The sequence below is a fragment of the Nelumbo nucifera genome, chromosome 7, assembly GCF_055504915.1.
Source record: "Nelumbo nucifera cultivar China Antique chromosome 7, China Antique-T2T, whole genome shotgun sequence".
In the NCBI taxonomy this organism is placed as follows: Eukaryota; Viridiplantae; Streptophyta; class Magnoliopsida; order Proteales; family Nelumbonaceae; genus Nelumbo; species Nelumbo nucifera.
The window spans coordinates 52886981-53005301 of NC_142655.1; the positions used below are offsets into that span (position 1 = coordinate 52886981).

Consider the following 118321-nt stretch of genomic DNA (forward strand, 5'->3'; position numbering starts at 1 on the left):
TCAAACTTTAGACTTCAAAAATAAAATAAAGTATTCTATTATTTACAAATAATTTACAAATTCTACTTAATAATAAATAAATAAATATTCTACTTTTTATAAATAACTTACAAATTCAAGTACTTGAATGTGTATCCACAAGAAAAATGGGTGAAGCCTCAACTTTTGCACAAAATTTTGATATAAAACAGATACAACCCCTGTTTTAGAGGTAAAAGTATGAAAGTATACAAAAAATCAAATCAAATCAAAACATGCACAACCCCTATTTTAATATAAAAATAGTGGAAAAATAATGAAGAAAAAGAATAAGGATGGGGTAGAGACCCTATTTTAATGTAAAAAAGCAGTGGAAATAATGGGGGCGGATCCCCTTTTTTGTGTAAAAAAATTGTGGAAAAAAGAATGAAGAAGAGGAAGAAGAAGAAGAAAGATGGGATGGAGCCCCTATTTTAGTGTAAAAAAATAATGGGAATAATGAAGCGGATATCTCCCGATTTTTGTATAAAAAGCTATTTTAAAAAAAAGAATGAAGAAGAAGAATGGGGTGGATCCCCTATTTTTAATGTGAACAAATCCCAATTTTAGTGTAAGAAAAACAATGGAAATAATGGGGTAGATCCCCTGTTTTTGTGTAAAAAACTATTGGAAAGGAAAAAAGAATTTAGAAGAAGAATGGAATGGAGCCCCTATTTTAATGTTAAAAATCAATGAGAGAAATGGGCAGAGCCCCTGTTTTAATGTGAAAAAAATCAAAGGAAATAATGGGATGGAGCCTCTGTTTTCGTATAAAAATCTATTAAAGAAGAGTAATGGGGCAGAGCCCAGCGACAAGCTTCGGTCCATTCTTCTTTGACGATGACAAAGAAACAAGCTTCAGTTTGTTCTTGACTTCTTTCTCTAGCGATTGCAACAAGTTTCAGTTTGTTCTTTCTTTTTCGGAGACAAACGTAACAGATGTGAAAGGAATTTTTCTTATTGAAAATTTTTCCTTTCTTCGGCAACGGCATAACAAAGAGATTCTTAGTTGATGAAACAACAAAAGTATTTTTCAAAGAGAAGTGATAAGGATATTTTGGTAATTTAATGCCTTCTGTCATTTGTCATCTGATTTGACGATCAAGCTTTGTCACAAAGTGAAAGTTTAGGGACTGGACGGGAAAAATTGGGAACCGGTCTATTTTTCTCCAAACCTCTTTTTTCCCTAAAATCATTGATTTTGGTTAATAAACCGTTGAACCGGTCAGTTAATCATTCAAATCGTTTAAATGGTTTTGACCGTTTTTCAATTTTTTAAATTTCTTTTTATTTTTTTGTCAGACGAACGACCGGACTGTTCGAACCAATAATCGGACCCCTGACCGATTCGGTTTTAAAAACCATAGGAGTATTTGTTGCAAATGAAAGTGCAAGGGGTAATTGTGATTAATCTCATGTATTTTGGTCCTTGTAATTTACCTTTATTTTTTTAATACTACATGGACATGATCCTTGCATACAACTATGCCACCTGTCTTTTAAATGCCACCTACATAAAGCTCTTATGTTTGCATGGCAGGAGGCAATTTCTATATAGGGTTGTATAGCTTGTCTATGTATGAAATGTATATGAATACTACTAATAACAAAATGTAGATAGAAATGTAAAATTTAAGAGAGAATAATTTAGTAGTAAGAAATAAAAAAAAAAAAAGAGAGAGAGAAAATGCCAATCTTTTAACTTTGTTGATGTAATGTATAATAATAAAAAATGCCAAGGACAAGTGTAGAAAGAATAACTTCCTTTTTTTATATATGTATAGTCTTAACTGTCCTATGGCACCTTATGAGAAAAGGAAGGGAAAGGTAGGAAAATTTATACGAGGTTTGTAAATGTCTTCCTCCCTTTCCCTCCATTTCACTACTTTTTCCTTGAAACCAAACACAGGGTAAATGAAAATATACTTTAAATTGAAAAGTCATTTAGAGTGAGAAAAGTCACCTAGGGATGAAAGGTCTTTTATAATTTAAATTCAAAAACGGTTTGAAAGAACTTTGGGTAAATTGCACATGTTTTAAAATTTACAAGCATATGAAAAAATAAAAAAGACAAAATTACCACTATAAAACCTTTGAATCACATACATAAAAAAATAAAAATAAAAATACAGCAATCTAATCAAGTATATTAGGTAAAAAAAAAAAAAAAAAGTAAAAGTAATTAATATTAAAACTGTGAACCATTTCATCTATGCACTATGTTATGGAACAAAAATTGATTCATTCATTTTAAGTTCCACTTTACCAAAAAAAAATGTTCAAAAATACAAAAACATAGGAAATATTTAAGTTATAACACAACTAATTCACTAGCAATTTGGTCTCGTAAATTGTACATGAAGGTTTGATCGAATGGTGTAGTTTCCTCATTAGTAACCGGCATATCTTGAGTCTGGATGTTGTCATATTCTAAACGAACATCTTCATCCTCATATTGTTCAAACAATTTATCCATAATAGCTGATCTTCGAATAAAGTTATGTATTGCTACACATGCGATAACGATATTCCTTTGTGTTGGAAAGTCATAAGGTGGCATTGTCTTCAAAATTGGAAAACGTGCTTTCAATACCCCAAATGCTCGTTCGATAACATTTCTCAATTTTGCATGTGCATAATTAAATTTCTCCTCTTTAGTTGTAGGATGAGGACCATCCCGAAAGTCAGGTAGCCAATAACGTGCATTACGATAGGGTGTCATAAATCCACGTGTATGCATATATGCATCATCACACAAGTAATATTTATCTGTATCAAAAAACACAATAATTAATGTTATTAATATTACTTTTAAAAACAATAAATGCAAATTAAATGTGATAATTTCACCTGACGGAGGAAGTGGAAAGTTATTCTCTGGATTACTCATGGTCTCCATTAATACTTGAGAATCATGTGCAGCTCCTTCCCATCCAGCCCACACAAATGTAAAAATCATATTAAAATCACAAATCGCGAGTACATTTTGACAACATACTCTCCCTCCTCTTGGCAAATATGAAATTTGACTGTCTCTAGGTATGTATGCATTTACCAAGATTCCATCAAGTGCTCCCACAGCTCCCTAATCAAATAAGGCCATTGTCATCAAGCTAAAGACATAGGAAAGCCACAACTGTCTGTGCCAATAGATTACTACAATAATTTTTACTTACCTTGAATACTTGTCTTAGTTGTGTATGGGTCTGAAATTGTAAGGAATCTTCATCAAAAGAAGGTGGCATAATCATCTCCTTTGAAAAGTGTAGCATAGCCCGCAATACATCATGAAAATACTTGGACATCATTTGACTAGAGTGTTTAAACCTTTGCTTCACAAAATGGCTTCTTAAGTTATGGTTCAGTGTGAACATAAACGTTGCCATCTTTTCTTCGACGCTTATATACCGGCTATCTTGAAGCCAACCCTTTTCTCTGAATAAAGCACACATGTTTAGAAACACTTGCCCATTCACTCTCATAAGTTCTTCACACATGTTTGAGTTGCTTAACATAAGCCTCTTCACATACTCAGCTCCACTCTCTGTAAATGCAATATTTATTTCCTTGATCCTACGCTTCTCAAAATACTTCTTCAGTATGAGTTTCACCCCTATAATTACGAACAACCTCTTCTGTTCTGGTTTCATGGTTCTGAAAATTCATATATAGATTGCCATTCAACATAAAACATTCAAAACAACCATAATATATATATAAACAAAACATATTATTTATTAATTTAAACATAGACACTGAACATAACCATGAAAAAGCTTGATACAACCATCCAAAAAGTTTAAACATCAAGTGTCTAAAGCACCTATTGGTCCGTACAGTGTGAACATAACCATAATACCATACAAAATAATACATCTGAAAAGTTAAACATCAAGCGCTAATGTACCCATGTTTTTTTGCTAACATGGTAAGCCACTTCAATTTGAGGTTTTCTGGCTTTAATTCCATCTTCACCCACTGCTCTCTATAGTGTTTGTTCTCACAAAAGACTGCAAGAGCGGCAGCATACAGATCATCTTCTTCTGTTAATGAAGTCCGTTCATCCAATATCTTATTGCATTGCTCTATGGAGGGCCCATCCTGGGTTGACATGGTATCTAAAAATGCCTGCAATTCAGCCCTAATATCCACATCTTCATCTTTCTTGCGGCGTTTCTCAACAGGCTTAGTCCTTGGGTTTTCTTCCTGTAGTAGAGGCATTTGTGCCAATGGTGTAATAGGGACATCTAAATCAAGGCCAACAGCTACCTGTGATATACCTTCTGCTGGTGTATTATTGGATGATCCTACAACATCCTCTGGCATTCCTTCTTTAGACGGACCCCATCCCATTTCTCCAGTGGCTACTACATCATCAAATAAAGCCCTCAACTCATTTGCAAACTGCAATCCGGCATTGCGAAATTGTCTCGCATCCGGGTTTGCCTGTCATACAATTAATGTGGCCACCACAATGTTAAACACTTGTTCCAATTTAGCAACAAATATTATTAAACATATGTGAGAAGATTCACAGTTACCTTCAAATACTCATCCCAAACTTCATCAGGCCAATCAAATGTGTTGGTCACAGGATTGTACCCACGCCCCGGTTTTTTAAACATCCGGGACCATATTTCGTATTTCTTCTTTAAGTAATCCCAACGATTCTTGACTTGTTTGTTGGTAACATGTACCCTCTTTTCATTTTTGAGTGCTGCAACGATCTTATTGCAGGTTGATTTTGTTAAGTTCCCTCCTTTCTTCCCTGTAGCATTTTTATCCTCAAGGACCTTGTCAATAATGAATTTTGTAAGCTCTGGTGTCCAATTCATTCTATCCACCTCATCGGAAGCCATCCCTATGAAATCAACATAACCAGTATGGTCCAGTCAAAATCCATTACCTAATCATCATACATCTATAATTTCCGTCTGTTTGACAACCTTTTGTCGTCGAACATGTAGCAAGGGAAAAGTACCCTCAAAATAAGAAAAAAGAAAGAAACCAATGCATCCATGGATGAAGAGTGAAAATAACACCCAAAGCATGTAAAAGACAAACACATGGAAGGATATTTTCTGTGCATCTATGGCAACACTTGAGAAAGATGCAAGTAAATAGGGTAATTGGGCACTCTGTTGATCTTTTCAAGTAATACATTCGTGGTTCTCATCCACCTCACGCTATAAGGAATGCTTATCCAATGTAGGTCAAAACAAGTATGACATAAATGATTGTTCATACTCACGTCAGCTTGGAATATCTGCTACGCTCCAATACCCAATAGGATTGTTTTGAACTTACAACCATTCATTCTAACTAAATGGCAATAAGGTATTTCAAACAAACCATTGCCCTCTAAGGCTCTAACTTGTTCATTCTGAATTCAACAATCAATTTTATGCAGTAACATGTAAGTAAGAATTCAAGTGTCCAATGCCATTCATCAGATCAGAGCATCTTTGAATCTTGCCTCCAATGCTAGAGGGTTGGTTAATCAGATTCCCTTTTGTTGATTATGTACTCGCCTTGGCAATAGAATTGGCAGTCCAACTTACTCCCATTCTATATACAAAATCAGCTTGTCCAGCCTAACCCAAACAAAACAACATATCATGGGATCTCTTGTCTTGAAACCAAGAGATTGGAATATGTATATTGTTTTTTTTTTTGATAAATATTGGAATATGGGTCCACCTCTTGTTCCAGTCTGATGGTTGTTGAAGTTTCCCAAACATTATGGTGTAAAAAACCATATATCTGATGCACTTATGTCAACTGCAACTCTTCAACTCCCCCCAGACTCGAACAAATATAATGTATGGTCAATTCATTACTCATTCCAATCTGATAGCCGTTAAGAGTTTTCAAATATTTTGGTTTAACAGCTCCATAAACCTGATGCACCTCTATGTCAATCAATACTCTTCAATGCCCCTCTTACTCCCTTAAAAAATAACAAAAAGGAACTATATCATATCAAATGGGTATGATTGTTTATATGCTATTGGCATCCAAATCTATCAATATCCTATGATGGATTCACAAAAGAATTATACAATATTCTACATATAACTTTTGCACAGTGTACATTATTGATCATGAATATCGGGAAGGTATTATATTTTTGTGTTGCTGATCAAAAAAATATATCATGAAAGTATTTTTGATGATTGATAGCTCAGATACATTATCAATTAATTCAATCAACATCACTTTCATTTATTTATTTATTTATTATTTTTTTGTGGGAGGAGGTGTCAAATTTGGAAATTATGTCACCTGTTGCACTTCTCTGGCCCCTTCAAGACATGAAAACACATCGGTCTTCACCGGTGAAGCACAAAGTGAAGATCAAGTACGCATTGACATTGTGAAGCAGTCAGATAGTGTTCCGTTGTGCAAATACTCGCATGAATAGTGACTGATCTTCACCATGTCTTCAATGATTAAGGCCTGCGTGTCTTCATCTCCTGAGCGCACCAGACAAGTAAAGCAAGAAGGAAAGCAGATGATCCAGACATTCAAAAACATAACCCCTTATGAGCACATCTGGACTTGCCAGTTGCCACGGTACATGCCAACAACTGACACTTACTAAGACAGACTCATATTTTACCGTTTCAGCAACCAATAGAAATGAAGAACACTCGTACAGTAGCACTCATTCCCAGTTTAAAATAGCCCTTTAAAAGGTTCATATCCAAGGACAAACTAGTTAATCCGATTTCTAAAATTGGAAAGTAGCAGCCTATACAGAGCTTAAGTAAGAAGAAAATCTCAAGAATATAAACCGAATAAAGAGGGGGGAGAAGGAAAAGAGAAAAAAGAAATGAAAAGGAAACGCATAAGGACAAATGGCAGAAAGTAAAAGCGGAACAGACAAGCTCAAAGAACGGAAATAACTTACAACCTCGGGGAAAGATCCAAATTTCCCAGCAAATGATGAGATGGATTCCCCAGAAGCAAATCCCAACAGCGTATTTAAGGGGTTCTCCTCCCCAGCAGAGTTCAAATATCTGTTGGACACAGCAAGAACAAAGTCGGGCAAGACGAGAGACAGGACATCAGTTTCCACTAAAAGAAACAGAAGATGACACATAAACAAAAACCCATTTCAGTTCCAAAAAAAAAAAAAATCGTGGATTATATCAAGGAGAAAAATCAAAATAACCTGAACTAGGCACAGTATACGTATCAACCTATTGAAATAAAAGCAACTAAGAAATCTCAAACTGTGGGTACGAAACAAAACCTAACTTGAAAATAATTAAAGAAGGAATTAAAGAAAACAAAAAATCACTCCTAACCTGCTTCTTCTCCTTCGTACAACTGTTCGCGGGCGATCAAAACCTGAAACAAGAAACTAGATCAAAACCCTAGTCCGGCGAGTAAGGAACAAATACAGAGAATTTAACTCATAATGCCCGACGAGAGGACACCCAAGACCTCCATAAGAAACAGAAATTTCAAATTAAAGGACAACGCGACATAACAAGGAACAGAGAAGAAGAACTTTAGAGAGAGCGAGAGAGCCACACCCTACAGCCATCAGAAGAAGAAGAAGAAGAGAAAGAAGAGGAGGAAGAATAAGAAGAAAAATGGTGAAAGCCCATTTTATTACCAGCTCAGCTGTACACGCGCAGGCACAGAGAGAGGAGAAGAAGAAGACGATGAAGATGACGAAGAAGAAGAGAGGGGAGGAGTTCTGCACTTCCGTGCAACCCCCGACGAAGAAATGCTGAAGCTCTTAAGAGGGTAGAAGTGGCCGTGAAAAGATTCACATCTTTATTCCAATCCTACGTCTCACAGTCGATCACAATCGGATGGCAGGTGTGACAGCAATTAGAATACCACCCACCAACCTGGGCCCACCAATCCATGCCTGATCCCCACTTATTCCCGTGAATCTCCTCCAAGGTCCAGTGTTGGAACTTCAGAGTTTAAACCATACAGTAGAGACATCTTTATCCAAATCCAACGTCCTATAATTAACACGATCAACGACCCAGATGACCGGTGGGACCCACCCCATAAATGTATAACAATGTGAGAGAGAGAGAGAGATTGTGATGTACGTAAGAAACTTTCAGTTCTCAGGCTAAAGACAGCGGCATTCTCCTTCTCCACCTCCCCTTTCTCCCTCCTTTCCCTTCAAAACCACTCTAAAGACCAACCAACGTCTGTACTATGCAGAGAAAAAGAGCCCATCAACCAGAGAGTTCAAATGCTTTCTTGCCACTCAAACCCAGAAATCTCTGCCTTTGCTAAAAAGGGATTCTCAGAAATTACCAGTTTAATTACTGGGAGAATTGTACATGCGATTTGTATCAAGGAATGAATCCATTTAAGAATCTTCCATTCGAATACACTGATAAATATGTATTCAAAATTTGGGAATATATATGTTGCCCGGATATTGTATGATAAGATGCCTCAAAGAAACAAGGCGTCGTGGTATATCATGATATCTGGTTATGTTGGAATGGGCTTATACACAGAAGCAATTGAATTGTTTGGTGAAATGGAGAATCGAGGCATCAGTCCTAATGGGTATGTGATAGCCAGTTTGATACTTGTAACAGGTCTGCTTCGATAGTCTGTCAAGGATTCCAAGTTCATGGTTTTGTTCTTAAAGCAGGACTATTATTTGATGTGTTTGTAGGCAGTGCACTTCTGCATTTCTACGGTACATACGGGTTTACTGCTGATGCACGGAAATTTTTCCATGAGATGCCCAACCGAAATGTAGTTTCTTGGACTTCCTTGATGGTGAGCTATTCCAGCAATGGAGATCCAGAGGAGGCGGTGAAGATTTATATACAAATGAGGCGTGAAGGACTTAGTTGCAATGAGAACTCTTTGGCGACAGTGATTAGTTCATGTGGGTTGCTCGAGGATGAACCATTAGGTCGTCAGGTTCTAATGTTTCTGTTGCCAATTCTCTTATATTCTTGTTTGGCAGTGTTGGGAGTATGGAAGATGCATGCAACATTTTTTATCAGATGGAGGAACGTGATACAATATCATGGAATTCAATGATATCTTCATATTCACATAATATATTTTATGAGGAATCACTACGATGCTTTAATCAGATGCGTCATGCTACTGTGAAACCCAATTCTGTTACATTGTCTAGTTTGGTTTCAGCTTGTAGTTTCATTGAATATCTGAAGTGGGGCATGGGAATTCATGGTCTAGCTGTTAAAGTTAGACTGGATTCAGTTTTTTATGTTGGAAGCACTCTTATTACTCTGTATTCTGAGTGTGGAAAATCTGAAGATACTGAGCTGTTGTTTCAAGAGATGCCTGAGAAAGACTTAGTTTCATGGAATTCTATGATCGCTTGCTATGCAGAAGACGAGAACTACCAAGGTGTCCTAAGGCTCTTGTCAGAATTATCTAGGACAAGCAAAATAATAAACCATATAACCTTTGCTTATGCCTTGGCTGCATGTGCTAGTCCCGCAACTCTGATCCATGGAAAGACCCTGCATGCCCTTATAATCCGAGCTTCGCTACATGATAATTTGCTTTTGGGGAATGCACTAGTCACCATGTATGGAAAGTGTGGCACAATGAGAGTAGCCAAACTGGTTTTCCAAGCAATGCCCAAGCCTGATGTGGTTACATGGAAGGCACTAATAGGGGGTTATATTGAGAACAAAGAACCGGGGGAGGCAATAAAAACCTTGAAATTGATGAGAGCACAGGGAACAATTGCAGACTTTATTACCATGGTGAATATTCTTGGCGCTTGCCTCACTCCAAATGATCTGTTGAAATATGGGATGCTAATCCATGCCTACACAATTTTAACTGGATTGGAAATGGATAATTATCTTAGGATTTCTCTGCTAACAATGTATGCCAAGTGTGGTAATCTAGATTCAAGCAATTTAATTTTTGATAGATTGCTTAATAAAAATATTGTATCACGGAATGCAATTATTGCTATAAATTCCCATCATGGCTGTTGTGAGGAAGCTCTGAAACTTATTGTGGATCTGCGTCGTGCAGGATTGGAGTTGGATCAATTCAGCTTATCTGGAGGGCTTGCTGCTACTGCTAGCTTGGCAATATTGGAGAAAGGCCAACAGCTTCATGATCTTGTTATTAAGCTTGGGTTCAACTCTAACCTCCCTGTTATAGATGCAGCAATGGACATGTATGGGAAATGTGGAAAGATGGATGATGTTCTTAAGTTACTTCCGGAACCAAGCAGAAGATCACGAATATCATGGAATATGTTGATATCAGGATTTGCAAGACACGGATATTTCAACAAAGCTAGGGAAAGTTTTCATGAAATGATACAACTGGGACAAAACCCAGACCATGTCACTTTTGTTTCACTTCTCTCTGCATGTAATCGTGGAGGTATAGTGGATGAGGGTCTTGCATATTATTCTTCAATGACTTAAGAGTTTGGTGTCACACCTGGAATAGAGCATTGTGTCTGCATGCTTGACCTCCTTGGAAAATCAGGGAGATTCACTGATGCCAAAAGGTTTATAAAGGAAATGTCAGTCCCACCAAACAACATTGTTTGGAGTTTATTCTCTGCACCCAAAATCCATGGTAATTTGGAGCTTGGTAGGAGAGCTTCCAAGCATCTTCTTAAGTTGGACCCATCAGATGACACAGTATTTGTTCTTCTATAAAATGTGCATGCAATTAGTGGGATTTGAGAAATGCAGAGAACATCAGAATGATAAAGTGATCTAATTTGTGATGAGAGATCAGTCCGACCCACAGACTATCCGGATCTATCTGAAGTTGAAGGAGCTCAAGAAGATTATATATTAAACAAGCAGGTTATATTCCTGAGATATCTGCATTACATGACACAGATGAACAGAAGTAACATAATCTTTGGAACCACAGCGAGGCTTACTCTAGAATTTTGTTTGATTAATACTCAAGAGTAGTCAAATATCAGAATATTCAACAATATTCATATTTATGTGATTGGCACCCTCCTTGCAAGTTTGTTATTGAAGCTGTCAGTCAGGAAATTGTGCTGTGAGATCCTATCCCTTTCACCATTTTAGTGGGGGCAGGTGCTTTTGTTCGGTTTTGGTAGTGAGGATACTGTGCTTAAAGAACAGATGTACAGAGATTTAATGCTAGAGCACTGGAACAATTAATAAATGTTTTAGGAGATTGTCCCATAATCTCATTAAGGATATTGAGATCAATATTTATATCCTTATTATTATAATAGAGGGGAAAACCTGCTGCTTCAGAAAAACTAACTTTTTTTCACCCACCCCATTTTGCCCTCTCAAAATTTTCAACCCCCTGAGGTCATACAATCTAAAGTAGGCCACTGCCTAAGCCCAGTAATGGTCATGCAATGCCCAAGGAGGAGGCAGTAGAATGGAATGCTCCGTCTTTCTCTATTAGTCTGTATTTTTTGTTGCTTCTCACATGTATGAATCAGGTAACAGTCATTCAGTTCTTTCTCTTGCTTTAATTTTCTTCTCTTTTTAATGGTCATCTTTGTTGCTTTATGCCTTTATCATTTACACCAACAGAGACCACTTTTTCCTTGGTTTAATCCACTTTTTCATCTCAAGAAAAGTCATCCGACCCTAAACAATTGCATCCTACAACCCAAAAGGCTTATTCTTTTATGCAGATTTCTCAAAATACAATATCTGTATTTTCTGTAATTACTCAAAAAGGAAACAGGGGCTCTTCCCCTTTCAATTTTTCTTCTTGTGCATTGATTCTTGATCATTTTTAATAGCTTTTAAGATATAGGCTTTATAGCAATTTCTTTTCTTTTCTTTTTTTCTTTTTGCTAATAAAGTGCTATTGAACTGAAAATTGCCTCATGGAAAGAAGGTTGAACCATTGATATAAGATCATGAGAGTATCACAGTCTTATATCCAATCTGGTTTGTCATCTCAACTTCTAAAATCCAAATTCTCTATGAGTTGCATGTTTAGATCAGTTATTTGTTAACTAATTGTTCAATTTTCTGGTAGTTTTTTTCCCTTCAATTGCTCTATACTTTATTAAATATTTATTTCATTGTAGTATTGTGCTTGAGATATTGATATCAGAAAAATGCATTTCTATATATGATAATGCTAATTATCCAACAATGACGACTTCATCTCCTTGTCCAAGTGACTCAATGACTCTCATGACATCAGCCTTACCAACTATCGAATTTCTTAATTTTCCACTTATGCTGTGTTTGGCTTGAAAGAAAAGGTAGATAAAGAATGGGGGAGTTCAATCCAAACACAACCTTAATGGTCCCAATAATGTATACCGTGAGCACTGCTATCGTGTTTGTCATTTTTTGGCTAACTGAGATCGGCTATTCGGCCTCCATCAGGGCAAACCTGTGCCCACACCGTTCTAACAGCCTTTCCCAACCTTGCATTGGGAATATCTTCCCATGAAACAAAGCACATAAGTATGGAGATATTCTCAATGCAAGACAGTTTTAAAAGATACATTGTGATTAAGATACACATTGAATAGTTAGGACCAACATTGGATAATGAATTTTTTTAATGGAAATTAGAAATCCCGTTTCAACTTAATAAGCTGGATATATACTTATTTTACATTTTTAAAAGTATTAACGAAAGTTTAGGATATCTATACATGTATTGATTTTTGGATTGATATAGCGTGGGGTTTGCATGGGATTGAATTTGATATTGGCTGATAGCCTAACGCTCAGACAAATGTAGTACCTATAGATGCCCTACTAATATGAGCAATATAACCCCATTAATTTCTGTTATTTTACTCTGTTGAATCTCATGCTGAATTGCTAATCCTATTATCAGCTCTCTTAAATCGTACTTATTAAAATCATAGTAAGAAAAGGCATTACCAACCCAATATTGTTCTCAGCTCTTGAGAAGGTAGATTGGATACAGTTCTAACATGTCATTGTTTTTGTCATAAAGTGGGTGCTCTCAAACTCAAACCCATTATTGTACTTGTCACCCCAAGATTTTACAATTACTTCAGTAATGGTTCCTTATTAAAATCATATAAGGTTTAAAATTTTGATATGATACGCCCGATATGGGGTGTACCGTATCGTATCTTTGAAAAGCAGATATGAGATATGCATAGAAATCAGGCGTCTTGTCTTTTTTCATGTATATCAGACTCATATCGGATAGTATCGGGGGTGTATTGGGGCGTCTTGGTAGTGAAAAAAAAAGTGTGAATCATTACTTCTTTTAAGATTTTTCAAATTTTGAAAAAATATGGCAAAAATAGGTAAGTTTTTTAATTTTTTATAATATCTTGTGATTTATTTTTTTTCTTGAATATTTAAATTTATGTTGATCTACATTTCTTGTATTCAAAATCACTTTTTTGTATTATAAATAGATTTATGGAAATTTCATGAAGATATTTGGAGAAAATACAAATTAACAAAATATTTGAAAATGTAATTTTTTCTCTGCCTATAAAGAATAAATAGGTTTTAATTATCTATCATATTCATAGAGCAATTGGAAATTTATTCTCTAATATATTTTTTTATTTTTTTTATTTTTAGAATTAAAAAATAAATAATAATTAATTATATTTTATCATTTGATCACAACAATTGAATATATTATAATTCTATGGATGATCTATCATATCCACAAACCAATTAAAAATTTTTTTTAATAATTATTTTTTATATTTTAAAATTAAAAATTAATTAATTAATTAATTAATTATATGTTATCATTTGATCACAATGATTAAATACATTATAATTCTATGGATGATCTATCATATCCACAAATCAATTGAAATTTATTCTTTAATAACTATTCTTTTAATTTATTACATAATGTTTATTTATTTTTTATAATTTTTGGAAATAAATAATAAATAATAATTATTTAAATATAAATAATTAATAATTATATTTTCACTTAAAATTTGTGCTAGTGCATGTATTATGGTTTGATAGGAGATTTGGGTTTTTTCCATCCCATAAAACATTAAAACTTAAGAATTATAAATTTATAAGTTATAGTTAACCAAAGGATTTTTAATGAAATTATAATTAACTACAATATATTTTCTCATAAAACCATTAGAATATATTAATTTAATGTATATACACCTCATTAAGGTCTTATATTTGATGTTATTGATGTATTTTTATAATTTATTAAAGTATTTATAGTGTTTCCAAGCATATCTATGCATATCTTAGTTTTTCTCCGATACATATGTGTATCCAAGACATAACCTGATACATCTCTTAAAATTGTATTTCGGATACACTTAGCATTTCTAATACTTTAAACCTTGAAATCATACTAAAGAATATATGGTGCTGCTGAACTAAGTATTAAAATATCCAATACAGGACATATATCAGTTTTTGAAGAAACACACACAATGACCCAATTTCTATAACATGGACTAGGGTTGTTCATAATATATTGTAAACCGATTAAATCGACCAAACCGAACCAACCTGATCCAACATGGTCAGTTCTAAAAAATAACCGGTCGGTTTTAGTTTAAAAAATGGTAGAACCGGACAATTTGGTTTAGCTGCGGTTTTTGACTTTGTAATCCGACTTCAAACCGATCGGAACTATGAAAAACTTTTAATGTATACGTAAAAAGTTAAAAATAATAATAATAATAATAATAATAATAATAATAATAATAATAATAATAATAATGATTTTGGTCTTTTCTTAGTAAATCTTGGCGAGGGACAACATGTTTTATAAATAAAAGAAAAATTTTTAGAAAAATATTAATATATCTATTTTGATACACTTTTGACATGACCAACTGACTGAGATGCAATTGTAGGTATAGTTCGTATAGTTATGAGTTCAAATCTGCGCCCCACCCCACACGCGTCCGCCATCTGTCCTTTCACACGCGGTCGGCATTCCCACGTACGGGCCTAACGGGACGACCGTTAACCTCAAAACTAGCCCAAAACCAAGTCAAAACCCTCATTTACGCATTTCTACATCCCCGCGTGCTTGAACTGGCCTTCCCTGACCCCATTCTTCTCCCCTCACCCGAGTTCTCCTTCTCCGGCACCGGCGACCGCTCCGGTGAGTTCATCTTGACCGGGTATTCTCCAAAGATATTGGCCGTTCTCTGAGAAATAGTCGTTCTCACGACAAGTGTGGCAAATCAATGGCCAAATCCACCATGAAAGCAATTGTTTCTAGCAAGGGAAACGGTAACTTTACTTCGAGTCTTCCCAACTGTGCATTGATTTCGCAAAACCTGATAAATAACGATATAACTTTTTTGCAGGTGGCGCTGGCAAACCAAGGAAGAAATCAAATTACGGGATTGAAAGGCAACCAAGAAGTGAGGCCATTGAAGCTGCATCTTCGTACAAAACAGAATTTCCACAGTTCGCAGCACTTTGTGGAAAGTCCAGAAGAAGCCATATGGTGAGTTCTGGTCCTTATATTTTATTCACCAAAAAAAAAACGAAAATTCTGAAAATGTAATTACTTTAATTTTGTTTTCTTCACATCTGATCTGATCTGATCTGATCGCCCTTTTGGTTAATTTGTGTTGGATGATGAAATAATTAAGGTTGTTCCAAAGGCTATAGCAAGAAAAGTTGGGATCACAGGCAAGGGAAAAACAGTGCTGTTGGATCCTAAAGGGAGGTCATGGCGTGTGAGTTTCTCTCCAAGAATGGATGGTCGTGTAGATATTATAAGCGGGTGGGCAGGTAGAAGGTGAAGCATGCCACTTTGAATTCATCCAAGGAACAGTTACAGGGAAAGTGAACATATGCGACAATATATTCCGAGTTGCGGGATTCGGAGAACTCGCTCGCTTCTCTAATGTTATACCTATGGCCTTCTCCGGCTTGCCAACTTCGATGGTGAAGATGTTAGCTTGTAACGCAGAGACCAGCGTATCTGAAACTGATGCTGCACAAATCACTTCTTCTCTTCTCTGTAATACAAATGGACCAAATGATCGACTTAGGAATGCATTTTATGCTTTTGAATTGTAAATAAGATTATCCAGTAGTCTTTTTTAATCTCTACTAAAATCTCGTTCAAAGTCTCTCTCTCTCATACTTGCCTTTTCTTTTTTAATACCATAGTTAATTTGATAGTGACCATGCATGTATGCTACTCTATCTTTTCTTCCTTGGCTACGTTATATAGACGCTAGTTGATGGAGGGCGATTTGACCCGACCTTTTGAGAAGGTGACACGTAGACATGACTCAACAGAAGTAACAGTTCAGCACAACGGTCTGGCTGCGACTAAGTAACGAGCTTGCAGGACAGTTCGCTACGTTACAGCTCGCTACAGCACGAGTTCGAGGACCCCCGACGTACTGAAGGGGAATGCTCCAAGACAAGTCTATCCCAGCTTGCGAGCTAGGATAACCAGCTCACTCTGGTACTTAGGCAAGAAAACTACCCCAAAGACAACCTCGAGAGGAATCGCCTCGAAGTGCCCCAAGGAGCTCGCTACAAGGTAGCTCATAACAGGATAGCTCGCTACAAGGCAGCGCGCTATGGAATAACTCGCTACAAGGCAGCTCGCTATTAAGCGATGTAACGCTTTCAGGAAACTTCTATCTGACAAGACCGTACTCGTCAGACTGCACCATGTCTCCTGACTGACGGCGCAGTCCCTGCCAACCCGGCAGACTGCACCCACGTCTCTCGACAGGTGGTGGGGTGTCTGTCCTCCCGGGACGTGTCACTCATCCGATTGGGTAGTACTCTGCAACAGTTACTTGCGCAGCCCTAGTAAATAACGGATGCGACAGAGGTTCAGTGGCGGTTACGCCCGATTTGACAAGAACGCCCATATTTAAGAGCCCCATGGTCGAAGGGAAAAAGGTATCTTGAACATATCTTGATCTAATCTTGAGTAAACCTTGAATCTCATTGATCTAGCGCTACTTGCACTCTTAGTCTTCTTTGCACTCTTTACTGCTCTCAGAAGCGTTCTAACTTAAGCATTGGAGTATTCCCATCGGGCAAGTCCCCCGGGAATCCTTCACCATCTTCTTCTCAGGTACGGTCCGTCGCCATCTAGGAGCCAGTCGATTGCCAACTAGGAGTGCTCGGATCGCGCAGCATCAGTAGTGATCCATATGAGGTATTGCACTCACAAGCCCTAGGCCTCCACCCGAATTTTCATTATTTGACTCTCCATTCCAATCCGTATATGGGCGGTGGTTTCTCTGATTTTTGAAAAAACAAAATATCAGAGCACCTGCCTCGGCCTAGCATTCGCGGGGGGGCAGAGGAGGTCGATCCTGTCGTTCAAGCAGAGCCGAGCTGGATCAATCCACTCGCGAGCTTCCTGCTACACGGGACCCTCCTTGTAGACCGCAATGCCGCCAAAAGGGTAGAGCGTCAAGTGGCCAAATACGTCATGATAGATGAATGACTGTACCGAAGATCCTACACGCTCCCCTACCTGCACTGCTTGCGACCTTCTGAAGCCGTGCTCGTGCTCCGTGACACTCATGAGGGCCTGTGCGGCGGACACTTGGGGGCCAGGGCCCTTGCCCAAAAAGCGCTACGACAGGGGTACTACTGGCCAACAATGAAAACAGATGCTATTGAGCTCGTCAAAAAGTGTGACAAGTGCTAGAGGCATGCCAATATCCACCATCAGCCCACTGCCGACCTCAAGTATCTCACCGTCCTGTGGCCTTTCGCACAATGGGGCATCGATATACTCGGGCCATTTCCACCAGCGACAGGCCAGAGGAAGTTCTTAGTGGTAGTAGTTGATTATTTCACCAAGTGGGTAAAAGTTGAACCTCTCATAACGATCACAGCCCGAAACGTATAGAACTTCTTTTGGAAAAATATAGTGTGCCGCTACGGGTTACCTCGAGTACTGATTTCTGATAACGGTAAGTAGTTCGAAGACATTAAATTCCAGAACTGGTGCCAAGACATGGGAATTCGGCAGAACTTCACTTCAGTCGCACACCCTCAAGCAAATGGTCAAGCAAAAGTCACAAACAGAGCTATCCTCCGCGGGCTGAAGGCACAGTTAGATCGAGCTAAAGGACTATGGGCAAACGAGCTACCCAGCGTTCTATGGGCCTACCGAACCACAGTGAAGACCGCCATAGAAGAGACCCCCGTTAACCTCACCTATGGCACTGAAGTAGTCATCCCAGTCGAGATCGAGGTTCCCACGCTACAACTAGAAGCGTATGACGATAAGGCAAATGAAGACGAGCTACGTACCAACCTCGACCTGCTTGACGAAGTAAGGGACCTCGCGTATATCAGGACCGCAGCCTACCAGCAGAGAGTAACTTGGTACTATAACGCCAGGGTCAAGAAGCGAAACCTCCGCGTCAGCGACCTGGTCCTTCGTAAAGTTATGGTACCTGAGCCCGGTGTTGGCAAGCTCGGGCCTAATTGGGAATGACCCTACCGAGTAAAACGGGTGCTCGGGGAAGGAACATATGAGCTCGAAACCCTAGAAGGGAAACAAGTACCCCGGGCATGGAATATTGTCAACTTAAGGCAATATTACCTATAACTACTGAGTAGACCACGAGTCACTCTCAGAGCCTAAGGGCCAAAATGCCGAGCTAACGTAGACCTCGGCACGATAAGACCCAGTCACCTCTATGGCATGGGCAAGCTACTAAGTAGACCACGAGTCACTCCTCTAGCCTAAGGGCTAGAACGCCGAGCTAACGAAGACCTCAGCACTATATAAGGTATAACCGCTTCATCGACAAAGGCCAAGTGCTAGTACTAGAGGCGCAGGCAGCTCGGGTGTGAACCCTATGAAGTGCAGCTCATCTCGGTGCACTACCTCAAGCACCAAGGAGTAGTTCGGGGTAACAACTACCGAAAAACCCTACTTCGGGTATGTAGCTCTAGCAGTACAAGTAATAAGGTCGCTTTGACAAAAAGTAAAGAGCACACCATGCTTAGTAGAAAAAACATTTCATTTCTATAAACAAAAAATCGGGCTTAACAGCCCGGGAAAAGATCAATAGAAAACAAATAAAAAGTAGGGCCCAACCGTCCAAGAGAGTTCATCAAAAAGAGATATTTAAAATCGGGTTATAATACCCGGGAACCACTAGAATCCATTTAGAGAAAACAAAAAACAGAAGAGCAGCCACCGGCCTCAGGGATCCACCACCTTCACATCCTCGTCATCCTTCGGAGAGTCAGGCTCCTCCTCCTCCACTACGTCTGCCGTCTCAGGATCCAGACCCTTCATTGTTATGCCGTCGAGGTTGAGCCCGGAGAACTTCTTCTGGACCAGCCAGTGGCAGAGTTTAATCCAAAGCAATAGGAGCTCGAGCCATACTCCACCTAGAGGTCGTGGTACTCTTGGGAGTCCTTGAAGTCCCACACCGCCTTAGCCCGCTCAGCCTCCACCATGGTGTCGAAGTTCCGAGTTCGGTCCTGAAGCATGGACTCCAAGTCTCGAACCTGTTGGCGAAGAAGCGCCCTCTCTGCTGCCACCCTTAACGACTCCTCCCGGAAGCAAGTACTCTCCTCGGATAGCCAGGCGATCTGTGCCTCCTGGTCCCGGACGAACAGTTCCAAAGCTTCACTCCCCTTTCGAGCCTGAAGGGCTTCACCTCGGGCCCGATCGAGCTCGTCCTGGAGCTTTTGCACGGTTGACCTCTGAGTGAGAGCATCGCTGGAGTGAATGTTGGTATGGGGGGCCATGGTGTGGATGGCGGAGTTCACCTGCCAACAAAAAGGTCGAGGTTAGAAAAAAAAAAAAAGAAGAAGAAGAAGGGAAAAGAAGAAAAAGTAGTCACATACCACCATGTAGTGAGCAGAGGCTAGCCTAGCGAGCTGCTTGGGGTCCATCCCTCCCCAGCTAGCGACCTCCTCATGGGAGACTGCCTTTCGGCTCCTTCGTGAAACCACGGTGAAGTCGGTGACACTCTCCCAGTTCCCAGTAGGGAACCGTGGGAAAGCGAGGGAGTGGGATTGCTCAAGCAGAGGGAACTGCCCTTGCGCCGGGAGCTCACCTTCTTCAAGGCCACCTTCCATGGCAACTCCCTCGAACGAGACCGGGGGAACCTCAGGCGGTGGAGAAATGAAGGCTGGATCAGCAGCCTCAAACTCAGCGCCCCCAGAAGTGGAAGCTCGGTTAGGACGCGACCTCTTCATCTTGTGCTTCTGGTTGATGGATAGAAGGTAGCACGCGTCAACACCATACATGATAGCTACCAAAAATTACAAAGGCATTAGTCCAAAAAAAAAATTGCAAGACACTATGCGACCTAAAAGGCAACCTACCGGGGCTTAGGCCGACCTGCACGAGCTTGTCCTCGGTCAAGTAGTCCGACCAATGAAAGCCAACTATTGCCCAGGACTGCAGCGTTTCCCGAACTTTGGGATCCAAGTCGACCCCCGAATCCTGGATGGCGGCCCTCCAGTGAGTTGGGAAGGGCCACCCCTTGGGGTTGCAAACTACAAAATAGTCCCGCTTCTAGGCCGAGATCCTGTTTGAAAGCTCGTATAAGAACTTGAAGCCGCGGCGGGGAGAAAAATAGTAGGAACGCCTTTCTGGAGGTGCTCCAGGGGAAGCATTCCTAATGCAAAGAATGGTGGAGAGGATGTCAAGGTTAAGGGGAAGACAATACTCATAAAATAAAGAGATAGTCCCAACTACATTTCGGATGGAGTTGGGGTGAAGCTGGTCAACAGTGACGTTGAAGTGATTCAAAACCGCCACTATCAGAGGATGTAGAGGAAGATGAAAGCCAGCGATGAGCTACTCCTGGAAGATCACTATCTCATCAAGACCGTGCTCCCAGGGATAGTCACCGGAAGGGAGACTATAGACAAGGTCTCTGGGGAGGTTAAATTGGAGAACCAAGGCCCTAAGTCTCTCCATCGACATGGAGGAAGGACCAAAGCTATCTGGCTCCCTGCCCAGAGAGGTAGAAGTAGTCTCGCTAGAAGCCTGCTCCCAAGCTCCCCCTGAGTTCGAGGGGGCGTCATCATGGTCATCACCCTAGGAAAAGACGTGGTACGGATACCCAGACATACCGACAAAATGATAAGACTCACCAGGGAAGAGATGAACCGAAAAGACGGTGTGAACAGAAGAAGAGCTCAGGTAGCTAGATGAAGACGCGGCCTCAGAATCCGAAAACAAGGCAAGTTAGCGTAAAAGAAATGAGGACTGGGGACCTCCAATTTATAGCCACCGTGCCCTTAAATCGATGGCTCAAATTAAGACAGATCTGACGGTTCACAGTCAAGCTGACCGCACGCCTCCTGAAGCGGAAACTTGACTGGCTGCACGTCTTCCGGAATTGAGAGCCGCTTCGGCACGTTTTTTGGCATTCAAAAGGTCCAGAGACCCCTGACTTCTGTGCACGTATTTAATGCGATCAGTCAATCAAGTTTGAATTTCGGGTCAAATCCACCCACCATACTCCATGAACTCCTCGTGCCAGAATAGAACCCTTGGCTCGAGGAGTGGGGAGCAATTGATGGAGGGCAATTTGATCCAACCCCTTAAGAAGGTGACACGTGGACATGACTCAATAGAAGTAACAGCTCAGCACAACGGCTTGGCTATGACTAAGTAACGAGCTCGCAGGACAGTTCGCTACGTTACAACTTGCCACAAGATGAGCTCGCTACAGCACGAGCTCGAGGACCCCCGACGTACTGAAAGGGAATGCTCCAAGACAAGTCTATCCCAGCTCGCAAGCTAGGATAACCAGCTCAATCTGGTACTTAGGCAGGAAAACTACCCCAAAGACAACCTCGAGAGGAATTGCCTCGAAATGCCCCTAGGAGCTCGCTACAAGGTAGCTTGTAACAGGATAGCTCGCTACAAGGCAATGCGCTACGGAATAGCTCGCTACAAGGCAGCTCGCTACTAAGCGATGTAACGCTTTCAGGAAGCTTCTATCTGACAAGACCGTACTCGTCAGACTGCACCACGTCTCCTAACTGACGGCGCAATCCCTGCCAGCCCGGCAGACTGCACCCACGTCTCTCGACAGGTGGTGGCATGTCTGTCCTCCCGAGACGTGTCACTCATCCGATTGGGTAGTACTCTGCAACGGTTACCTGTGCAGCCCTGGTAAATAACGGCTGCGATAGAGGTTCAGTGGCGGTTACGCCCGATTTGACAAGAACGCCCATTTTTAAGAGCCCCATGATCGAAGGGGAAAAGGTATCTTGAACATATCTTGATCTAATCTTGAGTAAACCTCGAACTCTCATTGATCTAGCGCTACCTGCACTCTTAGTCTTCTTTGCACTCTTTATTGCTCTCAGAAGCGTTCTAACTTAAGCATCGGAGTACTCCCACCGGACAGGTCCCTCGGGAATCCTTCACCATCTTCTTCTCAGGTACGGTCCGTCGCTATCTAGGAACCAGTCGACTGCCAACTAGGAGTGCCTGGATCGCACAACATCAGTAGTGATCCATACGAGGTATTGCACTCACAAGCCCTAGGCCTCCACTCGAATTTTCATTATTTGACTCTCCATTCCAATCCGTATATGGGCGGTGGTTTCTCTGATTTCTGAAAAAACAAAATATCAGAAAAAATAAGAAAAAAATAAGAAAATGTGTGAAAGAGTGATGATATGAGAGTCGGAGAGTACCTGTGACAGTGAAATGGCTGGATGATCGCCAGTGGTTATTGTAGATGGCCGGTGGTTTCTCTGATTTGAAATGAGAAAACAATATATCAGAGAACAGGGGTTTATCTAAGTTGAAATGAAAAAATAAAATTGCAAAACAAAATATAAGAGAATACCTGGTCAAGGTGAACTCACCGGAGCGTTCGCCGGTGCCGAAGAAGGAGAGCTTGGGTGAGGGGAGAAGAACGGAGGTCAGGGGAGGCTAGTTCTAGAAATCAGTAAATGAGGGTTTTGATTAGGTTTTGGGCAAGTTTTGGGGCTAACTAGACAAGCTAACAGCCATCCCGTTAGCCCCGCACGCGGGAATACCGACCACGTGCGATTGGACAGATGGCGAACGCTTGGCGTGTGGGGCGTTTGTGGGGTGAGAGGCGGTGTGGTGCGGATCAATTTGAACTTCATAGCTATAGGCTGGTAATAATTGTAGGCATAGCCATTTGAGGTTGGGCCAATCAACAATTGACTTTTTTAAATAAACATTAATTACGGTTTGGTTTAATTAAAACCGATTAAACCGATTTCAGGTAAATGAAAAAAGAAGTCAGTTTTCTTTAGTTTTTGGTCGGTTTCGGTTGCTCTTAAAGATAACCCAACTTTTTCGGTTTGGTTGATAATATTAAGTAAAACTGAACCGAATCGACCCATGAACAACCCTAACATGGACATATAATCCAACACAATGCCAAATTCTCCATTCTATATTTAATGCAATCTATATATTTAATTTAATGCATTAACTACATACAATATTTCAATTAACATTGTATGGGGCACAATAAAGCAGCCAATAAATAACATATTCAGAAAATAAGTGCAGCAGAAATGAAAATGTTAAGATGGACAAGTACAAAAACTAGAAAAAGATAGGATCAGAAATAAAATCATGTAAAAACTATACTGCACTCTACCTTAGAATTCTAAATTCCATTGTAGATCTACAACAATTTAAAATTTTAAATATCCCAACCTATAACACCAATACCCGCCCATGTACTAGCATCAATTCCGACTTGGCACCTACCCAATTGTACAATAGAGCTAAGATTTGTTGGGGTGGACTGAACAATAAAAGCCCCTAAAATTATCTGTAGAAACTTAGGAGTAGATCCAATAGGTGATAAAATGAGAGAGAGAGAGAGAGTAGTAAGATGATTTAAGTACGTGCAAAGAAGATCACCAACAGCTCCAATTAGAAGAAGTGATTTATTAAAAGTGAAAGGGTTTTTTTGGGGAAAATTATAGTTAGAGTCAGATGTACATTTAAATTTATGTTGCTGGTTGGTTTAGAAACCAACAAAACTCTAACAACCGGCTGTACAATTCAAATTATAAAAACCCCCGCCATGTCATTGGAGACTTATGTAGTTGTTGCCAACATGGGACTCTTAATCCATGTTGGACACACCATGGATTATTTGAAAATAAAAAAAAAAAGAGTTTTCACTTTCTCTCCCATTCCCTTTGTCTCTCCCACTCCCACTCCCTCTCGATCTCCCTCCCACTCTCTCACTCTCACAATCATCTCTCGACCTCCAACTCCCTCTGTCTCTCCCACTCTCTCAACTTTGGTCTACAACCAAATCATCTCTCTCTCTCTCTCTCTCAGTCTTTCTCTCACTCCCTCCCTCATTTTTTATTTTTCTTAAGAAACTTATACGATATTAATCAGACCGTATAAGTTATAAGTTAGTCAAGAGACCAACAACTTGTACAATCAAGTTATAAATTTCTATCAAGTTGGTGTAGATTTCATAGCCAAGAATTACTTGTGATTTTTTATCAAATTGGATCGAAAGAATTAAAACCGCACTAAGTTTGTCTTATATTCTTTAATATGGTCAGGTTAATACCGTATAAGTGTATAAGAAAAATAAAAAAAAAGAATGAGAGAAGGAGCACGAAAGAAACTAAGAGAGAATGATAAAGATTGAGGGAGGAGAGATCGACCAAGAGAGAGAGAGAGAGAGAGAGAGAGAGAGAGAGATTAAATGAGAAACAAAGTGAGAGATATTGAGGAAAAACGGTAGATTGACAAAGAGGAGAGAATGAGAGAGATTGACTGAGAGAATGTAAAAACATTTTCTCAAATCACAGTCATTGAGTTGGGAAAGATGACTATTTGAGTGAGAGAGTGGGAGGGAGATCGAAAGAAAGAGGGAGTGGGAATGGAAGTGAAAACCCTTTTTTATTTTCTAATAATCAATGTTGTGTCCAATATGGATTAAGAGTCTCATGTTGATAATAGCCATATAAGCCTCCAATGACATGGTGGGGGTTTTTATAATTTGAAATGTACAGTTGACTCTCAAAAGTTTTATTGGTTTCTGAACCAACATGTAGCATCATTTTAAATGTTGAACTGGCTAAAACTATAATTTTTCCTTTTTTTGGTAAGCAAGTGAAAAGCGGTTATAAGAGCTAGGGATAGACCAAAAAAAAGATGGATTATAATAAAAAATGATTTAAGCATTAATAATTTTATAGTGAATATGACTTTAGAATGAATTGAAAATAGTCAGCCCCATATAATATTGGAATAAGGTGTGGATGATGGTGATTCCTATTAACAGCAACTATTTAACACCTTATTGAACTCTCCTATTGAAAGTCTATATTTGACATCTTATTCAACTTTACTATCCTACTTCGTGTATTATGTCTTTTCTGCACCATATCGGGTTGTTGGTTGCAAAGGTTTAATATGGAGTTTCTCTTTTGCCCGGTTCTTTGGACTCCTAGGTAGGGCAATAAATCTGCCCATACACTTGCTAAACATGTCCTTACAATCTCTTATTGTTTACTTGAAATTCTACTCCTTCCTTTTTACAACATATTGCAATAAATGATCTGCCGAGCTTAATTAATAGATTCCCCCAAGCAAATTGCTGGGGTTTATTCTTTACTAAATTTATAATTATTATTATTATTTCAACTATAATTTAGACTTCACATAATACGCTTTGTGAGACTTAATTTCTGTATCATTTATATGCTTTGTGAGCTCCCTAGTGCATTCATGTGTGGCCTAATCATTCCATTGTTTCCATGTGTCTCAAAGTATATCCTAGTATGTATCTCAAAATTGCTGTTCTCTGTGAAGTATTGGTACTTTGAACTTTAATTTGAGTCCAAGTCATCCATGTAAAAGCAAGGTTGTATCAATATGCATCAGCAGAGTTAGTCCAATATATATCTGTGTGTGTATGTGTGTCTTCAGCCTCTATCGATCTGTGTTGGTTCCTATTGGTCTATTCAATTATTACAAATTAGGAGTGATCATTTTTCGATTAAAACCAAAAAACTGAACCGAAATTTTCAGTTTGGTTATTTTGGTTTTTGGTTACTTCGGTTCGATTTATTCAGTTTTACAAAATGTTTCAGTTTCAATTTTCGACTATGAAAATTCGGTTAACCAAAAAAACAAAAAAAACACAAAGTTATTATTTATACATAATATATATATATATATATATATATATATATTAATTTGATATTAACCGAAATAGATTAAAATCAAACCTACAATTTCAGTTTCGATTCGGTTTTTCATTTAAAACTTCGGTTTTAAAATTTTTTATTTATTCGATTCAGTTTTAAACCAAATAAACTGATTTCTCACCCCTATAAGAAACCAACATACAAATGCTACAAATCGACATCGTTAATGGGTCAATTCTGCCCTATTGAGCAAAATGAACCAAACCAATATTGCTGGTTATGGTTTCATGATTTTATCCTGGGTGATATAATTGGGTCAATTGTAGTTCATTCCTATTCTAAACCAATTCAAACCCGAAGCCAATTATTTTTTAAAATAAATATAAGATTTTCTTAACTTTTTTATAATTTTTATCATATTTTATGTTTGAAATGGAAACTTTGATAGATAACATATAAGGTATTAAAATTATTTAATTTATAATCATATAAGTAATTTAGTATCTTACCGTCATTTTTATTAAGGTTATATACTCAAAATTTAAATCTTAAGTTATTATTTCAATAAATAAATATAGTTTTTCAATATAAACAGTGGTAGACCGACTATGAAAAAAACGGTTCTAGGTCTCTGATTTTGTCCCGATTAATAATCAGTTTGGAATTGGGACCACCATGTCGGGCCTGTCCTGACCCAAACCCAACCTGTTGACAGCCCTAACCATGCTCATTTGTAACAAAAGTATTAAAAACCCATTCTTAACCGTTACAAATTACAAATTGACGTTCAATACAAAAACACTGTTACAAGCCCATACTTGAGCTTTACAATCCATCCTCAAAGGTGTCAGCTATTTCAAACCATATTCCACTATCACATTACATACCAAAAAATTGTTAAATAATTTTTATCCACTCTCAACAAGTCATTTAGTTGAAAAAAAAAATTGTATACGATGAAAAATATTCACTAGGTCTCTTTTAATTGTCCTAAACCCTGGTCTAATTTCAATTGATAGAAGTAACCTTATCAGACATTATATTGAAAATTTTCACCTAACGTTTAGACCATTTTCCCCCCAATACCTTTCCGTTGTGCAGGGGTGATCTACTCTGCTTTAACTCACTCGCTATTGAAAAGATGGCATTTTATTTAGACTCAAAAATACAAATGTATACAATGCAAATACATAAAAAATAATACAAAATATAAATATAAATATGCAGATTGCAGACTGCAAAGCCTTTTTATTTTGTATGTATTTGTACTGCACATATTTGTATTTGTACTTCTTCGAGCCTAGATACAAAAGGTTATAAAGATTAAAAAAAAACAAAATATACATATAATTAAGTAAATATTTAAGTTGGATTGTTGGTTATAAAAAAGAAATAAATTGTCTGTGTTTTTCATATGTATTTGTGTATACATACATAAACTAGAGTTCAAATATCAACCAATCCCATTAAGGGTCTGTTTGGTTCATAGCCAGAACAAAAGTTGGAATCAGAGTTCTTTGGAATCAGAATCAGAATCAGAATCAGAATGGTCCAAGGTTCAAAATATCGATACGCCCGATACACCAGTATGGGTGTCTCGGGCGAATCAATACAGCTTTTGATGCTTTTTTTTTAATTTTTTTCGCAACCAGTTCAGGGTTCCTCCACCCCCTGAACCGGTCAGACCACCGATACACCCACTGTAAGGGCATATCAGAGGGGTCCTGGGATAAGTATCGGCCGATACGTGTCAATACTTTGAACCTTGAAATGGTCTATTCCCATAGTCTATTTCAGACAGAAATGAGAATGGAAATTGAAATCAACAAGAATATGATTTCATTCCCATAGGAGGTAGGGAATGACCATTCCCTCAAATGGGGGAATGTCATTCTAGCAAGAATGGGAATGAGATTCCAATTCCACCCAACCAAACAATTAGAATCAGAATAACCCATTCCGATCCAATTTCAGACCCCTATTCTTGCAAACCGAACAGGGCATAAATCTTATTTTTCATTAGTTCAGATTTTACAAAATGTTCTTTAACATTTACAAGACATCATCACATTCAACCAATTCCATCTTTCCTTGCACGGTGCAATGGACGCACCATAGATATTGGCTAAAACAAAAATATTATGTAAAGGCCTTAGCCTCTTCAACACCCAACCACATCGCTTCCCCCTTTACTCTATTAAAACCTTTATTAGCATTCTTCCATAGGGGGATATGCATTAGGATGGCCAATACAAACTGACATGGATAATATAAACAGCATTAAAAAGTGATCTGCTCCACTCATAACACGTGTCCATAAACTCGAAAACCACATGGTCAATACATATATTGTATATAATGGAAAAATTTATTATACCGGAAGAGATTTGACCCATCAAAACAACCATAAATTTGATGAACACCACCTGATTGGTCACCTTTTATAGTCGAACCCATTATATAAAATAAGATGACTCAACATTCACAATCAACCGGACAATGCAATTAAACTTTAATCATTAAATTAGTTGGTGACTTACCCAAGAAAACAATAAATTAGTTGCACATAAGGAGAATATCAATATACAAGGGGCAGAATAACAAGAGAGTCATGAAAAGAACACTGCTTCAACTTCTCAAAAAAGCATCTTGAGCTGCTTTCTCCCGTACATGGTTCCAAGTTGAATCTTATTCCTCCTTTCTTTGAATTGATGATTTGATCTTCAAATAGGGGTATTCACTTGGTGCGGTCCAGAGACCCCACAGTATGGTTAAATGGATGCAGAACAGAACAAAAGAAGAGTAGAAATTTGAAGGATATATGTTCCAGCAAAGCTCTACGCCTAAGAACAAAATGAGCCTACATAACAAACACAAAAAGAATTACCGATATAAAAAGAAAGAAATGGAATATGAACTCATAAAACCTTTTTAGGACTTGTTGGGTTATAACATACCGTAGTGGAGTAGAAAATTTTGTTTTCCACAGTAAAAAAGGCAAGCTGTAGAAGTACCTGTACGCCAACAACTCTCACAGTGAGCTTTATAACAGATGGAAGCCCATAGGATGGCAATGGAGCAGGTTCGGGAGGGTTTTAAGAATTCTAAACCCTCTCCGCCTCCTCAAACCTCTCAACCCATACCCTTCCCAAAATGTACAACGGGTTAGATTTTCAGAATCCAAACCCTCCCTGCACATGAAAATGCAAAACCCTCCCCAACCCTATCCTCATTGCATTTAAGGGTGGGGTGGGTCAGGCCCAGGACCTGCATCTAATTTCCTGTTATTATAAGCAATAAACAAGCAAAATTACATGAACAAACATCAAAATTTCCAGTGATGCAATTACAAAATAAAGAAAACACAAACCATCAACTACCCTTGACATAAGATTCAAAACATTATTGAATTCAATACATAATATCCATTGTCCAAGATTGTATATTATGGATTGCGGCAGATCTGGGAGGGTTGGGTTTAACCTAATATAATACTGTACCCTACCCCAAAATCTGCTTTTCAAACAAAAAACCCACCCCATCGAGACAGCTAGGGGAAGGTAACCCACCAGGTAGGGTAGAAATTGCCATCCCTACCATCTAGAGAAGTGTTGACATCCAATGGTTGTGTGTCTGTATACTACCACAAACACTGCCATCTTATCTACATAATATTAGTAGGTTCAAACAGATAACATTTTCAAAGGATTCATGCCCTCGTTGTTCTGGAGTAGAACATCCAGCTAAAGATTTGAGAAAGTAAGATTTTTCAACTGATCTCATGCTGGCCATCCTATGCTACTTTTCCAACCTACAAGGAACAAATTTGAGCTCAAAAATCCTTGCCACAAGATCAAAATTAGCCCTTTTTACCAGTAAAGTTTATCTTTGTCAATTAACATAAAATTGAATAACAAATCAAGAAGAAATAGAGAAAGCACCAAGCTTTAACATGGTTCGTCTCAGTAGCCTACATCCATAGGAAGAGGGAAAAATATCCACTTTGAGAACAAGGCCATGTTTGGAAGTGCTTAAAAATAAATGCTTACTTGGGCCGGGACCACACCATTAAACACTTATTGGTGTTTGGGAAATAAGCCCAAAATAAGTGCTTATTTTAAAAATAAGGGCTTATTTTTTTAAGCCCAAATTTCCAGCTTTTTTTAAGTGCTTAAATAATAAGCACTTATTCTATTTTTTTCTACCAACACTTTCCTCATTTAATTTTTATAATTCCAACAATGCCCTTCAAATGTAAAAAGGTATGGTTTGGGCCATCGATTGTTTCTTCTCCATTGCCCTCTGTAACCAGCAGCATAACTTGGTTCTCCTTGGCCGAATAATCATTCCGAAGGCGGAGATCTATTACCGGCATAACTTGGTAGGATTTTGTTGAGAAGTGGGGTTTTCTTTTGGGTTTTGTTTTGAGCAGATACACAGTTGAAGAAGACAAATAACAAGAAAGAAAAAGACTTTGGCATTGCAAGTGGGTCGTTTCGTGTTGGAAGAATGTCTGCAGCTGCATCTTCACCGGTGGAAATGAGTGCATCCAGATTTGTAAAGTGTGTCACAGTCGAGGATGGGGCCATTGGAAGCCATAAACCAGGAAATTGTTCGAACCCAATATAAACAACAATGAAGTCGTAAACCACGGATTTTACTTCAATACAATGCAAAGTACTTGAAATAACCACAACAAATCTAAAATATCTCGTCAGAACAGACAAAACAACTGTGTAAAACAAGGGTAAACAAGACAGAAACTGTAAAGTAACATTGATTTCTGTAAGGCTATGATGGAAGGTAGTAATGATCACATTGGAAGAGCTGCTAATAAGTTCTCAGAAGAAGACCTCCTTGTTGCTGTAGAAGGTGTTGATGATCAGACTCAGCAGCTGGTTGATCTCAGCCTGGAAGGCAAACGTCTCGGTATCCACCATGATGAAGAAAAAATGAGAAAACAAAGTTGAGATCGTTGTTGATTAGGGTTTGTGAGAGAGAAAAGGAAAAAAGAGAGAGAATGGGTTTGGAGTCGAACTGTGTTGATATATAGGGACTTTACTCGGTGAAAAGGAGAAAAATGGAAATTATGGTATATTTTGAAAATTTAAAGAAAATGAAGGGAAAAAGAGTTACAAGTGCTTTTTGAAGAAAAAACCACCAAGTGCCCAATATGAAATAAGTGCTTATTTTTTAAAATAAGCACTTGAAAAAGCTGGGTGCCAAATGCAAATAAGTGCTTATTCGAATAAGCACTTGTTTTTAACATAAATACTCCCAAACATGGCCTAAGAGATACATGGCTGACTTCTCTACAGATTCACAACAAAATATCCACTCTCACTCAACCTTAATCCCATAAAACAATGGCTTAAATTAGCAAAAGGGCAAATTATATCAGAATTTCACATAGGCCCCTCTTTCTCCCATAAATATATACAAGTCCCCAAAACTTATCAGCATTACAAATATACCCCTATAACCTCCAAAAACCGAAATACAATATATCTCTCTACAATCTTTAAAAAGAAAATGAAACTAGAATGGCTAGTGTTAGTTGGAAAATCCATCAAAACAATTAATTATGCTAAATTGACACATTACAAACCAACAAGACCCTATATTAAGTATCCAATTGATGATAGTTGAAATTTGCTTTGAACTAATTAACATGCACAACATAATATATAAGAGTATCATCCTAAAACATAATAAAACAAAAGAAAATACTCAAGGAAAAATTACCATGAATAAAATTGATAATGCAATGATCTGGCACATACAATTCCAATGAAGTTACCAACGAACATAGTAGTTGCAATATCTGCATTAGTTCCAAAGCCATTTTAGTCCTAATTCAGAAGAAAAGCATAGAAAAAAATGCCATTAGGAGCAAAAAGTATCATCTTATAACCCCTAGAAGTTTGTAACTTACGTTCATTAGTGAGAAGATTGGAAGTAGCAATTCTTAGAGGCATAGAGACAAGTCTAGAGCGCAAAAAACGGATAAGTCCACCCTCATGCCTGGAAAAATATTATAAAGTGAGTAAAATATTGTTAGGTAACTAAGATACTGACAAACCCAATTGCCTTTTAATAGGAACAACTGATCAAAAAGTATATTTTTCTTCCATAACAAGAATTCTTCAACTTCATTTTTTATCAATATTCTTCAACTTCATTTTACAACATCCTCCTGGTAACCTCAGTCATAAACTACCGAGATCCTTGAGGGCCATGGCCTTGAGACATGATGCTTTGGCAATCTTAACCATTTAGTCTAGAGATTGACATAAAAAAGGAAGCAGAAGCTAAGACTTCAGACCAGAGGGAGTTGAATATGAAGATTTCCAGGCTATAAAGTCCAAGAGGAGAGTAACACAATTTTAGTTGAATAGACACTCCATAAGAAACTATGAACATGCTGGGATAGTTCTAGCTCAAGTGGTAGCATGATATGGACCAATAGTGGCCCCATTAGTGACACGACTCCATCATAGAATGATTTGAGCCTATAGTAGCCCTGTTGGCAACATGACTCCATCAGAGCTTAAGTGATTGAACTCCTTAGTTGTTCTTAGTGCACATATTGTGTAAAGATTTAAACTATTATCCCTTGCTGAAACTTGAAAAAAACTGACAATTAATTACAAAACTGAAACTGCCGGATTATCCAAAAAGAGCTTCTAAAAGCTAATAGGTTACCTACGGCCAAGATTGCGTAATGATCCTTGTGTCGATGCATGTGATTATCATAATAAGACACTTCTACATAAAATATTACTTTGTTTCCTTAATAATGTAACATATATGAACAGAAAATGTACAGAATGGGTGTCATTTTTTCTTGTAAAATGTTATCAAGTAATAAAGATAAACTTCTAGACCTATGGTGAGGAACTTTGCTACCTAATTACAGCAAGGGCACAGCTGGATTTGGTATTGCATACAAAATTTACACTAAAAATTGAAGTATGCAACATGATACAACACCCTTGTACAGGTAACCAGGTATCATAGGTGAGAACACAGCTGGATATGTTGTCGGATATGAAATTTACACTAAAATTTGAAGTTGTCCAACGCAATATAATACCCTGGTACATACTGATTAAAAAAAATACGATACCCTGGTACAAGTATCCAGGAATCATAGCCATTTCCTATGGGCATATAATGTTACAATTTAAGTATAAATATATATATATATGAATTTTTAATAGTTTAATCTTGTCTACAAACATGTATGTGAGTCCTTGCTTTTTCATTTTGGCAAGACTCCTGGACACAGTTGGGTTCTAATTCCCCCGTCCTTGTCCATGCAACACTCGTACAAATATGCAAAAAAGTGAAAGTAGCACAACATACAAATAAAACACAAAACTTCCTTGTGTACCTTGCTTGTTTTTAGTTCTATACTTCTATAGTTCTATATTGTGCTATATCACATGTAAATCCCCTTCTGTACTTTTACCACCCATTTATTTTTTTCCAGATTCATTTTACATCCTGAATGCAGACATAGTGACACACACAAGATGAGATTTCGCATACTTACTTGCACCACCTAAAATGAGCAAATGCTGTAAGTAGTAGAAGATGAACAACCAGCAAGGAAAACGCAAACTCCTTTGATATAAAGATTGATTCAGGGATGAATTTGAAGTTCACAGACCTGATAAATTACAGGAAATCTGATTTTTCAGTTTGATAGTTAGAGTATATAGACTATGTTGAGAAAAATCAAAACATCACCAATGTTGGGCAATATTTTATGAGAAATTATAATGACAAAAGAAGTAGAACCAAATGAAGATAGAGGATGTATGCTCCAATTATATTCATATTTCTCTCATTCTAAGGAATAAGTTGTTGACGAGTTTATATTGTGTTAGGAATGGTGCAGAAATGGAAGCACAATATCCGATTGCAGCAAACTTTTGCCCCATTTTCTGTCATTGTAGCAGATTTTCGAATTTAGGGTGTTAGTAATTCTAGGAAAAAAACCTGATTTTTCACTTCCCATTGCCTCCTCAAATCCAAATGCAGACCTAAAGTTTATCACCCTATTAGCCCTATCAGAAGACTTATCACCTAAGGTAATTGTAAAATAGCTCAAAAAGGCAATCACGCCAAGGTCAGATGGAGAGATTCATGATGAAGGGAGGGCTTCAATATCTCATCTACTATAGCAGAATATGTCAACAATAGTTGGGCCTTCTAGGGAGTAGATGCAGATTGTTGTAGCCACTCTTTGATTATCTAAAACATCTTCAGGCTTATAAATTTATCTTCTGATTAGACAAATACAACTCTAGGAGGATGACCAGATAGAAAAATACTGCCTTTCTTAGGGTAGAAAATCACCTAAATCAAAACTCACCTTGCAAGAGTGCAGTATAGCTCCCTTATTTCTAGGCCTGAAGATGGGTTAAAGTGCTCCATTTTTCTTTTACTCTATTCATTCTTCATTATTTATTAATACAATATTATATCCATAGATTAAGCACAGCCTAAGCAGAAAAAGTACATGTAATAATTACCAATAAATACTCAATCAGCAGAACATTGATAATGTGTTGGACAAGATTCACAAGAAAACTAACCAAAGAAAAATACAATATTTCAATTAATAATGGAAAAAAAGCATCCAGCTAGAAGATGTACCAGAAGTGGATGAAGACACGACCAAGATTGAATGCTCTAGAGATATATGCTACTGGATGTGATAATAAAAATGGCAACCCCAACAAAATCTGCAGAAATTTCAACAAATCATAAGACCACTTATGGATGTGATAATCAATACAACACTCATGCTGCAGCAATGCTATTAAAGGTTTTTCCCACTTTGCCTAACCAAAATAAGAAGGAAAAATAACTCGACACTGCCCCATAAGCAATTTGTGGACAGCTCTTACAACCTTAAATTTTCAAACTGACCTACAACTGCCTTGTTCAAGCCAATATCCCAAAATCAGGAGAAAGCAGCTTTGTCTCTTCTATTGATCAAAGTGCACAACTGCACATGTTAAGAGATCAGTCTTTCCAAGCTCCCACATCATTTTTTTTTCACCCCAAACGAAAGAAATGAAATTAAAATGGAACCAAAACATCTCTCAGTCCTTGTTAAAGACTGAGAAGGCACAACCTAATTAACTCCATGCACATAAGCTGGTTAACCCACAGGCCTTGTATGGGAGTAATTACAGGTGGTCATGAACATTGTGATTGGAAACCATAACAGACACCCCAACCTCTTCATCTTTCCCATTATGCAAAAAGCTTGGTCTAGCACCCAGCCCAAGTCTAACTACACCCTGCAAATTGTCTCCCATTTAGCTCTGAAGGTTTTCGGCAAGAGGAAGAAGAAACAAGAGAAAGATTTAGAGAATGGTGCAGCAGTCTTACTCCCTGTCCAGCCCTAATTGATATTTAAAGGAGTGTTTAAAATAATGTACAAGTAATAATGCCCCTCATTAGGAGGGCAGAACATAAAATATTTAAACATATAAAGCTCAAGGTCATTCTTCCCAATAAGAAACATAAAAGAAAAAAAGAAAAAAAGAAAAAAAATAGTGCAAGAAACAGCCAACCCAATAATAAACAAGTCTTACAATACTCCCCCTCAAGTTGAGCGTAGATATCTATCATGCTCAACTTGCCCAACAATACATGGAATCTTGTCTTACATAATCCTTTCATGAAGACATCAGCTAGTTATTTTCCAGAAGGCAAATAGGGAATGCATAAGGTTCTTGAGATGATCCTTTCCCAAACAAAATGCCTACCAATCTCAATGCGGTTGGTTCTAACATTCTGAATAGGATTATTTGCTATGCTGATAGCAGCTTGGTTGCCACAATAAAGCCCCAAGGGACCATCCATCTGAATTTCCAACTCCTTTAGCAGAATTTGAACCCATAGTAGTTCGGTTACACCATGAACCATTTCTCCATACTTTGCTTCAGCACTAGACCCAGTCACAACCATTTGCTTCTTAATTCCCCAAGTGACCAAATTTCTACCCAACAAATGTGCAATATGCAATAGCAGACCTACTGTGCCAACAGACCCTGCCCAGTAAGCATCAAAATATGCTTCAACCAAGGTTCTAAACATCAATACAGGCCGATACGCCAGTTGGTTAAAGCCCCGACTACCCTCTGAACCATGGCCTGACCTGATACAATCCCTGTAGTGGTGTATCAGGATGGCCCCGATACGATACGTATTGACTGATATGGGCTGACACGTAACGAAATTTTGATACTTGGCTTCAACTACTAGCTTGAAATGTTTCTTGAACAATAAACCCTTTACTAGATATTTTTTTTGGTGAGGTGAGAAATTCTGGGAGCTTGCACAAATTGGCTTACAATATGAGGTCTGCTGAGGGACAAATAGAGAAGTTTAACCACCAAGCATTGACACTTCTCTCTATGAGTGTACAATTTTTTTTTTATAATTGAAATATATTCCTTATCAAGAAAGTATAAACTGACACAGTAGACCAGAGAGAGGTGCAAGGTCCGGCCCCACCCTTAAGTTAATACAACATCAATAAGTAAGGTATTAAATAAGATAAGACAAGATTACAAAGCGGCCCAAAAAGTTCCCTGTTTGCCCCTTGTTTAGCAAGACAATCAGCAAATACATTTGACAACCTACCCTCCCACTGCTTGAAAGTCAAAATCAAGGAGTGGAATATTCTCCACTTTGGAAGGTTAGTGGAATATTCTCCACTAAGGAAGAAACATGATGTTTTGGGGATCGGGATAAAGAACTGAGGTGGGAGCTAAGGAAGAGTCTGGAGGACACAATTTTCAAAGAAGAAATTAGTTGGAGGCAGAAATCTAGACATAAATGGGTGAAGGAAGGAGATAGGAATACAAATTTTTTCCATGCTATAGTGTTACAGGCCCGAGAATAGGATCTCGTCACGAGTCAGTCCACAGGGAAAGCCTCCTGTTTTCCCTTGTTCCTCCCTTTTCTTGAGGAACCTATCTTGGCACCTTAATGGTGATTTGTTCAAGAGATCACCAAACTCTCCATTGCTCTCTTTCTTGACTGAAATTTTCGATGCCTTTTATTGAATAATATCAGCTCCTTAAATAGAAGATTACAAGAGGTAAGAGTCCTACTTTTAGGAAGACTCCTTACTAATCTATACTACTGAATAGATAAGATAAGAACACTGAATAGATAAGACTCCCTACTAATCCCTACTACTGAAACAGATAAGATAAGAATACTGAATAGATAAGACTCCCTACTAATCCTACTACTGAAAACAGATAAGATAAGAATGCTGAATAGATAAGATAGAACTTTATCTAGCTGGAATTAGATAAGATGAGAACTGAGAACACCCAATTACTACTGCCGGCGGAGATACTTCTTCCCAATAAACGTGTCCACATCATTACTCCCCTCCTGGACTAAGAGCTTGTCCTCAAGCTCGAAACCAGGATAGGTGTCTTGAAACACAGTCAAAGGAATCCAGGATAGGTGGAATGATTTTGCCCTCTTGGATCAAGTTCCAATGAAGGGGGTTCATCCTCATCTTCCTCTTGTTCCACCAGGAGACAGAAAAGTCTCTTGCACTTGTGCCCTACTGAGTAAAGTTCATCACAATTAAAACACTGTCCCCTCGCCCTGTGCTCCGCCATCTTAGCCCTGGACAAGTGCCTAATAGGGGGTGCAACAACGCTGCTCCCCACACTGGATGCCGATTGGAATTGTTGCTTGTCTGTGGTTTCTGTTCTGCGGCCGAGTTGCAGCTTGCATTCGAAGGCGCGAGCTAGATTCATGGTTGTAACCAGGTTGGGGGGATGTTGCATCTCCACATCCACCCTCAAGGGTTCTGCTAACCCTACAGTGAACATGTCTACCTGCTAGTCCGGTCGTACCGATGCTGCTCTGGCAAGGAGGGTGTGGAACTGGCACTGATATTCAACCACCGTTCCTGTTTGTTTGAGGTTGATCAGTTCACCTAATGGGTTGCTTGTTAATGGGGGCCCAAACCTGAGAAGGCAGTAAGATTTGAATTGGGTCCAACTGAGCCCGGGTTCCTCCTGTTCCAATCGATAAAACCAAAGTTGCGCCTCCTCCGTCAAGTGAAATGCGGCTAGACTTACCTTGTCTCTGTCCTTTGTCCATTGGTTGCAGAAGAACTGCTCACATCGGTACAGCCACCCCAAGGGATCACCCGCGCCGTTGTAAGAAGGGAACTCCAACCTGTTGAATTTGGGAATGACCGCGGCTCCCTGGGTGACGATCTGTTGTTCGCCAGATGACTCCGCCATGTCTGGTCGACGGCTGTTAGTGGTTGTCGCTCCTTCTGGGTTCCTTTCCTTGTTACAAAAAAATAACTCCATCAGGCACCGTAACTCTCGGACATCGTCCTTGATTTCGCATACCTCCGTGTTGTTCTCCACGAGCCGGTGCTCCAGATCACCCATGACGCCTTGCTCTGATACCAAATTGTTACAGGCCCGAGAATAGGATCTCGTCACGGGTCGGTCCACGGGGAAAACCTCTTGTTTCCCCTTGTTCCTCCCTTTTCTTGAGGAACCTATCTTGGCGCCTTAATGGTGATTTGTTCAAGAGATCACCAAACTCTCCTCTGCTCTCTTTCTTGACTGAAATTTCCGATGCCTTTTATTGAATAATATCAGCTCCTTAAATAGGAGATTACAAGAGGTAAGAGTCCTACTTTTAGGAAGACTCCTTACTAATCTATACTACTGAATAGATAAGATAAGAACACTGAATAGATAAGACTCCCTACTAATCCCTACTACTGAAACAAATAAGATAAGAATACTGAATAGATAAGACTCCCTACTAATCCTACTACTAAAAACAGATAAGATAAGAATGTTGAATAGATAAGATAGAACTTTCTCTAGCTAGAATTAGATAAGATGAGAACTGAGAACACCCAATTACAGCTATTGCCGGCGGCGATATTTCTTCCCAATAAACGCGTCCACATCATATAGCTAATAGCAGAAGAAAGAAAAACACCATCTCTAAGCTGATGGTTGATGGGACAGTTTTAACTCAACAGAATGAGATTGTCGGGGCTTTTGTGGAACACTTTAAATCCATCTTTAGGAAGCCTCTGTTTAAGAGATTAAGGATTGAAGGGTTGGATTGACCTAAGCTCCCAGATGAGTTGATTATGTGGTTGGAAAGAGAGTTTGACCTGGAAGAAATAAGGGATGCCATTTTTTCTATGGATAGATCTAAAGCCCCGGGCCCTGATGGTTTCACAATGGCTTTTTATCAAAGACTGCTAGGAGATAATTAAGGCCGACATTCAAAATGTTTTCTCAGAATTCTTTGGAAGAGGAGTGATAAACCCTAGCCTGAACTCTACTTTTATTGCTTTAATTCCGAAAAAGGAGGGAGCTTGCCACCCTAAAGAATTTAGACCCATCAGTTTGGTTAATAGCCTCTATAAGATCATTGCTAAGGTGTTATCCAAAAGAATTAGAGAAGTGCTTCCCACAATTATATCCCACAATCAAGGTGCCTTTGTGATGAATAGACAAATTGTGGACGAAATCTTAATTGCAAATGAGAGTGTGGAAGATTATAAAAGTAGAGGGGAGAAAGAGTTTGTGTGTAAATTGGATCTAGAAAAGGCATACAATATGGTTGATTGGTCCTTGCTGTTGGAAGTTTTAAAGTCTTTTGGGTTTGGGCAGAGATGGTGTAATTGGATAAAAGGGTGTATCAGGACATGCCACTATTTTGTATTATTGAATGGCAAGGTGGTAGATCATTTTCCAGCTGTTTGGGGTATTAGGCAAGGGGATCCTCTTTCCCCCTTCCTCTTTACCCTAATTGCTGAAGTGTTAGGAAGGCTTATTGGGAGGGCAGATTCAAGAAGTTCGACAAGTAGTTGGAGAGTTGGGAGGGATAGGGTCCCGATCACTCACCTACAATTTGCAGATGGCACAATTCTGTTTTGTGGTGGAGATGAGATTAGATGGGTTAGCAACCTAAACATGGTGATTAAGGTGTTTGAACAAGTGAGACCAACCTCAAAGTAAACCTTGACAAAAACTGTGTGATTGGCATTAATATGAGTGCTGGAGAGGTGGAGGAAAGGGCCCAAGTGCTGGGTTGTGAGATGGCTCAATGGCCATTGAAATATCTGGGGCTCCCATTAGGGCATAATCCTAGAAAAAGGAGCTTTTGGAATCCGGTGATTGACAGATTCACTAAAAGGTTAGCTTCTTGGAAGAAGAACTGCCTTTCTTTGGGGGGCAAGATAACCTTGATTAAGTCAACATTGGCAAACCATCCAGTCTATTTCCTGTCTATGTTCAGAATTCCTAAAGGAGTCTGTAGGGTGTTGGAAAAACTAATGAGGGCCTTCTTATGGGAAACGGGGGAGGAGAAAAACGGACCATAGAGTTAGGTGGGATCTGGTTACAAAATCCAAAAGTGAAGGGGGACTCGGGTTGGGAAATCTGTAGAAGAAGAATGAAGCGCTTTTGGGGAAATGGTTATGGAGGTGGTCCAAAAAAAGGGAGATGTGGGCTAAAATAATCCTAAGTATCCATGGGCAAGAGGTAGCTAGCTGGGATTCGGGGATATCATCTAGGGCTTCAAGAGCTTCTCCTTGGAAGTCGATCCATGCCATCCTTCCTTCATTTCTTCCCTTCATCAGGTATGATCTTGGCTCTGGTTTGTTTGTGAACTTCTGGGAACACACTTGGGTGGGAGACATTCCCTTGAAAGAGCAGTTCCCTTCTTTGTTTGCTCTTTCAAGGTTTAAAAATGAACCTGTAGCAACCTTTGTTACCTTGTCTAATTTTGCTATTGATTGGAACTTGGGTTTTAGAAGGGCTCTTAGAGATTTTGAATTGGAACCCATTTCTAACTTTCTTAAGATCTTGGACGAGGTAGTTCTTGACCTCTCCAGTGTGGATACTAGGGTTTGGTCTCTTGTTCCTTCGGGTATCTTCTCTTGTTCCTCTTTTTTCAAAGCATTAACATAGTCTAGTCCGGTACTTGGGTCTCCTTTTTCCAGTTCGGGAAGTTTGGGGTAGCCCAATTCCTCCTACGGTAGGTGCTTTTTGCTGGGAAGCTATCCTAGAAAAGTGTAACACTTGTGACCTACTTCAAAAGAAAAGGCCTAATTGGTGTTATCCCCGCACTGGTGCATCTTATGTAAGAAGAATGGTGAAAGTTGTTATCACTTGTTAGTTTCTTGTCCTTTTGTTTTAGATATTTGGTGTAGTTTTTTTCTTTATTTGGTTGCAGGTGGCCCTCCCCTTCAAGTGTGCAAAGCTTGTTTAGTTCTACTTCAGTGAGGGGTTTAAAAAAGAGAGGTAAAATCTTGTGGAGATGTATTAGAGCTGATGTTTGTTGGACGGTTTGGGAGGAAAGAAATCAAAGAATATTTCATGAAAAAGAAAAAAGCAAGGAAGCCATCATTGAATTAATATATGTTAGGGTGGCTCATTGAGTCAAGTCTTTAAAGCTCTTTGAAGCCTATTCAATAGGAGACATAATAAGAAATTGGGAAGAAGTGGCTCGGTCAGCTCCCATGTCTACTACTCTTAGTCCAGCTTGGACTCCACCAAATTCAGGTTACATGAAATTGAACTTTGATGGCAGCAGTGAAGGAAATCCAAGCCCTTCAGGCATATTTCAAGGATGAAGAAGGTCGAATTATTGCTATGTTCTCAAGACCTATAGGTTGAGGGGATTCACTGAGAGCTGAAATCTTGGCAGCTCTAGAAGGAATTAAAAGAGCTAAGCAGTTGAAGATCAGTAATTTGCTGGTGGAAGGTGACTCTCAGCTGATTATTAGATGGTTGCAGAAGGAAGAGTCCAGCCTGTGGAAGTTTTCAAATGAAAAAAAAATAAGAAAATTAATCAGTTAACTCAAAACATGCATATAAGGGTTCAATGGGCCAAGAGGAGTGCTAACTCTATGGCAAACACTTTGACTAAACAGGGGGTGGGAAGAGCAAAATTCTTTTGGGCTCTTTTGTAATCTGTTTTTTCAGTTTTGACAGGGAGGGTTAAGACTTTTTACCCCTCCATTCTGGTTGTAATTTTCCATCTTATTTCTTAATAAAAATTACTGTTATTGATAAAAAAAAAAACTACCCTCCCATTGAATCCTAATAGTCATGTTTCTTGTTAGCCATTTAAAATTTTTACTGAGATCCCTATAGCACCAAATGACTGAATCCAGATTAATCAACCACCTCACTACCACTTTGGAGTCTCCTTCAACTTATAAATTCTCCACACCAATTTGGCATGCAATCGTAACACTTTTAAAAGCAGCTAGGTGTAAGTTCGGTGGTTAGGCTACGTGAGAGTGGTCTCCTTGAAAGACAAAGGAAAACTGGTGGCAGGAGGTAAGTTGAAGGCTAGGATAAATGAGAATGATAAGGTGATAAGGCCGAATGAGTAATGGAATGATTGAATGATGACTTCGTTATGAGATGGTCTCTAATTTATAAGGAGGGATCTCGAGGTCCCAAAAGGAAGGAGCCAAAAGTGTTTAATTCCTACTAGGGAAGGGAATATTGGATTTGTTGTTGGTCATTAAGGAGCATTGCTATGGTTTCACCACGTGTCTTATGAGATCTCTCAAGGTCTAACTTTCCTTTCGTCCGAAGATTCTCATAATCCGCATGTGCTACTTCCTTTCATGACCCATTTAACCCTGGCACTGGTGACATCATCATTTAGCAGGTGCACTTTTATTAGACCCATGTGGCGCCTTATCGCGTGTGTAATTAAAGATGGACGTGTAACCGATATTTGTTCCTGGTCTACAGTGATCCCGCGGTTCTGTAATGGTCTTGGATTCATCGCAATTCCCCGCACATCCAAAGTTCATCACAGAACCGCGCGCCTAAAGTTCTTCGCGACTCGTCTTAAATACAAGTTTGTCTCAATCGTGCGATGAGTTATACATTCATCACAGTCGTCCGATGGATTATAAGCTCATCACAGGCAATTGATGAGTTGTGAACTCATTGCAAGAGTCCATGGGGTACCAATTTGGTATCCTCTGTATTCTGATGGTCTAAGTGATCACTGTGTACCTACACTAGGAGTTCGGCCATAATAGAGTTTCCAAAACCCACTAGGCCCAAGAAAAAAAGCTACATTGTTGTCCTTATCTCACAAAACACCTCCTATGCCCAAGGGTCCTAGGTTACCCTAACTACTTCCATTAAAATTCAGTTTCACAACCCCTTTAAGGGGAGGAGTCCAAGAAACAATGGTCCAATGTTTTCGAAGTGAAATGTCCAAAAAAACGCAAGGGCCATTTTGCACCTAATGCGCAAGCTGCAAGGCGAGGTGCACGCCTTTTTGAAACAAGGCACAAAAATGAAAAAAAAATCTAAGAAATCCAAAAAAAATGCCAAAGATTCAAAAAAAAAAACAAAAACTATTATCTTAAATTAAAATACATAAACATAACATGTAAAACATATTCAAGCATGTAAGTTCCTAATCTCTTATTTTTTTCCCCTTGCATTACTTCAAATTGCTAATGTGTTGTAAAACATTATGCATTCTTGATTCTAAGAGCCGCCTTTGTACCAAGCCCCTAGAGGAAAGCCCAAACAAGTCCATATTAGGGTCTAAACTTCTTAATCCATATTAAAAAGAAAGATTTTATAACCTCGTGTATCTTTTAAAAATATAAAATATCTTTTATTAGGGTGAATAAATGAGTAACATTAGCAAATATGGGGTTTTGAAGCTTCGGTGAGCGAGCGAAGTGAGCAAGTCAACAAATTGCAATGGAGACCCTAGCCCCAGCTGCTAAACACACAACAAAACAAAAAAAATGCATAGATTTTCAAAAGGTGAACACCTGGGCTGAAGCGCACCTTAAAATACGTCGTGCCTATGCACCTAGGCACGCCTAAGGGGCACCTTTTAAATCATTGTGATGGTCCTTTCCATAGTAGAATGACTGGAAGCCACAGCCAACTAGCTCAACCAATTTATTGCCCTTGTCAAGATACCGTCCTTAACTTCTATGAGACTCCTTTCCTTGAAAAATTCTAGCATTCCTCTCTTCCAAAATTGTCCAAAGGTCGACAGCTCTAATACATCTCCACATAATACTCCCTCTTTTCATAGGCCACACAAAGGAAGGCGACTCAAATAACAAAGCTACTTCATTGGAAGAGTCCACCTGCACCCAAACAAGGCAAAAATCCAATTCCAAATATTTGTAGCAAAGAGACATGATATTAGCAAGTGGTGAAAGTCCTCACCATGTGATTTACAAAGAAAACACCAATTTGGGGCAAGCATAAAGAAGGCCTTCTCTTCTGCAAATTATCCGAAGTATTAGTCTTCCCATGAAATACTTCCCAACAAAACACAGATTTTTAAGGGAATAGGTCTAGTCCAAACCTCCTCAACAAGGAAAACCTAAGGATTCGAGGAGGAGCAAAGGTAACTAAAGGAAGCAACCGAAAAAAGAACCTTTGGGTAAGGGGGACCAAGTCCATCTATCTGGCTAAAGAGGACCCAAACAGACTTGATGCCAAGAAGTCTTTTAGCATATAATTCATCATCACCTTCTTGCAACTTAAGTCTTTAACCTCAAATGTAATGCGAAGAAGTCTTTCAGTATTTGAATCTCCTCTGAGTCATTTCCAATGATCACCATATCATCAACATGCATAATAAGGCAATTAGACTATCATTTTCCTTCCTAATGAATACGGTGTAATCAGCACTACTTTGCTTGTATCCCACATTTTTCATGGCTCTACACAATCTTTCATATTATGCTCTACGAGATTGCTTCAAGCCATGTGATACTCTCTTCAATTTATACACATTTCCTTTCGTCATATCCTAGAAGGTGCCTATATAAACTTTTTTAAGGCCTCCATTAAAAAATGCATTCTTAACATCTAATTGATGCAATAAAGTAGAACCCATATATCATTTAGCTTTACAACAAGAGTAAATGTCCCCTTATAGTTAATGCCTTCCCTCTGTATTAATGCCTAAGCAATCAAACCAATTTTTGGCAGGGATTAAGAATTTAAGACCCTAGCATGGACTTATTTGGGCTTACCTGAAGGGCCACAATGCTTAAAAAAGTACAAAAAGCACCAAATGTAACAAAGGTGCATGCTAGGACTAGGTGCAAGGCACACCAAACACAAACCTTCTAATCACTACTAATAAGGTCATGTATCATGTCTTTCATATTCAATTCCATATCCAGCCATGTCCTCGTCATTAGACCTGTTCATGGACCAGGCTCAGGCTTGGTTGTTGCCAAAATTTCACTAGGCCCAGCTCGAAGCCCGAGCCCGACATAGTGTAAAGTCAGGCTCAAAGTCAGGCCCGTGAATCATCAATCGTCATATCTAGGTAATATAGGTCATTTTCCTTATTTTGATTATACTCCACTTGTTGGCCAGATAAAACACTTCCTTCTCTACATGAGTCTTCATGATTGCTTTCCATTACTTCACACCATAATGTCCTTCTTGGTAACTTGGTTCCTAGTAACCATTTGTATTTCTAAAACCCCTTTTACCCTACCAACATATAGAAGCCTATTATACACTAACCTAACACATGGTTAACAAATTTGATATCGATGGACATTTCTCCATGTAGAGATTGAGAAATTTTAAAGATATGTCGTTAAGATATTTGGAAAATCTAAAAAAACAAGAAGTTTTTCTAGAAACATGGAATTAATGATTAAACCATCAAATAATCAGTAGAATAAATATAAGTGCACATTTAAGGCTCAAAAAAACAAAGCAAAGAATTGGATAAATCAAATAGGAGAAAATTTAGAGACTTCACTGATTTCTTTCTCTTTGTTTCTTTTTAGTCTTTTAGCCATCTTCTTTTCATTAACTATGTCAATTACTTGCAATATTGACCTCCTTTTTCTTTTTAGTTACCATATATTTTGGATAATTTGAGAATACCCATTTATAGCTATATGAATGTTACTTTTTCTTTTGAATTATAATGACTTAGTAAGTAAATAATATCAAAATAATAAGCCGATTATCCAATCACCAATTCCCCATGGTCCTTTTGGGAAAATATTTAAAAATAAAATGATTTTAACAAAATATCGAAAATTTTTAGTAGTGTTCTAAAATTTTAAACCTTAAATATATAGTCCATTAATGAAATCTGAAATATCACCAATTCCCCATGGTTCTTTTAGGAAAATATTTTTAAAAATAATGATTTAAATGAAATTTCTAAAAGCTTTTAATAGTATTCTAAAATTTTAAACCTTAAATATATAGTCTATCAAGGAAATCTGAAATACCCCTGACATATCAGCAAAGTACCAGAGATATTTGGGAAAAAAAGATTCTTGGAAAATTTTGTATTGCCACCTAGCAAAATGGGGATATTTCGCCAAAATCGTTGATGTTGCAAACCATGACTTAACACATGATAAGAAACTAAAACCTATACAAATTTAGCATGTCCATACATTGTCGTAATACTACATGCCTTGTGTAAAACAGAAAAGGAAATCATAGAATACAAACCTGAACCAACGCTGCACCTGCCAAGGCCATTATCACCCTGCAAATACTCATAGCCTGCACCAGAAATGTTCAACAAACAAGTAAGAATCATAAAAAACTCACATAAATAAATTCAAACTTCATGACCTATGAATACATTCTTTACATACATACACAATTTGGCTAAAATCATACAGTATACCTTTAGCATGAGGAGTAATAGAGGTGGTGCGTAAAGAAGCACATTCATCTTTATTGAAACAGCTGCACTATATGAAGAAAGACAAAATAAGTTGGACCAATTCTTATTACACAACTTGAATATATGGCAAAGATTCAATTTCAACCTGAATACCATCAACCCCAAATGCCATCTCTCGTAAAGAATTAATGCCAATGAAGCATGAAGGAAGGTCATGGCAAAACAATCATTGAAGAGCCGGAGCACAAAAATGGAGTGGACTCTTTTAGACAAACAGAGCAAGGAAAAAGCCCAGCACGGAAGCTGCAAGACAGTTCACAGTTCCCGAACAATCAAATACAAGAGTGACGTTGAGAACAGGCTGCCACACTCATAGGCATAATCAAAAAAGTATATGTTAAAAGGGAATATATAATGTACAAAACAACAAAGTGATGTGCAACAACATACAAGTTTGCTTACTCCTATGGATCTATAAAAGAGATTTATCCATGTAAAGGATAACGGAACTTGTTTACATATATACAAGAAAGCGACATATACAAAGGAGTCTTTTCATCAGTAACCGAAATAATTTATTAATATGGAAGTTAAAATACAACAAAATATACTAGCAGTATGATCACTTTTTTATGTACAATCACAGTCCTTGTTGTGCTGTACACTCTATGAAGAGTGGATCCTTGATAACAACACCATTTCAACCAGGGTTATTCCCCCCATGTTAAGTACCAAAGTAGATTATTTTTTATCAATAACAGGAAAATTCCATTAATGAATAGGAATCAAGTACAAAGGAGGGGAGAGATAAAGAAATACAAGATTACAACGTAGCCCCAAGCAAATGATTTCTACCCACCCCTTGTTTAGCAAGAGCATCTGCAAGGAATTAGCACATCTTTTTACCCACTGCAATCTCACCTCCATACCATGAGTCAGCATCTTGAAAAGTCTTTGTTCATTGATGTAAGTCCACATACTATCATCTTCCTTCCCCAGCCTTCGGATTACAACTTTAGAGTCTCCTTCAATGATCAACCTGTTAAATGTAGTTCCTTAGCCCTTTTCATACCCTCCATCAAAGCCAAAATTACTCTCAGTGAGCATCACTAATTGGACCAGAAAACATAACTATGACTGAACCTCCCTCTGACCTAAAAACTCCACCAATCCCTGAAGGTCCAGGTTCACCCTCACTGTTACCATCAAAGTTTAGCTTGATAAAACCTGCACAAGGTGGAGACTATAAAGGCTGCACAATTCTTATGCCCAGAGCTGAGGTTACCATTTCCTGCCAATTATTCAATAGAGTCCCAATGTGAATGTCATTAAATAACTCCACTGTTTTTACCCAGTGAACAACCCTGGAAGTGATCACTTCTATGACTGCTTCTCTATTTCTCTCCTTTTCAGCAAATATTCTTTGGTTCCTTTCCTCCCAAGTTGTCCAGCAAACTGCCACTCTAGTACATCTCCATAATATTCTACCCCTCCTCTTTGTCCAGCTCAAGTTGTCAAGGCGACGCCTAGGTGGGCGCCTAGGCGACAAGGCGCCCTTGGAGGCTCGCCTCGCCCAGTCGCCAAGCAGTTTTGTGAAGTGGGTTATAAAATACTTTTATATTTTTTATTTTTTGACATTATAATTATAAAATAGCCATTATTAAACTAGAACATTCATATTATGTGTTTATATACTAATTTCTTTTTATTATTTCTTATTTTGTTAGGGTTTAATCAACGCAAACATTGCTAACTGCTGTATTGAACCCATGGTTCAAAGTATCGATACACCTCTGTGTATTGGCAGAGGTGTATCAGTACTTATAATGATACTCCCCCTATTTTATTTTTTTTATTTCTTTGGTTTTCAATTTCATTTTTAAATATATATATATATATTATTTAAAAAAACGGGTCCCCAAAAACACCTGTAAAGAGGTATTGGGACCCCAAAGATACAATACAATACACCCGATATGGGGTGTATCATATCAAAATTTTGATCCTTGACTGAACCCTCAAAAATTTCAAAACCTGAACCAATAAGCAAAGGAAGAACTTAAAATTTTGTCTAATCAACACATTTTCTTCTTCCACCTTTTCTTTTCTTCTTTCCTATAACAAAAGTAGGGGGGTTCAGACCCTATATTTTATGAATTTTCTTTCCTTTGTTCTTTTTCTTCTCATAAAATGTTGATTTTCTAGACTTAAACATGAAATTTACACTTCTCTTATGAAAATTATGAATAATTATTAAGGAAAGATGGTTATGAAACCTAGGGAACTACCCTAGTATATATGGTTTTACTTGAAAAAAAATCCATTGCCTAGGCGTCACCTAGGTGACTAGGGGACAAGGCGCCCCCCTATCGCCTAGCCTCGCCTTGGCACCTTGAAAACTATGGTCCAGCTACCAGCAGAAGAAGTCAAAGAGGCCTTGTAGACTTAGTGGGGGAGTCCAGCTGCAACAAAACAAAGAGAGAAACCAAACCCAAATATAAGTAACAAAGGGCCATGAGATTAATAAATGGAAAAAAGACTCACCACTGGCTTTACAAAGAGTACACCAGTTAGTAGACAAGCACCAAAAAGGCTTCTTCCCTTGAAGTTGGTCGCAAATGTTAATTCTTCCCAAGACTATTTCCCAGCATAGTGCCCCAACCCTTGGCAAGACCAGTTTCCCCAATGATTTAAGCGCACAAGCGAGCCGCATTTTGGGGTATGTGCCTCGCCTAGGTCCTAGGCGCACCCCTTTCAAAATCATGCGCCCAGATGCGCCTTGTGCCTCAAACCAAGCGTACGCCTTTTTAAAATTTTGCGCTTTTTGCCTTTTGTTGAGTCTAACGTTGTTCATTCATTCATTCCAATAAAATATCTTCTTAAAAGGCAATTGAAGTTATAAAATCATTATCTTTCATGTGAGAAATAAGAATTTCAAACCCTAAAATGGACTAGTTCGAGCTTGCCTCGAGGGGCGTGGTACAAAGGCAACTCATAGAATGAATGTTTTACATCACATTAGCTACTTGAAGCAATGCAATTAAGGAAAAAAAGAGATTGTGGGTTTTACATGCTTGAAAATGCTTTATATGTTTGCTTTTATTTTTAAATTTTCATTTGAAGACGCTTTACATGTTATGTTTATGTATTTTAATTTTAGATAATTGGTTTTTAAAAACATTTATTTTAAAATTTATGTTTATATTTTTTATTAACATTATGTTTAATATTTTTTGAATTTTTTGCATTTTTTAAAAATTTTTGGCATTTTTTTTGAAGTATGAGAGTTGTGAGTTGGCAAAGCATTGCAGATCAACTTACTCACAAAGTAATAAAAGAAGTTCTTTTCTTTTTGAAATTGTGCATACTAATGTTTGGGGCCCTATCATATTCCTGCTATGGGTGGGTACAAATACTTTCTATTGTTTGTTGATGACCACTCTCGATTTTCATGGATTTACCTCATACGCTCTCGGGATGAGGTTCCCACTTTGACCCACATTTTTCATCAAATGATCCCGACTCATTTTGGGGTTAAAATAAAAAATCTCAAATCTGATAATGCCAAAGATTTGCAAAACCCTTATCTTCTTATCTCCTTGAACATGGAGTGATTCATCAGAGCACTTGTCCTCATACACCTCAGTAGAATGGTGTGGCTGAGAGGAAAAATAGGCACATCCTTGAAGTTGCAAGAAGCATCATGATGAATACTAATGTTCCTATTCATTTCCGGAGGGATGCCATTCTTACTATTGTTTATCTCATTAACAGGATTCCTTCACGAGTCTTGTACATGAAAGCTTCTTTTAACTTGTTGTATCCTAATAAAGAGCAATTTTCTGTTCTTCCCAAAACCCTTGGTTGCACTTGTTTTGTCCAAATCCTTGGGCCTGCCCATTCAAAATTTGATCCTAAGGCTGCCAAATGTATCTTCCTAGAGTATGCACAAAATCAAAAGGGGTATTGTTGTTATAACCCTATCTCAAGAACTAGATTTGTATCTATGGATGTCACCTTCTTTGAAGATGTCCCCTATTACCCTAGGGTTTCACCTCAAGGGGAGAGTGGTGAGTAGGGTGTGTTTGCTCAAGATGTTCCTTTGCCAATTCCTGCAACGGGAGGGGAGTGTAATGAGGGGAATTGTCAAAAGTTTAAAGAATTGAGGGTGTTCCACAAAAGATGGTGGCGGCAAGTTGGTTCTAGTAATGATCAGTCCAAGCTAGTTCCTATCTTTTCCGCGGAACCAGATTCAGGTATTGCCTCCTCCTTACCCACTCTTACTACTGATGGCATACCCTCTTCCACTACTGTGCCTCAGCCATCCTTAGATGACCTTGACCTCCCGATTGCAGTACGTAAGGGGAAGCATCGATGTACCTCATCCTCTGCCCATTGTATCTCTCATTTCCTTTGTTATGATCGCATTTCGTCATCATATAAGTCCTTTTTGGTCTCCATTGCTGCCATTCCTATTCCTAGACAAGTTCAAGAGGCCCTTGTTGTCCCTGAGTGGAAAGAAGCAATGAAGGTTGAGATGGATGCCCTTGTAAAAAATGGTACTTGGGAACTGGTTGATCAACCAAGAGAGAAGAAGCCTATTGGGTGTAGGTATTCACAGTGAAGTATAATGCTGATGGTATAGTTGAAAGATATAAAGCTAGACTGGTGGGTGGTGGCTAAGGGATACACTCAAATTTATGGTATTGATTACTTGGAGACCTTTGCACCAGTTGCAAAAATGAATACCATCAGAGTTTTACTGTCTCTTGCTGTTAATTTCTCTTTGCCTCTGTTTCAAATGGATGTTAAGAATGCATTTTTAAATGATGACTTGCAAGAGGTGTATATGGATTTACCTCCTGGTTTTTATGATGCAAAGATTGGTAAGAAAGTTTGTAAGTTGAAGAAAGTTGTGTATGGTCTAAAACAATCTCCAAGGACATGGTTTGATAGATTCAGACTTGCTTTGGAAAGAGTTGGCTATGTTCAAGCCAAATCTGACCACACTCTGTTCATTAAGAAGAAAGTATTTACTTTGACTCTCCTAGTTGTGTATGTGGAAAACATTGTTGTGACAGGAAGTGATATTGATGAGATTAATTCCCTTAGGCAACTGCTTAATGAAGAATTTGAAGTAAAGGACCTGTGTGAGTTGAGGTATTTCCTTAGGATTGAAGTGGCAAGGCCCAAGCATAGCATTTTTGTTTCCCAGAGGAAGTATGTTCTTGATCTCTTGGAAGAGACAGGAAAATTGGGAGCTAAGCCTGCTGATACTCCCATTGAGAAAAATCAAAAGATTAATGCAGAGGATGATGAGCCTCTGGAAGATAAAGGTATGTATTAATGGCTTGTAGGAAGACTTCTCTACCTATGTCTGACTTGCCCTGACATTTCTTATGCTGTCAGTGTTGTTAGTACATGCACTCCCCAAAGACCTCACACCTCCTTGCCGTCAAGAGGATTTTAGCCGACTTGAAGAGGTGTCCAGGCCGAGGTATACTTTTTAAAAATAATGACCATATGAAGATCGAAGTATACATTGATGCAGATTGGGCAGGTTGTATTGATGATAGGAGATATACTTCAGGGTATTGTGCCTTTGTTGGAGGAAATTTAGTTTCATAGAGGAGCAAGAAACAAAATGTTGTTGCTCGGTCCAGTGCTGAAGTTGAATATAGGTCTATGGTTAATGGTGTTACTAAAATATTATGGCTGAAGTCTCTCCTTACAGAATTGGGAATTGAGTTTGAAAGACCCTTGATATTATATTGTGATAACCAGGCGGCCATTAACATTGCTCACAACCCAATACAGCATGACAAAACCAAACACATGGAAGTTGACAAACATTTCATCCGAGAGAAAGTTGCCTATCAAGAAGTGTGACTTCCTTATGTTGCCACTAATATGCAGCTTGCCGATGTCTTCACCAAGGCAGTCAACAAAATCAAGCTTGAGTCAGATTTAAGCAAGTTGGGAATGATAAATATATTTTCCCAACTTGAGGGGGAGTGTAGAGAAAATGGTTGACCAGCTTGTGGTCCCCACTTGTTCATATGTTTTTCCTTTGTTTATAGTGTTGTTAGAATTCTTTTTCTATTGTTTCTTGTAACAGGGGCATTCCTATCATTGTACCACTTATTGTTATAGACCTATTTTAAATATCACTTGGGGTGGCAGAACAAGCCTGACCAAACCCTCTTTCTCTTCTATTCTCTCTTCCTCCTCTCTTCTTCTCTTCTCTTCTCTTCATCTCTGTTTTCTTTTGTTTACTAAACAGGTCTGGACCTCCTTGGTTTCAAACAACTGTGGGTAAAATAAGCACTCTTTCCCTACAAACTCTCCACCCTCTCACCAGAACACTCAAATCTGTTCTATGGATTAGAATGCCTACCACATCAGCTACTGAGGTGAATAAAAAAGCTGATAGGGGGTCCCCTTGTCTAATTCCTTTGATAGAAGGAAAGTGGTCCACAATTGTACCACTAACCAAAATTGAATGGTGTTAGGTCCTTACACAGCCATTAACCCACTTGCACCATTTATCTCTAAACCCATAGTTCCTCATTACTTCCAATAGAAAGTCCCAGTCCACCAAATCATATGCTTTCTCCAAGTCAAGTTTACAAATCATCCCCTTCTTTCCCTTCCTTTTCATCTCCTCCACACTCTCATTGGCAATAGGGATTTGATCAATGATCTGCCTATTCATGATAAAAGTTCCTTGATTTGGGGAGACAATGGTAGGAAGCACTGATTTAGTTCTCCGACACAGCACCTTTGCAATGATTTTATACAAGCTATTCACCAAGTTGATAAGCCTAAATTTCTTAGGATGAGTTGCCCCACCTTTTTTTGGGATCAAAGCAACGAATGTAGAGTTCAAGCCTAGATTTATTACCCCTCTACTAAAGAATTCACTGAACACCCTTAGGATATCCTCTTTTATGATGTCCCAACAATCTAGGATATCCTCTTTATTCTGTTTTTCTTATTGGATATTTACCCAAATGGCTCATGAAATCCGATTGTATACAAACAGCTCCAGTATTATTATGTGGAATCACCATCTTCCATTAATGATAGAATGTTTTTCAAACACCCATAATGCAATTTCACAGGATAAGGAAATTCAAAAGATGCAATATTAATAGATGCCAGGTTTAAACCATCAATGTGAAATAAACCCAATCTTGTTAATGTGTAACATTCTTCAAAGAACCTTCCACTACCACATCAGAGAATAGTGAAGCAAAATTCCGATCAAAATTCAAGTTATATTCTACAGCATATAATTTTGACCAATAGGTTACCCCTACTAGATTAATCATCATCTAGGCCAACTATATGTGCCAGCTACATGAATCCTATTTAGCCATCCCATTCTATTCAATGCCACATATGCCCTATCATGAGCATGAAAAGACAAATCAGGATCCATAACCATGAGAGTTTGGCAAAAGTTCTAGTGTCGGCTGCCAACCTGACACAACCCTCCTCCTTTATCCAGGCTTGGGAATGACGATGTAAGATAAGTTCACACTAGTGGAGTTTAGATTTCCCTATTATATACCCAATAAATATATTTGTGAACATATTAAATTCATGGAACCAAGATAGATCAACCTTACAAGTATATAGCAGGAATTGGCTTCAAATAAATTAGTTAAAAAAATATCAGAATTGTTAGTAGTAGTTACAGGGGCAGTATTGTCTTTTTCATGTTATTCTTTCTCTCTTATATCTAATGTAATTTTCCTAAGGGTATTGTAGTCATTTCAACCTTAATAGAATGTTAATACAACCTGGGTCGATAGTAAGGAGAAGTGAACAGATTTCTCCTTTCTTGTCTTCCCTCTTTTCTTCTCATTTCAGCCTTAATAGAATGTTATACAACCTGGGTCGACAGTAAGGAGAAGTGAACAGATTTCTCCTTTCTTGTCTTCCCTCTTTTCTTCTCTTTCCCTTCCCTTTCTCTTCCTATCATCTTCTCTTTCTTTCTTCTATCCTCTCCTTCACTTTTTTCTTACCATATTAAAGTTGGAACATGGTATCAGAGCCTTGAGGTTGACTGTACTGTTCGCGGCACTGTTCACGTTCCAAGTTGCAGTTTTGTGTGAGTTGGTGGTGTTTTTCTAAAAGCCCTCTATTCAGCAGTTCGAAAAGGGCAGCTTTGTGATGTTTCGAGTTGTGAGGTAGGCACTCCTCAATGTGTGGTGATTTTGTAGTGGTTTGTGTTGTGGTGAGTATGCAATCTTTCCCAAGTGTTTCTAAAGTAGAGGGTTGTTGATTCTTGGTGATTTTCCTAAAGAAAAAGGTGCTACAGTAGTTGCATACTAGCAGTTTGACAATTTGCCAAGGTGAAAAATCAGTGGTCTCCTCTCACTCGTGGCTTCATCACATGGTAGCACTAAACCTACAGTAGTTGTACAATCAGATTTCATGACTTCTCAATTAACTACGGTGAAACTCAATGGTACTAAATATATCCCATGGGCCAAGTCGGTTGAGGTATCTCTCATTGCAAGAGGCAAGTTGAAGTACATCAAGGAGGGTTCATTGAAAAGTGAATCAAAAGAGTACAATGAATGGGTACAAGAGAATGCCCAAATTATAACATCACTTTGGAATATTATGGAGAATCACATTACTGTAAACCTTATGTTTCTAGACACGGCCAAAGAGATTTGGGACCATGCCAAGCAATTGTACTCTGACAAAACAATGTCACAAGAAATTACCAGTTGTACTAAGACTATTTTTCTCTTCAACAAGGGGATAAAAGTGTTGAAGAATACTATGCTTCTCTAAAAAACTTAAGAAATGAGCTCAATGTTTATCAACCCCTATCCACTGATTTGAAGACTCAACAAGAACAACGAGAACATCTAGATGTAGCAAGATTTTTATCTGGGTTGAGGTCTGAATTTAAACCAGTGCAAGCCCAAATCTTAGGGAGTAGTGATCTTCCATCCTTGTCTGAGGTTTTCTCTCGCATAAGGAGCGCCTCAAATCCACATAGTGATCATCCCCCACCTTCAGAGAGAACAGCCATGGTGGTTTCCAAATGAGGCTTTCCTGGTAGACATATGCGTGTTAGAGATGGAGGAAATGTGAGGGGTTTTGGCCATGGGCCCAGAGGTGCACGAGGAGGTGGTAGAGAGTTTGGTTGTGCAAGAGGTGGTGATCGTCGTAGTGTTAGTGGTCGTGGTTCAGCTCATGAGTGCTCACATTGTGGACGAGAAGGTCACACAATCAACTTTTGTTATGATCTTCATAGCCCTCCATCCTCCTGGGCTAACTAAGCAATGATGGAAGGTGATTTTGGGAGTCTTAGTGTGACACAAGATGCTCATACTTCCGATGTTGGTAAGGATAAAGACATAATTTCTACCTCACGTGAGGAGTATGAAAAGCTTCGCCAGTCTGCCTCTTCTAGTTCTGCCACTGCAACACTTGTGAAGTCAGGTACTGCTTGTCTTGCTTCTAGTTCTTCACCTTCACTTGGGTAATTGATTTTGGAGCTTTAGGCCACATGACTGGCTCCTCAGATATGTTTGTATCCTTGTCACCACCTTCTACCTCTCAAACCATTACCTCAATTGATGGCTCTTCTTCTACTATTACTGGTACTGGTAATGTGTCTCTTGGTTCTGACCTTAGTTTACGCTCGGTTTTTTATGTTCCTAAGTTTCCCTTTAGTCTCTTGTCTATAAGTAAGCTTACTCAAACCGGTCATTGTTCAGTAACATTTTAACCATCATATTGTGTCTTTCAGAATCTCAAGACGGGGAAGGCAACTAGTGGCGGTCGTGAAATTGAAGGTCTGTACTACTAGGATGACCATGGTCCTCAGAAGGCTCTTCATTCCTCTCTTACACCATATCAGTGGCATTGTCGTCTTGGTCATCCTTCTCTGCGTGTTTTGAAAAAGCAAGTCCCAACCTTGGAGTCTGTAACTCAGCTAGACTGTGAGTCATGTCAGTTGAGTAAACATCATAGAGTGTCTTTTGTTCCTAGGGATGATAAGAGAGTCTTGAGTCCTTTTGCTTTAGTCCACTCAGATGTTTGGGGTCCTAGTCGTGTGTCATCTTATAGTGGATCAGATATTTTGTAACATTTATTGATGACTATTCAAGAATAACATGGATTTACATAATGAAGGATCATTTAGAATTGTTCTCTATTTTTCTACCTTTTCATGCTGAAATAAGGAATCAGTTTGGTGCATGCATTAAAGTGTTTTGTTCAGATAATTCCAAGGAATACTTTCATAATAATTTTCAATCTTATTTTGACTCTCGCGGTATTATACATCAGTCCGCATGTTCACACACTCCTTAGCAAAATGGTGTGGCTGAGAGAAAAAAATCGTCATGTGATTGAAACTACTCGAGCCTTGTAGATTCAAATGTCAATTCCTAAAATTTATTGGAGTGATGCATTTCTCACCTCTTGTTTTCTCATAAACCGTATGCCTTCTTCAGTCCTAGATGGCGAGTCACCTTTCTCTATCTTGTTTCCTTCCATCTCGCCTTTCTCTCTTCCTCCTCGTGTGTTTGGTTGTGTGTGTTTTGTTCACAAATTGGGTCCAGACCATGATAAACTTGACTCCAGAGCTATTAGATGTGTTTTTCTTGGTTACTCTCATACTCAAAAAGGTTGCAAATGCTATGATCATGTTTTACGGAAAGCCTTTGTTGCTCCGGATGTTACCTTCTTTGAGAGTTTACCCACTTTTTCTGGACGCGAACCTTCTCCTTCTATTCCTCTTCCCTCTAAATATGTTAATGTCTTTATTCCTTTGGTTACTATGGAGGAGCCAATTCGACCATCTATCACAGAGTTTACTCGAGACGTGATAGACAACCAGAATTGTCGCTAGTAGTTGATCCAGCTCCAACTTCTAACATGCCACCAGAGTCTGTCGTCAATAGATCCACAATCCTCAGATCTTGATCTTCCTATTGCCCTTCGTAAAGGTAAGTGTACTTGCACAGATGACCCCCTTTCTCGGTATGTCTCCTTTGCTCACTTGTCTCCTTCACATCAACGTTTCATTTCCCTTCTATCCTCTGTTTCTCTACCATGTTCTCTATAGGAAGCCCTCTCATCTCCTAACTGGAAGAAGGCGATGGATGAAGAATTTCATGTTCTTCAGTCCAATAATACTTGGGATCTCACTTCCTTACCACCTGGGAAGCAGGTCGTTGGTTGTCGATGGGTGTATACAGTTAAACACCATCAAGATGGTAGTATTGAGCGATTCAAAGCTCAACTTGTTGCAAAGGAGTATACTGATACTCGGACCTATGGTGTGGACTATTCAGAAACCTTCTCTCCTGTGGTTAAAATAGGTCCTGTACGAGTGCCCATTTCTTTAGCTGCCCACTTTGGTTAGCCCTTATTTCAACTTGATGTTAAAAATGCATTCCTCCATGGTGATCTTCAAGAGGAGGTATATATGGAGCAACCTCCTGGGTATGTTGCTTAGGGGGAGTCAGGAAAGGTGTGTCGATTGAAGAAGGCTATCTATGGGCTAAAGCAATCACCGCAGGCATGGTTCGGTTGTTTTAGTAGTGTGGTGCAAGATTTTGGCTTGAAACAATGCAGTATTGATCACTCTGTGTTTAGTAGAACCTCATCATCTGGGAAGATCATTCTAGCAATGTATGTTGATGATATTGTTCTCTCTAGCAATGATACACATGGAATTGCTGAGTTGAAACAGTTCCTACAGCAACACTTTTGTTGTCAGTTGTTTATGTATTCAGGTTTAGTACCATAAGGGTACTGTTGTAATTTCTCCTTTGTTTATATTGTTCGACTGTACTAGTATAAACAATAAAATCATTCTTCTGCCCCCTATGTTCTGGAGGGCTTTCAGTCACTCGACTCACCTCTCTTCTCTCTTCTCCTAACCTCTCTTCACTTGCTCTTGCTCAACATGATATCAAAGCAAGTCGTCCATGCCTGAAGGGTGGTGTCAAGCTAACTATTGTTGCATCCAGTGCTGTCTCCAATCGAACTCCTGATCTGGTGAAGTCAGTTCGACCCAGAAGTTACAGAGTCTTTTCGTCTTCCAGCCCAGAAATTGCTCCTCCTGTCTGCTCGACTGTAGAGAGACTATTGTTTGCAGTTCATAGAGGGTGTTCTGTCTTCAGAAATTGCTCATCTTCTGTTCGGCTGCCTATTGTTTGAGGATTCGTAGAAGGAGCTCTGGTTTACAGTCAAGAAGTTCTGGTTTACCATAAGGGAGACTATCATCTGAAACTAAAAGAAGTACTATCATCCTTGTCTGTTCGGATGCCTATTGTTTTCTGAACTGTTTGATGACTGTTCAGCTACCCTACTGTTGTCTGTTCGACTGATGAACTGATGAACTGTTTGATGCCTACTGTTTGTGGACTATCATCCTTGTCTGTTCGGATGCCTATTGTTTGCTGAACTGTTTGATGACTGTTCGGCTACCCTAATGTTGTCTATTCGACTGATGAACTGTTCGGCTGCCCTACTGTTAAGCGACTGTATTACTTAACACAGTAACTGTATTCAAACTTTTTTGTTGTTGGTATTGTGAACTGTTGATGGTCTGTTTTAGCCGACTAATTGTCTGCTCAACATTAATCTTATTAATTGACTGTTCGGCTACCCTATTGATCTCCTTGACTGGTTAGCTATCAGCCCGTCATTCAGACCTGTTCTTGTACTGCAACAGCAGTGTTCAGTTTGTTGTTTGTTCTCAGTGAAACTGTAGGTCAAAAGGACCTGTTCTTGTACTGCAACAGCAGTGTTCAGTTTGTTATTTGTTCTCAGTGAAACTGTAGGTCAGAAGGACCTGTTCTTGTACTGCAACAGCAGTGCTCTTTCTTTTGTTCTCAGTGAAACCGGTGGTCAGAAGGACCTATCTCTGAATTAGTCTTGTACGGCTGTACCTTTTTGGTTGTTGTTTCAACTCTTTATTCAGATATCATGGGCAGTGAAGATTCAGCCACATCTGGAGTTCCTCAATGCTGAATGGAATGGGTAGGGGTGACCTATCCTTTCCCATGGCTGTTGTCCCTCTTGATGGTTTAAATTACCTGGAGTGGTCAAGAGGGATCAAATTATACATCACTACAAGGGGGAAGATGGGCTATATTAATGGGAGGATAAAAGAACCATCCTCCGGGAGTGCTGAATATGATAGATGGAATCAGGAGAACAGTATTGTTATGTCCTGGCTCTTGGTTCCCATGCACCCTCAAATCAGGAAGAACTTCATGTGGGCTGAAACAGCGAATGAAATCTGGGAACAAGCAAAGTCTACAAATTCAGAATTGCGACACTATGCCAAAATTTATCAACTGCAGGCAGCATCTTCTACTTGTAGACAGGGGGAGAGGTGTTTATCAGTCTATTACTCTGACTTAACATCTGTCTGGAAGGAGTTGGATCACTACCAGAGTGTGGATTGGAAGTGTGATGAGGATGCTAAGAAGTACAAACAGCTTGTCTCCCAGCAAAAGGTGTTTGCATTCTTACATGGTCTGAATCCTATGTATGAATCTATCAGGGTTCAGATTCTCAGCTCCAAGGATCTCCCTTTTGTTCAGGAAGTCTATGCTCTTGTACAATCTGAAGAAAGCAGGAGAAATTTGATGAACAGCCCTGGTGGGGATGCTGTTGTGTTAGTTGCAAAAGGAGGTGTATCTACTGGTGTGGGATCTTCTTCCCGAAAAGGAGATCTCCAGAAAAAAACAAAAGATAAAGAAAAATTGTGGTGCACTCATGGCCAAAATGGGCTCAAGATCTGACAAAGAAGCAAGGTTCAGAGGTGAATAAGAAGTACGGACAGCAAAGTACAAAGAAACATCACATGGCCAACATGGCTACTCGGGAAAATCAGCCCCCCATTTCTACTGTGACTCAGACACATCTCACTGGACCTGACCCGAGGGAGGACATTATGAATTCCTTCCGTGACCATTTAGAGCTCTATGGTAGAGCAATTCGTCAAATGGATACTCCTCCCTCAACCTCATTTGCATCTACGTCAGGTAACCCTGCCACTGCTTTCCATGTTGCTTCTCACACCCCCGACTCTCCATGGATCATTGATTCTGGAGCATCAAAACATGACTGGTACGTCTTCTTACTTTCAAACTTATCACCCTCTTTCTTGAAGAGACAAGATGAGACTAGTCGATGGATCATACTCTTCCATAGCTGGTCAAGGAACTCTCTCTCTTCCTCTTGGCCTTACCCTTTCTGATGTTCTTCATGTTCCAAATTTTCCCATTAATTTGTTCTCTGTTAGTAGTGTTACTAATTCCTTGAATTGCTCAGTGACTTTTTTCCCTTCTCATTGTGTGATTCAGGATCTGGCCTCGGAGAGGACGATTGGTAGGGGTCGTATGGCTGATGGACTTTACATGCTGGAGAATAAGGCTTGTCTTCATGTTACAGAGTCTATGAGTCAGTCTATGAGTTAGTCCTATAAGAAAAAAGTCTATTTATGGCATTGTCGTCTTGGTCATTTGTCTTTTGAGTCTTTGAAAGTTGTATTCCTAGAACTGTTTAAGTCAATGTCTATTTCTGATTTTTCTTGTCAAACGTGTCAGTTGAGTAAGCATTGTAGAACTCAATTTCTTCAAAGAAATAGTAAATCTGAATCTCCGTTTCACATTGTTCATTCTGATGTGTGGGGCCCTGTTACTTTACCATCTGAGAGTGGCTACAAGTATTTCATTACCCTCATTGATGATTATTCTAGATATACTTGGGTATACCCGATGCGAACCAGGGAAGAAGTACCAAAAATCATTCAAGATTTCCAGCGGATGGTCTTCACTCAATTTCAAACTGAAATCCAAATTTTCCAATCAGACAATGCAAAAGAATTTTTTCATAGTGACCTCACGGAATTTTTTGCTTCGCATGGTTCCCTTCACCGTAGCTCTTGTGCCCGCACACCACAACAAAATGGTGTGGCCAAACGGAAGAACCGACATCTCCTTGAAGTGGCTCGAGGTTTACTACTTCATATGAATGTTCCCAAACGGTTTTGGCTTGAAGCTGTTCTTTGTTCCACTTACCTTATAAATCGTATGCCCTCTCGTCGGTTAGAGTACAAAGCCCCACATCAACTTCTCTTTCCTAAGGCTCCCCTTCTTTCTATTCCTCCTCGTGTCTTTGGTTGCCGGTGTTTTGTCCAAAATCTGTCTCCCACCCGTGGGAAATTGGATTCTCGTGCTATCCCTTGCATATTTCTTGGTTACTCCACTCAAAAGGGATACCGTTGTTTTGATCCTGTTTCTCGTAAATTCTATGTCTCCATGGATGTTTCTTTCTTTGAAGATGAGCCTTTCTATCCTGTTTCTCCTCAGGGAGAGTGTAGGCATGATGGCGCCGTCTGTGGGAAACTGGTTCAACTTCCCTCTCCCTGACCCTCCACCTTTTTGTGTTTTTTCTCGTCGTCGCAAAGGCCAACCAAATTCAAGAGCTGTAGAGAATCCGGAAGTTGTACCTCCAGTGCCACCAGACTCCTCGGAGGAGGATCATACTCACTTAGGTATTTTGGCTCCCAATGATGTCCCTGAATCTATTGAAAATGATTCCTCTACTGCTAATGATCTTGATCGTCCTATTGCTCACAGGGTGTTAGATTGTGCACCACTAAACATCCCATTTCCAACTTTGTCTCCTATGAGAACATTTCATCCTCATTCTGTGCCTTCCTTACCTCTATTGACAGTGTCCCTATCCCTAAGAATGTGGCAGAAGCTCTTTCAGTTCCTGAATGGACAAATGCCATGAGGGAAGAAATTAATGCCCTTCACAAAAATGGCACATGGGAACTTGTTGATCTTCCTAAGGGAAAGGTTCCAGTTGGATGTAAATGGGTGTTCACAGTCAAGCATAAGGCTGATGGAACAGTGGAAAGGTATAAAGCTCGCTTAGTGGCAAAGGGATTTACTCATGTGTATGGAGTTGATTATGCAGAAACTTTTGCCCCCGTTGCCAAATGAATTACATTAGAGTCCTTTTCTCTCTTGGGGCTAATCTGGATTGGGTTTTACACCAGCTGGACATCAAGAATGCATTCTTGAATGGTGACCTTGAAGAGGAAGTGTACATGAATCAACTTCCTGGTTTTCTAGCACAAGGCAATGAACAGAAAGTGTGCAAGTTGAAGAAGTCATTATACGGGCTGAAACAATCACCAAGAGCTTGGTTCAGCAGATTCCATGTGGCAGTTCAGCAGAAAGGATACAGGCAATGTCAATCAGATCACACACTATTTGTGAAAAAAGGAGAAGGTAAAATTGCTGCTCTAATTGTATATGTGGATGACATAATTGTTACTGGTGATTGGGAGGATGAAATTCAGAAATTGAAACTTTTTCTTGCCACTCAGTTTGAAGTGAAGAATCTAGGACCTGCCAGATACTTCCTTCGAATTGAAGTTGCCCGATCAAAGAAGGGTATCTTCATTTCTCAAAGGAAATATGTCCTAGATTTACTTCAGGACACTGGAAAGATGGGGGTGAAGCCAGTTGACTCTCCCATTGACCCCAACCATAAATTAGGTGACAACTGTGGTGAATCGCTCAAGGATGTGAAATAGTTCCAGAGACTTGTAGGGAGATTGTTATACCTTTCTATGACTCGCCCTGACATTGCATATGTTGTTGGTGTCCTCAGTCAGTTCATGCATGCTCCTAGGTCTTCTCATCTTGAAGCAGCAAAGAGAATCCTCCAATATCTAAAGAAGTATCCGGGTACTGGTTTGTTGTTTCAAAAGCACGGACATTTGAAAGTTGAAGTTTATACAGATGCAGATTGGGCCGGATCCCAAAGTGACAGAAAGTCTACCAGTGGCTATTGCACCTTTATAGGAGGGAACCTTGTTACATGGAGGAGTAAAAAGCAAAATGTGGTAGCTAGATCCAGTGCTGAAGCTGAATATCGTGCTATGGCCCACGGGGTTGCTGAAGGCATGTGGATAAAGAATTTGTCGGGGGAGTTGGGTTTCCCAGTGACCAAACCTATAACTCTATTTTGTGATAACAAAGCAGCTATAAGCATTGCTGCCAATCCGGTGCTACATGATAGAACAAAGCACATCGAAGTTGACAAGCATTTTATCAGAGAGAAAGTTATCACAGGCGAAGTGTGTACCCCCTATGTCACTTCTGAGAACCAGCTTGCAGACATATTTACAAAGGGTTTAAACCATTCCAGACATCATGATCTTTGTGACAAGTTGGGCATGATTGATATCTATGCTCCAACTTGAGGGGGAGTGTTGTCAGTTGTTTATGTATTCAGGTTTAGTACCATAAGGGTACTGTTGTAATTTCTCCTCTGTTTATATTGTTCGACTGTACTAGTATAAATAATAAAATCATTCTTTCGCCCCCTATGTTCTGGAGGGCTTTCAGTCACTCGACTCACCTCTCTTCTCTCTTCTCCTCTCCTTTCTTCACTTGCTCTTGCTCAACAACTTTCAAACTAAAGATCTAGGAACCTTGAAGTACTTTCTTGGAATTAAGGTTGCTCGATCGAAGTGGGGAATCTCTCTGTCCCAAAGAAAGTATGTTTTAGATATGTTTGATGAAACTAGGTTGTTAGGATCCAAGCCAGTTGAAATTCCCATGGATCCAATGTGAAGATGACTGATAGTCAAGGGGAGCCATTAAAAGACCCTACAAGGTATCAGAGACTAGTAGGCAAGTTGATCTATCTTACCATCACTAGGCCTAACATCTCCATTAGTGTTGGAGTCCTTGGTCAATTCATGCAGAATCCAACAATTGCTCATTGGGATGGTGTTATGAGGGTGCTGAAGTATCTAAAGGGTGTCCTGGTCGAGGGATTTTGTATAAGAAAGGGGGATATATGTCACTAGTAGGGTACTCAGATGCAGATTAGGTAGGGTCTCCGATGGACAGGAAGTCTACTACAGGCTATTGTACTTTCTCGTGCGGAAATCTCATTACTTGGAGGAGCAAGAAGCAGAACGTAGTTGCTAAGAATAGCGCTGAAGCTGAATACAGGGCAATGGCCCATGCTACCTGTGAGTAGTCTGGTTAAAGCATCTTCTTCGGGAGATGAATATCACAATTTGTCAACCCATTAAATTGTTTCGTGACAACTAAGTTGCAACACATATTGCCTCTAATCCAGTGTTTCATGAAAGGACTAAACACATTGAAGTTGATTGCCATTTCATTAGAGAAAAAAGTGACAAGTGGAGAGGTTGTTACACCCTATGTTAAATCTAAAGACCAAGTAGCTGATATTTTTACTAAAAGTGTGGGTCGCTCAAGAATGGACTATATTTGTAACAAGCTGGAACTTTATGATATATATGCTCCAGCTTGAGGGGGATTGTCAGAATTGTTAGAAGTAATTAACAGGGGCAGTATTGTCTTTTTCATGTTATTCTTTCTCTCTTATATCTGCTGTAATTTTCCCAAGGGTATTGTAGTCATTTCAGCCTTAATAGAATGTTAATACAACCTAGGTCGACAGCAAGGAGAAGTGAACAGATTTCTCCTTTCTTGTCCTTCCTCTTTTCTTCTCCTTTTCTTCCCTTTCTCTTCCTATCATCTTCTCTTGCTTTCTTCTATCCTTTCCTTCACTTTTTTCTTACTTTGTTAAAGTTGGAACAAAAAAAACAGAAAGAAAGAAAAGGGTTCAACTTGAACATTTTAAAACAAATTTCTAGGTCCTTGAAAGCTAGAAGATCCAAAGGTTCCAAACTAAGCTCCCACCCTCCAGCCACAAAAAAGATAAAGGAGTGTCATTATCATTTAAACCTCAAAAGGTAAGCTCTCATTTTTTAAGAAAAATAAAGAAGAAAATGTATTCCAGAAGAAAAAGAATACAGAAAAGGTGATAAATAATCACCACCACCCACCAAAGAAGAGAAAAACGAACCCAAGAAACAACCAAATCATCCTTCCTAGCAGTTCCTAAACATTTGAAGACAAATACAACCCAAACCTTGACAAAAAAGAGTCCAAAGAAAAACCTTACTGCACACCCTCTTTCCCTTTCAACACTTTTAAGCTCAACCTACCCAAACTTATTTTCCCATCTATACTTCAACCCCTAAATCCCCGAGACAACAAAAAAAAAAGAAAAAAGAAAAAAAGGAAAGCTCTATTACCCAACTGTTTCATCAGCTTGGAAAGAGATCTCATTGTTTTTCTTAAACAAGTTTCTTTGATTTCTTCATACTCTTAATTGAGCCCATCCCAAATAAACCCCCTTCAATCTTGCAAAAACATTTGACACTTGAACTGAATCCTGATTCATCCACCTTCTAAACCTTCTGACTGCTTTAAGAATCCTCTCAGCCCCTTGCATACCCCCTACCTTATCATTAATCCTCTCAAGTTCCAAAACAACATTTTTCTCAAAGACCTGAACTGCCTTCTCTACACTAACCCGATTGTCATCCTCTTCCCCAAATGTATTCCATTTCTTTTGAAACTCATCGTAATTTGCCAAAGAGCTCCCCCTCACCAATTTCCAGATTTGTTTTCCTTTTTCTCCTTCATTTGCAAGCAATGTTCTTATTACACCTCCCTAAAAATTTCCCTTGCAAATTCCTCTCTGCCCAGGAAGGATATACCCAAAATTTTACTCACCTCCACCTCAGCTGAGATCCAAGTCAATAGCACTCTCAACTTCATGCATTTCATCAATAATTGTACCTTCCTTAGTTGAATTGAGTTTCCTACCATCCTCATTTTCCTTCTCTCCACCTTCTTCTTCAACCTCCTTTTCTTTCTCTTTTGTAACAACTCATGTTCTATACTTCCTTTTTCTTTTATAAACCCTTGACCAACCCACTTTGCTAACTCCTTTCTCCACGCCCCTTCTCCTTCCTTCAATTTCCCTTTCTCCAATCCATTCGCACCCTCTCCCTCTGTTTGTTATATCCAAGTTCTCTCCTTTCTTGTTTTCATCAACAACCTGTCCCAAATCCACGCCTTCGATCAGAGCCTGAGTTTCAACCAACACTTCACCAGCTTCTCTACCTACCTCATTTCTGCCACCACCTTGACACCCATCTGGATCCAATGTCTTCTCATCAGAGGAGGACGATGATGGACCTGGAATAGTGTCTATTTTTTTATAAGCGACAGGGTAAAAATATTCATTCAACACCAAGTTAGTATACAGCCAGAAAAGCATGCAGCACTAGCCCTGCCAATAGAGGCCACCCTCAAATGACAACAGAGCACAAACAATAGACAAAAAACAAATGACATAGATATTACAAATTACCAGCCAATCCTGGGCATCCCCAATCTAAACAAGATTTCCAAACCCCAGCCTTAGACAGAGAATCAGCCAACATGTTGGCAATCCTAGCCACCACCTTGACACCCATCTGGATCCAATGTCTTCGCATCAGAAGATGATGATGGACCTGGAATAGTGTCTATTTTTTTATAAGCGACAGGGTCAAAATATTCATTCAACACCAAGCTGCACACTAAGTATACAGCCAGAAAAGCATGCAGCACTAGCCCTCCCAATAGAGGCCACCCTCAAATGACAATAGAGCACAAACAAATGACATAGATATTACAAATTAGCAGCCGATCCTGGGCATCCCAATCTAAAAAAGATTTCCCAACCCCAGCCTTAGCCAGAGAATCAGCCAACATGTTGGCACTCCTAGGCACCCATTTGAATGAAGAATCGAAATCAGCACCTAGAGCTTGAGCCATTCTGACTAAAGGTCTAAATTTCCAAGGAATCTGGCCTTGCCTTGTCATCCAGCAAAAAAACACTTGACAGTCACCCTCAACTTCCACATTCCTTTTTTTAAGGGTAAAGAAAAATTCATTGAACAGCCTAGTCAACAACTTCAAACCCTGAACCAAGGCCAAAAGTTCAGCTCTTGAAGAATTCCCTTGTCCCCACCAGACCTGGAAAGGTTAGAATGATGCTGCCCCCATGGTCTCTAACAAGTCCCCCCACCCCTGAGGGCCCCGGGTTTCCAAGGCTGCAACCAAGTTAAGTTTGAGCACCTCTAAATCAGGAGGGGACAAATCTACTGTTGGGATTCTTTGCTGTAAATTAGCTATAAATCAGGCTACAAATCAGGTGTAATTAGCTATATAATTGTTTCCTTATTTAGAATATATTACGCAAGATTTTCTCTTCTAAAATAGGGAACAAGTCCTAATGTTTAGGACTCCAATTGTATATAAAAACATGTTCCTGCTGGAATAGAAAAAAAAAACAGGTCATTCAAACCTAATTGTTCACATGGTATCAGAGCAACCATAGACGCCTCCTGTTCTTCCCACAGCCATCCTAGGTCAGTTCTCTATCTACTGCTTTTCCAGCAGCATTCTACACTGCTTATTCCAGCAGTATTCATCAGCCATCCTAGCCTTTATCTCATTCCCAGCAGCAACATCAAATACCATCCATGACAAACACCAAGGAATCTTCAATTGAAACTCCAAAATCCTCCTCCTCAAACGTCGAAACTGTTATGTTCCACAACAATGGCAGAGACTTTACAAACTACTCATCCACACCCATCACCATCTACAAATTGAATGGCTGAAACTACGTCCAATGGTCTCAATCCTTCATGTTTCATGTCCACAGCAAGGAGAAAGAAGATTATCTCACCGGAAATATCACCAAACCAGATGAAAAAGATGCTGGTTATCGGATTTGGAAGAGAGATAACAGCCAAGTTATGTCTTGGCTAGTGAATTCCATGGAGCCACACATAGGAGAAAATTTTCTCCTATATGAAACAGCTGCAGAGATCTGGGAAGCTGCAAAAGACATTTATTCTCACAAAGACAACACCCCCGAACTGGTGACAATTGAGGGCGTCTTGCATGATCTCCGACAAGGTGATTTATCTGTGACTGAGTATTACAACAAACTCCATCAAAGCTGGCAGCAACTGGACGCTTTTGAAAAATATTCCTGGGATACTACCGCTGATCTCAAACAATACAAGAAGATAATTGAGAATAAGCAGGTCTACAAATTTTTCTTGGGACTAAATTCAAGTCTTGATGCTGTAAGAGGAAGGATATTTAGCACAAAACCGCTGCCAAGCTTACGTGAAGCATTCTCTGAGGTCCGAAGGGAAGAGAGTAGACGCCATTTGATGTTGGGGATGGAAAAATCAGCTGCTGGTGGTGAGTCATCAGCCTTGGCTGCCCGAAACCAGCAGCAGCCACGCAAAGGGGGAAGGCCATAGTGTGAACATTGCCGCCGCCCTAGTCATACCAAAGAAACCTGCTGGAAACTCCATGGAAAACCTGCTGATTGGAAGCCAAAGACAGCAGCAGAGAAGGAAATTCGAGGCAACATGGCTGGCAGTTCAGAGCAACTTGCAAATTTTAGCAAAGAGGAACTTGATGGACTGAGAAGGCTGCTGCAATCACAGCAAAATCCACCAGTTGTTGGGTCAGGTTCCATAGCTCAAAAAGGTAACTTTCTTAAGGCTTTGACTGTAAAACAAGAGCACTATAAACCTTGGATTGTAGACTCTGGTGCTTCCGATCACATGACAGGAGATAGGCGAGTTTTCCACACATATTCTCCTTGTAATGAAACTCTCACAGTTAGAATTGCAGATGGTTCGTTGGCAAAAGTTGAAGGAACTGGTTCGGTTGTGGTATCCAGGGACATAATACTCAAATTTGTTCTATATGTTCCTAATCTAGACTGCAACCTACTCTCCATAAATAAAATTACCCAAGATCTTAACTGTATAGCTAATTTTTCTCCTTATGTCTGTGAATTTCAGGATTTGACTTCGGTGAGGATGATCGACAGTGCTAGGAGTCATGTTGGGCTCTAACATCTTGAGGTTCAACCAGATTCTGTAAGACAATCTCATCTAGGAGTGAGTGAACCTATTTCTTGTCACAATAAATCTTGTGTGTCTGTTAACGAGTTGAAAAGCGAGAGTGAGAGGTTGGTGATGGTGTGGCATTATAGGTTAGGTCACCCAAGTTTTATGTACTTATCCAAACTTTTCCCAAGTTTATTCAGAAATAAAAGTGCTAGTTCTTTTCAGTGCGAAATTTGTCAATTTGCAAAACACTCTCGCATTTCATACCAATTCACCCATACAAAGCATCGAAACCTTTTTCTATGATCCACAGTGATGTTTGGGGTCCATCTCAAGTTCCAAATGTCACAGAAGCTCGGTGATTCATCTCTTTCATTGATGATCACACACGACTCACATGGATTTTTCTCATGAAAAATAAATCAGAAGTTCCTCAAATATTTAAGAATTTCAAAACAATGATTAAAAATCAATTTCAAACTTCTATTCAAATACTTAGAACTGACAATGGAAGAGAGTTTTTTACTCTAATCTTGGCTCATATCTATCAACTGAGGGAATCATACACCAAAGTTCCTGTGTAGATACCCCTCAGCAAAATGGGATAACCGAGAGAAAGAATAGACACCTTCTAGACATTGCCAGGTCTTTGTTGTTTTCATCCAATGTTCCAAAACGTTTTTGGGGTGAGGCTATACTTACAGCAGCATACCTAATCAATCAACTTCCATCCAAAGTACTAGATTTTTCCACTCCAAATCAAGTATTTTTACAACACTTTCCTCAAAGTCGGTTGATTTCCTCTCTTCCGCTAAAAATATTTGGGTGTACTGTGTTTGTGCATATCCATCAACAACATCGAACCAAGCTTGACTCTCGATCCACCAAATGTATCTTTATAGGGTACTCTCCCAACCAAAAGGGTTACAAATGCTTTTGTCCTAGCAACCAAAAGTTTGATCACACCATGGATGTTACATTTTTTGAAACCAAACCCTATTACCCCAAAACCGATATTCAGGGGGAGAGTTCTAGTCAAAGTCAACCACAAGAATATCAGCTTTTCTTGGATAGCATAGACTGCACACCAGAAACACCGGAAACACCTGAAACACCTTCTCCAAGTGTACAAATTGAATCTGAACCGAAACCAATTGATTCTGAATTTCCCGAGATAATTGTCTATCACAGAAAAAGGGGAGAACCGAAGGAATCAGAGACTAGCAAATTCACAGATACTGCCAACATCTGAACCTGAGGTAAAAATCCCTACATCTGACTTACAGACTGTGGAGGAAAATTCTGCAGGTACTAGTTTAAGTGATCATGATAATTCCGATGAGAACCTACCCATTGCACTCAGGAAAGGGGTAAGAGAATGCAGAAGTAGGCCATTGTACCCTATTGGCAACTATGTGAATTATGAGGGACTATCTTCCTCTTACCAAGCATTCACCAGCAAAATCAATTCTATCTCCATTCCTGGTTCAATCCAAGAAGCCATGGCTATCCCAAAATGAAAGATGGCAGTTAATGAAGAAGTTAATGCTCTAGCGAAGAATGGTACTTGGGAAATTACTGATTTGCCTCATGGAAAGAATGTGATTGGGTGCAAGTGGATCTTCACTGTAAAAACAAAGGCAGATGGTAGTATTGAGAGATACTAGGCTCGATTGGTAGCTAAGGGATTTACTCAATCCTATGGCATAGATTATGAGGAGACCTTTGCTCCAATTGCAAAACTCAACACTATTCGGATACTTCTCTCTCTTGCAGCAAATTTGGATTGGCCCCCCATCAACTAGATGTCAAGAATGCGTTCTTAAACGGGAATCTAGAAGAGGAGGTCTATATGGACATTCCCCAGGGACTACAGAACTAATCAAACATCAACAAAGTTTGTAGACTAAAGAAGTCACTTTATGGTCTCAAACAATCACCTCGAGCTTGGTTTGAGAGATTTACCAGAGTTATGAAGAGTAATGGGTATATACAGGGACAGTCTGATCATACAATGTTTGTCAAACATTCTTCAGAAGGACTGATTTCTGCGTTGATTGTCTATGTTGATGATATTGTTCTAACAAGGGATTATGCTGAGAAGTTTCCAAGAGTCAAAGAATTTCTGACTAGAGAGTTTGAGATCAAGGACCTAGGTAAACTCACATACTTCTTGGGAATGGGAGTGTTGGGATTCTTTGCTATAAATTAGGCTACAAATCAGGTGTAATTAGCTATATAATTGTTTCCTTATTTAGAATAGATTAGGCAAGATTTTCTCTTCTAAAATAGGGAACAAGTCCTAACGTTTAGGACTCCAACTATATATAAAAACATGTTCTGCTGGAATAGAAAAAAAAAAAAACAGGTCTTTCAAACCTAATTATTCACATCTACCATCCTTTGTTGTCGTGTATGCTGAAACTCTGTCACCACCTGCCACTCCCTAAGCAGATCATTGATAGAAACCCCTTGAAAAGCCCCACAAATCATAGGTTAATGAGCTACCCTTACTTTTCTAAGTTCAAACACTTCCTCCACAGGCTTGCACTTTTCTTCAAAAATCTTCGCATTTCTTTCACACCATAATCCCCATAGCACCACCCCACGAATGCATTGCCAAGCAATCTTTGTCTTTGTGTAGAGCCTCCAAAGACATCAGATTTGAATAGATCTACTGCACCTGGTGCCACCCAAGTTTTTCCAAACAGCGAGTGGAAAAGCTGCAACAAACTAGAAGCATAGGTACAATGTAACAGTAGATAGTATTTTCACCGCACTTCAAGCAAAGAACACACACATGACGAGACAAAGCCCAGTGTTTCCATTTCCTTTGGAGCCTTCCATGGGTGTTGATGATTTGGTTAACAGCCTCCCAAGAAAAAGCCATTACATTAGGGGAAATCGGGCTACATCATAGCTCCTTAACTGGGAAAGATTGAGCTTCTGTAAGGGGAAGTAAGGATTTAAAAAAGGAGGCACAAGTGAAACAACCATTTTTTAAGCCTTCACAAGACTTAGTAACCGTGGGCCCAAATGTCAGTCCAACTTTCATGACCTCAGAAGATATTCCAGCCCTAATGGACCCAATAGAAGACCCATTCATCTGTTCTAAACCTCTAGCACGTCACGTGACAATATAAAGTAACGTGTGAAACAGCTTGAACCGTCAGCCCAGTGAGAGATCCTTGATTCAAGACATGCTCTGCCTCATAGATGGGACTAAGATGCTTTGAATTCACATGAATTGAAACAAAAGACAGCCTAATAGAATCCCCTGCCAACACCTGTTCTTTGGGCCTGTCACTCTCCATGCTTGGACCTCTGACACCTTTCCCATTTTGTCTAAACTGAGCTTCCTCAATAAAATTTTCATTTTTCCAATTTATAAAGACCGAGTCCTTTCCACTTCCAACATCCTGCCCGGCAGCTTTTGGTCTTTCCAGCCTTTCCACCTAGTACCCTTTCAGACTTGAGTTACAACCTAATACATTTGAATTGGCCTCTCCCCTTCCGCCATGTAACATCTCCTCTTCTATCACTTCATCTTCTTCTTTCTGTCCTTCCACAGTTCTGCTTCAACAGAAGTTGCTAACCAGGCACTGTAGAACAAACCATCCAAAAGGATCTCCACCTTGGAATTTCTTCTGGTCTCACTCCAATAGGTCAAATCAACTCAGAAGAAAGCCTCCAAGCTGCCCCCACAAATCAATGGAATGGATTCAAAGGTTCCTTGCAGCCACAGGTGGAAAGGCAGTCCAGAAGCCGTAACAATGACCCCCTTCCGAAAATTAATCTCCTTCTTGTTGGAAAGAGGACACCACTTAGCTACCAAAAACATACCACTTACCAGAAGGAGCTTGAAGATTAAGTTATACAACCTCAATTTTGTCTTCTAACAAATCTAACAAGGCTTTGAGCCTATCAAAAGGAGTGATGATTAATGTACCACTAAATTTTAAACTTTTCACAATAATATTGGCAATCTCAATCCAATTTGAAACTTCAAAGCTTGCCACCACAACCAACTTAGATTCCCAATCTTTCTTACTCTGGGTTGTTACTTCAAGATCCAAAATCTTTGGGATCTCCTGTACTTTAAGATCCAAAAACTTCTCTTTGTAACTGCACCTTGTTTATCATCCGCACTGCTAAGTTCCAAAGAAAGGAGATACTCGTGGAGCAGGCAAGAAATCTTCCTCCAACCCCCACTTCTTCTACCTTCTGGGAAACATACAAAATGCTTTTTTTCTTTCCAAAAAGATCCAAACAAAACAATAAGCCTGCCTTTTGTATTGAACCTTCTTTGAGCCCAGAATCTTCTATCTCCTTCAACCACAGAGTTTCTTTACTCTACCTCCTTATTGGTGTTGCAAGCGCCTGCAATGAAATCTTGAAACCGACCAATATAGCTTTTCCTACCAGAAAAACTGTCAACCTCTTCCGTTCTTCTATCTTTTAAGCATTTGCCCCTTTTACACTAATTTCCTCAACAAAAAAAAAAAAAAAATTTACCTTCTACCTTCAGCGATCTTCTCCACCAAAACTCACGACCCATTTTCTTACAAAAATTAAAGTGGCAGAGACTAGTCACTAAAACTCTCACAATCATGGCAACTTCACCTATACTGGTTTTATGAATCAACATATATAATGAATTTGTACAACAAGATGCATAACAAGAGAGCAAGTAGTTTGGCTGATGCATTAAACAAGGGGTAAACAGAGCTCAATTGTTTTGAGCTAATTTACATGTAGAAAGTATGTAAATAACAAAGGAATTGTTAGGTGGGATGCTTGGCATATTTTAAATATTCATTTTATCTGTATATTTAATAAAAGCATGACAGTTACGATCAGAGAGAAAGACAGAGTATATAGTATCCTCATCAGAAAATCCAAAAAAGATTTCATACCACACCAGTCTTCATATATATGAATAAGATAATACCCAAATTAACAATGTAGAGAACACCAAAGAGAATCTGCAATGACATCAAAGGCAACACATTATGAGGTGGGTTATTTATGCAGAAAATAACAGAATCTAGAGAAATTTTTGCCTACCGAGATATTAAGAACCCTAATATTAAAAAAAAAACAGATTTCATTATTCAAATCAGGCAAAGCTTAACCATTTAAGCAACAAAAAAGAAAACTAGGATATATTGATAACATTTTGTTAATTTCATGATAACTGCATAATTTCTACCTTAAACAAGAAACTTGTAAGATTTGATGGCATTTAAATATTCCACAATTATGCCACCATAACACAATTCTTTTGCCAAGGGGAAAAGTAGGTAAATATTCTTTTTTGAATAGGTAAGTAAATATTGAAATAATTAATGTAAAAATAAGACTTTGTCAATCATTTCAATTGTTCATAGGTTCTATGTTCATCACAATATATCATGTCTTCAACATGAATATTAAAACCAAGGTTCAAAGAATCGATGCTCTCGATACACAATTTTTGTATCAAGAGTTTCAATCAAACGAAACACTTTCTTTTTTAATTTATTTGTTCCAACCTTTTGTCAGTGGAAACACCATGTCGCACACTATCAGTTAAAACAATTGATATCATTCAAAACTTATCTAGCATATCAGTCACCCTGAAACCAATACAATGCACCCCATATCAAGCATGTCATATGACACTTTGAACTTTAATTAAAACAGTTTTCTTTTTTTTTTTTGATTCACAAAAAATTTTGTTAAGGTAAAACCTTAAAATACAAAGGAACAGGCATCCGGAGGTTGAGATGACATGATTGCAGAATATATACATTAATGGGTACTACCATCCCCCCAAAATAGATTCCCTCTCTCTAAACCTTATTTGCCAACCCATCTGAGAGACCATTTGCAGATCTGTATACCCAGTGTGCTGCAGCCACTCTATTTCTTGTGTGAGTTCTTTTAATTCTTTCAGTAAGTTCTTGTACTGCCAAGGACACCTTGCTTCATCTTGATCCCAGACTACAACCACTTCTGAATCCCCTTCTAATTCTAATATGATGGTTGCATAATTCATCCTCTTTGCCAATTTCAGCCCCTGTAATACTGCTAATATTTAGACTCTGATTACATTTCCTTGGTCTTCTGTCCCAGAAAAGAGTGTTTAAGTGTCTACATTACTGTTCCTGAATACTCTTATTATAGAAGGGCCCGGATAATCCCTGCTGCAACAGTTAATGGATGCCAATTGCCTGAACTTTTTAAGAATTTTTTTACTTTTGTTTATTGGCTACCGAGTTTTTTTTTTTTTTTTTGACAAGAAACAGAAATTTCATTAAACCAAACACAGTAAGGGGTACAAATTCAACTCAAGCCACCAGCAAAGAGGCTTAAAACAAGCACAGAAAAAGAACAAGAAGAGATAGAAATGCAATTTCACAGATTATAAGCTGGTCCTGAGCAACCCCAATCTAATACATCTCTCCCAACCCCAGCTTTAGCCAAAAAAAATCAGCCACTGAATTAGAACTCCTAGGCACCTACTTTAGTTACCAAGTTTCCTTTTTCTCAGTTATTAAAAAATGGGCAAATTTCTTAAAGTACCCCTAAGTTTTAGGAAATGTACTAACTCTACCCCTACCCGTTTACATATTGTCTTAAAGTACCCTCAAGTTTTCTGACAATTGACTAAATCCTCCCTTGCTGTTAGCATCCGCTAGAGTACCATCACAATCCGTTCACATGTGACACCACATGATGTACAAAATTGACACCATGTGGTCAATTTTGCCCTCCATTATTCTTCAAATTTTCAAAATAAAACTCAACATCCATCTTCTTTTGTAACAGTGGAGGCCAGCGGGAGTGAAGTAGGAGAAAAAGGTTTCCTCTCTGTCTCTCCCTCCCTCCCTCCCTCCCTCCTCAATTCTCTGGAGATAGAGCTTGATTGGGTTTGAAATCTGGGAATTTATTTTTGGATATCTAAACTTAACTTAGAGAAATTGTTCCGGTTTCAATGTTGAGGAGGTAGTGATTTGGTCATTATTTTAGCGACACAACTACTAGGTTGGTTTGTAGAGGTGGGGGCAATGATGTAAGTTTCAGTTTGGATAACACATTGATCAATAATGTGTTAGCTTAACACTTGGAGAGAGAGAGAGAGAGAGAGAGAGAGAGGATCAAGTTTGAATCAAGAATGTCAATAGCTTCAAGGTCAACGACAGGCTGTGGCTGTCTAAAGACATAGTTCAGAGCTCCTCTCTCCAGTATTTTGTCTACCCAGTACCCACATAAACAAAAATCCACTATAACCCTAAACCCAAAATAACTATGACTGAGAACAAAGACCACCTGCTATACCTTGTAGAAATTCCTTGTAGTGGACAGGACTTTGCCAAAACTGAACTTGACCGATGTTTTGGCCATCAGAGATATGTTCCTCTTCAGGAAGAACACAGCCCAAAACCAGCTCCCAAAACATGTTTCTTCTATAAATTGCTAAAACAGAGGATCTCACAGAGCCCTGTTCGAATTGAAGGCTTTGCACAGCTGTTGATAGGGCCCAAAGGAGGCAATGCATCCTGACGGTGGCATGAGACAATTTTTCTACCAACCTACTATTACTCATCATGAGAGAGACAGAGCAGGTTTTTGCAAGTCCAAACTGTGCATCTTTTATGATCATGTACAGAGTTCCTATTAAAGTTAAAGTGTCTTTATTTGCACATTGTATTTGGTTTGGGCCTTGGGTATCAAAAGTAACTAAATCAGAGACCAACCAGATTTGATCTGGACTTGAGATTCACGAGGAGAAACTGCAACAATTTACTCCAAAATAAAAATTATCTTTTATTGAAATGTTTCATTTTGAAAATTTAAAGAAGAATGATGGATTAAATAGTCTTTTCCATCTTTCCGTTAATGGACGCTAACAGTGGGAGGATTTAGTCAATTGTCAGAAAATTTGAGAGTACTTTATGACAATTTCTAAACAGTAAGGGTGAATAAGTCAACTGGTACTTTAAGAAATTTTCCCTTAAAAATCCCTTTATTTTTTATCGGTTACTAAGTAGTACCTGTTACCAAGTCATTCACACCAAGATTGACAGAAAGAAATTTACTGAAGTTACAGGCAATTGACCTGTGCTGGGTAGACATCCCCCCCAGTAACGAACTGAATGGCAGAGTACACATAGAGAAAACCAGCTGGATAAACCAGAGGCCCTGTATCCCCCTTCAAGTTCTGGTAATCTCTTTCTCCTTCAAGAAACCCACTAACCTGTTAATGAAGTTTAAGCCGTCAGAATCAATCATTGATCATGTAATCCAAAACAAAAATGTAATTTTCTCTACTAAATTCATACCTGTGACAAATAAGCATCCCAATCTATCTTTGTATCTAAAATTAAATAAAACAAAACAAATTAAGAAAGGCTAATAAACAGAAGGATAAAATTAGATAGAAGAGAAGGATTAGTAAGCCCAACTTACATGGGACATAGGCAATGATAAGAGCTACAAGAAGGGCATCTACAAAGAGCAAAGAAAAAGCAAAAGCTACTTTTGAGATTTTATATCCATTACAAATGGATGCATTTAATCTGTAAGAGTCTGGTAGTGCTAATTTGACGTCCATTGTTATGCTGTTGTTGTTGAACTATCTCTCATTCCCTACATAAAAGAGGACAAGTCACATTATAAAAATTCATGCCATATGAATTATAACTACATATACAAAAGATATGCTAGACTAACGAGGCGCAAATATTGTCTATTGGCTAGAACTAACTGCTGCTTCTACTCAGTACTGCATGCATAAACCAACTATGTTGGATGTACGCCACCAAGTCAGTTCTCATGCATAAGCCAATAGCATGGAGAACATGCATATTTGGAATTGGAGTACAAAAAGAAATCCTGATACTAAATTATAATAATTGCAAGATTATATTTACATAATTTTTCAGAATTAGGGAACATTACTGTGATTACAAGCATGAGATAAGGTACAAGTTACATCTTTTTTAATTGGTAACAGAATTTTATTACTATTTAAGAAAAAAATATATATTTGCAAGGTTCCATTGACCCACAAAAAGCCCCAGATGACCTGTACACCAAAACCTTGTAAATACTGCCAATAAGACTTATTGGCCAAAAGTTCTTGATGTCAAAGTTTCTTTGCAACATAGGAATTAGAGAGATAAAAGTAGAATTTGCCACTGATGTAATGTTTGCATTGTTGTAAAAGTTCTGCATCAATTTCATGAAATCTTCTCTCCTAAAACCCCAATGTCTTATAAAAGGCTATGGGAAAGCTATCAGGCTCAGGTCTTTTTTTTACCAGCAACACAAAAGATTCAATAATTTAAAAAGTCATGTACAACAAGTTGTGGGCGGACAAGCAGTCCAAAGTGTCCCACTAAATACACCATTGCCACAAACAACCCTAGTGCCAATCCCTTTAGTTACAACACAGCCCAACAGAAACCTCTGCTAATTGTCTTTGAACTCCTTGTTTAGCTAGCCCATCAGCCATGCTATTAGCTGATCTTCTAATCCACCTTATTTGAATCACCATGTCTTTAGATGACCGTTTGAAGCACCTGAGCTCATTCCTTAGTTGCCAACTAATTCCTTCCCCTGTCTTCAACCAGTTCACCACAGTTTTTGAGTCCCCTTCAACAATCAGCCTCTCAATCCCCATTTCTTTAGCTTTCTCAACTCCAAGCACTGCAGCCTTCATTTCAGAAGTCACCACGTCACCATGCTGAATAGGACCTGAGAACATGGCAACCAAATTTTCATTCTCATCCCTAATCAGTCCACCAATGCCCACTGGCCCCGGATTTCCCAAACACCTGCCATCAAAATTTAGTTTCTTCCACCCAGCATCTAGAGGGGACTAGGAATCAATTACAATAGATTTTCGATGCAGTGTTTGCAATTGTTCCCCAAGATCTGAAAAAGTCTTCTATCTTAGAATCAGCAAACAATTTTAGTGTTTTCACCCGATGCGCCACCCTTAGAGTTATCACTTCAATCACAGTTTCATTACTCCTCTCTTTGTCATCAAATATCCTCAGATTTCTTTATCCCCAAATTGTCCAAGTGATTGCTGCCCTAGTGCATCTTCCCATGATTCTGCCTCTCCTTTTAGAACACCTGATTAATGAGAGCTTGAGAAGGATTCCAGATTAGGAGTCCAGCTGCAACCAAAAAAGAGGAAAACCACTCCCAAATGAAGTTATCAAAAGGATAGGAAATTAAAAGATGAAAGTCTCACCGTGCAGCTTACATAAGGAGCACCAATTTGGGGACAAGCACCAAGTTGGTCTTTTTATCTGAAGCAGATCACAGGTATTGAAGGAACCATGGAACACTTCCCAACAGAACGCACTAACTTTAGGAGGGATGGGGCGAGTCCAAATCTCCTTGACAGGCAAAGAAGGGGAGGAATCAAAAGCAACTAGAGAGTTAAAGAAGGATTTGCAAGAGAAAGACCCTAACTGATTGAGTGCCCGAACTCTAGAGTCTGAACCACTGTCCCCCAAGACCACAGAGGTCAGTACATTAACCAAAGCAGACACTAGACAATTCAAATTCTCTCAAATTTCTAACAAAACCCAGATTCCAATTTAAATTTGAAAGTGAGGAGGAAGAAAAAATAAAGTCACTAATGGGTTTTCCTTTGAAGCTGGAGAGAGCAAAATGGGAAGGGAACACCTCGGACAAGGGGGAATCCCCAATCCAAATGTCCTCCCAAAATCTGATTTTCTGACTCAAAATCAAATCATACCTGATGTAGGTAGAAAGAAATGAAGTATTTCATGGATGCCTTCCAAAGAGCAGTCAAAGTAGCTCTATGCAAGCAGCCCGCATCCCAGCATTGCTTGACGACCCATGGATACTTGAAATAACTTTAGCCCATAATTTCTCATTTTCTTTAGGGACTCCAAAGCCATTTACTTAACAGAACCACATTTTTCATCTTCACATTTCCTATTTCTAAACCCCCTTCCTCTTTCAACTATCTCACCTTTTCCCACCTAACCAAATGATCTTTTTCCCCTCCCCAGGCTCCCACAAGAAATCCCTCATGATCTTCTCAATTCTTTTAATCACAACTTGTGGCATCCTAAAGACCGATATGTAATAGACTAGAAGATTAGCCAAAGTGGATTTTATCAATGTTATTCTCCCTCCCAAGGAGATATAATTCCTTTTCCAACCTGCCAACCTTTTTTCAAACCTTTCCACTACTGGATTCCAAAAGCTAACCGATCTAGGATTTCCACCTAGGGCAGTCCCAAATATTGCAGATGCCATTCCCCTGTTTCACAACCCAACACATCAACCCAAACTCTTAAAGCATCCTCTTCCATATTGATACCAGCCACTAGACTCTTTGACCAATTGATTTTCAAGTTGGAAATCCTTTCAAAAAGGCTCACAACTAGCTTTAGATTTTCTACACCATCACGGCTCTCTCCATCACAGAAAACCAAAATATCATATGCAAACTAGAAGTGTGAGACCAAAACTTTGCTTCTCCCTACTGTCCAACCTTTAACCAAAAGCATCAAACTAGCCCTAGAGATTAACTTACTTAAAACCTCAGCCACCAAAATAAAGAGGAAAGGAGAGAGTGGATTTCCTTATCTCAATCCTCTAATCCCTTCAAAGAAATCAGGTATAGTACCATTGATTAGGACTGAAAAATGACTTGTTTGCAAACAACCTCTTATCCACTTGCACCACAGATCCCCAAATCCACACCTTCTCATGATATCAATCAAGAAATCCCCCTTCCTCTTTAGTCTTTTTTGAGCCTCCGCACATTCACTTGCAACTAGAATTTGATCGATGATTTGTCTATCTTGGACAAAGGCTCCTTGGTAAAGGGAAATGGTAGAAGAAAGAACCTTTTTAAGCCTTAGAGATAGCACCTTAGCAATTATCTTGTAGATACTAGTCACTAAGCTTATAGGTCTAAAGTCACCTGGTTGGGTGGCAACTTGCTTCTTTGGGATCAAAGATAAGAAGGTTGAATTCATCCCAAGGCTAATTACTCCCCTCCTAATGAACTCCCTGAACACTTTCATCAAACCAAATTTTAGTATATCCCATCAATCTTGATAGAAAGCCAATGTGAAACCATCAGGCCAAGGAGCATTAGATCTATCCATAAAGAATATGGCTTCTTTAACTTCAGCTTCCTCAAAGTTTCTTTCCAATGAATGTACTCGATTCTCATCCAAACACTCCCAATCCAATCCATCCAAGGTCCACCTCTCGGAAATTGGCCTACAAAAATTTGATCTAAAATGATCTGCAAAGGCTTTAGCTATTTCCTCTTGATTTGTGATCTCAACCCCTTCCACTATTAAAGAGGAAATATAGCTCTTCCTTTTCCTGCCATTTGCTAAAGCATGGAAAAATTTTGTGTTGCCATCACCCTCCTTAATCCATTTCTATCTTGACTTTTACTTCCAACCGATCTCCTCTCTCAACAAAAGATCCTCTAACTCCTTTAGAGACCATCTTCTTTCTCTTTCATACCCTTCTAAAACACCTTGCACTTCTTTCCAATCACGCTCCACAATTTGAGCAAACAAGCTATCCTTTTTCTCTTCCAATCTCCCAAACTCCACTCTTTAATCTCCCCTTTTAGCCTATGTAATTTCCTCAAAAACTTTTCTCCTTCCCAAATAGGTTGTGGACTTTGGGAAACCCACCACTCCTTAACCTTTTTCTTAAAGTTCGGGTGGGTGAACCACATGTCAAAAACTTTTGTCCTTCCCAAATAGGTTGTGGACTTTGGGAAACCACCACTCCTTAACCTTTTTCTTAAAGTCCAGGTGGGTGAGCCACATGTTCTCAAACCTAAAAGGAATGGAGCCCCCCTCACTAGACCTCTGAAACAAACTGATTGGCCAATGGATTGATGTGATTCTGGGTAGAGACTTCCCCCTGAGACCAACCCAATGTTGTTCGCAGTCAGGAGACAAAAGAAATCTATCCAGTTTGGAACAAATAGGATTAGCCTAGAGATTGGACCAAGTAAAGCAAGACTTCCCTAGTGGGATATCTCTTAACTCAAAGGCCCCAATAAAATTGTTAAATTTCCTCATACTTGAAGTGACCCCCTATCTTCCTCCACTTGACTCGCTCACAACTCAGGCCAGGTCTTTGTCCCCATCTATCTCTTATATTGCATGCAACACCTTTTCCTCATCAACACTTCCTTCTAACCAATCTCATGCATCCTGAAGAATGACTAATGAGATCAAAATTAATGCCTTCTAATCTAGGCCTTATTGTTGAATGAGATGAACACAGATTTTTGTAAAAATCGACAATTGCCTTGCTTACTCCTTTCCTTCATAGGAAACATCTCCTACCTTAATTCTTGTGATTATGTTGCCTCTTCTTCTTGCATTGGTAATTTTATGGAACCAAGCTGTGTTCTTAACGCCTTCTTCCAGCCACATCACTTGAGATTCTTCTCGCCATGAAATCTCCATACAACTCAAACAACAATACTCTTCCTTGACCTGTAATGACAGATTTCTCCCTTCATCAAATATGGAAGACTTTTACTCTTTTTGATCAATTTCTTCAATCTGTTTGAAGCCCCATTCCAAAAACTTCAATTTGTTCCAGAAATTGTGGCATGGGAACCCAATCGATGGGGATACTGCCACCATACCTGCAATTCTCCTAAAAACCAGAACCTCAGAGAGCATAAGCTCAAGCTAGAAAGGAGCAGACCTTTCTGGGAAGCGCTTCTATTTGAAGAGCAATAGGCCTGTGATCTGAAATTGGTTGTGGTAAAGCTTCATGAATAATGTGGGAGTTCTCTTCCCAAGAATCTATCAAGTTTGGAAAAAGTAGGGTTCTCCCTAAGATTACTCCAATGTTTTAAAACATGAATGCGTGATGCAACACTTTCCACTACTTGGAGGCGTGAGGCGTAGTTCAGAAAGCAAGAAGAGGAGGCCTGAATGCGAGGCAAGAGTAGGGGAGTCAATGGACTGGGTTTGGGTTGGAAACCATCCAAATCAAAACCAATTTGAATGGATTGGATGGTATGGTCCAATAAGACATATTGAACTGTACTGGTCTAGACTTGATGGTACAAAATATTTATTGGATTGGTCCATCTATAATGATATATATTGGACTGGGTCAGGTTAAACCAATATCCAGTCCATTGACAAAAGATAAGAGTAGGGGTGTCAATGAACCAGGTTTGGGTTGAACACAATCAGAATTAACCAATTTGAACAGGTTGGAGCTGGACAGTCCAACAAGACATTGAATTGGACCAATCTAGTCCAAAATATTTATCAGATGGGATGGAACCTTGTCCATCTCTAATGAACTCATGTTGGACCGTATTGGGTTGGACCAATATCCAGTCCATTGACAATTTGTAGCCAAATTATTCAATCTATCATGGACATTTTGTAGTCAAATTCTCCAGGTCAACTCCAAAGTCAAGGCTAGGTGAGATGAACTCAAGAAAAGTTCCCAAAAAATGAAGGGCAGGAAGTCTGGTCAACCTATAACCCGCTATAGGAAATGCAGCCCTTCACCCATCAAAAGAAATCAGAGTAGCTGAATGAATTGGGATTGGAGGTGTTCATTGACATCAAGAGAGTTAGCAAAATGGAGGAAAGAATGGGGGCATTGAATGCATGTTTGGTCAGCAGAGTTATAGGGAGAGAGAACTGGAGGTGAACAAAGTAGAAGATGGGTGATCCTAGAATGGGGAAAGGAAAGGGTCGTGCGGGTGAGAAAGCTGAACGGAGGTTTGTTGCTTTCCATGTTCCATAGTAGGCAGGGATAGGAATGGCAACGGGGCAGGTTTGGGGCGAGGATCATATTCCCCGTCCCCGACCCCGATTTTGAAATTAACCTTCATCCCTGTCGGGGATAAAATTTGTACTCCATCCCCGATCCCCAACGGGGATGCATTCCCCGCGGGGACCTGAATCCCCAAAATATTTTAAATAACAGTATTTTTTGAAAAATAAATAAAAAATTAAATTATAAATAATGTTTTAAATATGTTTTGACTTTTGATATATAGAAATAATATAATATATTTAATATAAATAAAATTTAATATATATAATCGGGGTCAAGGCAGGGTGGGGACCTCAATCCCCGACCCCAATCGGGGATTCCTATTATTCCCCATCCCCAACCCCATCGGATCGGATCGGGGAAGTCAAGTCCCAGTCGAGGATGGGGAAAATTGCCATCCCTAGGTAAGGGTAGGGTTGACAATGGGTTGGGGTTGGACCCAACGGGCCCGACCGGAACCAATTGGGTCAGTTAAGATTAGAGGAACCAGAACCGACATGATATGCTATCCCGATTCTTATTGGTTCGGAACCGGTTCCACCTAGTCATGAACCAATTCAGACCCGACCCAATTAAATGTATAATTAATATATATTTAATATATATAATATATTAAATTATATATATTATTTAATATATATATATATATATTAACTAAAGTAATGTTATATGTATATATAATATTTTAAATAGGTTTATTGTAATTGAGTCCATCAGGTCAAACCCGATTGTCCTAAGAACCGATCGGTTCAGTTCTAGGTCTAAAATTGCAGACCCTATCAGGTCCGATTTGGTTCCAAGTCCTTAGTATTTCTTGTCATGCTGGTTTAGGTTCTAGCTAGACCTGACCTAGACGGCTAGACCCAACCCATTGATGGCCCTAGGCAGGGAGCAGAGTGGATCATAGAGTCCAAGATATAAAAGAAGAGAGGTATTAATCTAAGACTTAATTGGTGGTTCCTAGCAACAAGAGAGGTTTCCAGAGGTAGAAGAAGGGTGGTGTGGGTTGGGGTGATTGGCATCCCACTACATGCGTGGAGCATCTTAACCTTTGATGAAATTAGTAACCAATGCAGTAGATCGGTAGATCCCTAAGGTATGAACTATGATGATAAAAATAGATCTTGGGAGAACCTAGATATGGCAAGAATCTTGACTGAGGTGGCAGATGTTTCTATAATCCCAAACAAACTGAAACTTGAATTTGTAGGGGAAAGTTATGGTTTAAGAGTTATAATTGAAGAAGAGGAAGGAATGTTCCTAACAACAAAGAAAGGGAGTGTCGAGGGGAGAAGAGGTTGAGGGCGAGGTGTTGGGGAAGGAAGAAGGAGGAGATAGAGTTATAGACAAGTTTGGTTTCAAGGTGGAGGAGAGGGCAAAGGAAAACAAGGAATTGGAGAGTTGTGAGGAGGGAAAAGAGGGTGAGGTAGCATATTTGAAATTGAAAGATGGTAGCATGGAAGGTCTAAGTCTAGGTGGACAAGTAAGAGAAGTACACATGGTAGGAGAGTTATGTGTGGCAAGAGAAGCCCAAAAGTTGGGCAACAAGGGGGAGATAAATTACAAGTTTTAAAAATTAAAAAGAGTATTAGGGGTGGGGCCCACATCTTTAAGAAATCAAATAGGGGTTTAAAGAAAGGAGTTGGTATAAAAAATTACAAGTTATAAGGGGAATTCTTGGAAAATTGAAGTTAGAGTTGAAGAACTTGAGAATCCAACACCAGCAGGTTAGAAAGAAGAACAAGGGGCGAAGAACTTAGAAGATGATTGGGTTTGGGTCGTGGCAAGATTTGAAGACAGAAGCAAAATGATAGGTGGAAAAGCCAAGGATTTGGGGAAGGCGATTTTGTTGGAAGGGTTAGAAATCAAGTTTCACATGGCCAAACCAGATTTGGTAGCTAGCCGAATTTTTAAAATTTTTCAAACCCAACCCAAGAACCGATTTCCTAGTGATTTTGAAATCTAAAATTTCGGAGTCGATCTTCCACTAAACCAAACAAGATTTGAAACCCAAATTAAAATTGATCATACCTAATACGGACAGGGTTTGGTGTTGCTTGAGTTTGCACGAATCTAGAAAGAAGATTCCTAGGGGCAGTTTATGGAAGGTTTTGAGTTAAGAAGTTTGTAATTTGAACAAATGATCCTGATTTGTCTTTTTTTGTTTTCTTTTTTTCTAGTGGAGCATTGTATCTAGGTGTTGCCTTACCACCTATTTAGTCTATAACTTTTTTTCATTTTAATAAAGTTTTATTTTTACTAACAAAAAAATATATATTCGATCCATTGGCAGCCCTAGGCATAAGCCTCCTCAAGAAGAGGAGGAAGAGGAGGAGGAGGAGGAGGAGGAGGAGGAGGAGGAAGAGGAAGAAGAAGAAGAAGAAGAAGAAGAAGAGGTTCATTGTTTTTCTTTTCTTTTCTTTTCTTTTCTTTTATCGAAAACTGTAGAACTTCATTAATGAGAAAGAAGATAAAAAAGAGTACAAAGAGTACCATTACTATATAAAGTCAATGAGAGATAAAACCTCTTATCTCTTCCCACAACAAGTCCTCTCATTTACAAATGTGCCCAGAAAATAGTCTCTTTCCCCACCCCTTGTTTGGCTAATGCATCAGCTAATGAATTAGCACTTAATTTAATCATTACTTCGATGTCTCCTGTTAACCATTTGAACTTCTTGTTTTCATTGCTATATGTCCATAGCTACATCTCCTCACTTTGTATCCGACTCACTACCAGTTTTGAATTACACTCAATAATCTGTTTTTCTAATGTTTAGTGTTTTCACCCTTTGTACGCCTTCCATCAATGCCAATACTTCTGCTCAAAGAGAGTCTCCTTCACCAACCAGTCCTGAGTATGGAGCAAACATCTTGCCCTTCTTATCTCTAAGTACACCTCCAATACCTAGAATTCCTAGGTTTCACATGCTACGACCATCAAAGTTAAGTTTGATAAACCCACTTCTGGAGGAGACCATTGATAATTAATAACAATCTTATTCAGCAAGAGTAAGTCATGTCCTTCCAGTTTCTAAGTATATCATCCATTGAGACATTTGAAAACATTTCCAAGGATTTCAGCCAATGTGCCACTCTAATCACTATTGATTTAATTATGTTTTCCTTACTCCTCCCCTTTTCCAATGACATTCTTGAGTTCCTTTCTTCACAAATTGTCCATATTGTTGTCGCGCTTGTACATCTTTACACGAGTCTTCCCCTTTTCCTTGGCCATGCGAAGGTAGTTGGAGCAAAAGAGGTTTTGAACATTCACCAAGGATTCCACCTACACCCAAACAAGGAGGAAAACCATTCCCAAATAGAAGCAATGAAGGGACAAGCAATTAGTAAGTGGTGGCAATTCTCACCATTAACCTTACACAAAGTACACAAATGAGCGGATGAGCACCACTTTGGTCACTTTCTTTGAAGCAAATCACAAGTATTAACCTTTTCATGGACAACTTCCCAAGAAATAGCTCCAATCACAAGTATTGTTTATTTACTACCAAAAAAATAGAACTCCTTGTCACCCCCTGTTTTTCCAACCCATCTGCAAAACCATTAGCAGCCCTAGGTGTCCACCATATGGTGCCCATATTACTCGCAATTCGCAAATGTAAACAATTTTACTGGACCAAGGTCAGTTCATTGTAAATATAGACACAATTAAAACAAATTAGAATAAAAAGGAGCCCAGAAAAAAATCTTAATTCTTCAATATTACCTCCTCAAACCATCTTTAAGAAAGTGTAAAGGGTTCTACATTCCAAGGAAAAAACATGAAGCAGTAGTATGATTTAAGAAGGGCAAAAACTACACAAAATAACCTTATCAATATCTATTGTAGTGAGTAGCAAACAAGATTGACTTTCATGTGAAGTTATTTACCATTAACTGGTTCAACCATATATAGATACTAAAGATATAAAAAAGGGCATTCAAAGTTTCCTGATAAACCCCAACTTTTGTTTTGGTAGAAACATATTAATTTCCATCGAAACTGGCCATAGCTGAGTAAGGAAAGGATACAAGACCAATCCAAACAAGCTAAACAGCACAGACAACAAACAAACTACAACAAAGACCAAACAAACGGATTAAAAGACAAACTACAAGTCAAAAGGACCGAGACGAGTGCAGCTTGATCAGATCAACAAGCCACTCAGGGCCACCAGCAACAAAAACACCCCGATCATTACAACCCCGATAAGAGAGGGCGTCAGGCACCTAATTACCAGATCTCTTCACATACGAGAACGAGCAAGAAAACTCTGCTAACAATGACAAAATGTTTTTAAGCAAAACGAAAGCTTCAGCCGCTATATAAACACCGCTAACTTGAAAACATTTAACCACCAAGATTAAACAATCGGCTTCCACCGATACACTGTGGACCCGACTGAATCGCCGATACAGATGAACAATGGTAGAATTTAACACATCTATCAAAAGATTCAAACTGAATTAGAAGGCAATACAGGTTTCTTCGATCATTTCTGTGGGTAGGAATGTATTGAAAAAAAAAAGCCTACCATTTCATTCTCTGGGCTCTCTCCCCTTCCTCCGTCTCCCTCCCTCTCTCTCTCTCTATCTATTTGCGGAAATTCGAAGTTTTTTACACTCCGAAATTTGGCAAGTTGAAGCGTCAAACAAGGCCTGTAATCGGATCGCACGAAGCTAAATCCGAGTTCTATCCGATTGACAATTCATAACATCCGACTCCGATCGGATCGGATGAATGTCGGGTTCGAATTCGACTCTAAACGGACTTCCGGGATTCGGATTTAACCCGAGCAAGATGATCTTCACGCAGCTCTGTATTTTCACTTTTCAGACGTAAAAAAGCAACAACAACAACAATAGACCGGTATCATAGATTTTCAAACAAATTCAACCATCCACTACTCAGTTCGTTTTCGGTGGGTGCAAGGCAAATTTAAGGGTCTGTTTAATTGCTAAGAAAATTGGACTAAGAAAGGATGGGATGAGAAATGTTGGGATGAGAAAAGGAAAATTTATTTTCTCGATTAGTTATAATGTGTTTGTTTGCAGAGAAACTCCACTTTCTAGTGTTTGTTTGCTGAGAAAATTTTTCTCAACGAAAAAAACACATGTAATTTACTTTTATGACAACTTGCACCCCCCAAATGTATGACACATATAATTGAACTTCCCACGTGGCATGATAGTGTTATTAAACTTGCTCATTCAAAAATTTTACTTAAAAAGAGTAAGAAATGCTTAAGTATTTGGACCTGCTCATTCATCATAGAATTTGTTCATAGGTCTACTCAATGTACTCATCCATAAAAAACATGTGCATGCATTCATAAAAGAAACTATTAGGAACTAAAATTGCTCTATTATTTGGACCTGTTGGTACATCAAAGAAGTTGCATTCAATAACATATTTCATTCAAAAAGTCATACTACATGCTTCATTCTAGATTGCCTATATAATTTACATGCTGGAAAAGTAAATACTCTCTTTAATGACTCAAATACCAGATAGGAAAACTAATGACTCAAAAAAAGCTTCAAAATTTTACAACAATAATCACACTACCCATCAATATATATTTAGAAAATCTCAGATCTGACATGTCAGCTCCTATATCACTTCCTTTCAGAAAAAAAATTATATCTAAAAATAAACAATTATCAATATTTTTGGCATATGAAAGTATGAACATGAAGAATACACCCTCAAACAAAGATTATAACTCCACTCCCTTCTTTCTAGTGTTCTAAAAGAAAAGAAGCAATAAAACACACAAAAGTATAAAAAATACAAAATAATTTGTAGAAAACATTTGGACACATCTCTAATATCACATATTCACCATATAAAACAAAAACAAGTGTAACAAATAAGTAATTTTTATAGACAAAAAAGTGACTGATTGTAGGAAGCTACCTTGGAGCTAGATATTTAGTGTGACAGCACTACTTGTGTGTGCAGCCCCTCTCTTCTGGTTCGTCTTTCTCTTGTCTTCTCTTTTCTTTTATTCTAAAACTTTTTTTGGAAGTATATATGATTATTTGTTGCTGAAATCTAGTATATACTCTCACATTTGTATATGCTAAGTTTGAAACTTGTATAAGTGACCATGCAATATATGCTAAGTTACATTTTGAATGGACCTAAGCCCAAGGCAATGTAAAATCAGCAGTTTGGGTACCGAAGTTGCACCCCTAGTATATGCCTATCATACCAATGTCAAACAAAATACTAAGATTCAACATGTATTGCATGATCACTTATACATCACTCCGGAGTCCAGTGTGTTTGCTGAAATAGCTGTCGAATGAGAGGAGAAGAAGAAAAAGAAGAAGATATGAGATGGGCGGCAGAAATGTTCTCAGCCAGCCCTAATCTATTATATATAAGAACATCACATAATGTTACATAAATAGACCAGAATGCCCCTGATTAGTGATGGGACACCTAGTCAAAATAAACACTAAATAAGATTAGGCCTAGTAACTAAAGCCCAATAACTAATGACTTAAGACCCAACAAAGATAAACATACAAATTAAGACAGCCGAACCAACACTCCCCCTCAAGCTAAGCATGGATGTCAATCATGTTTAGTTTGCCAAGTAAGTCCACGAATTTCACTGTAGCTAGCCCTTTAGTCAGAACATCTGCAATCTGCATCTCGGAGGGAGTATAAGGGATGTAGAGTTCTCCTGAGACAATTCTTTCTCTGACAAAGTGACGGTCTATCTCAATATGTTTCGTTCTATCATGTTGCACTGGGTTATTTACAATGTTGATGGCAGCCTTGTTGTCACAGTACAACCTGAGAGGACACTCAATCTTTATTCCAAGTTCACCAAGAAGGATCTTAAGCCATAAAAGTTCAGCAACACCATGAGCCATAGCTCGATATTCGGCCTCTGCACTAGATCTAGCAACCACATTCTGTTTTTTACTCCTCCATGTAACTAAATTTCCTCCAACAAAGGTGCAGTACCCAGAAGTAGACTTCTTGTCCCCTACAGAGCCAGCCCAATCTGCATCAGTATATCCTTCAACTTCAATTTTACTGTTTTTCCTTAAAAGAATCCCTTTCCCCGGGGAAGACTTCAAATATCTGAGGATCCTTTCCACAGCTTTCATGTGAGGGATTTTACGAGTGTGCATGAACTGACTGACAACATGTACAGCATAAGCAATGTCAGGGCGAGTGAGGAACAGGTAAATCAACTTCCCCACCAGCTTTTGGTATCTTTCCTTATCAAGGTAGTCCTCTCCTACTGACACATGTAGACCATGACTCCTGTATTTCCGCTGACATATATAGATGCCCTCTTTGGATCCTGCAACTTCAATCCCAAGAAAGTATCTCAGTTGGCCCAGGTCTTTGATCTCAAATTCAGCAGCCAAGACCTCCTTTAGTCTTTTAATCTTTTCCTGATCATCCCCTGTAATTACCATATCATCCACATAGACAATAAGTGTTGTAAGTTTGCCATTTCTCTTCATTATGAATAGGGTATGATCTGCCCCACTTTTGAGTATAACCCCCTTTCTTCATGGCCCCACATAGCTTCTCAAACCAAGCTCGAGGAGACTGCTTAAGGCCGTATAGGGCTTTTCTCAGTCTACATACCTTCTTGCCAAACCCGTAACCTGGTGGAGGATCCATGAACACCTCTTCATGCAGGTCGCCATTCAAAAAGCATTCTTCACGTCCAACTAATGTAACTCCCATGAGAAATTTGTAGCTAATGATAATAGAACTCAGATTGTGTTGAGTTTTGCCACCGGAGCAAAGGTTTCTTTGTAGTCAATCCCTTCTTTTTGAGTAAACCCTTTTGCTACCAGTCTAGCCTTGTACCTTTCAATAGACCCGTCCTCCCTATGCTTCACAGTGAACACCCACTTGCATCCAACAGTGCCTTTCCCTTCTGGTAGATCCACTAATTCCCAAATCCCTGCTTTCATTAAGGCCTTCATTTCTTCGTCCATAGCCTCTTTCCATTTTGGGTCAGATACTGCCTCAGAATACCTGGTAGGAACATGCACAGAAGAGAGAGCAGACACAAAAGAACAATAACGAGGAGACAAATGTGAGTAAGACACAAAATCAGCAATGGGTGTCTGATAGTACAAGAACGAGTACACTTACGAAGGGCAATAGAAAGATCCAAGTCAGAGGAACTGATAGGATTACCTTGAGTTTCTGAGACAGGTTGATCCGAGTCCAATTGGTTGCTGTCATGAGTTAGAGGGCCCTTCTTCCTTCTGTTGTAGGTGATTCTGATATCTCTTTGCAGCCTGCTGGAGTCTTCAATAATATTTGCAACATTACTAGTAGTAGCTGGTACAATGGGAGCCTCACTAGGGATACCACAACTAGGTGGATCAAGAGGAGAAGATGGAAGGCCTGAGGTAGAGAGAGGCACAAAGAATGGGGGAACAGAAGAATCCTCTTCCATCCCACTAGTCTCCCCCTGAAGAGGATTCTAAGAAGATTGAAAATAGGATTGAGACTCAAAAATACCACATCCTTTGTGACATATTTTTTCTTGGTGACTGGATCATAACACTTGTATCCCTTCCGAGTATGGAAGTACCCCAAAAATATTCCCTTTGTAGCCCTAGGATCCAATTTGGTCTTCGGATCCTTGACATGTATAAAGCATACACAACCAAAGACTCTCGATGGAAGAGAAAAGTCAGGAAGATGAGAGCAAAGAACAGAGAAACGAGTTTTCATCCCCAATACCTTGGACGGCATTCGATTTATCAGATATGATGCAGTAAGGATTGCCTGAGACCAATAGTTTTTTGGAACTTTGTGCTGAAATAGTAAGGATTGCTCGAGCAGTCTCCAATAGGTGCCTATTTTTGTGTTCAGCAACCCCATTCTGTTGGGGGGTACTAGCACAAGATGACTAATGAATCATTCCAGCATCCTCCATAAACAGATTCAAGGACCTTTCAAAGTATTCTGAAGCATTATCTGACCTGAATTGTTTGATCTTCGTGTCAAATTGTGTTCCAATCATTTTGCAAAATGTCATGGTTACCCGCGGCACTTCTTCCCATGCTTTTAATAAGTAGATCCATGTGCATCGAGAATAGTGATCAATAAAACTGATAAAGTATCGAAAGCCATCAACAGAAATAATGGGAGAGGAGCCCCAAACATCAGAATGGACTAAGTCAAAAGAAGCTTGAATTTCATTACTCGAAGTTGAATAAACAGTTCTACATTGCTTTGATAGTTGACAGACTTCACAAACTAACTCTTGACTTGAAACACCTTTGAATGATTCTGGAAACAACACTTCCAATGATGAAAACGGTAAATGACCTAGCCTAGCATGCCACAGATGTAACCTAGCTATTGACTCCACATTGGATTGATTACTAGTAGCAGATGTTTGTAAGGCTGAACTTATGTCTGCATCAAGGTAGTAGAGACCTCCACACTCGTGACCGCTCCCAATCGTTCTCTTCGTCAATCTGTCCTAAAAGACACAATGAGTAGGAAAAAAGGTTATGCTACAATTCAAATTTTTGGTAAGCTTTGAAACAGATAAGAGATTTGAAGAAAGATTGGGAACATGCAAGACAGATTTGAGTGAGAGGTCCTTGCTTAGGTCAACCACTCCTTTCCCAGAGATGGTAGAGAGAGAACCATCAGCAACCCTCATTTTATCTTGGCCAGACATTAAATGATAGGAAGAAAATAGATAAGACATGTGTGTCATGTGGTCAGTTGCACCAGAATCAATAATCCAAGAGGCAGGATCAATAGTACTAGTTGCACTAAAGGCAGAGACAATACCTGATCTGGCAAGGGAGGAGGATGGAAGAGAATTGGTCCTTAGACGGGCTAGGGCCCGGCTAAGTACCTCTACCTCATCGGCAGTAAAACCCAAGGACCCGGTTCTAGGGGAATTAGTAGTTTGTCCCATGGAAGAGGAAGTAACTGTGGATGAGTGTTTTGAACCATCATCACTTTGACCCGTAGCCAGATTCACACTTGTAGATTAACCCTTCTGATGATTCTTATCTTTCCTCAATGCAGCTGGCTTCAGATGCGGATGGAGAACCTAACAGGTCTCTTTCACATGCCTTTCCCCTCCACAATGGGTGCACTTCAGATGTCTCTTGTCAGAGTGCTTGTTTCCCCTTTGATTTGTAGAGATTAGGGCCGAATGTTCCACAGACTGTTCAGCTAGTTTAGTTTGAGTATCAACATGCATCTCTTTTCTTCTCACTTCTTCATTCCTCACAAGGTAGTAAACATGATGTAAGTCTGGCATTTCATCCCTTCCCAGAATTAGGGACCTTATGCTCTCATATATAGGATCTAGGCCAGCCAGAAACTTAAATGCTCTACCCTCTTCAACTTGTTTGTCATGCTTTTCCTTGTCTCTGGCATTCTCCCAATCAATAATAAGGTGGTGATCTAACTCTTCCCATAGTCCTTCTAGTGTAGCAAAATATGTTGCAACACTCATATCTCCTTGCCTCAAGGCAGCAATGTCTTGATTCAGTCTGTAAATTCTGGCATTATTCTTTTTCTGCCCATAGGTTTTAGAAACTTTTTCCCATATCTTGGCAGTCGTGGAGAAATGTTGAACAGTCCTAGCTACTCTTGGAGTCCTAGCATTCTCCTTGCGCCATGCTGCATATTCAGCACTCCCCACTTCGGGTTCCTTCTTCTACCCGTCCAAGTAACCAGTGAGTTCCCGGGATGTGATGAAAAGCATGGCTAAGACAGACCATTCTCTGAAGTTGTACTCATCCAATAACACACTTGTGATATGTAGGCTGTGCAGATTTGGATTCTCCAAATTATGAGACCTCCCACAAGCCCTAACATCTCTAGAAGACACTTCCCCGGATATGGAAGACATCTTCTCTTACTCGTAAATGTCAAGACTGTAAACACAATATATAGTGAACTGTTTCACACTTACGGAACTTGTTGCACTGTAAACTCAGTCCTGAGAACCCGACACAGAGCTGAAACACAGAGTACTACACTGCACACTGTGCCCTAATTACTGTTGTCACAGATTATAATCTGTTGTGCTACCTTCTGCTGTGTTCTAATCACTGTTGCCGCAGCCTGCAACTTGCTGTGTTGGCTTCTACTGTGTGCTAAGCACTGCTATCACAGGTTATAACCTCACCCACGAACAGTTCTAGGACTGCTGAGATTAGTCCTTCCGCCTAGATCTGTTCTACACAGATCTATCTTAGCCGAATGGCTACAGTCTGCTGTACTGCGTCTATTAGGGCATCAGCCTCTGGGTCTAACTCATCTTGGGCCTTACAACCAAGGGAAACCCTAGATGTAGGTCCAGTGTGTTCTACGACCAACCCTAGGGTTTCTTTGCAGCAACCAAAAAGAAGAAGTGAGAGAGTTAACTGCGAGTAGAAGAAGAGGCGGCTGTTGTAACCAGTCGAAAGATTAGCGCTCTGATACCATGTTTGCTGAAATAGCTGTCGAATGAGAGGAGAAGAAGAAGAAGAAGAAGAAGAAGATATGAGATGGGCGGCAGAAATGTTCTCAGCCAGCCCTAATCTACTATATATAAGAACATTACATAATGTTACATAAATAGACCAGAATGCCCCTGATTAGTGATGGGACACCTAGTCAAAATAAACACTAAATAAGATTAGGCCCAGTAACTAAGGCCCAATAACTAATGACTTAAGACCCAACAAAGATAAACATACAAATTAAGACAGTCGAACCAACACAGTGCATTTGAATAAGTGATTTTTCTTCAAGTCCAGTTCAAATGCTGCCATGTTAAAACTGATTAACAAGCAACCTTCTCTTCTATGCTTCTTGTTTATCGTTTCTATTTTACTTTCTGCTGTTCAAAACAGAAAATAAAGTCAGATAACCAGTTCTAACTCTTTTTAGAACCCTTAAATTTCCCTCCATATTCTCCAAACCACCATCACCATCATCTTTTTCAATGAGTGTCAAGATTTCTAATCAAGAGCCAATTGTAGCTCAAACCAACTCCTTCAAACTTCCTAGGGTAAGGAGACAATAGAAGAGAACTCAGGAAAGTTTGTCACTTGGAAGAGATATACCCATTAAGGACAAGAGAATACAAGCAATGCAGAAACTCTAGAGGGGACCAATGAGATTTGTGATAATGGAATAGAAAAACAGAGAAAAAACTTTTGTGGTAGCTCCCACCTTGTTGAAGTATTCTCCCCATTCCCACATATCTTCTTTTCAAAATGACTGTATTGAAACCTTTGCTACGAAAACTAGTAAAACAGAACCAAAGAAAATGACAAATTGTGAAGGTATGGAAAAGCATAAAAAAAAAAAAAAAACATGTAAGCAACAAAGAAAAAAACGCTTGCAAGTAAATGCCTGCGCTGTGTAGGAGAAATGGCTCTCCTTTTTCTGAAATTCTACATGAACTCATGTGGAATTTCCATTAATGAACTTTTACCATGGCTTCAATTCCAAAATCCGACTGCTGTGGTTGCTGAATTTCCATTAATGAACTTTTACCATGGCTTCGGTTGATGATGTTGTATTTGTGTGGTAATGGAATTTAAAATTCTTCAGGAGCTACAGGCTTACAGTCTTTGATGAGAACCACAATTCAAGATAACTTGATCGGTTTCTGTCTGAGGTGTTAAAATCAAGGAAAACCTCACTGAAACCCACCTAAGAAATTTTAACTCCACTGTTAACCAAGAGGAAATTAGTTTTGGTTTGTTGGCTCTGGTTATTAGTTTGGTGTGAACTTGCCATCATTGGCTCTATTTTGGGTATTGTTTCCAAAAGAGGGTAGTGAAGGTTTTACATTTCAGATTTCAGTTAAGTCCCATCTTAAAAAGAAGAAATGATATACTTTTTAATTTTTAAATGATAAAAATCTTTTAAGTGAAATGGAAAAGCATCTCAGCATCAGGTCAAGTGGTTCTTACATTTACAAGTCATCAAATCATTTGGGATCAAAGCAAAACCCCTTCAAGTTCAAAAGCACTAAAACTGGCTTTTAAATAGAACAGATTGGCTTTAAATAGAACAGATTGGCAAATCAGAATTCGTGTAACCAACCCCATATAGTTGGCATAAGGCACGGATGATGATGATGATTCTATCATCTTCAAGTCCAGTATTTTTTTCAAGTTTATTACTATAGATGACTCTTTCTTTCTTATTTTCTTCTATAAAATATTTTTAATTATAACTAATTAATAAAATGCAGCTAATGTTTTAGTGCTTTTAAACTCCTATAAAAAGGATAAACAATATAATACCCTAGGAAGCATATTTATATGTAAATCATAACCTTGTTATAATAAACAAAGCATATAAAGTACTATTTATAACTAAAATATCAACAGCATGTATTCTATAACAATCCATGTACAATTCCCATTGGACAGCCTCTTGCCATACAGCTTTTTCTTTTGCATATTAATGAAAGGTTATACTTTACCTTGTCTCAAAAAACATGTATTATAAAATAATTCTTAAACCCTTAAATTGATAAAGTGGAGGAAGAGACCATCTTGAAATGGTGCAACCATTTTTATCACTCTTAAAAGAGTACGTCCTTTTACAATTTCAAAAATATTAATAGATATTTTTTTTTGAGAAAAAGGGTAACTTTATTCTAAAGAGACAAAGAGTATATGAGAAGATGTACAAGCAGAGGCTAAAAGTTCTAAGAGTTACACAGGAAGAGAGCTAAAAATTTTAACAATATATACACAACATTTCCAATATTTCCAAGATATTTCCTATTTTAAGTAGTCAACATTTCCATTAGAAATTTAGAACTGACACTTTAAACCTTGTTTGTAAAGAAAGATGTTGAAAGAAAACACTCTGCTATAAATCATAATGGTAAGAAAAATTGAATCATTTCCAAGTTTAACATCCATATGATAATCCTCATGTCTATAATAGAAATGTACCATTTTTTATCAGTAATGGGAATTTCATTAAGAAAATTAAATTGAGAAACAGTACAGAAACTGAGTAGCCTTGGCTACCCCACTAGTATTTAAACTTTGCCACCTATCAACTTTTGATTTTCAGCCTTACAACTGAGCGCAAAAACAATGTTCCCTTTAACCCCTTGAGAACAGAATTGGCCTAGCAGCAACTATCACCTGCAAAAGTAGTTCTTGAGGTTCCAACGAGGTTCTCAAAATGGTTTGATCATGAAGAACTTGGTCATATAGTATAGACCATATCACCAGAAGTCAAAAAGTCAGTTTATCAAATGGTCTAACACTCAGCAATGCTCCAACACATGTACAGCTTCAGTGCTAACTAGTAAGACCTCTCAATGGATATAAATCATTGGATATCAACCATCAAGCTAAAAAACCTTCAATGTTGGAAATAAAAACCTATTCAGGGACCTCACCTAACTCAAAGAACCATCATTGAACCTAAAAGCTTAAACTGTTGAGGACCCTAAATAGGTTTTTATTCTCTAACATGCCCCTTCACGAGAAAGCCCATCAGGCTTGAACCATGGGCAAGCATAGGCCCACCCATACCTTGTGCTGAAACTTAATTCATTATAATAGGGGCAGCGAGGATAATTGAACACTAGAGCACTTAGCCAAACAGGCTTTGCTACCATCTTAAGGAAACCATTAAACCTAAAAAATTAAGTGTTAGGTGAGGTCCCTGAATACATTTTTTTCTCTAACATTCAGTATCCATCTTCAGGCCCTTCAAATATTATGTTGTGCAAATTTTAGCTAATAATGCAATAGGCCAATGGAAATTCTGAATTGGTCTGACTTATAAGCATGCAACTAACTCTGAGCCACAAAACCAATGGAAATTTTGAATTATCAAGTTTTCAACTCTAGCTACCTTGAAAAACTCACTCCAAATTCCAAATTGGTAGGCAGGTCAAATAAAACCAGGATTACCGTTGCATCCTTTGAGGCAACATTTTAAGAGGTTTAGAAGTCCCATCCTGAACTGAATATTAAGAAAGCTCCTGAGTTAAATTACTAAATGTTCAGACTTGCAGAAACCACGAATGCCCAGTAGAAATAACAAATAAACAACATAGAGATCCATCTACTTATAGTATCCTATTCCACCTTCCTAAAAGGGACACATATTCCTTGAGTTTTGTTGATTAAACGCACACATACAGGAAAGCTCAATTAAATGTTTAGTGGAAAAGGTACAGAAATGAAAAAGAGATCCAAATTCAGCTACCCGCATCAGAAACCTAGAATAGAAACTCCGGTGAGAAATAAGAAAACGAACTAGAAAGTCAGTTTCCGCAAAACAAAATATTAGAAATTTAGAATTTTCCAATCACCTAAGAAACCATATCAAAATTTCACTCCAAAAAGCATTAAAACAAATAAGAAATTAAAAAAAAAAAAAAAAAGACTGAATGATGCACACGGTTTAAATTTCAACGTCTGTAATCTAAGCCCTCCAAAGAAAACACCACTGAAACCTTCCAAGTTTACATAATATCTCAATCTTACCAATTAAACAACGAAAATTAAAGCAAATACGGTTAAAGTTCACCTTCATGGTACCTACTAAACCAAAAAGGAAATAATCTAAAACAAACAACGAAGCCCATAAACAAGCTATATCAAACTCATGTAGAAACAAAACACATTCACTAAGTGTAGCAAAAAAACGAGAAAATTCAAGGTTGAGCAGTTACCTCGGAGGGCGAATGATGAAGTTGACAAGCTGTTCCATCGATTAAGATAAGAAAATCAGAAAGTTTTTTCTATTTGCAGTTCAGAACCTCAGATTCATAGCTTTGTAGCAATGGCCGGCGAGTCGGCGACACCATGGCAGGTAGCAACGGCAACCAGCAAAGGCGCGACTATCCACGGATTCAGATCCACCATTGTCACAACGGCAACGGAATAGCCGATGGCTCGCCGTTCATGGTGATCGGATGACGGGAACTAAAGTAGTTTCTTTCGCAGACTTGCAGCAGCGGCAAGGGGGAATAGGGGTTAGAGGAGGAAGAGGAGAAGGGAAACAGTCAGTTTCTCGTTGAAGGCCAAAGAAGGCTTTGTCTTTTCCAAAGTTCCAGATGAATCTGAGTTCTTAAAAGTCGGATTTTTATTAGAACCAGAGAGTAGAGAGGGAAGGGATGAGTTGATTGAAGGGGGCATCAATCATACATGAGATATGCAATTGTAAGTTACAAATTACAATCCATTACCAACTAGTACCTGGTGCGGATGAACGGGGACGACTGACGAGATGGTGGTGGTGGGGGTGCGTGGCGCACGGTAATGCAAATTCTGAACCTCAATCTCCTTTTATTACAAATTACAATCGTCGGGAGTACGGCGCATGTCAGCGTGGATTTCGGCGTTTTCCTTTCTTTACCTTCTCCGAGCCCGAGAAAATTTTTGGTTTTTTTAGGAAAAGTTTATGATCAGTAGTTGAAACGATTATGTCAAGTCAGTCCCGAACTTCAAAATATATTTATATAGTAATTTTCCATCCAGTGAATTTTTATAAATAACAACTGATTGGCTACCATGTTTATGATTTCATTTAATTAATCAAAATATTTTTAGATATTCTAATTTTTAATATGTTATTGACGTTAATAATCAGTAAGTTTTTTGTATTATGTAGTAATCTAAATTTTCAAAATGTGTTTAATAGGTTATTGTCGTTAGCCGTTCATCAATTTTCTGTATTAATGTTGTAATCCGAACTTTCGAAATGTATTTAATAGGTTAAGTCCGTCATTTTTCTTTATGTATTACGTGATGACATGTGCCACTTAAAACTTTTAAAATATCAAAATTCTTCTTACTCATTGTTACGACGGTATCAGAAATTGATGATAGTGTTTTATAAACAAATTTGAACGAACCAATGACGGTGCTGAGAACTAACCAAGTTTCGACGACAGTTGAAACAACTATTGCTACGATTTCCTAAATATTCTTCACTTTTTTTTAATTTTATATAGCTATTGAAATTTTCCTGTATATTCTAAAATCCATCTTGGATAGTTGTTGCAGCCTTCCAATCTCAACTAGGATGCAAGGGAAATGATATTGATCTTAGCATTTACAAGGGAAAGGTTTTGTTGATTGTTAATGTTGCATCTATAACTTAGTTTCTTCTTTGTTTATTTCAAAGTTTACTTGTATTTGGATTTGACTTCATTTACCATAGGTTTGTCATCAGTAATTAGTAATCTATCGTTTCACAGGCAAAAAAAAGCAAGATTGCTTGGAATCAAGGTGGAACGATAACATAGTTTATTGGAATTAAGATTTAAACTAAAAGAGTTTTGTTGAAATTGGTTTATGTGAAAGTGGCAAATAAAGAAAATTAGGTGACACCTTATGGATAGCTTTGACATTTCCAAAATTAACTGACAGATTGTTAATGGTAGAGACCTATTAGACACATTCTAAAAGTTTGGGAAACCGCATAGACACGTTTTGAAGTTTGGGGACTGATTTGACACAACCCCTATTGATCAGGAATTTTCCCTTTTTATGTATTCATGTGAGAGATAATAATTTTTGTTAAAATAAAATTGAAAATAAAAATTACATTATGAAAAAATTGTTTTTTATTATCGTGATATATAAAGATTATTGCAAATTTAAAAAATAATTGATTACATGATAATTATGAATAATATAAAAAAATAGTCTAGATAGTGGATAATCATGTTTGTTATATTAAAAAATAATGTTATGTTATAATATGTTAAAAAGTAATATGTAATAATGAATTTGATAATCATTACTTTTCTTTCACTTTTTACTTTAGAGATTTTCTCTAAAAGATATAAACGTATAAATGGCGTCACTTAAGAATAAATAAGAACAACAATATATACAATTAGAAATAATGTTGCGGTACGATGACTGATTTGAAATTATTATGTGTTAGAGGTTAAGGCTTCATATTTAACAAAAAAAAAGTTTAAATAGTGGTGGAAAAAAAATGACAAAAAAATGTATCATGCTTAAAGGCGAGATGGTGACAATTATACGAATAAAGTAAAAATGTTTTTTTCCAAGAAATTAGCAACATAGCAACCATTATCCAGTGTCATCCTCTTTCTCTATGAAATTAGCAAAACATTGTTTTTCTTCGTAAAGTCACTTAGATCAAAAGTTGTTGACATTAATACTAGGCATGTAATGTATAAATTAGAAGACAATGTTCCTTTAATTTTTATTTTTATTATATTCAAATAAAAATTCAATAGCAATAATAATTTTTTAAAGAAATTATAAAATAATCAATAAATGACATCATCATTGACGATGTTGACAAAATAATAATTTGTCGACCCGCTACCAACCCTAAATATAAGGCTCAGCCTATTGACAAAATAAAGTTCATGTATTTGAGTTTGACTCCTAATACTCATCAAGTTTGTTTCTTTTAAACCCCTCAAGTTTAGTCCCATCCCCTAAGAAAAAACAAGTGTGTTCCATTCATGATCCATGTCTTATCCCAGCTATATGGGATTGTTTACATTAATCCATCAATATATTATATCCAATGTCATATCCATTCACCATTCAATTATTAATGCTTGAATCATTTCTTATTATTCTATTTTTTTTATTTTTTATATGATTTGAGTTATTATAGGTTTTTAGCCAACTTTTTATTTTGCCTATGCTTGAATATTTTGATATTTAGGGTAAAATACAAAAGCATCTCCTGAAATTTCTAACAACAGTAAAAACCTCCCCTTTAGTTTTTTGGTAGTGATCTCCCCTTGAGTTTAATTTTAACAAACACCTCCCCTGAACTTTTCAAAAAACTAACAAAGACCACCCCCCACTAACCCAAACAAAAAACATATAAAGATATAAAATTACCATTGATTTATCGTTAGGATGTCATTTAAAATATCAAAGTTGCCCTCATTCGAGCAACAACACTTTTACAATTTTTACCACTCTTTTTTTGGGGGCAAAAGAAAAATAAGGTAAACCTAACACCATTAGACAATGTTGGTGATAAAGGCTTGGTTGGGATTAGGAAAATGCAAAGAAAATGAAAAAAAAAAATGAGGAGCTTGGCAATAAATAAGGGCATTTGGGTTTTGATAATTGAAATTTATTTTGAGGCGGTTGGTATAGCGGGAGTAGACAATGCTAAAGGAGTTTTTTCAGGCATTATTAGGGAGATGCCACATCAACGCTACAACTTCAGTGAGGGTAGTCCACAAGATAACCGTTAGTGGCAATGGTGGTGGTTCATGTTCGAGAGCAAAACAGTGACAAAGTTGGCTTCGCCAAGAGGATGGTGGTCATTTTTGTTGGGAATAATCCATATATTTTTCCTTGTGAAAAATCACTGAGATCTTAACCACAAATATAAAGCATGCAGCAGTAATAAAACAAATAACCGAAACAGAGCAAATAACAATAGTATACACCAAGTTTTAATGTGGAAAACCCCTCAATGTGATGGTAAAAACCACGGGACCGAAATTCAAATCATCCACTATCAATAATAGTAATGGGGTACAATGTTTTTCTATCTAGTTACAACTATATGATGAACATCAAGAAACCTCTTGGATACCAACAACAAAAAATATCATTACGATGAATAACAAACATGAAATCTCTCACCAAAGGTGGAAGCAAAGCAATGTAAGCAAGAGAAGATGCTGAAAACGGATTTGTCATTTTCGTTTCAACCCTTGTAACTCTTCTTCTTCTTCTCTAAACCCATTTTCTATTCTCTGATATTTTCTAGAGAGCTATTAGAGTTTAAAGAGAGTAGAGTGAAGTGAGCTTTCACCAATTCGTTGGTTAGCCAAGGATGTATTGGTTTGCCTTGCAAGCTAATGCAAAAAGTCTCTTGACTTTCCATTTTCTTTCTTTTTGTCTTCTCTTTCTTTTCTTTTTCTTGTTTATATTAGTGGGTCCCACCTCATAAATGAGGGAACCCCAACAATCTCCCCCTCCTGATTTATGAGAATGGCTGCGCCATGCCCAAACCTACAATGCTTCTACAATATTCAAACTTTTCTTTCGGTAAGGGCTTGGTCATCATGTCTAATACATTCTTATTAGTGTGAATTTTCTCAAGTTGCACTTCCCTTTCTTCAAGAACATTATGAATCTAAGGATACCTCACATCAATATGTTTGGACTTAGAATGAGAGTTTGGATTTTTACACAAGTGAATGACACTCTGACTATCACAATGAAGTGTAAATCTTTCTTGCTTCAAACCAAGTTCATTTAAGAACCTCTTCATCCAAAATATCTCCATACAAACCTCTATGATAACTATATATTCAACCTCTGTACTTGGGAAGGCTACACTTTCTACAACTTGGACTGCCATGACACTGCTCCCCCAGCAAAAGTGAACAAGGAACCTGATGTAAACTTTCTAGAGTCAATGTCACCTGCCATATTAGCATCTGTAAACCCTTCAAGTATAGGTTTACCGCCACCAAAACACAAACATACTTTGGATGGGCCTTTCAGATACCTGATGATCCATTTCACTGCAAGCCAATGCTCTTTGCCTAGATTAGCAAGAAATCTACTAACCACACCAACTACAAGCCAATGCTCTTTGCTTGGCCTAGTATAAATCGTAACATACATAAGATTTTCAATGGCAGAGGCACAGGGAATGTTCTTCATTTCTCCTATTTTTTCTCATTCTTTGGGCTTTGATCACTACACAATTTGAAATTATTTTCTAATATAGTACTAACTAGTTTTGCTTTATCCATATCAAATATTTTAAGCACCTTTTCTATGCAACTTTCTTGTGACAATCACAATCTCTTGGATTTCCTATCACATGAGATTTTCATATTCAATATTTTTTGAGTTGAACCTAAGTCCTTTATGGAGAAAGATTTGCTTAATTGCTTCTTTAACCTATCAGTTTTTCTCTTATCTTGTCCAACAATCAACATATAGAAAAAGAATGATAAAATCATCACTAGAAAAATACTTGGTGAAAACACAATGATCTGAAGTTGTTTTACAATACTCATGCATTGTCATGAAATATTCAAACTTTCAGTACCATTGTTTTGGAGCTTGTTTCAAACCATACAAACTCTTCCTTATCTTGCAAACCATACGTTCTTTTCCTTTGACTTCAAACCCTCCGGTTGTTTCATGTAGATGTCTTCTTCCAAGTTACCATGGAGAAAAGTTTTTTTGACATCTAATTGTTCAACCTCCAAATCCATACTTGCGGTCAAGCTCAAAGCAATACGTATTGATGACATTTTTATCACTGGAGATAAATTTTCATCAAAACCGATGCCATTTTTCTGTCCAATTCCCTTTACAACCAATTTTGGCTTGTACCTTGGTTGCGAGTTTATATGTTTATGCTTCAACCTTTATACCCATTTGTTCTTGAGTGCATTTTTACCCTTGAGTAGTTACACCAAATCATAGGTATGATTCTTATGAAAAAAGTCCATCTCCTCTTGCATAACCTTGAACCATTTTTTTCTTTTCTCATTTTCTTGAGATTAATGATAGCTTTTGGATTCACCTGCATCTAAAAGCATTATGTATTCATTTGGTGCATATTTTGTCAATGATTGGCGTTCCCTAGTTGATCTTCTTAATTCAGTTGGTGGCTCTTGAGGGGGTTATTCCCTTATTCATCATCACTGTCAATATCTCCATTGGGAACATTTTCATTATTTTTTGAGTTCACATTTTCTTGTTTTCTGTGCACCAAAGGATGAGACACTGGCTCAAAGTCTACAAGTTCACCATCATCTGCTTGACGCTTCTAAACTTTTCAAAGTCTTCAATTGTTTGGTCTTCAAGAAATACCACATCTCTACTATTGATGATTTTCTTTCCCACTGGATCCCATAGCCTGTAACCAAACTTTTCATTTGCATATCCCAATGAAACACATTGCTTGGTTTTGTCATTAAGCTTAGACCGTTCATCCTTGGGTATATGCAAAAACGCTTTGCAACTAAATACCTTGAGATGATCATAGGAAATATATTTTCATGTCCATACCCTTTCAACAACATCACCATTCAAAGGAACTGCAAAAGATAAATTAATCAAGTACACAGTTGTACGCATTACTTCTCCCCAATAACACCTTGGCAACTTTGCTTGTGATAGCATGCATCTAACTCTCTCTAGAATGGTGTGGTTCATCCTCTCAACTACACCATTTTGCTGTGGGGTCTTAGGGACTAGTTGCTCATGTTGAATGCTATTATTTTTACAATAATTTTGAAATGAACTTTCATACTCACCACCATTGTCAGTATGAATACACCTGAGAGGTCTACTTGTCTCTCTTTCAACCATAGCACAAAAAACATTAAATACATCTAGTACTTGGTCTTTAAATTTCAAAGCATAAGCCCATACTTTTCTACTAACATCATCTATGAAAGTAACAAAGTAAGCTGCACCACCAAGAGTTTTGATTTTCATAGGCCCACAAATATCACAATGAATCAGTTCTAAAACATGTTTTGTTCTATGAGGAGGAGTCTTTGAAATGAAACTCTATTTTGTTTACTAACTAAGCAATGAATGCAAGTGTTAAAATGTGTACCTTTCATGTCGGTTAATAGATTTTTCTTGCCAAGAATTTGCATTATCTTCTCGCTCATGTGAACCAATTGTTTAGAGAGAGTAGAGAGTGAAGTGAGCTCTCACCAATTCATTGGTTAGCTAAGGACGTGTTGGCTTGCCTTGCAAGCCAATGCAAAAAGTCTCTTGACTTTCCATTCTCTTTCTTTTTGTCTTTTCCTTCTTTTCTTTTTCTTGTCTTTATTAGTAGGTCCCACCTCATAAGGAGGGAACGCCAACACTTTTGGATGGAGAGACTATGGCAAGGGAGAGAAGGACAATGCAAACGGTCTTGTGGAACTGGTTTCAAACATTCTGATGTGCGCATAATAGAGCATGGTTTTAGAAAACGACCTAGAAACAAAACTGTTATGGCCACCAGTTTCTGGGTTTATGGTTCAACCGTCCAATTCGAATGAATGAGCCGTTATGACAAAAAAATAAAAAATAAAAAGGCCAAAACCATTGAACGGGTCAACGGGTCATTGACTGATTCAACAGTTTTTGCCCTGGGACCGGGTTTGGGGTAAAACAAAACCGGTTTCCAAGACAATTTCCAAGCTAAACAGTCCAACTGTCTAGGTCAACTTGGGTTCAAAAAGCATGGAATAGAGGACTCATATAATCATCAAATGGCGTCACATCCAGTTTCTTTCCTTCTTTTAAAATGTATGTCACTTTTTGTTTCTATAAATCATAGTAGAGCAGATTATTTTTTAGGGTAAATTACAAAGACCCCCCTGTACTATGGGGTTTGCGACAACGTCCTGTACTTTGTTTTGCGACAAAGACCTCCCTATACTATGACCATTATACAAAGACTCCCTTTGACCGTTGAGTCAGATGATGGAATGCGTTAAATTACCAAAATACCCCACTAAACTTTTTCTATTTTATTTTTTTGCCCTTTTTCTCTTAAAACCTAGTTAACCTATTGTTTTCCCTTTCTTCTCTTATTTTCCCCTCCATCACCATCTTCTCTCATTCTTTCTCTTTCCCAAATCTTCGAAATGAAAGGGCAGAGGAAACCCATTTCTCATCTTCCCTTCTCTGTCTTCAATCTCCTCTTTATAGCCGTCGCCGACGATGCCACGATCATGGGAAACTACAATGCTTGATAGCCAACAATAGATGCCTGCCCATAACACCGAGAAATAAATGTCTCTTTCTTTCATTCCCTCTATAAATCTGTCGGCGCAAGATATGGATTTCTGTAACTAGCTCACTACCTCTGATTGACTCGGGGCAATTTTCTTGTAATCAGAGATAGGAATCGGCGAGCGAAGATGTCGTTGAAGTAGGATTGTGGTCACCACCACCATCACAAGTGGAAGAAGCTATTTTCCTGGCAAGTATTCGTCGTGATTTTCGTATCCATCATTGTAATTCTGTTCGCCATCTTCCTTGTATGGCAGTTGCCTTGGATATCAAATTCATCAGCTTGTTTATATTCTCCGATTGCTTTGCAGCCTGCCTCATTAACTAGTGGAACTTGCTTTTGTTTTGGGTGTGAGGATTGAAGCTTGTTGTATCTAAGAAGACGAGCTCACCACTCCGAAGCTATCGAGCAATGAGGGGTTGCTCCTAGTCAATCCCATTTGAGTTGCCTTCTGTAAAAGTGCAGTCACTGACAGGTGGGTTGAGTTTCCTTGATGGTTTTGGTTGTTGCTGAAATACAAAGGCGCTAAGCTTTATACCAACTGGCCTTTGTTTCCATTCTCCTCTTTTAATCCACGTGGGGATGTTGATAAAGACAGATTCCCACCCGTCGATGGCCACTGCGGCTGAATGCATCCTCCGTAATCGACCATTGAAGAGGAGGAGCTAAACATATTGGTCGATGCCACTTGCACCAATTCAGGCAAACCTGTTGAACTCGTTGCCAAGAAAGCATTAGAATTAGCTGCCACATCATTGGGATTCAAATGAGAATTGGCTTGATCCAGCCACAGCGAATCTCCGTTTGGTTGTAGTATTTGCTTGCTTGTACCAGCAGCCAATCACCGTTTGGCTGTAGTCGGGATTAAATGGGTTCAATATTGACGCTGTAGTATTTTCAATTCCCATCTTCAAGGGTAGTATGGGGATTAAAAAAATATTGTAACGGCCTTTTTGGATGGAAGGCTAATGAAAGGGGGTCCTTGTCTCATGGTCATAGTATAGGGGGGTCTTTGTCACAAACCCCATAGAACAAGAATTTACCCTATTTTTTATTGAAGAGCACAAATAAGTTCGATATGTCGATGCTCTACGTACTGTGAGACATGGAATAAAGTTATCTGTGCAAAATGTTCTCAACAACCATGATTTCTCCCAGCTTGATCAAGTTGAGGAATTTTCGAGTTCAATCCATTGAATTTCAAGGAGGATCGACAGAGGATTGAAAGAGGAAAAAGAAAATAATAAAAATTCTTTCAGGGTTCCTCTCCTCTTTAGATAGTGCAATTTTCAAGCAGGGATTTATGTCGATGGAGTTTAGCAATGAGAGATTGAAAAGATGATAAAGAGATCAAAGGAGGTTTTTGCCTACTTTTCGGATAGCATTATTTCAATAAATTGTATGTAAAATAATTTATAAAAGAGTAAAATGAATATTTAGAATAGTTGATACATCAATTTAACGATTTCCCTTTGGGTTAGTGACAGAAGGGAAGTCTTTGTCAAATTTTTAAAAGTTCACGGGAGAAGTTTGTTAAAATGAAATTAAAAGAGAGAATTTTATTATTATTAAAAACTTTAGGAGGTTTTTGTATTTTACTCTAACATTTAATTATTTATCATTGGACCTGCTCGTAAAAAATAAAAAAAAAAGGTTTCTTAAAGATAAGGGAAATTTTTGCCCTTAATATCAATAAAAAGTAATATAATTTTATATAATAACTAAAATGGGGTAAATTTTTGAAAAAATATCAAGAAAGGGCACTATTATTCGTCTTCCTCCTCTGCGCTTTATTCATGCGAATGATCATAACATTCTGACGCTCTACCCCTTTGAACCCATCGTAGCCCTCCAAAATCGCCTTCATGAATAGCACGGATACTCCCGACATGTCCTTCTACATTAGCTCGTTCATCTCTGGCTTGTCTCCATAGTACGTCTATGCCGGCTCACCATTCTGTTAGACAATGTATGCCCTTAGTTCCAATCAGAATGATGTACATTATGACATTTAATGTAAATGAAAAAATTACATATTTGATTCATATTATTATGGTGTGTTTCTGTGTAATACCCTTAAACTGGACACTTATGAGACTCGTGTTAGTTTAGAATCTTCACAGCTGTTGGATAGATCTTAGGAGATTTATCCACCAAGGCTGACACTGATGTGCCGCCAAGTTAGTTGGAGTGGCCTGTCTCAGTTGCCAAGGTGAGACCTGCGGTACATGCAGTGTGGGTTTTCTTGAAACCCCAAACCGGACCAGAATTCCAGTATTGCTCTGGACCTCGATTATGATACTACACTAGGTGTCGGATTGAGTTGTCTTTGATATGCCAATTAGTGAGATCCTTAGAGGGGGTCAAAACCTGGGTATGTTGGGACAGTTCGAGAATTCATCTGAGTGGGTGAACATAGTGACAGGATCATTCCCTTTGTCGGACAAAGTGAATGATCGGGGATGCACTCTCTCTGATGGAAACCTAAACTGTCGGCAGTTGATTTCAGCCGTTGAAATTTGCTTTGCAAAATATATACGGATATACATATATATAATGGTTTCGAAATGTTTGCAAAAGGTTTTAATTCGCAGGATCCATGTGTGTAGAGATTGCAGCACTATACTTTGCAGCCGAGGGAGAGGTCCTCTTTTGTCGGGCAGTGTTTGATCATTATGGCCTGAGAGGTTAAGTGTAAGACCATTGAGGGTAATACCTGATGGCTAATCTTGCATCTGCCCACAATTCTTAGATTTTATAAGGTGGCTTGACCCAAGGACCATTTAGTGTAAATGTTGGGCCCATTAAGAGCCCAGGGTGATGGACTCAGGGGTTCACTGTTTCCTACAGTAAATTTGGCCAGGCCTTGTAATAGAGGTTGGGCTGAACCTAATGGGCGGATGTGTAGATCAATGTTTGATGATTATGAGCTGAGAGGCCTTGTAATAGGGTAAGTGAGCATATGGACTTAATGGGCCCAAAGCCCAACTCAAATTGGCTTAATGAGATTAGTAAAAAGTGGGTGGTTCTGAGATTTAGATCAACAGATAGGATAATGGATTATCCTTATCCACTCAAAGAGTCAAGATCCAAATAAAGATTTGGATCAGGAAACTCCTAAAGAAAGGGATTATCCTTATATCTTAAAGAAAGTCCAGATCCAAATAAAAGATTTGGATTAGGAAAATCATAATGGGATTAGGAGAACATCTCTTTAAGGCTATAAATAGAAGAGCAGGGCGAATCTCTAGATCATCTAACAGACTGTTGAATTCCAGAGAGAAACAACACAATTTGACTGCACTGTCTTCTTCTCCCATACTCTTGCCACCATACCAGTTCTATCTCCACTTGTGGGAGCGATTAAAAATAGTTCTTGATATTACCTTTTAGCAAAAAAGGTAATCTGAAGTCGTGCTCACTAGCCCTCTATCAGATTTTTGCTAAAGAACCATCCTGCTGATTCTACTTCATCCTGCACCGTTTCAAAACTCTTTATGTACCAATTACATTAAAAGAATGATCAATTACATTAAAAGATTGTCTTTATGTACCAAATTCTCTTTAGTAATATAATTATTATTAAAAGAAATAACAAATTCCTCGCATACGGTGAACTTGAGAATGATCTCTATGTTTTTCATCATTTTTTGGAACTAACATAACTGAAACTATGTCGTATAATAACCCCAAAACAAGAACGCGTGATACAGTCAATCCCATGTTCCTATGACATTACCCACTTTGTCACATTAAGATAGATCGTATTACAAGGTTGGTAAAAGATGGTCATTTGGATTTTCTAACTGTAGAATATCTTCCAACCTGTAAACCTTGCCTTCAATGTAAGATAATGAAACGACCATTTAACGGTAAGCCTGAAAGATCGACAAGCACGTTTGACCTTATACATACTGATGTATGTGGTCCCATGAATGTTAGGACACGTAACCAACACGTTTATTTCATAACATTTACCGATGATTACTCATGGTATGGTTACGTGTAACTAATGAGACATAAGTCTGAATCTTTTGAAAAGTTTAAAGAATTCAAACACGAGGTCGAGAAACAATTAGGGAGAGAAATTAAGACCCTTCGATCAAATCGAGGTGGCGAGTATCTCTCTAACGAATTCATGGACTAATTAAATGACAATGAGATAGTATCACAATTAGTTCCACAACTAGACGGTCTGTCAGAGAGGAGGAACCAGACTTTGTTGGATATGGTCCGATCACTTCTCGTACAGTCTGAGTTACTCACATACTTTTGGAGTTATGCATTAGAGACTACGATATACGTGCTGAACCGGGTTCCAACCAAACCAGTTCCGAAGACTCCTTATGACCTTTAGACTGAAAAGAAACCAAGTGTAAGATACTTAAAGATTTGGGTTTGTTCGGCACATGTTAAAATAACGAGTGCGGACAAATTAGAATCCAAGACCAGTCGTTTCCTATTCATAGGCTACTCCAAAGGCTTTGTGGGTTACTTATTTTATGACCCAGGAGAACATAATGTTTTCTGTAGTCGAAATGCCCATTTCTTTGAAGATGATTACATCCGGAACAATCATCGTCTAGAAGTTGTTCTTGATGAGAAGAGCTAAGAGGTAGTGGGAGATGTCCCACAAGCCCCAGTAAATGACCAACCTAGGAGATCTAACCGGGTGTCCAGGCACCCGATTCGTTTTGGCTATGACCAAGATAGTTAATTAGTGAAAGCCACGACCAATGAGGAGGATCCCGTGATTTATACGGAAGCTATGTTGGACATAGATTCCTTGAACTGGGTAGATACCATGAGAGTTGAAATGGACTCAATGGAGAGCAATGGATTATGGACTCTAGTAGATCCGCCCCCTAGGGTAAAAGCAATTCATTGCAAATTGATGCATAATTGGAAGAAGGGCCCCGATGGTAAGGTTGAGACCTACAAGGCTCGTCTTGTGGCGAAAGGGTACACTCAGAAAGAAAGAATCGATTATGAGGAAACCTTTCGCCGGTGGCCATGCTTAAATCCATGATTACGAGATTTGGCAAATGGATGTCAAAACTGCGTCCCTGAATGGGGATCTTAGTGAAGAGATAGATCTATATGTAGCAACCACAAAATTTCATAGTTGCAGGTCAAGAACACATGTATGTAAACTAAACCGATCCATATATGGACTTAAGCAAGCTTCTAGGAGTTGGAACAGTCGGTTTGACTCTACCGTCTAACAATTTGACTTTGAGCAAAACCCGGAAACTCCTAATTAGATTAGGAATGATGATCTTTATCTACAGATAAGATAAGGGATTATCCTTATCTCTTAAAGATTGGATAAGGAAACTCCTAATTCGGTGGAAGCAATCTTTTGATCTTTCTTTGGACGTGAATACGTTCATTGGAGGTTATTACTATTTCGTATCAGGTATATCCCTCCACTCCCTTTTGGTTTTATATCTGGTCTGGTTTCGATTCAAGATTGATCATTGAAAATGCAGTTTTCTAAAATAGGGAATGTGATTCCCACATGGGAGAGAGAGAAAATTTTTTGAAATTTCGCCCAACCTTCCTGTAGGGTTCGGCCATCCATATAATGGATTTGTCATCCCTTCACATTCACCTTCATGAACGGTTCCTCTTTCGGGTCCACCACCGCCTTGTGTAGGATGGGTCACGCCTTCACCAATGCGTCCTGGTGGTGCTATAGAACGTACGCAGCGTTCGATAGACCCTCTCTATCGGTGACCATGGTCTTTCCAATCTTCGTTAGGGAGTACTCGCACTCTGAGTAGCCATCGGCTATGTGCTTTGAGAAAACATCGTAGTTGGTGAGCATTTGAAGGATGTGCTAGAGATTTTCAGGATCGCTAGTTGGGAGGACACGCGCTAGGATCTCGGAGGCAGAGAGAGGGATGTTGGAACTACCTTGCCAGATGGCGTCGGGGACCTTGATGCGGATGATGGCGTTGAGGGATATCGGGATGCTAATGATGTTGGCAAGCTCCAGCCTAGCGTTGTTTCGGGTTTCCATTGTCTCGTCCGCCATGGATGTAAAGCTCTGCTTCTGAGATCTTACTTCTTAGTGACAACTGTCACTGCTTTTGTTGGTTTTTGATAAGGAAGTGAGAGAGCGATATTATTTACTACACCGACTGTCCACTGTTGTTTTGGGTTTCTGTTGTTTTTTCCGCGCGCATAGTTGTCATCGGTGACCTTAACCTCCTACGAATATAGAGGAAGAGGAGGAAGACGAGCAATGCCCTTTCTTGATACTTTTCTAAAAAAATTACCCTATTTCAGTTATTATATAAAAATATTATTTCTTTTTTATATTAAAGGCAAAAAGTTGCCTTTATCTGGTAGAACCGAAAAAAATGCCTCTCCTTGGGCCGAGTACCAAATTTCATCGAGTTATGAGTGCAAGCCCACTTAATCAACATTACGTGCGAAAATTGGCTCCAGTTCTCACAGGATCATGTTCACATTGCTCGCACAGTCACTTGAAGCCTTGCATTGAGAATATCTTACCCATTTATAAAAACAAAAATGGATGAGCGTGCATCGTCCAACACCCTGATTTTACATTTCCAATTCTACCCCTCCCTGATTTCATATTTCCAATCCTAACCCCCCTTAAAATGCTTGAATTATATATATATATATATATATATATATATATATATATATAATATTTGTATCTGTACCATTTATAAAAATAAGGATGGTGACAATGTTCCGTCAAATAGCCTAATTTTTTACTTTCCATTTTTACCCTTTATTGTATTTTTTATTTTTCTAATTTTATTTAATTAACAATTAACACTTGTAGTTGTATAATCTCTGTATCTCATCATTTATAAAAATGCGGATGGAGACAATTTTTTGTCAAATAGCCTAATTTTCATTTTCCATTTTTACCCTTTATCACGTTTTTTATTTTAAAGCTTGATTTTCACTTTCCATTTTTACCCTTTATTATGTTTTTTTGTTTTTCAATTTTATTTAATTAACGGTTAACACTTGCAATTGGATATAACAAATAAAATAACAATAAGACTACTGTGGAATCTATTCCTTGCCTTATCTGATCTTCTCCCGAAGCACCTAATTAATTAATGAACCTCTTCATTGATAAAAGCCAACACGTGTCAAGTATCCGATGGTTTGCCCAAATCACGAATTTGAATTGAAGGGAATAATAGATTTTTTCAATCTCTCTCTTTTCATCGGAGAACAATCAGATGATTAAATGAAGCTTTTTTTTTCTCCCTATTTTTTTCCATTGTATCTCTTAACGTAATAAGTTGTATTTGATCAATAAATGCTCTTAGGTTCATTATGTGTTTATTTGGAACCATTATTGTTGCTCCAGAAAAACGGCGCCACATCAACGCCATGTAGGAAAAACAGTGCTCCAGGAAACAACCATATGTTTGGAACCATTTTTCCATAGAAAACAATGCTCCAAGCCATGACTTGGAAATCGAGAAGGCATGGCTTGGAGCAATGCCAAATTTGATGTTTCCTGGAGCTGCAGCTTGTTGCTGCCAACAGGGCAGTGATGTGGCAGTGGATAATGGGTGGAAGTGCATAAAACATTTTCCTGGAGCATTGGTACCAAACAAAAAAAAATTGTTGTTGCTCCAACAAACGTCCTACCTACAGCAACTATTCCAAACAAAAAAAAGGAGAAAACGGTGCTCCAAGCCACACATTAGTGTTGCAACTGCAGCATCGATGCCAAACATTTATTATATTGATCCATTTTAGGTGTTTTTTCTTAATGATCATGGGACCAATCCGGTAATCTAACACCCTACCAACGTAATATCGTAGGGATTGTATTGCATAGGGCCATAGGGGTTTGGAATGCATTTTGTTGGCAGGAGATACAAATTCTTCTATATAAATTGAATGGATGTTCGATTCGATTCTGAATAAAAATGAATCAAGATGAACCTATATCCTAATGCTAAGCATTAGATATGCAAATAACGGCCCCACCATTGACGAGTAGAACGACAGGAGGCAAAAGGCCAAATGTCATCATTCACACATGAAGCGAAGACATAAATCCTAAAACCCCAATTCTCTCATTTAAACCATTATCTGCATAGTGTATATCTTATCCACTCCCCCCTACTTTACAATAGGAAGGAGGAAGCAGAAAATGACATCTCTCTTATCCTATGCACCTTTTTCCTCAAAATGAAGAAAACAATATAAATTACAGAAGAAACAAATAAATACGCAAAAAAAATTACAAAAATATAGAAAATCATAAAAAATTCTATACCATACTAAAAAATGAGAATGTTGTTTGTACCATTTATAAAAATGAGGATGGTGACAATGTTTCATGAAAAAGCCTAATTTTCATTTTCCATTTTTACCCTTTTTAGTTTTATAATTTTATTTAATTAATGGTTAACACTTTTGTAATTGGATAAAACAAATAAAATAATAATAGTTTTTCTATTTTTCCAATTTTATTTAGTTAATAGTTCATGCTTTTAATAAATAAAATTGCTATGGAACCTACTCCTCTCTCTCCCCTTAGGCCTTATTTAATCTTCTCCTCAATAGGGCTGCAATCGGATCGGATCCTGATTGGATGTAGCAAAATCCGGACTACATTCAAATTTGATCCAAAATTCAATTGGATTTATAGACTCGAATTCGAATTTGAATCCTAACAAACTCATATTGGATTTGGATTTAATCCGACTCCACTTTAAATTCTCTAAATTACTAGTAAAATTAAAAAATATATTTATTTTTCAACTTTTATATATAATAAATTAATATAAATATAACATACTAAATCTATTATATATAAATTCATATATAATATAATATTTAAAATATATTTTTATAAATTTTAATATAATTGTATAGAATTTATATATTAAAATTAATAAATATTATAATATAATCATATTCAAATTTTAATCAAATCATATTGGGTCAAATCCAAATCCGATTTGATTATTAATTGGAGGTAGATTGTAACATCCGAATTTGATCCAATTACATAAATACATAATCTGAATCCAAGATAATCAAATTGGATGTCGAATTGGGCCTCGGATTTTCGAGCATCTTTGATAGGCCTACTCTCGTCAGGCTTACCTAACGAACCTCTTCATTGATTAGAGCTAACATGTGTCAAGTATCAGATGGTTTGCCCAAACCCACAAATTCAAATTGAAGGGAGGAATGGATTTTTTCAACCTCTCTATTTTCATCATCGAACAATCAATTAGATGATTAAATGAAGTCTTTTTTGGTTTTCTCCCTATTTTTTCAGGTATTTTTTCCCATTTCCCCTCTATTTCATGGTCTCTGTTAACATAATAAGTTGTATTGGATTGGAAAATGCTTTCAGGTTCATTATATTGATTTGTTTTAGGGTTTTTTTTCTCGACGATCATCAGACAAGTCTAATAATCTAACACTCTACCAATGTAATACCGTTGGGGTTTTTTACTTGGTAGGGTCGTAGGGGTTTGGAATGTGTTTTGTTGGTAGGTGATACAGATTCTTCTACAAAAATCAGACGAATGTTCAATTCAAATCCGAATATAAACAAATCAAGATGAACCTATATCCAAACACTAGCCGTTAGATATGCATATGACAACCCCACCATTAACTAGTAGAACGACATGAGGCAAAAGGCCAAATATTATCATTCACACATGAAACAAAGAAATAAATTCTAAAACCCCACTCCTCTCTGTATAGTGTATATCTTATCCATTCCCCCTACTTCACATTAAGAAGGAGGAAATAGAAATGGTGTCTAGTTATCCTATGCACCTTTCTCCTCAAAATAAAGAAAACAATATAAATTACAAAAAAAAACAAAGAAATACACAAAAATATTTACAGAAAAAATAAAAAATCATAAAAATTTGTATACCATATATATATACACACACATATATGTATATATATATACACTAAAAAATGAGATTGCTGCAATTGGTTTGGTCAAAACACCATAATTTTACTTTCCAACTTTATCCT

The 118321-nt window shown here is 38.4% G+C and overlaps 3 protein-coding genes and 1 pseudogene across 5 annotated transcripts; 2 read left to right on the forward strand and 2 right to left on the reverse strand.

Annotated features, from left to right (window-relative positions):
* Positions 1 to 8099: 8099 nt before the first annotated feature.
* LOC104610983 (putative pentatricopeptide repeat-containing protein At3g47840) lies at positions 8100 to 11743 on the forward strand. The gene is made up of 2 exons (XM_088891983.1): positions 8100 to 8574; positions 8687 to 11743. Exon 2 carries the CDS (start codon positions 8997 to 8999, stop codon positions 10446 to 10448), a length of 1452 nt encoding a protein of 483 aa, XP_088748109.1. The 5' UTR covers positions 8100 to 8574; positions 8687 to 8996; the 3' UTR covers positions 10449 to 11743.
* A 3229-nt stretch (positions 11744 to 14972) lies between these two features.
* Positions 14973 to 16072, forward strand: LOC104610984 (uncharacterized). Its single transcript, XM_010277870.3, has 3 exons — positions 14973 to 15233; positions 15311 to 15453; positions 15602 to 16072. Exons 1-3 carry the CDS (start codon positions 15188 to 15190, stop codon positions 15752 to 15754), a joined length of 342 nt encoding a protein of 113 aa, XP_010276172.1. The 5' UTR covers positions 14973 to 15187; the 3' UTR covers positions 15755 to 16072.
* A 12386-nt stretch (positions 16073 to 28458) lies between these two features.
* Positions 28459 to 100992, reverse strand: ALG3 (asparagine-linked glycosylation 3). 3 transcript variants are annotated; one of them, XM_010277872.3, is made up of 15 exons: positions 100759 to 100991; positions 100233 to 100507; positions 78154 to 78333; positions 78027 to 78061; positions 77804 to 77941; positions 74616 to 74684; positions 46999 to 47156; positions 46854 to 46920; positions 46673 to 46726; positions 34776 to 34864; positions 33667 to 33783; positions 32044 to 32132; positions 31854 to 31932; positions 29066 to 29122; positions 28459 to 28968 (listed from the first exon to the last, which is right to left on the reverse strand). In XM_010277872.3, the coding sequence occupies exons 3-15, from the start codon at positions 78296 to 78298 to the stop codon at positions 28797 to 28799; spliced, it is 1269 nt and encodes a 422-aa protein (XP_010276174.1). In that variant the 5' UTR covers positions 78299 to 78333; positions 100233 to 100507; positions 100759 to 100991; the 3' UTR covers positions 28459 to 28796. The 3 variants fall into 3 exon arrangements, with proteins under 3 accessions (XP_010276174.1, XP_088747361.1, XP_088747362.1); XM_088891235.1 differs by having other exon boundaries at positions 100233 to 100622; positions 100759 to 100880; XM_088891236.1 differs by lacking the exon at positions 74616 to 74684 and having other exon boundaries at positions 100233 to 100992.
* A 9053-nt stretch (positions 100993 to 110045) lies between these two features.
* Positions 110046 to 114335, reverse strand: LOC104611016 (nicotinate N-methyltransferase 1 pseudogene; annotated as a pseudogene).
* Positions 114336 to 118321: the final 3986 nt, after the last annotated feature.

Excerpts from the sequence above, each read along its gene's own strand:
- LOC104610983 (XM_088891983.1), top strand. The coding sequence starts at position 8,997 with ATGGAAGATGCATGCAACATTTTTTATCAGATGGAGGAACGTGATACA.
- LOC104610984 (XM_010277870.3), top strand. The coding sequence starts at position 15,188 with ATGGCCAAATCCACCATGAAAGCAATTGTTTCTAGCAAGGGAAACG. Across the intron at positions 15,234-15,310 it reads TGTTTCTAGCAAGGGAAACG|GTGGCGCTGGCAAACCAAGG; the intron begins GTAACTTTACTT and ends ACTTTTTTGCAG. Across the intron at positions 15,454-15,601 it reads AGTCCAGAAGAAGCCATATG|GTTGTTCCAAAGGCTATAGC; the intron begins GTGAGTTCTGGT and ends GAAATAATTAAG.
- ALG3 (XM_010277872.3), bottom strand. The coding sequence starts at position 78,298 with ATGGACGTCAAATTAGCACTACCAGACTCTTACAGATTAAATGCATCC. Across the intron at positions 33,784-34,775 it reads CGTGTCTTCATCCACTTCTG|GTCTGTGAACTTCAAATTCA; the intron begins GTACATCTTCTA and ends GTAATTTATCAG. Across the intron at positions 28,969-29,065 it reads AAATTTTCTACTCCACTACG|GCTCATTTTGTTCTTAGGCG; the intron begins GTATGTTATAAC and ends TTTGTTATGTAG.